The sequence below is a fragment of the Papio anubis genome, chromosome 20 (genome assembly GCF_008728515.1).
Source record: "Papio anubis isolate 15944 chromosome 20, Panubis1.0, whole genome shotgun sequence".
Taxonomy (NCBI): Eukaryota; Metazoa; Chordata; class Mammalia; order Primates; family Cercopithecidae; genus Papio; species Papio anubis.
The window spans coordinates 17628822-17755155 of record NC_044995.1 but is presented as its reverse complement, the minus strand read 5'-3'; the positions used below and the strand labels follow the sequence as shown (position 1 = coordinate 17755155).

General features: G+C 52.1%; 7 protein-coding genes and 1 pseudogene across 25 annotated transcripts in view; 1 reads left to right on the top strand and 7 right to left on the bottom strand.

Annotated features, from left to right (window-relative positions):
• Nucleotides 1-8635, bottom strand: part of LGALS4 (galectin 4) — a 13544-nt gene extending 4909 nt beyond the window's left edge. The window contains 6 exon segments of the mRNA XM_031659492.1: nucleotides 43-85; nucleotides 173-207; nucleotides 2586-2706; nucleotides 4223-4427; nucleotides 7450-7538; nucleotides 7861-8635. Coding sequence (XP_031515352.1) covers nucleotides 43-85; nucleotides 173-207; nucleotides 2586-2706; nucleotides 4223-4427; nucleotides 7450-7538; nucleotides 7861-7905 — 538 coding nt within the window. The 5' untranslated portion in view covers nucleotides 7906-8635.
• A 2765-nt stretch (nucleotides 8636-11400) lies between these two features.
• On the bottom strand, nucleotides 11401-20899 carry LOC116271605 (annotated as a pseudogene). The gene is made up of 6 exons (XR_004180212.1): nucleotides 20744-20899; nucleotides 20356-20539; nucleotides 20124-20212; nucleotides 12393-12506; nucleotides 12022-12078; nucleotides 11401-11508 (listed from the first exon to the last, which is right to left on the bottom strand). The product of XR_004180212.1 is annotated as a delta(3,5)-Delta(2,4)-dienoyl-CoA isomerase, mitochondrial-like (transcript).
• A 5078-nt stretch (nucleotides 20900-25977) lies between these two features.
• On the bottom strand, nucleotides 25978-35950 carry ECH1 (enoyl-CoA hydratase 1). Of its 2 annotated transcripts, none has more exons than XM_003915484.3 (10): nucleotides 35667-35950; nucleotides 35279-35462; nucleotides 35047-35135; nucleotides 27986-28110; nucleotides 27851-27899; nucleotides 27600-27664; nucleotides 26986-27056; nucleotides 26817-26888; nucleotides 26408-26558; nucleotides 25978-26274 (listed from the first exon to the last, which is right to left on the bottom strand). In XM_003915484.3, exons 1-10 carry the CDS (start codon nucleotides 35716-35718, stop codon nucleotides 26170-26172), a joined length of 963 nt encoding a protein of 320 aa, XP_003915533.2. In that variant the 5' UTR covers nucleotides 35719-35950; the 3' UTR covers nucleotides 25978-26169. The 2 variants fall into 2 exon arrangements, with proteins under 2 accessions (XP_003915533.2, XP_009192662.2); XM_009194398.3 differs by having other exon boundaries at nucleotides 35553-35799.
• A 3859-nt stretch (nucleotides 35951-39809) lies between these two features.
• Nucleotides 39810-55779, bottom strand: HNRNPL (heterogeneous nuclear ribonucleoprotein L). Of its 4 annotated transcripts, none has more exons than XM_009194399.4 (13): nucleotides 55688-55779; nucleotides 50388-50506; nucleotides 49241-49478; nucleotides 49035-49120; nucleotides 47373-47469; nucleotides 47212-47284; nucleotides 43867-43938; nucleotides 43475-43755; nucleotides 42264-42385; nucleotides 41829-42030; nucleotides 41036-41093; nucleotides 40830-40925; nucleotides 39810-40225 (listed from the first exon to the last, which is right to left on the bottom strand). In XM_009194399.4, the coding sequence occupies exons 3-13, from the start codon at nucleotides 49463-49465 to the stop codon at nucleotides 40167-40169; spliced, it is 1371 nt and encodes a 456-aa protein (XP_009192663.1). In that variant the 5' UTR covers nucleotides 49466-49478; nucleotides 50388-50506; nucleotides 55688-55779; the 3' UTR covers nucleotides 39810-40166. The 4 variants fall into 4 exon arrangements, with proteins under 4 accessions (XP_009192663.1, XP_003915534.1, XP_009192664.1 ...); XM_003915485.5 differs by lacking the exon at nucleotides 55688-55779 and adding an exon at nucleotides 53087-53358; XM_009194400.3 differs by lacking the exon at nucleotides 55688-55779 and adding an exon at nucleotides 53087-53714 and having other exon boundaries at nucleotides 43475-43938.
• Nucleotides 55780-65268: 9489 nt separating this feature from the next.
• Nucleotides 65269-80841, bottom strand: RINL (Ras and Rab interactor like). 6 transcript variants are annotated; one of them, XR_004180288.1, is made up of 13 exons: nucleotides 80521-80841; nucleotides 78985-79073; nucleotides 78622-78781; nucleotides 75905-76007; nucleotides 73539-73611; nucleotides 73388-73452; nucleotides 72819-72968; nucleotides 72311-72733; nucleotides 71688-72005; nucleotides 71295-71426; nucleotides 70969-71132; nucleotides 70760-70888; nucleotides 65388-65483 (listed from the first exon to the last, which is right to left on the bottom strand). XR_004180288.1 is itself a non-coding variant. In XM_031659489.1 (12 exons), exons 1-12 carry the CDS (start codon nucleotides 80602-80604, stop codon nucleotides 65370-65372), a joined length of 1875 nt encoding a protein of 624 aa, XP_031515349.1. In that variant the 5' UTR covers nucleotides 80605-80841; the 3' UTR covers nucleotides 65269-65369. The 6 variants fall into 6 exon arrangements, 3 of the variants coding, with proteins under 3 accessions (XP_031515349.1, XP_017807909.2, XP_031515350.1); XR_004180287.1 differs by lacking the exon at nucleotides 65388-65483 and adding an exon at nucleotides 65558-65663; XR_004180286.1 differs by lacking the exon at nucleotides 65388-65483 and adding an exon at nucleotides 69950-69999.
• A 4-nt stretch (nucleotides 80842-80845) lies between these two features.
• SIRT2 (sirtuin 2) lies at nucleotides 80846-107875 on the bottom strand. Of its 4 annotated transcripts, none has more exons than XM_003915487.4 (16): nucleotides 107563-107778; nucleotides 106433-106479; nucleotides 101540-101588; nucleotides 101134-101247; nucleotides 97836-97877; nucleotides 97589-97695; nucleotides 97423-97479; nucleotides 96834-96902; nucleotides 85900-86029; nucleotides 83683-83742; nucleotides 83352-83407; nucleotides 83079-83155; nucleotides 82944-82995; nucleotides 81904-81974; nucleotides 81722-81788; nucleotides 80846-81599 (listed from the first exon to the last, which is right to left on the bottom strand). In XM_003915487.4, the coding sequence occupies exons 1-16, from the start codon at nucleotides 107576-107578 to the stop codon at nucleotides 81444-81446; spliced, it is 1170 nt and encodes a 389-aa protein (XP_003915536.1). In that variant the 5' UTR covers nucleotides 107579-107778; the 3' UTR covers nucleotides 80846-81443. The 4 variants fall into 4 exon arrangements, with proteins under 4 accessions (XP_003915536.1, XP_009192668.1, XP_009192667.1 ...); XM_009194403.3 differs by having other exon boundaries at nucleotides 80857-81599; nucleotides 83079-83107; nucleotides 107563-107875; XM_009194404.4 differs by lacking the exon at nucleotides 106433-106479 and having other exon boundaries at nucleotides 107563-107823.
• NFKBIB (NFKB inhibitor beta) lies at nucleotides 107697-120102 on the top strand. Of its 5 annotated transcripts, none has more exons than XM_009194401.3 (6): nucleotides 107697-107796; nucleotides 115137-115242; nucleotides 115325-115658; nucleotides 118440-118528; nucleotides 118618-118878; nucleotides 119941-120102. In XM_009194401.3, the coding sequence occupies exons 2-6, from the start codon at nucleotides 115216-115218 to the stop codon at nucleotides 120040-120042; spliced, it is 813 nt and encodes a 270-aa protein (XP_009192665.1). In that variant the 5' UTR covers nucleotides 107697-107796; nucleotides 115137-115215; the 3' UTR covers nucleotides 120043-120102. The 5 variants fall into 5 exon arrangements, with proteins under 5 accessions (XP_009192665.1, XP_009192666.1, XP_003915538.1 ...); XM_009194402.2 differs by lacking the exon at nucleotides 107697-107796 and adding an exon at nucleotides 107869-107948 and having other exon boundaries at nucleotides 115193-115242; XM_003915489.4 differs by lacking the exon at nucleotides 107697-107796 and adding an exon at nucleotides 107970-108268.
• Nucleotides 119726-123955, bottom strand: CCER2 (coiled-coil glutamate rich protein 2). Of its 2 annotated transcripts, XM_021931077.2 has the most exons (5): nucleotides 123574-123952; nucleotides 123305-123345; nucleotides 123060-123147; nucleotides 122067-122578; nucleotides 119726-120533 (listed from the first exon to the last, which is right to left on the bottom strand). In XM_021931077.2, the coding sequence occupies exons 1-5, from the start codon at nucleotides 123626-123628 to the stop codon at nucleotides 120444-120446; spliced, it is 786 nt and encodes a 261-aa protein (XP_021786769.2). In that variant the 5' UTR covers nucleotides 123629-123952; the 3' UTR covers nucleotides 119726-120443. The 2 variants fall into 2 exon arrangements, with proteins under 2 accessions (XP_021786769.2, XP_021786768.2); XM_021931076.2 differs by lacking the exon at nucleotides 119726-120533 and having other exon boundaries at nucleotides 121787-122578; nucleotides 123574-123955.
• Between the last annotated feature and the right edge of the window lie 2379 nt (nucleotides 123956-126334).

The following is a 126334-nucleotide window of genomic DNA, read 5'->3' as shown; positions in this document are numbered from 1 at the left end:
TGAAGTTACGTATTGCTGGGGCATCTCTGTGCCCTCCTGCACTCACGGGCAGGCTGTTCAGCTGTTGATGGCAATGTCCGGGACCCTGAACGATGGACAGAAGGCGGGAAGGGTGAGAGGGGCTGAGGGAACCCCACTAAGGGAGAAGACCCTCACCACAAAGGCACTTGGCAGGTGGCATCATTGGGGGTCCCTGTGGGCACAGAAAGAGAAAGCGGTTATGAGAGGGTCCCCACATTTGGGACTGAAAGATGTCGAGGGTGCCTGCCCTGAGGTGGCCCACCACCACCACCACTGTGCCAGGGAACTCTGGCATCAAAGGGTGGCACCCCAATCACAGATTCATGGAGAGGGGCACCCCATGTTGAGGGATTGCTGATGCCCAGTGAGTCACCCCAAAGTTGTAGGGCAATGCCTGGTCCATTCCGTGTTCTCTGTACCCTTCCCCATGCTGTTCTCCTGCCGTCCCGGGGCCCTCACTCGCTCACCTTCATCTCAGTTTCCGCCTCTGTCTCTGTGTTTCTGTCTCTCTCTCTGTCTTGGCCACACCTCAGCGCAGGGGCTTCCTTCTGCCTAACACCTTTATTTATTTTATTTTATTTATTTATTTATTTGAGATGAATTTGTTGTTGTTCAGGCTGCAGTGCAGTGGCACAACTGCCTCACTCAACCTCAGCCTTCCTGTCTGCTGCATTCTCCTTCCTAGCTCCCGCGCTGATTACAAGCATGCTCTCCATGCTGGGTCAGGCTGGTTCAAACTCCTCGGACCTCAGGTGGATCCGGCCAGCCAGCCTCCCAAGTCTAACACCTTTAACTTTTACTCTCTGTCTCTCCCTTTCTCTCTGTTTCCTCGTCTTTTCTCCTCCTTGTAATCAACTCCTTTCTGTCTTGACTTCTATTCTCAGCTGTTATCCTAAAACCTTAAAGAATGAATGGAATAGGGAATCTGAAGCCACTGCACCAACCTGGGCCAGAGCACCCATCCTAGCTTTATATGCCAGGCACTGTGTCTCACGCCTGCAATCACAGGACTTTGGGAGGCTAAGGTGGTGGATCACCTGAGGCCAGGAGTTGGAGACCAACCTGACAACACATTGGGAGATTCCTCCCTCTGTCTTTACAAAAAATTTAAAGATTAGCTGGGATACGGGCGTGGTGCCTGTAGTCCTAGCTACCAGGAGGCTGAGGTGGGAGGATCCCCTTGAACCCAGGGAGTCAAGAATGCAGTGAGCGATGCACCACCACACACTCAAAGCCTGGGGTGACAGGGCCAGACCCTGCCTCTCACACACACAATTAAATAAAATTGAGAAACTCCACTTTTATTGCTTGTTATTTATTTTTAATGATGGTGTTAAGCAACCTCTAAATTCATTCACTATCGTGGTGCTCTTTTCCCCTTCTGTCCTCACTCTCCTGACTCACCTTACACACTTCCCTCCTACACCCAGGGAAGCTCCCCACCTGGACCCCATATTAGTCAAGCCCTTCCTTCAGGCTCCCAAACCTCCTGCACCCATTGATCCCGCCCCCACCCTCTGCCTGTGTTCTCCCTACCACAGCTCCTGACCATTTCTGGATGCCATGTTCAGAGTCTGTGTGAGGTCAGGGGCTGAGAGATTCCAGCTCACCTCCTGCTTCATTCTGCTTCCAGCCTTACAGGGCCTGACCTCTGCCTGCCCCCACCCACCCCCCAGAGCCCTGGTCCTTGATCCCCTGGCCTGACCCAACCCACCAACCCTTTCAGCTCATGGCCTCCTCTTCCTGGGTTCCCATCCCTCGCAGTGTGATGGGTCTGTCTTCCCAGTGGGCTCCCTCGATCATCACTGGGGCTCCTTGGCACTCACTCAGCAGAGGGAGATGCTTGGAAATAAATGAATGGAACCCGGCTGGGCACCACGCTCACACTCTGGGAGTAATCCCAGCACTCTGGGAGACTGTAGCCAGTGGATCACTTGAGGCCAGGAGTTCAAGACCACGCCTGGCTGAACACATGGTGAAACCCCATCTCTACCAAAAATACAAAAATGAAGGGATGTGATGGTGGTGCCCTCATAATCCCAGTTACTTGGGAGGCTGAGAGGAGAATTGCTTAAACCTGGGAGGCGGAGAGTGCAGTGAGCCAGAATCACGCCACTGTACTCCAGCCTGGGCGACAGAGCAAGACTTCATCTCAAAAAGAAAAAATAGGCCAGGCCCGGTGGCTCACTGTAATCCCAGCACTTTGGGAAGCCTGAGAGGCTGCAGATCACAAGGTCAGAGAGACTCCAGACCATCCTGGCTAACATGGTGAAACCCCCCGCCTCTACCAAAATATAAAAAAAATTAGCCGGGTGTGGTGGAAGTGGCACCTGTAGTCCCAGCTACCCGGGAGGCTGGGAGGCAGGAGAATGGCGGAACTGGGAGGTGGAGCTTGCAGTGAGCCAAGACAGCACCGCTGCACTCCAGCTCATGGCTGCCAGAGGAGACTCAGTCTCAAAAAAAAAAAAAAAAAAAAAGAAAGAAAGAAAGAAAAATGAATGTGGAACTGAATTTAGAAAGGAAGCTAATAATAAGAAGGGATGGGACCCCCACCAAAGCGGGGAGCTGGCCTCCAATGAAGTTGATTGATTGAAGTTGCAGATCCCCATCCACTTGCAGGTGGGTGACCATCTGCAGGGGAAGCCGGTGCCCATACTCATAGAAGGAATTTCCATTTACCACCACCTGGAGGGCAGAGATGGGAGGTCAGGAGTCAGCACCCATGATCCTGGGAAGGTAGAAACAGGAAGCAGGGGCATGGTGCCATGGCTCATACCTCTAATCCCAGCACTTTGGGAGGCTGAGGTGGGCGGATCATTTGAGATTAGGAGTTCGAGACTAGCTTGGCCAACATAGTGAAACCCCGCCTCTACTAAAAATACAAAAATTAGCCAGGCGTGGTGGCATGCGCCTGCAATCCCAGCTACTCGGGAGGCTGAGGCAGGAGAATCGCCTGAACCCGGGAGGTGGAGGTTGCAGTGAGCCAAGATCACGCTGCTGTACTCCAGCCTGGGCGACAGAGCAAGACTGTGTCTAAAAAAAAAAAAAAAAAAAAAAAACCAGGGAACAGGGATCTTTTTCATTGGGAGTCGAAAGTCTTGGGGATGAGCTGGGACAGCCTCAGCATCAGGAACCTTGGAGTCCACAGCTCAGAGGCCAAGCTAGGGTCAAAAGTCAGCTCACTGGCCAGGCGCGGAGGCTCATGCCTGTAATCCCAGCACTTTAGGAGGCCAAGGTGGGGGGATCATTTGAGATCAAGAGTTTGAGACCAGCTTGAGCAACATAGCAAGATCCTGTCTTTACAACATAGCAAGACCCTGTCTTTATAAAAACATACAAAAATTAGCCAGGCGTGGTGGTGTGCACCTGGAGTCCCAGCTACTCCGAGGCTGATGCGAGAGAGTCACCAGAGCCTGGGGAGGTTGAGGGTATAGTGAGCTGTTTGCATCACTGCACTCCAGCCTGGGCAACAGAGTGAGACCCAGTTTCAAGAGAAAAAAAAAAGTACATGGTTTGCAAAAAACACAAACTGGTAGGAGGAAATACACATGAAATGTATTACAAGGCTCTCAGCAGTAGGGTAAAGGGACTAAGGGAAAGAGCTAAAAGAGGATTTTTAAAAATAGGCAGGAAAGAAGGAAAAGAAAGAAGTTGACATAAAAAGTGGGGATGGAACAAGGAAAGAAGGGAAGGAGGGAGAGAGAAGGAAGAAGAGAGGAGGGAAGGGGGGAAGGAAGGAGGGAAGGAAAGAGGAGAGAACGGAGAAACAGGAAGGAAAAAGAGGAAAAAGAAGGAAGAGGCTGGGCATGGTAGCTCATGCCTGTAATTCCAGCACTTTGGGAGGCCAAGGCGGGCAGACCACCTGAGGTCAGGAGTTCGAGGCCAGCCTGGGCAACATGATGAAACCCTGTCTCTACTAAAAATACAAAAATTAGTTGAGCGTGGTGGCACGTGCCTGTAGTCCCAGCTACTCGGGAGGCTGAGGCAGGAGAATCTCTTGAACCCAGGAGGTGGAGGTTGCAGTAAGCTGAGATCGTGCCACTGCATTCCAGCCTGGGCAACAGGGTGAGACTCTATCTCAAAAGAAAAAAAAAAAAAAAAAAGAGAGAGAAAGAAAACGAAGGAAGGAGGGAAGGAAGGAAGGAGCCAAGATGGCGCCACTGCACTCCAGCTCAGGAAACAAGAGAGAAAGCACGCAAACCTTGTAGTGCTCAGCCAGTACTAGGAAGACCAGCTCGAAGGCGGCGCCCTTTTTGAAGGGCATGCTTCTCTTCCTCTCTTCGCTGCCCCACTTCCCGCCCTGCAGGGTGTTGAAGACCACCTTGTCCCAGCCGTCAAACCGCGGATTGAAGTGGAAGGCGATGTCTGCGCCCGGGTCCTGTCCCACCGCGAAGTTCACGAAGAATCTGGCGGGACATGAAGGGCTCGTTCCCCTGGTGCCACCTCCCTGTGCCTGGGGGCCCCCTCTAGGAAGCCCTCTTCCCGCCGCCCTGTCCCAGGGCTCCCTGGTCCGGACCTCAGCACCTGCTCTGAGGGGCGACCTTGGCACTGTGGGCCATGGTGTGGAGGGGGCGTGAATTCTGAGGGGGGCAGATTCCCACCACCACCACACCTTCGCTCACAGCCTTTCCTTCTTTTTTTTTTTTTTTTTTTGAGATGGAGTCTTGCTCTGTTGCCCAGGCCGGAGTTGGAGTGTCACAATCTCAGCTCACTGCAACCTCCACCTCCTGGATTCCAGTGATTCTCCTGCCTCAGCCTCCCAAGTAGCTGGGATTACAGGCGTGCACCACCACATCCAGCTAATTTTTGTATTTTTAGTAGAGATGGGGTTTCACCATGTTGGCCAGGCAGGTCTTGAACTCCTGACCTCAGGTGATCCACCTGCCTCGGCTTCCCAAAGTGCCGGGATTACAGGTGTGAGCCACCGTGCCTGACCTTTGTTTTCTTTTTTTGAGACAGGGTCTCATGATCTTGCCCTGTCCTCCAGGCTGGAGTGCAGTGGCCACGATGGCAGCTCACTGCAGCCTCAACCTCCTGGGTCAACTGATTTTCCTGCATCAACCTCCCTAGTAACTGGGACTACAGGCTCATGCCACTATGCCTGGCTTTTTTTTTTTTTTTGTAGAGACGGGGTCTCACTATGTTGCCCAGGCTGGTCTCAAACTCCTGGGCTCAAGCAATCCTACCACCTCGGCCTCCCAAAGTGCTGGGATTACAGGTGTGAGTTGCTGTACCCAGCCCACCTTGCCTTCTTAGACCACCTCCTCCAGCCTCTTTCCAACTTCCAGTTATGACTGCTACGAGTCTGCCACGGGCCAGGCTCTGTCCTATGCATTTTGGGTCTCCCTGCTCCGCTCCTGGCCCTGAAGATCATTTCTCTGATGCAGCCAGAGGGCCCCTGTGAACACCCATGCCGCATCACATTCTGCACCCCTGGGCACACCAGCATCCTTGAAATTGCTCTCCAGGGCAGGCACACACCTGTCTCAGGGCCTTTGCACTGGCTCTTCCCTCTGCCTGGACGGCCCTTCCCTCAGCTGTCCCCGGGGATCCCTCTCTCCTTCTGTTCTTTGCTGAAATGTTTCCTTCCCAGGCAGACCTTCTCTGGCCGCCTTTTTAGTTTTTTTGAGACAGTCTATCTTTGTCACCCAGGCTGGAGTGCAGTGAAGTGATCTCAGCTCACTGCAACCTCTGCCTTCAGGGCTCAAGTGATTCTCCCACATCAGGCTCCCAAGTAGCTGGGATTATAGGCACCTGTTACCAGGCCTGGCTAATTTTGTATTTTTAGTAGAGATGAGATCTTGCCGTTTTGGCCAGGCTGGTATCCAACTCCTGACGTCAGGTGATCAGCCTGGCTTAGCCACTCAAAGTGCTGGGATTACAGGCGTGAGCCACAGCGCCTGGCCTGGACTTTATTTTTTTGTTTTCCCTACTAGGATGTCAGCTCCACGAGGGCAGGGGTCTCTGTCCTGTTCACTCCTCCATCCCTAGTGTCAGGACACAGAGTGGGCACTCACTGAAGAAGTAAACAATAAATAAATAAACAACAGGCTGGGTAGAGTGGCTCACACCAGTGCCTGATCCTCCCAGCACTTTAGGAGGCCGAGGCTAGAGGGTCGCTTGAGCCCAGGAGTTCAAGACCAGCCTGGGCAACATAACAAGACTTTGTCTCTACAAAACAAATAATAATAATAAATAAAAATTAAAGCCGGGCGCAGTGGCTCACGCCTATAATCCCAGCACTGGGAGGCCGAGGCAGGCGAATCACCTGAGGTCAGGAGTTCGTGACCAGCCTGACCAATATGGAGAAGCCCCATCTCTACTGAAAAATACAAAATTAGCTGGGCGTGGTGGCGCATGCCTGTAATCCCAGCTACCGGGGAGGCTGAGGCAGGAGAATCACTTGAAACTGGCAGGTGGAGGTTGCATTGAGCAGAGATCGCGCCATTGCACTCCAGCCTGGGCAACAAGAACGAAACTCCGTCTCAAAAACAAAAAAGTTAAATATTAAATTAGCTGGGCGTGGTGACGCATGTCTGTAGTCCCATCTGCTTGGGAAGATGAGGTGGGAGGATCCCTTGAGCCCAGGAGTTGGAGGCTGAAGTGAGCTATATTGTGCTACTGCACTGCAGCCTGGGCAACACAGCAAGACCCTATCTCTAAGAGAAAAAAAAAGTCATATGAGGCCAATTATTGCCACCGTGTTAAGGCCCTTTATAAAAAGCTAAGACTGGGCCAGGCACAGTGGCTCACGCCTGTAATCCCAGCACTTTGAGAGGCTGAGATGGGCGGATCACTTGAAGTCAGGAGTTTGAGAGTAGCCTGGCCAACATGGTGAAACCCCGTCTCTACTAAAAATACAAACATTAGCCGGTATGCTGGCACGGGCCTGTAGTCCCAGCTACTCGAGAGGCTGAGGCAGGAGAATCGCTTGAACCTGGGAGACAGAGGTTGTAGTGAGCCGAGATCATGCCATTGCACTCCAGCCTGGGCGACAAGAGCAAAACTCCATCTCAAAAAAAAAAAAGAAGAAGAAGAAAAGAAAAAAAAGAAAAGAAAGTGAAGTACAGAGAGTTATAGTCACTTTCACCCTTTCACCAACATAGAGCTGGGGAGTGGCAGAGCTGGGATTTTAACTTGGGGACCCAGCCCTGAGCCTGTGATCTCAAGTCCTGCCATCACACCCATCAGCTTCAGTCTAATGTCCAACTCAGGGGCTGCCTCTCAAGGTGAGCCCTCCCTGAACCTTCTGGCCCCCACATACCCACTCCTGATCTGCCCCAGGCTCGTCTCTGGCTATTGGGTGGGGCAGCAAAAGAGTCCCCTCCTCACCAGGGTGGGGTAAGGCAGAAAGCCCCCAACAGCCAGGCCCAGAGCACTCTGTGGGAAGTCCCCTGCCAGCCCGGCCTGGCTTGGGGAGGGTCTTACCTCCTCATGTGCTCGTTGGCTACTCCTTGGATGTAAACAGACATTCCCACGCTGAGCCCGCCCGGGATGGGCTTGTAGTAAGGCAGTGTCTGGAGAAGAGGCCTGGTGAGGGGACTCACAAGCCATCTGCCTGTTGCAGACTTTACCCCTCCCGGAAAAGCCCCCCAGTCCCTTAAGCAGGGGAGAGGAAACCACGGGTGAGGACCAGGTTGAAGATGACGAGGGCCGACAGTTAGACGTGGACACAGACAGCCTGAGGTCAGGGTGGGAGTAAATTGAGGGTCTGGGTCGGCTTTGGGTAAATCAAACCACAGAGTTAGATGGGGCCCCCCAGGATCAGGGGAGGGAAAATTGGTGTGAGGGCTTATGGACGGAGCTGCGAGCAGGGTGGGGCCTGAGTCGGCGTCTCACCGGGTTGTAGGTGGGCTGGTAGCCCGGTGCAGGGACATAGGCCATCGCTCGAGGTTGCGCTAGTGGCTGGTCCTGTGAGAAGAGCTGCAGAAGTGGGAGATGGTGGCGGATGGCAGGCGGTAGTGGCTCTTATACCCAGGGTAAGGGCGTGGCTGGCAGGGGAGGATCCACAGGGCTCGTCTTCTGGGACTGTCAGGCTGTCGGCTTCTCCTAGAGCGCACCCCAGTCTCCCTTCCCTTGCCAGCTTCCCTGGTGACCAGCCAGGACCCAAATCACCTGGGTCCCCTCCCCTAGGCCCTCCTGCAAAGAGGAAGTGCTGATGAACTTCGGCCCTGCCAGGGCCTTATCAGAGTCCATAAAACCCTGCCCAGAATTCTGTTGGCAGAGGGAGGGTAAGAACAGGCAGGGCAGGGCAGGGCTGCAGGAGTGACCCAGGACAGGTGGGCAGCGGAGGAGGAGAACTCAGAGGAACTGCAAATTCCTGCCTCTCCCAGCAACTGTGAAGGGACCTACATTGATTACGTGCCCACCACACGGCTTTACCATGTATGTTGTAGTGTAGTGAGAGTGGTTTAGATTACTAGTGTGTGGAGCTAGAGGTTCTGGGTTCAAATCCTGCCTTTGCCACTTCTCAGCTGTCTGATCCTGGGTCAGTGCCTTACCCTCAATTTGCCCATATGCTTATCTGTAAAATGGGGATAGTAGTAGTATCAGCTGGGTGCAGTGGCTCATGCCTGTAATCCCAGCACTTTGGTTGGCTGAGGTGGGTGGATCATCTGATGTCAGGAGACCAGCCTGGTGAAATTCCAGTCTCTACTAAAAATACAAAAATTAGCCAGGCATGGTGGCGGGCGCCTATGATCCCAGCTATTTGGAGGCTGAGGCAGGAGAATCGCTTGAACCTGATGGTGGAGATTGCAGTGAGCCGAGATCATGCCACTGCACTCCAGCCTAGGTGACAGAGGGACACTGTATCGAAAAAAAAAAAAATTATAACAGAGGAAACAAGCATTGAATAGCTATCAAAATACTTTAAACATGAATTTGTGATCCAGTAATGCCTGTATGTCATTAATCTACCAAATAAGAAGATCTAGCAGTGGGTCCAACAGTTACTCAAAAAAAAAAAAAAAAAAAAGAGTAGTATCAACATTGGGCTGGGTGTGGTGGCTCGTGCCTACAATTCCAGCACTTTGGGAAGTTGAAGCAGGACTGCTTGAGCCCAGGAGTTCAAGACCAGTCTGGGAAATATAGCGAGACCCCATGTCTAAAAAATAAAAATAAAAATTAGCTGGACACGGTAGCACACAGCTGTATGCCTAGCTACTCAGGAGGCTGAGGCAGGAGGATCGCTTGAACCCAGGAGTTCAAGGTTACAGCGAGCTATGATCATGCCACTGCACTCGAGCCTGGGTGATGGACTAAGACTCTGTCTCTAAAACTAACAACAATAATAGTCATATTAATAATCATAATAGTATCAACTTCATAGAGTCCTTGATCATTAAGATAATAAATGCTCAGACCAGGACTTGCCATATAGAAGTCATTACATTAATGCTTGGTCTCTTGCAGTCATTCCAAATGTAAATCCAGAAGATTGGGAAGATATACGGATAAAAAGCCCTGAAGTTTTTGTTTGTTTGTTTTGTTTGTTCATTTTTGAGACAGAGTCTTGCTCTATCACCCAGGCTGCTGCGCCGTGGCACCATCCCGGTTCACTGCAACCTCTGCCTTCCGGGTTCAAGCGAGTCTCCTGCCTCAGCCTCCTGAAGAGTTGCTGCTGGAGATTACAGGCATGCCCTCATCCGGCCACTTGTATTTTTAGTAGAGACCAGGTTTTCCCATGTTGGCCAGGCTGGTCTCAAACTGCTGACTACAAGTGATCAGCCTGCCTCAGCCTCCCAAAGGGCTGGAATTACAGGCATGAGCCACTGCACCCGCCAGAAACCCCAAAGTTGTTTGTCGCTTTTTTGTTTTTTGAGACATGGCTTGTCGCCTAGGCTGGGCGTGCAGCATCATGCTGATCTCGCTCGCTGTAACTTACCTCCTGTACTCTCCCTGCCTGGCTCTCCCCAGTAGCTGGGACCTCACAGGCACCTGCCACCACCACACCCAGCTAATTTCTGTATTTTAGTAGAGATCGGCCACCATGTTGCCAGGTTGCCTAACTCCTGAACTCAGGTGATCCACCTGCCTCAGCCTCCCAAACTGCTGAGATTACAGGAGTCACCGCCCAGCACTCCAAAGTTTTAAAGAAATGAGGCTCAAGATTTGGTAACAAGGGAATCCTAGCCAGATGCCAGCACCAGGATCCCATGTGCTGTGCAGTAGAGGTGCCAGGCAGGGCTAACGCCACCCTCAACCCCAGGGCAGGCAGGGAGACCCCGGGAAGCCTTGCAACCCAGGGGAGCCCAGCATTTTGCTTCACTCCTCCTTCCCTGCCTTGTGCCCCTCACTTCGCCCGCTGCCTGTCTGAATGGCCATCACCTCCATGCCACCCATTCCCATGCATTCAACCTCTAGCCCCAGCCTCTCAGGATCATGTGTCTCTGAGCCCCCCACGGGCATCTCAGCCCTCCCACCTCTCTTCCTAGTATTCACTGGGTTTCTTTTTTACTTTCGGTTTTATTGTTCGTGGGTGAAGATAAGGCCTTGGGCTTGAGGGCAGTCATTGTCATAGTTATAAACTGGGAGACTGGGTGAGAAGGTATAGGCACGCTTCATCCTCCCTTCTTCATGGATGAGGTGGGATAAGGCCACCCCCTGGCTGGGGAACGGGATGGTGAGCCTCAGAGCTGGGAGAAGGTGATCGTTTTCAGTTCCTGTTCTCGTCACGCTTGGACCGCACACTTGGCTATGTCCTGGCCCAGTATGCTCATGTTCCGCAGACTTGGTACGGAGGGTGTCGGGAAAGAGAAGACAGATTAGCAGGCCAATCAATGATGAAGCACGCGCACCCTGAGCCTTGGTTGGTCCTGGGGTTAGAGGAGGGCTGTGACTGGTTGAAGCAAGCGCCTACCACACAGTTGGGAGGCCTCCCCCGCCACCTAATGGTCAGCGAGTAGAGCAGGTTGACCTGGTGCTTTGCGCAATCAGCCATCGGGCCTTTGCTGGAATCTCACGCCAGCCAAGGCAGATCCAGCATGACCTGTCTGGGAACACCCGCCGCAGCCAAAGAGATCAGGGACTCAGGCTGGTATGCCTTCTCCCCAGCCTCGCAGATGAAGAAGCGGCCACTCACAGAGTGGAAGGCCCAAGACCCAGGAGAAACAGCCCAAGGGGAGCAGGGATCAACCCCACACCAGCAGCGGACCCCACGAAAGGAGGCCACTGGAATTCTCGAAGCAGGAGGCCTCCGCCCCCAGGTCTGGCTGCCTCTGGCACGAGCCACAGCCATGGCCCATTTCCTGACCAGGCTTCCAAGAGCTTCCAGCCTCCCACGTCATCATCTTGGTGGGAGGTGAAGGCCAGCTCGCTGACCAGGCTGCAAGTGGGGAGTGTGCATCAGGCTGTCACCCTGCGAGGCTCGGGGTGCCCTCACGCCTCCACACCCTCCACACCCCTGCACTCCACCTCTGGTTCCCCGATGACCTTGGGCAGGCGCTGCAGTGCAGCGGCATCGGCAGCCAAACCCACGCCCACCTCCTGGGGAGGAACCGTCAGTGTTTGGTTTCTGCCTAATACTGTGCCCCTCGTAGAATGGCAACATCCAAACTTTCATGTTTACTGAGCTGCCCCACCTTCACCCCAGGACTTCTCCAAAGTCCCATTCCATTGCCCAGGCATTTGGTCTCAGGCAAGTTCCTTCAACCTAGAATAGAGCCCGGCCTCCCACTCACGCCTCCCATCCCTCTAGGCACCATCTATCATGAGAAGCCTTCACCACCCACCCTGAGACCTTGACTGTTCCTGCTCCATCCTGCCCCACCTTCATCCAGATGGCCCCAGGGAGCAATCCCCTGGCACCCCACAGCCTCAACCCCACCCCTATTCCTATCATCCATTCACAATCTCACCTCTTTGACTTCACGACAAAGTCTTACTTGTCAGGTCTAACTCCCACTCTTCCATAGAAGCTCCTCGGGCTCACTCCAGGCTCCCCCAACCCCACCCCACTGCCCAGTTTAAGCAGGAGCTCAGGAGGATGGCTCACCTCACCTGGAAGAAAGCGCCCTGGGCACAGTACCGGATGTCACAGTATGCATGAGTCCACACCTAGGAGGTAGAGGCCAGGACGAATGACCACCAGAACCAACCCCACTTCCCCAGGGGACATGTGGCTGCCTCTTGGGACAGAGTCTGGCCCATGACAGAGCTGAGGCTGGAGGCCAGTGGCCGGCGACAGGGCAAAGCAGCCCGGGAGCACTCCGAGCAGGAGGACAGCCACAGACTCATCTCCCCAATGCAGCCCCCGGGATCTACAGCAACAAGGCTTAGGTACTCCGGAGAGGGAACAGGAAGTGAGGGGGTCAGGCTGGGCCTAGGAGGCGGGTATGGAGGGGGATGCCCTCCAGCCCCTAGAGCGCCACCTCGATGACGCTGAAGGTCTCTGATATCGAAAGTGATGATGTCACGGAGGTACCAGCTGATCCGGCCACACGCCCCTTTGGGCTGCAGGACTGCCAGGTCCACCAGGTCAATACCTGGTGCAGCGAGCTCACCCAGGGCCCCGTGCCACACCCATAGCTCAACCAGGGGTCAGGAAACCCAGGCGAGCAGGTTCGAACTCCTAAACCACCTAAGGCGGGAAAAACAACTCGCCACAGGACTTGGGTGAGGGATTGCATGGAGGGAAGGAAATAAAAGGCAGCACGTGGAGTCATTACTTCATTGAATCTCAGCAACAACCTCACCAGGGTCCTATTACTATTTGTGTTACTGGATGGGTAAACTAAGGCATTGCAGAGAGGTTAAAATTTCAAGGGTCACGCTTGGCTGGTGAGCAGTGAGTGTGGAATTTCTTTTTTTTTTTTTTTTTTTTTTTTTTGAGACGGAGTCTCGCTTGTCACCAGGCTGGAGTGCAGTGGCGCCATCTCGCTCACTGCAAGCTCCACCTCCCGGTTCACCATTCTCCCTCAGGCTCGGTAGCTGGGACTACCGCCACCACGCCCGCTAGCTTTTGTATTTTGTGAGACGGGGTTTCACCATGTTAGCCAGGATGGTCTCATCTCCTAACCTCGCGTGATCCACCACGCTGCCTCCCAAAGTGCTGGGATTACAGGCTTGAGCCACCGCCAGCCACAAGTGTGAATTACATTTTAAAGTAGCTCATTAATGTTTTTAGAGAGACAGTCTCTACCTCTGTTACACCAGCTAGGAGTGCAGGCTCACCATGGTCATCTGCAGCCTCCCAACTCCCAGGTTCAAGCAATCCTCCCACCTCAGCCTCCTGAGTGGTTGGGACTGTGCCCAGGCTGGTCTTGAACTCCCGGGCTCAAGTGATCCTCCTGCCTTGGCCTCCCAAAGCGCTGGGATTACAGGCGTGAGCCACCATGCCGTGCCAGAGTGGGATTTTTAAATCTGGAACCATGCAGCTGGCTCCAGAGGCCATGCTCTTCCCCAAGATACCAGACAACCCGGGACTCAGGGTCTGCAGCATGAGCAATGCAGTAAATGGTGCTGGTTTCCTGAGATGAGAGACATCTCAGGATGCAGCAATTTCTGCAGCTCCAACTTCAAGATGATCCCGAATCTGACCTTTCCTCCATCAGTTGTTCTCCATGTGTCCCCAGTCTGTCCCCGACACGCAGCCAGGGGGAGCCAGTGGACACCTGCTTGGATCAGACGCTCTTTTTTTTGAGACAGTCTTGCTCTTGTCGCCCAGGCTGGAGTGCAGTGGCATGATCTTGGCTCACTGCAACCTCCACCTCCCGGTTCAAACGATTCTCCTGCCTCAGCCTCCCAAGTAGCTGGGATTACAGGCGCCCACCATCATGCCCAGCTAATTTTTGTATTTTTAGTAGAGATGGGGTTTTGCATCCCAGCTACTCGGGAGGCTGAGGCAGGAGAATGGCGTAACCCGGGAGGCAGAGCTTTCAGTGAGCTGAGATCCGGCCACTGCACTCCAGCCTGGGCGACAGAGCGAGACTCCGTCTCAAAAAAAAAAAAAAAAAGAGATGGGGTTTTCCCATGTTGGCCAGGCTAGTCTCGAACTCCTGACCCTGTGATCCACCCGCCTCAGCCTCCCAAAGTGCTGGGATTACAGGCGTGAGCCACCGTGCCTGGCCCAGACCTTCTTTTTCCCTCCTGTTGCTATTAGAACAAAATGGAATGTCCTTGTTATGACTACCTTGCGTGAACACCATTCACAACCTATTACTTTGGGCACACTGGCCTCCAACTGTGTGTGTGTGAGTGTTTGCACATGCACGTGTGGACAGGGCTGCTGCAGTGGTACAGGACCTTCTCAGTGAGAAGGTGACCTGGAATAAAGACCCGGAGGAGGAGAGGGAGGGAGCCAAGGACCTTTGGGCTGACAACTATCCCTCCCTCTTCAACAGCCACACACCAACTCCTTCACTTCCTTCAGCTACAGCTCAAAGGTCACCTCCTCAGAGAGGCCCTCCCTGGCCAACCTGGCTGAACAATGGCCACATCCCCTGCATCCTGACCCCGCCCTACCTCTGGGCTGCCTGGCTCCCTATCTTATCGCTATGTCCTTATCTGCTTGAGGGCCTGACTCCCTTTCTAGAATGTGAGCTCTGAGAATAACAGGAGTTCTTGTCTTTCTGTCCACTGCTGGATCCCCTGTGCCTAAAACAGGGCATGGCACACATAAGCTGCTCAATAGGTGACCAATATAGACAACAGTCCCCGTCCTCGTGGGGAGGCAAATAAATGAATAAACAAATATATTTTGGGGCCTCCCAGCACTTTGGAAGGCAGAGGCAGGAGGATCGCTTGAGGCTAGGGTTTTGAGAACAGCCTGGGGCAACATTGCAAGACCTCTTCTCTATAAGAAATGAAAAAATTGGCCAGGCGTGGTGGCTCAAGCCTGTAATCCCAGCACTTTGGGAGGCCGAGACGGGCGGATCACGAGGTCAGGAGATCGAGACCAGTCTGGCTAACACGGTGAAACCCAGTCTCTACCAAAAAAAAATACAAAAAACTAGCCGGGTGCAGTGGCGGGCACCTGTAGTCCCAGCTACTCGGGAGGCTGAGGCAGGAGAATGGCGTAGACCCAGAAGGCGGAGCTTGCAGTGAGCTGAGATCTGGCCACTGCACTCCAGCCTGGGCAACAGAGCGAGACTCCGTCTCAAAAAAAAAAAAAAAAAGAAATGAGAAAATTAGCTGCACATGAGGCTGGGCGTGGTCGCCTGTACTCCCAGCACTTTTGGAGGCTGAGGTGGGCGGATCGCTTGAGCCCAGGAATTGGAGGCTAAGATGCATGAGCTATGATCGCGTCACTGCACTCCAGCCGGGGCGACAGAGCGAGACCCTGGCTCCAAAATAAAAAGTAAAAAGAAAAGAAAATGGCAGGACAGAGAGGTGAAAAGATAAGCAGAGATAGGAGCCCCAGAGTTCCAAAATCCCAGCTCTGCCACTTACAAGCTGTGAGAATTGGGTAAGATTTTTGCTCTCTCTGGATCTGTTTCACCTTTAAATGGGGCTTATAGCGGAACCTGTCTTGTGAACTCTGATTGGAATTAATTGATACGTTTAAAGTGCTTAGAAAGGGGCGTGACACACCGTGAGTGCTGCATAATTGTGGCCAACTTTTTCTTTCTCTATTTAGTAGTTCTACTCTGTCACTGGGTCACGGCATGACCCGCTGTTTCTTCTTTCTGGCCTTCGGAGTCTTGCTGCTAAAAAAAAAAAAGATGAGACGGCCGCATTCAGCTGGGAGCTGAAAGATGGAGAACCTGGGCCCGGCACAGCCAGAAAAGAGCCTCATCTTTCTGTTCTCAGACATGACCTCTATGAGAGCAAGGGGTCAGGAATGGGGGCTGCCTCCCGATTCCACATCTCCAGCACCCAGGAGGGGGCTCTGGCCCTGGACTGTGTCACTGAATGTTTGTCAAATGAATGAACAAATAAACAAAAGGAGGAACAGAGCAAGATGCAGAAAGAAAGGAGGAGGCTGGGCGCGGTGGCTCATGCCGTGATCCCAGCACTTTGGGAGGCAGAGGCGGGAGGATCACTTGAGCTCAGGGGTTTGAGACCAGCCTGGGCAACATAGCAAGCCCCCCCTCTACAGAAAATGAAAAAACTAGCTGTGCATGGTGGTGCACACCTGTGGTCCCAGCTACTTGAGGGGCTGAGGTGGGAGGATAGCTTGAGCCCAGGAGGCTACAGCTGCAGTGAGCTGAGATTGCTCCGGGTGACAGAGGGAGACCCTGTGTCAAAAAAGAAAGAAAGGGAGGGAGGAAGGGAGGGAAAAAGAAGGAAAGAAGGAAGGAAGGAAGGAAGGAAGGGAGGAAGGAAAGAAGGAAGGAAGGAAGGAAGGAAGGGAGGAACGAAAGAAGGAAGGAAGGAAGGAAGGAAGGGAGGGAGGGAGGGAGGGAGAGGAGAGGGAGGAGAGGAAGGAGAGGGAGGGGAAGAAGGGGAGGGAGGGGAGAGAGGAACGGGAGGGAAAGAAAGAAAGGGACCTGGGAAGATGTTAATGGACAAAACAGAAAGAAAGAGTTGACTGTCTGTCTTCCCCACTGAGTTGGGAACGCCATGACCACAGGGCTTGGGACTGTCTCAGTCACCACTGGGTTCCCAGCACTGGGCTCTGGGCCCTGTGCAGAAATCAGTGTAGGAAATATTTTGCTTCTGGTTTACTCCTAAAGGGCCAACCCTCCCACGGACAACTACATACTCTGGCTGGACAAGACACAAACAATTATCTGAAGGCACGGGGCAGATTCTGGAGGGAGTGACACTTGGGAGAGCGGCAGAACACTCCCTCAGTGTTTTTGAAAACGGTTTTGAAAGCTTTCAGCCTGAGGCCAGACTGAAGTGGGGCTTGAAGAGCCACAGGATAGAGTCCGAGGGGACCACAGCTGCCGGGAAGTGAGGGGGGATATTCCAAAAAGGGCAGAGCCAGAGCGAGGAGTCCCGAATTCTGTGTATCACCTCTGTCCTAATCTCTTGCTGGGAGATTTATGTTTTTGTTGTTATTGTTTTGAGATGGGCTCTTGCTCTGTCACCCAGGCTAGAGTGCAGTGGCAGGATCACAGGTCACTGCAGTTTTGACCTCCCTGGCTCAAGCCATCCTCCCACCTCAGCCTCCAGAGTAGCTGGGAGTGTGGTCATGCAGCACACCCAGCTAATTTTTGTTAGAGACGAGGTCTCAGTTTGTTGCCCAGGATGAAGAATTATTTTTTAAATCTTTTGCTGGGGGTGCACGTATGGTTTGTAAATCAGCAAGAGGCCAGGCACAGTGGCTCACGTTTACAGTCCCAGCACATTGGGAGGCTGAGGCAGGAGGATCGCTTGAGTTCAAGAGTTCAAGACCAGACGGGGTGACACAGCAAGTCCTCACCTCTACAAAACAATAAAAATAAAAACAGAAAAACCAAAAAAACTCATTCCAACTAAGCTACCAAAATAGGAAACTCAACACTCTTTGGACTTATTATGATAGAATCCAGAATATCCACATCTTATTCTTATATCCCAACATCCAGGAAACAATCCAAACTAACTCAAAATAAAAAGAAACAGGGAAGTGAAGCCATTTTCTTTTTTTTTTTTTTTGAGACAGAGTCTTGCTCTTGTCAGCCAGGCTGGAGTGCAATGGCGCGATCTCAGCTCACTGCAACTTCTGCCTCCTGGGTTCAAGCCATTCTCCTGCCTCAGCCTCTCCAGTAACTGGGATTACAGGCGCGCACCACCATATCTGGATAATTTTTGTATTTTTTAGCACAGACAGGGTTTCACCATGTTGGCCAGGCTAGTCTTGAACTCCTCCTGACCTCAAGTGATCCACCTGCCTCAGCCTCCCAAAGTGCTGGGATTACAAGTGTGAGCCACTGAGCCCGGCCTGCCATTTTCAAGAAAAAAGATAATAAGGAGACTGACCCCAAGATGACCCAGATGTTGAGATTAGAAGACAAGGATTTTTTTTTTTTTTTTTTTTTTTGAGACTGAGTCCTGCTGTGTCGCCCAGGCTGGAGTGCAGTGGCGCCATCTCGGCTCACTGCAACCTCCGCCTCCTAGGTTCACGCCATTCTCCTGCCTCAGCCTCCTGAGTAGCTGGACTACAGGCACTCGCCAACACGCCCAGCTAATTTTTTTGTATTTTTAGTAGAGACGGGGTTTCACCGTGTTAGCCAGGATGGTCTCAATCTCCTGACCTCGTGATCCACCTGCCTTGGCCTCCCAAAGTGCTGGGATTACAGGCGTGAGCCACGGCGCCCAGATTTTTTTTTTTTTTTTTAAGTAGAGATGGCGTTTCACTGTGTTAGCCACCGCGCCCGGCCAGAAGACAAGGATTTTAAATCAGTCATTATAACTATGCTCAATGGCAGGAAGAAAAACATGCATGACAAAAAATAAATAAATGACCAGGCACAATGGATCACTCCTGTAATCCCAGCACTTTGGGAGGCTGAAGTGGGCAGATCACTGAAGGCCAGGAGTTCAAGACCAGCCTGGCGAAAATAGTGAGAACCTGTCTCTACCACAAATATAAAAATTAGCCAGGCATGGTGCCGGTTGCCTGTAATCCCAGCTACTCGGGAGGCTGAGGCAAGAGAATGGCTTGAACCTGGGAGGTGGAGGTTGCAGTGAGCCGAGATTGTGCCACTGCACTCCAGGCTAGTCAACAGAGTGAGAGTCCTTCTACAAAAAAGAAAAAAAAAAATTAGCCAGGCCTGGTGACAGGCACCTGTAATCCCAGCTACGCAGGAGGATGAGGCAGGAGAATTGCTTGAACCCAGGAGGCAGATGTTGCAATGAGTGGAATTGTGTCACTGCACTCCAGCCTGGGTGACAAAGCGAGATTCTGTCTCAAAATAAATAAATAAATAATGAACCAAATGGGAATTGGAGAATTGAAAACTACAAAATCTGAAATTTAAAATCAGTGGGTGGTACCTGGGCACAGTGGCTCACACCTGTCATCCTAGCACTTTGGGAGGCCTAGGCGGATGGATGGCCTGAAGTCAGGAGTTTTAGACCAGCTTGGCCAACATGGTAAAACCCCATCTCTACTAGAAACACAAAAAATTAGCTGGGCATGGTGGCAGACGCCCGTAATCCCAGCTACTCAAGTGGCTGAGGCAGGAGAATCACTTGAACCCAGGAAGCAGAGGTTGCAGTGAGCTGAGATTGTGCCATTGCAACAAAAGCGAAACTCTGTCTCAAACAAAACAAAACAAAACAAAAAAATCTGGGTGGGCTTTACAGGAGGACAGAGATGAGGAAAGAGTCAGTAACTGTGATCAGTGGAAATTCTCCCATCTGAAGAACAGGTCAGTGGGTCAATCCAAAGATCCAACTGACCTGTAACTGGAAATCAATGAGGTAGTTGCAGAGTTGCATGAAAGCATGTTATTATATTATATGCTGACACAGCTATAGACTGAGAGGTTAAGCATGTTCTTCATGGCCATAGATCCAGGATGGAAACCCAGACTTCAGAGCCTATGATCCCGTCATGTTCTGTTGGACTAATTTTCATATTTGAATGTTTTAAATTAGGCCTTAAAAAAAAAATGATAGGTCTGGCCATGGTGGCACCTGCCTGTAAACCTGGCACTTTGGGAGGCCGAGGTGGGAGGATGGCTTGAGCTCAAGTATTTGAGGTTACAGTGATTTATGATTAGGCCACTGCACTCCAACCTGGGTGACAGAGCAAGATCCTGTCTCCCCCAAAAAAAACCACATACACACAAAAAACAGATAAAACTGTAAGTTAGGGGTCGGAGTGGTGGCTCACGTCTATAATCCCAGCACTTTGGGAGGCTGAGGCAGGCAGATTATGAGGTCAGGAGAGCGAGACCATCCTGGCCAACATGGTGTAACCCTGTCTCTACTAAAAATACAAAGATTAGCTGGGCGTGGTGGCCTGCACCTGTAGTCCCAGGCAGGAGAATTGCTTGAACTCAGGAGGCAGAGGTTGCAGTGACTTGAGATTGCGCCACTGCACTGCAGATTGACAACAGAGCAAGACCCTGCCTCAAAACAAACAAACAAACAAACACAACAAAACGAACAGCAAAAAAAGTGTAAGTTAGAAGCTGCTTAAAATCCTAATGAAGAAGCACTGCTCCACTGTCTATTGCCAGGAGCTGGGAAGGCTGGTAGGGTGTGTGAAGAGCGTCTGGTACCTGCAGTGAACATTTTTCCTGCACCAGAGATCACCACCGCCCGACAGTCAGCGTCTCTCGAAATCTTGTTGAAGCACTCTACCATCTCTCTGTGAAGCAACGAGTGAAGGGCTACAAATGGGGTGGGAATACCCTGCCCTCATGTCCATCTCCCCACAAGGTTCCACTCTGGCTCAGTCCCGCAGCCCCCGCCTCCCCCGGCAGGCAGGCCTCCAGGATCTGCAGGTCACACCTCCAGAAGGCCTTGTTCATGGCATTCCTCTTGTTGGGCCGGTTGAGCTGGACATGCAGAACGTGTTTCTGCGCAGATGTCACAAGAAGGGACTCATAGCTGTGGTCTGGGGTTTCCTCTTGTGCAGAGGAGCCAGTGAGGCGAAGGCTAATACCGAGGCCCGAGTAGTTGGAGGCTGTCAATCCTGCGGAGAAAGAAAGAGCCTTTGATGACCCCAGACTCCAAGACACAGGCCTATAGAATTAGGGAGCCCTTCAAAAGGGAGCACACGCACCCCTGAATTTAGGGGACTCGGGCCCTTCGTGACCCCGGATGGGCCTCCCCGTCCTACAGCTGCTATAACAGCACGACAGCGCGATACACCAGCATAAGTCAAGAGGTGACTCACGCCGGCTCAGTAGGTCGCGGAGTCTGCGAGAAGCCACTATCGCCGCCGCCATCGCCGCCGCCTTCGTCCACTGCGTTGGCAACGAGTAACCCAGCAGTTAGCGGAGGGGGCGGGCACAAACGGCCGCCATGTTGAGCGAGGGCACCGATGCCGCAGCCTGACAGGCAAGGACGCCGTTCTCCCCGCCATCTTTACTAAGGGCAGCCGAGTTCCGGTTGCCTTACACAGAGCCAGGCTCAGAAAAGGACCCTTTGCCCCAGTGGGAACCTGGCCTGAGAAAATAGCTCCTGCAATAGCGTGAACCCGGGAGGCGGAGCTTGCAGTGAGCCGAGATAGAGCCATGGCTCGCCAGCTTGGGCGACGGAGGGAGATTCAGTCCAAAAAAAAAAAAAAAAAAAGGAAAATAAAATAGCTCTCGCTAAAGTTCAAAGTTCATCACACCGCTGTTTCATAATGGTGGAATAATTGGCGACAGCTGAAACGTCCAAGGACATAATGGCAGCAGAGCTTGTCATCATGCGTGTATATATCATGTTAACTAAAAATAAAAGAAAACTTGCATTACTGTGAGTTTACCACGTAAAGGAATGAGTACAGACGGACCAACATTAAGCGCTGACTGTATAATATGAACTCCCGCCAGGAGGTCGTACTATTACCCACTATATGCAGAGGAAAACTGACTCAGGCACGGAAAGACACGAGGTTCAAGGTTGCTGGGCTTCAGAAGGGCTAAAGTAGGATTACATGGTTCCAGAGTTCATGTTCTTACGCCGGCTCGTGGCTCACGCCTGTAATACAAACACTTTGGGAGGCCGCGGCAGGCAGATCACCTGAGGTCAGGAGTTCAAGACCAGCCTGGTCAACATGGCGAAACCCTGTCTCTAGTAGAAATTAGCTGGGTGCGGTGTCTGGCACCTGTAATCCCAGCGGGAGACTGAGGCAGGAGAATGGCATGAGCCCGGGAGGCGGAAGTTGCAATGAGCAGCGATTGCGCCACTACACTCCAGCCTGGGCGACACAGCAAGACTCCATCTCAAAAAAAAAAAAAGAAAAGAAAAGAAAAGAAAAAATGTTTGTATTCTTAAAAAAAAGAAAAGAAAGAAAGAAAGAAAGAAACTCCCTTGGTAAAAGTCAGCTAACCAAAGGCATAAAAGTACTGTAAAACTGCTGGCCGGGCGGGATGGCTCACTGTAATCCCAGCACTTTGGGAGGCCGAGGCGATGGATCACCAGGTCAGAGATCGAGGACCATCCTGGGTAACACGGTGAAACCCCATCTCTACTAAAAATACAAAAATTACAAGCGTGTTGGTTGGCTCTGTAGTCCCAGCTACACGGGAGGCTGAGGCTGGAGAATGGTGTACATCCGGGAGGCGGAGCTTGCAATGAGCCCAGATCCCGCCGCTGCACTCCAGCCTGGGCGACAGAGCGAGACCCCGTCTCAAAAAAAAAAAAAACAAAAACGTAAAACTGCTTCAGTATGCTCTTTGGGGAGACATTGAGCAAGGCGGTGAACAGATGTCTCTGGGTCAGTGGGATTGAAGGAATTATCTTTCCTTCTTAATGAACCTGTCTCCTGTCTGGTTTCACAGACAGGAAAAGCAGGCTCTTTTGGACGACAGAACCATTAACTACCCATCAACAGTAAACCGTTTATACCATGGAAAACTCTGAAACCAGTAGACTGTTTATACCATGGAAAACTCTGAAACCGCTATGCAAAGATTAAAAATTGTGAGAAAAAATGTGAAGATGTAATAGAACATTTAGCTTTATCCTTTGTTCCTTTGGTGTAAAAAAGTATAGCTGGTAGCCGGGCGAGGTGGCGGGCGCCTGTAGTCCCAGCTACTCGGGAGGCTGAGGCAGGAGAATGGCTTAAACCAGGGAGGGGAAGCTTGCAGTGAGCTGAGATCTGGCCACTGCACTCCAGCCTGGGCGACAGAGTGAGACTCCGTCTCAAAAAAAAAAAAAAAAAAGTATAGCTGGGCTGGGTGCGGTGGCTCACGTCTGTAATCCCAATACTTTGGGAGGCCAAGGCGGATCACGAGGTTAGGAGATCGAGACCATCCTGGCTAACACGGTGAAACCCCGTCTCTACCAAAAATACAAAAAATTAGCCAGGCGTGGCGGCGGGCACCTGTAGTCCCAGCTACTCGGGAGGCTGAGGCTGAAGAATGGCGTGAACCCAGGAGGCTGAGCTTGCAGTGAGCCGAGATGGTGCCACTGCACTCCAGCCTGGGCCAGAGCGAGACTCCGTCTCAAAAAAAAAAAAAAAAAAAATTAGCGGGGCGTGGTGGTAGGTGCCTATAATCCCAGCTACTTGGGAGGCTGAGGCAGGAGAATTGCTTCAAGCCAGGAGGCAAAGGTTGCAGTGAACCGACATCATGCCACTGCGCTCCAGCACTTCAGCCTGGGTGAGAGAATGACTCTGTCTCCAAAAAAAAAAAAAAAAAAAAAATTATAGCTGGACATGCACAGAATATGACATATGTATATAGTATCTGTGGAAGAAGACTCAAACTGCTAACAGGAAGTGAAATTGGATGCCAGGAGAGAAACTGGTAAAAATTCACTTTTTATCACCTTGACTGGTTTAAAAACAATAAACCCTACTTGATTTTATTTATGGCTGCAAGATGACTGTAGTTTTTCCTTGTCTAGAGATTGTTTGAAACTTCCCATAGTGAAGCAAAACTTGTTCATCTGCTAAGTGACACTTTTGTGACGTCATTAAATGTTAACAATGTAAGGCCGGGCCCAGGGGCGTATCCTAGCCCTTTGGGAGGCTGCGGCCAGTGGATCTCAGGAGTTCAAAACCGGCCTAGCCAATATGGTGAAATCCCATCCCTATTGAAAATACAAAAATCAGCCAGGCATGGTGGCACGCACCTGTAATCCCAGCTACTTGGGAGACTGAGGCAGGAGAATTGCTTGAAGTGGGAGGCAGAGGTTGCAGTGAGCCAAGATCGCGCCACTGCACTCCAGCCTAGATGACAGAGCAAGACTCCTTCTGGGAAAAAAAAAAAAAAAAAAAAAAATCCCAGTTACTTGGGAGGCTGAGACAGGAGAATGGCTTGAGCCTGGGAAGCGGAGGTTGCAGTGAGCCGAGATTGCACCATTGCACTCCAGCCTGGATGACAGAGGGAGACTCTGTTTCAAAAAAAAAAAAGAGGCCGGGCGCGGTGGCTCACGCCTGTAATCCCAGCACTTTGGGAGGCCGAGGCGGGCGGATCACGAGGTCGGGAGATCGAGACCATCCTGCCTAACACGGTGAAACCCCGTCTCTACTAAAAATACAAAAAATTAGCCGGGCGAGGTGGCGGCGCCTGTAGTCCCAGCTACTCGGAGGCTGAGGCAGGAGAATGGCGTGAACCCGGGAGGCGGAGCTTGCAGTGAGCCAGACTCCGTTTCAAAAAAAAAAAAAAGAATTCATAACAGAGGAAACAAGCATTGAATAGCTATCAAAATATTTTAAAAATGAATTTGTGATCCAGTAATGCCTGTATGTTATTAATCTACCAAATAAGAAGATCTATCAGAGGGTCCAACAGTTACTCAAAAAAAAAAAAAGTAGTATCAACGTTGGGCTGGGTGTGGTGGCTCGTGCCTACAATCCCAGCACTTTGGGATGCTGAAGCAGGAGGACTCCTTGAGCCCAGGAGTTCAAGACCAGCCTGGGTAACATAGCAAGACCCCATATCTTTTTTTTTTTTTTTTTTTTTTTTAGTAAAGACAGGGTTTCACCGTGTTAGCCAGGATGGTCTCGACTCTTGACCTCGTGATCCGCCCGTCTCGGCCTCCCAAAGTGCTGGGATTACAGGCTTGAGCCACTGCGCCCGGCCACGAGACCCCATATCTAAAAAATAAAAATAAAAATTAACTGGACACGGTAGCACACATCTCTATGCCTAGCTACTCGGGAGGCTGAGGCAGGAGGATCGCTTGAACCCAGGAGTTCAAGGTTACAGTGAGCTATGATCATGCCACTGCACTCGAGCCTGGGTGACAGACTAACACCCTGTCTCTAAAATTAACAACAATAATAGTCATAACAATAATCATAATAGTATCAACTTCATAGAGTCCTTGATCATTAAGATAATAAATGCTCAGAACAGGACTTGCCATATAGAAGTCATTACATTAATGCTTGGTCTCTTGCAGTCATTCCAAACATAAATCCAGAAGATTGAGAAGATATACAGATAAAAAAACAAAACAAAAACCGAAGTTCTTGTTTGTTTGTTTTGTTTGTTCATTTTTGAGACAGAGTCTTGCTCTATCACCTAGGCTGCAATGCAGCCGCACCATCTCGGCTGACTGCAACCTCCACCTCCCAGGTTCAAGCGAGTCTCCTGCCTCAGCCTCCTGAAGAGCTGGGATTACAGGCATGCCCCACACCCGGCTAATTTTTGTATTTTTAGTAGAGACCAGGTTTTCCCATGTTGGCCAGGCTGGTCTCAAACTCCTGACCTCAAGTGATCAGCCTGCCTCAGCCTCCCAACGTGCTGGAATTACAGGCATGAGCCACTGCACCCGGCCAGAAACCCCAAAGTTGTTTGTCGTTTTTTGTTTTTTTGAGACAGTCTCGCTCTGTCGCCCAGGCTGGAGTGCAGCAGCATGATCTCGGCTCGCTGTAACCTCACCTCCCAGGTTCAAGGATTCTCCTGCCTAAGCCTCCCCAGCAGTTGGGACTACAGGCACCTGCCACCACACCCAGCTAATTTCTGTATTTTTAGTAGAGACGGGGTTTCACCATGTTGGCCAGGCTGGTCGCGAACTCCTGAACTCAGGTGATCCACCTGCCTCAGCCTCCCAAACTGCTGAGATTACAGGTGTGAGTCACCGTGCCCAGCACTCCAAAGTTTTAAAGAAATGAGGCTCAAGATTTGGTAACAAGGGAATCCCAGCCAGATGCCAGCACCAGATCCCATGTGCTGTGCAGTGAGAGGTGCCAGGCAGGGCGCGAACGCCACCCTCAACCCCAGGGCAGGCAGGGAGACCGGGAAGCCTTGCAACCCAGGGGGAGCCCAGCGACTTTTGCTCACTCCCTCCTTCCCTGGCTCCCTTGTGCCCCTCGCCTGCCCACTGCCTGTCTGAATGGCCATCACCTCCATGCCACCCATTCCCATGCATCCAACCTCTAGCCCCAGCCTTCAGGACTGCGGTCTCTGGACCCCCCAGGGGCATCCCAGCCCCTCCCACCTCTCCTCTTTCCAAGAAGATCACCGGTTTCTTTACTTTGCTTTATTGTTCGTGGGGTGAAGATAAGGCCTTGGGCTTGAGGAAGTCATTGTCATATAGTTATAAACTGGGAGACTGGGTGAGAAGGCATAGAGACAACGGTCATCGCCCATCCTCCCTTTCTGCGGATGAGGTGGGACAAGGTCAGCCCCCTGGCTGGGGAACGGGATGCAAGGGCTCTCAGAGCTTGGAGAAGGTGACGCTTTTCAGTTCCTTGTTCTCAGTCACGGCTTGAACCGACTTGGCGATGTCCTGGGTCTGCAGCATGCTCATGTTCCAGGACGCCTGGTACGGAGGGTGTCGGGAAAGAGGAGACAGATTAGCAGGGGCCAATCACGATGAAGCATGCGGCACCCTGAGCCTTGGTTGGTCCCTGGGGTTAGAGGAGGGCTGTGACTGGTTGGAGCAAGCGCCTTACCACGTAGTTGAGGCTCTCGGCCACCGAATGGTCGCGGGAGTAGAGCAGGTTGACCTTGGTGCTCTGCACCGCCACGGGGCTCTTGCTGGAAATCTCGGCCGCCAGCGCTAAGGCAGCATCCAGCATGACCTCCTTGTCTGGGAACACCCGGCTGCAGCCAAAGAGATCAGGGACCGGGTGGGCTGGGAAGGGCTCTCTCCCCCAGCCTCCCGCAGATGAAGAAGTGGCCACTCACAGAGGAAGGCCCAAGACCCCAGAGAAACAGCCCAAGGGGAGCAGGGGACTGACCCCACACTAAAGAAGTGACCTCGCCAAGAAAGGAGGCCACTTGGAATTCTCGAGCGAGGAGGCCTCCACCCCTCCAGGCCTGGCTGCCCCCAGCACTGAGCCACCAGGGCCATGGCCCTACCTGACCAGGCCGCAGCCCAGGGCCTCATCAGCCATCATCTTGCGGGCGGTGAAGGCCAGCTCGTTGACCAGGCTGCAAAGGGGAGCGTGCATCAGGAGGTGGCTGTCACCCCGGGGCTGTGAGATGCTCTGGGGTGCCCCGCCCACACAACCACACCCACTGCACCCACCTCTGGTTCCCGATGACCTTGGGCAGGCGCTGCAGTGTTCCTACATCGGCAGCCAAACCCACGTCCACCTCCTGGGGGAGGAACCGGGTCAGTGTTTGGTTTCTGCCCAATACTGTGCCCCTTGCAACGGCAACGTCCATGAAATTTCATGTTTACTGGAGAGTCCCGCCCCACCTTCACCCCAGGGACTTCCTCCAAAGTCCCACTCCATTGCCCAGGCAGCTTCTTGTCTCAGGCAAGTTCCTTCAACCTAGAATAGAGCCCGCCTTCCCACTCACGCGCCCTCCCATCCCTTCAGGGCATATCCATCTATCATGAGAGAGGCGCCCTTTTCACCCTACCTGAGACCCCTTTACTGTGTCCCCAGCTCCATCCTGCCTCCCACCTTCATCCGTATGGCCCCAGGAGCAATCCCTGCCTCTGGCACCTGCCAGCCTCAACCCCACCCCATACCTTATCCATTCACAACTTCACCTCTTGACTTCCTCTACGGACAAGTCTTACTTTGTCAGGTTCAACTCCGACTCTTCCATGAAGCCCTCGGGGCTCACTCCAGGCCCCCCAACCCCACCCCACTGCCCAGCTCTAAGCAGGAGCTCAGGAGGATGGCTCACCTTCACCTGGAAGAAAGCGTCCTGGGCACAGTACCGGATGTCACAGGCGGTGATGAGGTCCACACCTAGGAGGTAGAGGCCAGGGACGCTGAATGACCACCAGAACCAACCCCGCCCCCCAGGACATGTGGCTGCCTCTTGGGACAGAGTCTGGCCCATGACAGAGCTGAGGCTGGAGGCCAGTGGCCGAAGCATTGGGGCAGCAGCCCGACCCGGGGAGCACCCGAGCAGGAGGACAGCCACAGACTCACCTCCGCCAATGCAGCCCCCGTGGACGGCAGCAATCACAGGCTTGGGGCACTGAGAGGAAACAGGAAGAATGGGGTCAGGGCTGGCCCAGGGGAGGCGGGCATGGAGGGGGATGCCCTCCAGCCCCCTAGAGTCACCTTCTCGATGACGCTGAAGGTCTCCTGATATCGAGTGATGATGTCACGGAGGTACCAGCTGATCCGGGCCACATCATCTCCTTTGGGCTGCAGGATGTCCGAAGCCAGGTCCATCAGGTCAATACCTGGTGAGAAGGCATGGAGAGCTCACCCAGGCCCCCAGGCCCCACACACTGCCCCAACCAGGGGTCAGAACCCAGGCGCAGCAGGTTCGAACCCCCAAACCACCAAGGCGGAAAAAACAACTCACACAGGACTTGGTGAGGGATTGCATGTGGAGTGGGAAGGAAATAAAAGGCAGCATTTGTGGAGTCATTACTCACTGAATCCTCACAACAACCCTACCAGCTAGGTCCTGTTACTATTTGTGTTACCGATGGGTAAACTAAGGCACAGAGAGGTTAAACACTTGCCCAAGGGGTCACACTGGCTGGTGAGTAGTGTGAATTATTTAAATTAACTCATTAATGTTTTTGGAGACAGGGTCTCACTCTGTTACATCAGCTAGAGTGCAGTAGCACGATCATGGCTCACTGCAGCCTCCAACTCCCAGGTTCAAGCAATCCTCCCACCTCAGCCTCCTGAGTGGTTGGGACTGTGCCCAGGCTGGTCTTGAACTCCCGGGCTCAAGTGATCCTCCTGCCTCGGCCTCCCAAAGCGCTGGGATTACAGGCGTGAGCCACCATGCCGTGCCAGAGTGGGCTTTTAAAATCTGGACCATGCAGCTGGCTCCAGAGACCATGCTCGTCCCCAAGATGCCAGACAACCCGGGACTCAGGGTCTGCGGCGTGAGCGATGGAGTCAGTGGTGCTGCTGTTTCCTGAGATGAGAGACATCTCAGGATGCAGCAATTTCTGCAGCTCCAACTTCAAGATGATCCCGAATCTGACCTTTCCTCCATCAGTTGTTCTCCATGAGCCCGCCCTGCTCTCCGTTTCCACCTCTGTCCCCAGTCTGTCCCCACACGCAGCCAGGGGGAGCCAGGGGACACCTTCTTGGGTCAGATGCTCTTGTTTTTGAGACAGAGTCTTGCTCTTGTCGCCCAGGCTGGAGTGCAGTGGCATGATCTTGGCTCACTGCAAGCCTCCACCTCCCGGTTCAAACGATTCTCCTGCCTCAGCCTCCCGAGTAGCTGGGATTACAGGCGCCCACCATCACGCCCAGCTAATTTTTGTATTTTTAGTAGAGATGGGGTTTTGCCATGTTGGCCAGGCTAGTCTCGAACTCCTGACCTTGTGATCCACCCGCCTGAGCCTCCTAAAGTGCTGGGATTACAGGCCTGAGCCACCGTGCCTGGCCCAGACCCTCTTTTTCCCTCCTGTCACTATTAGAACAAAATGGAACATCCTTGTTATGACTACCCTGCGTGAACACCGTTCACAACCTAGTACTTTGGGCACACTGGCCTCCAACTGTGTGTGTGTGTGTGTGTGTTTGCACATGCATACGTGGACAGGGCTGCTGCAGTGTCACAGGATCTTCTCGGTGAGTAGGTGACCTGGAGTAATAGGAGGTGACCTGGAGTAAATATCCAGAGGAGGAGAGGGAGGGAGCCAAGGACCTTTGGGCTGACAACTATCCCTCCCTCTTCAACAGCCACACACCGACTCCTTCACTTCCTTCAGCCACAGCTCAAAGGTCACCTCCTCAGAGAGGCCCTCCCTGGCCAACCTGGCTAAAGAGTGGCAGCATCCCCGGCATCCTGACCCCGCCTTACCTCTGGGCTGCATGGCTCCCTGTCCTATCGCTATGTCCTTATCTGCTTGAGGGCCTGACTCCCTTTCTAGAATGTGAGCTCTGAGAACACAGGAGTTTTTGTCTTTCTGTCCACTGCTGGATCCCCTGTGCCTAGAACAGGGCATGGCACACATGAGCTGCTCAATAGGTGACCAATATAGACCACAGTCCCCATTCTCATGGGGAGGCAAAGGAATAAACAAATATTTTGGGGCTGGGCTTAGTGGCTCACGCCTGTAATCCCAGCACTTTGGAAGGCAGAGGCAGGAGGATCGCTTGAGGCTAGGATTTTGAGAACAGCCTGGGTCAACATTGCAAGACCTCTTCTCTACAAGAAATGAAAAAATTAGCTGCACATGAGGCTGGGCGTGGTCGCCTATACTCCCAGCACTTTCGGAGGCTGAGGTGGGCGGATCGCTTGAGCCCAGGAATTGGAGGCTAAGATGCATGAGCTATGATCGCGTCACTGCACTCCAGCCGGGGCGACAGAGCGAGACCCTGGCTCCAAAATAAAAAGTAAAAAGAAAAGAATATGGCAGGACAGAGAGGTGAAAAGATAAGCAGAGATAGGAGCCCCAGAGTTCCAAAATCCCAGCTCTGCCACTTACAAGCTGTGAGAATTGGGTAAGATTTTTGCTCTCTCTGGATCTGTTTCACCTTTAAACGGGGCTTATAGCGGAACCTGCCTTGTGGACTCTGATTGGAATTAATTGATACGTTTAAAGTGCTTAGAAAGGGGCGTGACACACCGTGAGTGCTGCATAATTGTGGCCAACTTTTTCTTTCTCTATTTAGTAGTTCTACTCTGTCACTGGGTCACGGCATGACCCGCTGTTTCTTCTTTCTGGCCTTCGGAGTCTTGCTGCTAAAAAAAAAAAAGATGAGACGGCCGCATTCAGCTGGGAGCTGAAAGATGGAGAACCTGGGCCCGGCACAGCCAGAAAAGAGCCTCATCTTTCTGTTCTCAGACATGACCTCTATGAGAGCAAGGGGTCAGGAATGGGGGCTGCCTCCCGATTCCACATCTCCAGCACCCAGGAGGGGGCTCTGGCCCTGGACTGTGTCACTGAATGTTTGTCAAATGAATGAACAAATAAACAAAAGGAGGAACAGAGCAAGATGCAGAAAGAAAGGAGGAGGCTGGGCGCGGTGGCTCATGCCGTGATCCCAGCACTTTGGGAGGCAGAGGCGGGAGGATCACTTGAGCTCAGGGGTTTGAGACCAGCCTGGGCAACATAGCAAGCCCCCCCTCTACAGAAAATGAAAAAACTAGCTGTGCATGGTGGTGCACACCTGTGGTCCCAGCTACTTGAGGGGCTGAGGTGGGAGGATGGCTTGAGCCCAGGAGGCTACAGCTGCAGTGAGCTGAGATTGCTCCGGGTGACAGAGGGAGACCCTGTGTCAAAAAAGAAAGAAAGGGAGGGAGGAAGGGAGGGAAAAAGAAGGAAAGAAGGAAGGAAGGAAGGAAGGAAGGGAGGAAGGAAAGAAGGAAGGAAGGAAGGAAGGAAGGGAGGAACGAAAGAAGGAAGGAAGGAAGGAAGGAAGGGAGGGAGGGAGGGAGGGAGAGGAGAGGGAGGAGAGGAAGGAGAGGGAGGGGAAGAAGGGGAGGGAGGGGAGAGAGGAACGGGAGGGAAAGAAAGAAAGGGACCTGGGAAGATGTTAATGGACAAAACAGAAAGAAAGAGTTGACTGTCTGTCTTCCCCACTGAGTTGGGAACGCCATGACCACAGGGCTTGGGACTGTCTCAGTCACCACTGGGTTCCCAGCACTGGGCTCTGGGCCCTGTGCAGAAATCAGTGTAGGAAATATTTTGCTTCTGGTTTACTCCTAAAGGGCCAACCCTCCCACGGACAACTACATACTCTGGCTGGACAAGACACAAACAATTATCTGAAGGCACGGGGCAGATTCTGGAGGGAGTGACACTTGGGAGAGCGGCAGAACACTCCCTCAGTGTTTTTGAAAACGGTTTTGAAAGCTTTCAGCCTGAGGCCAGACTGAAGTGGGGCTTGAAGAGCCACAGGATAGAGTCCGAGGGGACCACAGCTGCCGGGAAGTGAGGGGGGATATTCCAAAAAGGGCAGAGCCAGAGCGAGGAGTCCCGAATTCTGTGTATCACCTCTGTCCTAATCTCTTGCTGGGAGATTTATGTTTTTGTTGTTATTGTTTTGAGATGGGCTCTTGCTCTGTCACCCAGGCTAGAGTGCAGTGGCAGGATCACAGGTCACTGCAGTTTTGACCTCCCTGGCTCAAGCCATCCTCCCACCTCAGCCTCCAGAGTAGCTGGGAGTGTGGTCATGCAGCACACCCAGCTAATTTTTGTTAGAGACGAGGTCTCAGTTTGTTGCCCAGGATGAAGAATTATTTTTTAAATCTTTTGCTGGGGGTGCACGTATGGTTTGTAAATCAGCAAGAGGCCAGGCACAGTGGCTCACGTTTACAGTCCCAGCACATTGGGAGGCTGAGGCAGGAGGATCGCTTGAGTTCAAGAGTTCAAGACCAGACGGGGTGACACAGCAAGTCCTCACCTCTACAAAACAATAAAAATAAAAACAGAAAAACCAAAAAAACTCATTCCAACTAAGCTACCAAAATAGGAAACTCAACACTCTTTGGACTTATTATGATAGAATCCAGAATATCCACATCTTATTCTTATATCCCAACATCCAGGAAACAATCCAAACTAACTCAAAATAAAAAGAAACAGGGAAGTGAAGCCATTTTCTTTTTTTTTTTTTTTGAGACAGAGTCTTGCTCTTGTCAGCCAGGCTGGAGTGCAATGGCGCGATCTCAGCTCACTGCAACTTCTGCCTCCTGGGTTCAAGCCATTCTCCTGCCTCAGCCTCTCCAGTAACTGGGATTACAGGCGCGCACCACCATATCTGGATAATTTTTGTATTTTTTAGCACAGACAGGGTTTCACCATGTTGGCCAGGCTAGTCTTGAACTCCTGACCTCAAGTGATCCACCTGCCTCAGCCTCCCAAAGTGCTGGGATTACAAGTGTGAGCCACTGAGCCCGGCCTGCCATTTTCAAGAAAAAAGATAATAAGGAGACTGACCCCAAGATGACCCAGATGTTGAGATTAGAAGACAAGGATTTTTTTTTTTTTTTTTTTTTTTGAGACTGAGTCCTGCTGTGTCGCCCAGGCTGGAGTGCAGTGGCGCCATCTCGGCTCACTGCAACCTCCGCCTCCTAGGTTCACGCCATTCTCCTGCCTCAGCCTCCTGAGTAGCTGGACTACAGGCACTCGCCAACACGCCCAGCTAATTTTTTTGTATTTTTAGTAGAGACGGGGTTTCACCGTGTTAGCCAGGATGGTCTCAATCTCCTGACCTCGTGATCCACCTGCCTTGGCCTCCCAAAGTGCTGGGATTACAGGCGTGAGCCACGGCGCCCAGAATTTTTTTTTTTTTTTTTTTTTTTAAGTAGAGATGGCGTTTCACTGTGTTAGCCACCGCGCCCGGCCAGAAGACAAGGATTTTAAATCAGTCATTATAACTATGCTCAATGGCAGGAAGAAAAACATGCATGACAAAAAATAAATAAATGACCAGGCACAATGGATCACTCCTGTAATCCCAGCACTTTGGGAGGCTGAAGTGGGCAGATCACTGAAGGCCAGGAGTTCAAGACCAGCCTGGCGAAAATAGTGAGAACCTGTCTCTACCACAAATATAAAAATTAGCCAGGCATGGTGCCGGTTGCCTGTAATCCCAGCTACTCGGGAGGCTGAGGCAAGAGAATGGCTTGAACCTGGGAGGTGGAGGTTGCAGTGAGCCGAGATTGTGCCACTGCACTCCAGGCTAGTCAACAGAGTGAGAGTCCTTCTACAAAAAAGAAAAAAAAAAATTAGCCAGGCCTGGTGACAGGCACCTGTAATCCCAGCTACGCAGGAGGATGAGGCAGGAGAATTGCTTGAACCCAGGAGGCAGATGTTGCAATGAGTGGAATTGTGTCACTGCACTCCAGCCTGGGTGACAAAGCGAGATTCTGTCTCAAAATAAATAAATAAATAATGAACCAAATGAGAATTGGAGAATTGAAAACTACAAAATCTGAAATTTAAAATCAGTGGGTGGTACCTGGGCACAGTGGCTCACACCTGTCATCCTAGCACTTTGGGAGGCCTAGGCGGATGGATGGCCTGAAGTCAGGAGTTTTAGACCAGCTTGGCCAACATGGTAAAACCCCATCTCTACTAGAAACACAAAAAATTAGCTGGGCATGGTGGCAGACGCCCGTAATCCCAGCTACTCAAGTGGCTGAGGCAGGAGAATCACTTGAACCCAGGAAGCAGAGGTTGCAGTGAGCTGAGATTGTGCCATTGCAACAAAAGCGAAACTCTGTCTCAAACAAAACAAAACAAAACAAAAAAATCTGGGTGGGCTTTACAGGAGGACAGAGATGAGGAAAGAGTCAGTAACTGTGATCAGTGGAAATTCTCCCATCTGAAGAACAGGTCAGTGGGTCAATCCAAAGATCCAACTGACCTGTAACTGGAAATCAATGAGGTAGTTGCAGAGTTGCATGAAAGCATGTTATTATATTATATGCTGACACAGCTATAGACTGAGAGGTTAAGCATGTTCTTCATGGCCATAGATCCAGGATGGAAACCCAGACTTCAGAGCCTATGATCCCGTCATGTTCTGTTGGACTAATTTTCATATTTGAATGTTTTAAATTAGGCCTTAAAAAAAAAATGATAGGTCTGGCCATGGTGGCACCTGCCTGTAAACCTGGCACTTTGGGAGGCCGAGGTGGGAGGATGGCTTGAGCTCAAGTATTTGAGGTTACAGTGATTTATGATTAGGCCACTGCACTCCAACCTGGGTGACAGAGCAAGATCCTGTCTCCCCCAAAAAAAACCACATACACACAAAAAACAGATAAAACTGTAAGTTAGGGGTCGGAGTGGTGGCTCACGTCTATAATCCCAGCACTTTGGGAGGCTGAGGCAGGCAGATTATGAGGTCAGGAGAGCGAGACCATCCTGGCCAACATGGCGAAACCTCGTCTCTACTAAAAATACAAAGATTAACTGGGCGTGGTGGCCCGCGCCTGTAGTCCCAGGCAGGAGAATTGCTTGAACTCAGGAGGCAGAGGTTGCAGTGACCTGAGTTTGCGCCACTGCACTCCAGACTGACAACAGAGCAAGACTCTGCCTCAAAACAAACAAACAAACAAACACAACAAAACGAACAGCAAAAAAAGTGTAAGTTAGAAGCTGCTTAAAACCCTAATGAAGAAGCACTGCTCCACTGTCTATTGCCAGGAGCTGGGAAGGCTGGTAGGGTGTGTGAAGAGCGTCTGGTACCTGCAGTGAACATTTTTCCTGCACCAGAGATCACCACCGCCCGACAGTCAGCGTCTCTCGAAATCTTGTTGAAGCACTCTACCATCTCTCTGTGAAGCAACGAGTGAAGGGCTACAAATGGGGTGGGAATACCCTGCCCTCATGTCCATCTCCCCACAAGGTTCCACTCTGGCTCAGTCCCGCAGCCCCCGCCTCCCCCGGCAGGCAGGCCTCCAGGATCTGCAGGTCACACCTCCAGAAGGCCTTGTTCATGGCATTCCTCTTGTTGGGCCGGTTGAGCTGGACATGCAGAACGTGTTTCTGCGCAGATGTCACACGAAGGGACTCATAGCTGTGGTCTGGGGCTTCCTCTTGTGCAGAGGAGCCAGTGAGGCGAAGGCTAATACCGAGGCCCGAGTAGTTGGAGGCTGTCAATCCTGCGGAGAAAGGAAGAGCCTTTGATGACCCCAGACTCCAAGACACAGGCCTATAGAATTAGGGAGCCCTTCAAAAGGGAGCACACGCACCCCTGAATTTAGGGGACTCGGGCCCTTCGTGACCCCGGATGGGCCTCCCCGTCCTACAGCTGCTATAACAGCACGACAGCGCGATACACCAGCATAAGTCAAGAGGTGACTCACGCCGGCTCAGTAGGTCGCGGAGTCTGCGAGAAGCCACTATCGCCGCCGCCATCTCCGCCGCCTTCGTCTACAGCGTTGGGACCGAGTAACCCAGCAGTTAGCGGAGGGGGCGGGCACAAACGGCCGCCATGTTGAGCGAGGGCACCGATGCCGCAGCCTGACAGGCAAAGACGCCGTTCTCCCCGCCATCTTTACTAAGGGCAGCCGAGTTCCGGTTGCCTGACATAGTTAGAGCCAAGCTCAGAAAAGGACCCTTTGCCCGAGTGGGAACCTGGCCTGAGAAAATAGCTCCTGCAACGGTTTGAACCCGGGAGGTGGAGCTTGCAGTGAGCCGAGATAGAGCCATTGCTCTCCAGCTCTCCAGCTTGGGAGACTCAGTCCAAAAAGGAAAAGAAAATAGCTCCTGCTAAAGTTCATCACACCGCTGTTTCATAATGGTGGAATAATTGGCGACAGCTGAAACGTCCAAGGACATAATGGCAGCAGAGCTTGTCATCATGCATGTGTATATATCATGTTAACTAAAAATAAAACTTGCATTGCAGCAGAGTTTACCGTAAAGGAATGATAGTACAGGCAGACCCTATTTTCATGCTTCATCATTAAAATATAATTCTATAACCTTGGGCCGGCAAGTGGCTCATGCCTGTAATATACAAGAAGAAGCACTTTGGGGAGGCAGCGGCAGGCGGATCACCTGAGGTCAGAGTTCCATGCAGCCCTGGTCAGCATGGCGAAATCCGTCTCTGGTAAAATACAAAATTAGCTGGGTCGCGATTGTCCGACACCTGTAATCTAGCCGGGAGGCTGAGGCAGGAGAATGGCTTGAGCCCAGGAGGCGGAGATTGCAATGAGCAGAGATTGGGCCACTGCACTCAAGCCTGGGTGACAGAGCAAGACTCTGTCTCAAAAAAAAAAAAAAAAAAAAGTTCATGTTCTTAAAAAAAAAAAGCGAAACTCCCTTGGTAAAGCCAGCTATCCGAAGGCATGAAAAGTACTTTAAAACTGCTGGCCGGGAGCGGTGGCTCATGCCTGTAATCCCAGCATTTTGGGAGGCCGAGGCGGGTGCATCACAACGTCAGCAGATTGAGACCATCCTGGCTAACACAGTGAAACCCCATCTCCACTAAAATACAAAATAGCTACTTGGCGTGTTGGCTGAGGCATCCCGTGGTCCCAGCTACTTAGGAGGCTGAGGCTGGAGATGGTGTGTGAGATCTGGGGAGGCAGTCCAGCCTGGAGACAGAGGGAGACTTGGTCTCAAAGAAAAAAAAAAATTAGCGCGGCGTGGTGTTAGGTGCCTGTAATCCCAGCTACTTGGGAGGTTGAGGCAGAAGAATTGCTTCAACTCAGGAGGCAGAGGTTGCAGTGAGCCAACATCATGCCACTGGGCTCCAGCACTTCATGCTGGAGTGAGAGAGTGAAGCTCTATGTAAAAAAAAAAGTATAGCTGGACATGCACAGAATGCAGCATATATATAATATCTCTGGAAGAAGACTCAAACTGTTAACAGGAAATGAAATTGGATGCTAGGAGAGAAACTGGTAAAATTCACTTTTTTTTTTTTTTTTTTTTGAGACAGAGTCTCCCTCTGTCGCCCAGGCTGGAGTCACAGTGGCCAGATCTCAGCTCACTGCAAGCTCCGCCTCCGGGTTTCACAGCCATTCTCCTGCCTCAGCCTCAGTAGCTGGGACTACAGAAGCCCGCCTCGCCCGGCTAGTTTTTGTATGTTTTAGTAGAATGAGGGTTTCATTAGTTAGCCAGGATGGTCTCAATCTCCTGACCTCGTGATCCACCCGTCTCGGTCTCCCAAAGTGCAGGGATTACAGGCTTGAGCCACCACACCCGGCCTAAAATTCACTTATCACCTTGACTGGCTTAAAAACAATAAACCCTACTTGATTTTATTTATGGCTGCAAGATGAGTGTAGTTTTTCCTTGTCTAGAGATTGTTTGAAAGTTCCATAGTGAAGCAAAAGTTGTTTATCTGCTAAATGACGCTTTTGTGACGTCATTAAATGTTAACAATGTAAGGCTGGCCGCAGTGGCTGACGCCTGTATCCTAGCACTTTGGGAGGCCGAGGCCGGTGGATCTCAGGAGTTCGAGACCAGTCTGGCCAATATAGTGAAACCCACTCTACTAAAAATACAAAAGTTAGCCAGGCATGGTGGCACGTGCCTGTAATCCCAGCTACTTGGGAGGCTGAGGCAGGAGAATTGCTTGAACCGGGAGGCAGAGTTTGCAGTGAGCTAAGAGCGTGCCAGTGCACTCCAGCCTGGACAACACAGCAAGACTTTCTGGGGGAAAAAAAAAATTCCCAACTACTTGGGAGGCTGAGACAGGAGAACCACTTGAGCCTGGGAGGCGGAGGTTGCAGTGAGCCGAGATTGTGCCATTGCACTCCAGCCTGGGTGACAGAGCAAGATTCCATCTCAAAAAAGAAAATTTTATTCACAGTAAATTCCCAATGGGGGTTATTCTGAAGCACACATGCATAAACTTCAAGGTTTGTGAACTGCTCCTCTGCAAGTCACCTGTTCCCTCCAGTAGCAGTCAAAATCCTTCAACCAGGATCCTTCCAGGTGGTACCCCCCATTGCAAGGCATCTTCACAGGTTTGCATCTATACAAGTGGGAAGTTATCTATCATATGTTGCAATTATATAGATCCTTTATGTCTTGAGACATGGTCTGGCCCTTTCGCCCAGGATGGAGTGTAGTTGTGCCATCACAGCTCAAGCGATCCTCCTGCCTCAGCCCCTATGAGTAGCTTGGACTATAGGCACAGTGCATGCCACCATGCCCACATTTTTTTTTTCTTTTTTTGAGATGGAGTTTCACTTTCATTGCCCAGGCTGGAGTACAATGGCACAATCTCGGCTCACTGCAACCTCTGCCTCCCAGGTTTGAGCGATTCTCCTGCCTCAGCCTCTTGAGTAGCTGGGACTACAGGAACGTGCCACCATGCCCAGCTGATTTTTATTCTTTTAGCAGAGACAGGGTTTCACCATGTTGGTCAGGCTGGTCTTGAACTCTTGACCTTAGGTGATCCGCCCACCTCAGCCTCCTAAAGTGCTGGGATTACAGGCGCTTGCGCCACCGCGCCCAGCACACTTTTGTATTTTTTGTAGACAGGGTTTTGCCATGTTGCCCAGGCTGGTCTCAAACTCCTGGCCTTAAGTGGTCTGCACCTTGGCTTCCCGAAGTGCTGGGATTACAAGCATGGGCCACTCAGCAATTCCACTGGCACGAATTTACCTCCTGATCAGTATCAGTGAAGTTGACCAAGATATTTGTGTAAAGATATGTGTTACAGAGCTGTTTACAATAGCAAAAATAGACCTGGAAATTACCCTTTGGGACCAGGTTGAGTAAATCATGACACACCCACACAATGACACTGTAAGGGCAAAGACAAATCACTCTGAAATGATACAGAACACCAAGGTTTTGGGTTTTTTTTTTGACACCCCGTTGCCCAGGCTGGGGTGCAGTGACACCGTCACAGCTCACTGCAGCCTTACCCTCTCGTTGGGTTGGGGTGCTCCACCTCAGCCTGCCAGGTAGCTAGGACTACAGGCACGCGCCACCGTGCCCAGCTAATTTTTGTGTTTTTAGTAGAGATGGGGTTTCACCATGACGGCAAGGCTGGAAACTTTTATTTTTGAGATAGCATCTTGCTCTGTCACCCAGGTTGGAGTGCAGTGGTGTTATCACTGCAGTGTTAACCTCCCAGGCTCAACTGACCCACCTGCCTCAGCCTCCTGAGTAGCTGGGACTACAGGTGTTCTGCAAAACCCACCTCAACTTTTTTTTGTAGTGACAAGGTTTCACCATGCTGCCCTGACTGGTCTTCACCTCCTGAGCTCAAATTATCTGCCCCGCCTTGGCCTCCCCAAAGTGCTGTGATTATAGGTGTGATGACCCACTGCACCCGACAGAGCTTGCCTGGGCAGGGCCCACTAAGAATGCCACTAAGCCTGCTGGATTTTCCTCAAAGACTCAATTGCTAGCACCATTCTCAGTCTGCAGCCCACCCTACTCCTCTCAGGTCTCTGTATGCCTCCAGAGGGCCTGCGACTGTGCCCAGGCCTGCTCGTGTCTCTTCAGGATAGACAGGGAGGAAAGCAGACATCCTGGAATGCCAGCAAGTGCTGTGTTTATTTTCCAAACAATTTTATTGAAATGTGTGTGCCAAGAGTACATGGGCAGCACAAATGAATGAACAGGAAAAAGAAAAAAAAAAAAAATCACATGTACAGTAATTTTTTAAAAGTGAAGGTTAATCTTGGGAGATATCAGTTCCCCCTCCCTCCCCCTGCAGACTTTCAGCGTTTCAATTAAGGTTAAGCCTCTAAGAACCTAGCATTAAAAAAACAAAACAAAACCAAAAAAGGAATACAAGATCTTTTGCAAATAACAAAAACAAAAAACAAAAAATGGCATAAAGGAAAGAGAAATGCCTTCCTGCTCAGATGGGACTCTTCCTAGGCACCTAATTAAGAGGCGTGCTGAGCGGTGGAGAAACACAACTTCAGAGTGTAAGGGTATGGACCATCTGAAAAGGAGAGAGAAGTTTGGTTGGGTCCCGTCTTTGGAGGCTCCCCAAACCCAGGTCCCCTCAATTTTGCACCCATCTCCCGTTTTCTGCAGGTCAACTGCAGGGGTCTAGGAAGTGACTGCCCAACGTAAGGCTTCAAGATGAGCCAATTATTATCAATTATGCACGGCATTTCTCCTTCTCTTCCCTCATTCCCATAGAGAATTCCATTCCTATCTCCTTTGCCAGCCCAAGGCAGTGGGCCTCTCCCAGCAAGTGGGTGGGCAAGTTTTACCTGCTGGATAGTGTTGCCTCTTTCCTAGGTAACAGAGTGGCTTTCCTACCTAAGCCAGTCTCTGATGCAAAGAGAGAATGCCACCTCCCTGGAGGACAAGCCTGAGCAACTCCCAAGCTGGCAGAGTGGCAGCAGGTAGTCAGGCTGGCTCTCTCCCATGAGGAGCACAGGCTGCTCTCCAGGTGAGCAGGTCCCACCTGCCCATGTCACCAGCAGTGAGAAGATCCCCAGGGTCCTATCTTAAGGGCAGGAAAGACATCCCTGGCCTGCAGCCAGCCAACCCATTAGGTCACCAGGTTGATGCCTGCAGGACTCACAGATACTCACTTGGGTTTTTCATCTGGTAATGGTTCAGGAAGCCCAGCGTCTCCAGGGCATCGCTCTTAGATTCCCACTCCAGCAGTCCAGAGGAGCTGCGCTCACCTGATTGCAAAGGGGAAAAGCAATGGTTTTAGACTGACCCAATGGGAACTAGGCAGCTGCCCACCAACCACCAAGTAACTAGGGGAAGGATATGGGCGCACTCGACTCACTTTTGCCTGAGAATACTTTCACAGAAGATGGCCGCTTCACTCCCAGCTCATCGCAGATCTGCAAAAGAAATAGGTAGTAAATGAACTCTGGAACAAAAGGGCCGTCACACAGGATTCCAGCAGACCAGGCCCTGCATGACTCAGTATTTGAAATTTTCAGGAGAAAAGGCTTATAGATTTTATCACACCCCCTAAAGGCATCCCAGCAACAATGCTCTTTAATTATTAAATTGCCTGAGACTGCAAGGCTGCTTTTTCTTCTTTTCATCTCCCATTCTCAACAGCTATCTGGTCATCCGCACTGGGCTATATGCTGAACGCAAGGCCAACGTTTCACACCACAGCCAGATCCACTTGAGTTCCTCCTCCCTTCCTGCTGCCTCAGTTGCCTGACTGAGCTTTACAGGGCCCCACCTTCTGATGGTATCAGGGTGATGGCACCCCAAGGCTCTGCCAATGCGGTTCTTGTGAAACTGGGCCCTCATCACTGGGCCTAGGAAGCAGCTTTCCCAGCAAATGAGGAGTTGCTCTGCTTGCCAAAAATGCAAAGAAGGAACGCGGCAAACGGTATTGCTAGGAACTTGGTGCCATTCTCACCCTTTCCAGTTTCAGAGCAGGGATCTGTATCTGTCCTGGCCTCTGCTGTGTCCCTAGCACTCAACCCAGGGCCAGGCAGCACAGGAGTTAAACAACTCTGCAAATAGGAGCCAGTTGCAGAAAAAACTGAAATGAATGGCCTACTCAGGCGGCCGTGGTGAGGACCTGACTGCCTGCGTAGTTCCACAGCACAAACCTCAAAGAAGTTCTCCTCGGTCACCTCCAGCGGGGCGTTGAAGAAGTGCAGCACATTGCTAGGGTGCTGGATGCGGTTCTTGGCTGCCTGCTCTGGGGTGGAGAACCGATTGTTCCGGGACTCACTGAAGTCTTTGTAACTGCAAGACCCGTCTTCCAACCCGTATGACTGACCGGGCATGATGGCTGGCTGCTTGGAGACACTGCAAGAGGGAAGAAAGGGGAGCCTTTGTCATACCCAAAGTTGTCCCCCAAATTTGCTGAGGCAAGGCTGACCCACTTTCTCCTGTGGTGTCAGAGAAACATCTGGGAACACACCTGCCACACCCCATTTCTGTGTGAGTAAACACCTTGGCCTCACCGTGCTCCTCTGCTGGGCCCCGTTCCCCTCCTTTTCCCCTGTACCTCTGCCACCCTCCCTAGCCTGAGCACCTACCAGACATTCAGCTTCTGCCCAAACATAAAGTTGTTGTTGAGGTGGGTAATGGCCCGGTCCACAGCGTAGCCATCAGCCATCTCCACCATGGCGGCCCCTGGCTTGCTTTTCATGAATTTCACCTTGGGGAGAGTAGCTGCCGTCAGCACCTCCGTCCAGCTGCCAGGATCCCCTCTCCTGCCCCTCCCAAGTTAGTAATAATAACCCTGCTCTAGCTCTGGGCTCCCATGTCCTCACAGTGAATCGGGACCACTAGAAAAATGTGCCTGGCCCATACCAAGTACCCAGCTCAAGGTGAGTAGCAGAGCCTGGGTCATGTTTTTAACTGTGGGACATAACCCAACACTAAGTCATTTAGTGTTGGAGCACGACAGAAAACTGTGCAGGAATGAGAAATCACATCAGCCATTTTCACCATTCTGCCTGTTACACACACGTTGTGATCTATGGATGGCTGTGTCTACGGTCACAAGGTCAAATACTCCTTCAGCTAGGTTACAATGGAGCAGCGCCGGCTCTGGAGCCAGGCGGTCTGACTCTGAATCCCACTTCACTTAAAGGCTATGTGAACCCGGGTGGGTTATTTGAGGCCCCCGTCCTCCACTTCCCGCGTCCACCTCATTAAGGACTAATGTGAGAAATTACACAGGTCACTACATGTAAAGCACCTTTAACAGTACCTGGTAACTAACAACACTTCACCTGTGTTATGAACTACTCTAAGTAACGGGCCAAGTCAGGAGCTACACAAAGGCTCCCAAGACCCAGATGGGTTTAATATAAGGAAAACGTCACATGGTTCCAGGTAGACACTTAGCCACCACTAGCCGCAGTCAACTATCCCATGGGAAGGCAGAAGGCCTAGTGTTGCCAGGTCTTCAAGTTTTCAGGAGGAAATCCTTAAACGATAAGTGTTTCACTATGATGGGTTCATTTTTATGTTTTATAAATCTATACTGATGTACTAGTATTAGTACTTTTATGTGATAAAGACTTTTTTTTAAAACATTCGTAATTCAAAAACAAAACACCCACATGCAGTGAGGACCAAACAAAGCCCATCTGCAAGCAGGCTGCCTGGGCTCACTAAGTCACTCACTCCGGGCCTGCCCGCCCGGCGCCACGCCAGGCTCCCCCTGGTTCTTCCCCCTGTGCTGACTGGCAAGATACAAGGCTCAGTGAGGAACCCAGCGGGCCTGGCAGCAGCTCACCTTCTCCACATTGCCATACAAGCAGAAGACATTGAAGACTCGATCACAGTTCATCTTAGATTGATCCAAGCCATAGACCATGAGCACAGGGCTGTCGGCGTGAGGGCCATACTCGGGTGGTGGGGGAGGGGGTGGGGGGTGCCCATACTGGGGGCCGTAGCGACTTGGGCCCCGACGGTGACCCCCCACTGGTGGACCCATCCTTCTCCCTTCGTAGTGAGGTGGGGGGGGCCCGTAGCCCTCATCATGGTAATGGCTGTGGTACCCACCGTGGGGCCCTCCTGGGGGGTGGGAAGGAAAGAGAGGGAGGACGGGTGAGAATTTGCACGGCGGGCGGCGGGCAGGGGCACATGAGCCACGGGAGTCCACGGAGGGGAACCCCCTGCCCTCACCATATTCTGCGGGGTGATCTCCCAGGAGAGGGGGCTGCCTCTGGCGTTTGTTGGGGTTGCTGCCAGGGTCACCTGTGGACAGAGAAAACAGTTAGGAGTCTCACTCAGAAATTGGCCTCTCTCCCTCCCTCCTGACTGCACAGGCTGATGAGAGTCCCCCAGCTCCTGCAAACTGCAAGCCCCCCCTTCCTCAAGGGCTGCGGGGCCTCCTTTTGTGATCTGACCTATGGCGGGCATGAAGCCCAAGCCTCAAAGCTGGTGCCCACTCCTTCCCCCGCTCACACCAAAGGGTTGGTCTTGTTCTGTGAAGGACAAGGCCAGGTTCTGTGCTCTCACCTGCCCTGACCCTGGGAGAAAGCCTAGCTCCCAGGCCCTCTGGGGAACCTGCAGCTGCTACAGAAGGTGATATATTATGGAGAACCAAAAGCAGCTTTCTAAACTGACTCCCAATAAAGGGAGAGTAGATTAAAAACAGGAAAATAACCCAGGAGGGAAGCAAGCAAGCTTGCCCCCCAAAGCCCCCAAGGTTTTAGGAGCTCCAGACTGTCTCTGTAGATCCCTTCTTTCTTAATCCCAGTCCCCCCTCCCTTCCAGTCCCGCCAGCCCAAGAGGGACTGACTGTAGGAGCTGACAAGCAGGGCAATGGCAAAATCAGTTCAAAGAAGCAATCATGTACAAGGTATCGACATTCCCACACCCAACAATGGCGCAGATCCACCCGACCCCAGCAGTTTGTAATCACTGCCGTTAACTTAGCGCTTAAGTGGCAGGCACTGGGCTAAGCGCTTTACAGACATCACAGCTTCTCAAATTCCTCACAACAACCCTATGAGGTAGGTTCTGATATTTCAGCCCCATTTTACAGATAAGAAGACTGAGTCATTAACTTTTAACTGAGCAGTTAAAAGACGCTTGGCCCAAAGTCACAAAGCAAGTCAGTGACTGAACCAGATTTCAACCCAGGTCTGGCTGACTCCAAAACCCAGGGCTCGAAACCACTGCCCTTTCCTGCCACCCAGCCTGGGTTTTGTTACCAGTCATTACAAAGATGGAAAAGGACTACTTACAGCAGAAGTACAGAGTACAATGTCCATTTGTCACAAAAAACAAATCTGTATTTTCTCTTACCATTGGACGCTTCAACAGTGAGTTAGCACAGTTCTGAAAGATGGCGTCCCATCAAACATACACTGCGACCCTGCATCACATGGTTTTACAGTCATAAATACAAGTCACGGTACACATCCGCTACAATTTTTTTAAAGAATTGTTTTAAAAGTCAGTATTTTGATTAAATCAAAAATGGCTCACAGATGTTCTGTCCTCAGAAGATATCAGAAAAGTGGAAATAAAGGTGTATGAAGTGGGTAGTGTCCCTCCGTGTTGTCACCTCCTCACATATGTGCTGCAGTGCGGTGGTGCGGTGCTTCTGGCTGTGTAGCGCTCCGTGTGCGTGTCTCCTGGTATGAGGTGTGCCAGTGGCCCCACTACGCTCGCGCTTTTGGCCTTGGGAGCGCACCTGGTTACCCGGCAGCAGGTAACTGTGTGCCTCTGAGCTGTTTGGCTGTCTGGTTTTAGGTCTGTTTTGTTTTTTTTTTTTTTTGATTTTTTTTGTTGTGGTTAAATTTTTTTGTTTCTGATCTCCAGTTGGTGCAGATTATGTTGGCAGCCGGTGACTGCAGAAAAAATAAAAATATCAAAACAGAAAAAAAAGAAGGCCCTCCCCAAACCAAAGGACTTAAAAAACAAAACCCATATGGCGAGGAATGGAGAGAGGATCCTATTGTCTTGGAGGCCCATGGAATCTACTTCCGTCTATGAAACGTTCTCCGAAAAGAGCACCGCTCGCTGGCTGGCTGGGACAGCTCTGTTCTCTGTGTTTCCTACTTCTGTGTACATTCTCGGGTTCAAGTTTGCTTGGATTTTGACTTTTTTAATGTTTAATAAAAAAAGCAGTGTCTGCTGCCATGTTGCGTCTCTTTCTCTCTTTGTCTCTGTATGCCTCTGTCTCTGTGCTTGTAGCTGTTCCTTGGAGCGCGGTGTGGTGTTCTTGATGTAGTGAGCTCAAGTCTGCAGCTGTTTCTGGGGACGTGGTGGAGGCTGCATGTTCTGTTCTCTCCAGGAAGAGCTAGTGGTTTTCTACCCTGTGTGTTGGTGAGCAATGTGCAGAGGCAGAGCCGCTGAAGTATGGTTCCTGAGGGGTGGCGAAGCACCGCCCTCACTCCAGGTCACCTCATCAGCCCTCGTTTTTTTTTGGGCCCCAGCCTTGGGGCTGCCAAAGCTGAGAGGCATCAAAACCAATGCACAGCCAGCCCCCTGCCACTAGCCCCTGCCGGTCTGCACATCTTCTATTTATGTTCCTTGGAGAAGAAATGGTTGTTGCCATGTTTCTGTTAGCAGTCATGTAATGCCATTGCCCGCTCTGGTACATTCACTTGGTCACCAATTTGCCTCTGACCTTTGGAGGGAGCAGCCAGGCCCACAGGGCCCACTGTGAGGATCCTGGGGAGAGTCTAGCCCACCCTGCCCACTGCTTCCCAGATGCAAGGGCGAGCAAGACAGGCCTGCCTATGAATGGGGGGCTTTGGCCTCTCAGGGCCTGTGCGATGTCAGCATCGAGCCTCCTCCCTCAGCCCATGGCCTGGTCCGACGTATCAGACCAAGACAGACACAGAGATGGATGGTCTTGTTGGGGGGCTGCCGCTGTTTCTCACAGGCAATCCTCCACCTCTCCCTGCTACCAAAGGCAAACCATTCTTGACAGACACTAGGAAGGGGGTTGTCCATTTGGGCCACCTGCAGAGATGTTGCGTCCCCTCTACAAATGATGTGAGGCATGTCCGCCCTGGTCCAATCCAGAGTGTCTCACCTCCACAGGGTCAGCTTGCTCAAAGGCTCGCTGCAAGAGCCCGGGAGATCTCATTGCCCCCCACACTGCCACTCCCCCAAATCAGACCCTCTCAACAACGCAGAACAAGAGGACAATTCCTGGCCCAGCAAGAATGGAGTCAGTGACCCTAACCAGACTCTCAAAGGAGCCATTGCTGATTTCTAAGGCCACCCCCATGCCTCATCCTCAGTGAGGCCCTGCTCCCCACCCGTCCAGGCTTCTGCCTTGCCTCTGTATCCTGGGCAGCACCGGAAGGCCCCAAGCAGCAGTGAAGACCCAAGGAGGCCTCTCACGCCCCCTATCCCACTAGGATGTCCAAGAGCTGACCCCAAGGCCCTCCCATGTCCATGGGGAGCCCAATGGCATTACATAACCCTGAGCCCAGGCCTATGAAGTGCACTAGTCGAGTGAAGGCAAGGCAGGTATGTTTAGAACAAAGTGGCCATCAAGATTACCTTGTCCACTGAGATTGGGGTTTGTGTAGTCCCAAGTATCCTGATCATTCTTGAACACATTCAAGCGTGTAGGCTGCAAGGACAAGACAAGGCTTGAGGTCAGCCATGCCCCAGCTCACCTGGAAGCTGACGAGGGGCAGTCAGTCACCTCCCAGACGTACCTTTGCATATTCGATCTTCAGAGTGCAACAGCCAGAATAGATATCAGCCCCATTGAGAGAGGCTTTGGCCCGCTGGGCACTTTGAACAGAGTCAAATGTGAGTCAAGTTAAGGAAAGTCGCATCACAGGAGATCTTGGAGAAGGACTTCAACTTACCCCAGAGAGGGATAAGGACAAGGTGGTATCCTAAGACTGTGGTACAGGTGGAGGCTTTGGGATTAGCTCACTGCCCAGTCACTAGCCTCAGGTTGAGAGACCAAAATGGTGTTGATGGACTCAATGCTGCCCTGGGTGAGCAGTTACTGGCCAGAGTTCTCTCATAATCTGCACCCCCACCCATGGCTACTAGCAACCTCTTCTGCCACACCACCTTCTCCATCTCAGCCCTCTGGCCCTTCGACTAAATCTGAAACAACCACCCAACTAGAGCTCTGCCCTGAAAGTCCAGCAGTGGCTTTTTCCTGCCTCTGCCCCAAGCATCATATCGCTGTCCAGGATGCCCTAAAAACTTCTTCCAAACCCGTCTGCTTGCCAGCTACTCTGCGATCCTCAGATCTTTCAGTTTCTCCCCATCCAACACAAGCTCCTTCTGACTTTACAACCTTTGCAGAGGCTGTTTCCTTCACCTTGAATATCAGCTCCTATTTGCTCATAGAAATAGGACATCACCTCCTCAGAAACCTTCACACATGCTGCGCCTTTTTTTTTTTTTTGGATATGGAGTCTCGCTGTGCTGCCCAGGATGGAGTGCAGTGGCACACTCTTGGCTCACTGCAATCTCCGCCTTCCAGGCCCAAGCGATTATCTTGCCTTGGCCTCCAGAGTAGCTGGGATTACATACATTCACCACCATGCCTGATTAATTTTTGTATCATTAAAGACAGGGTTTCACCATGTTGGCCAGGCTGGTCTCAAACTCCTGACCTCAGGTGATCCGCCTGCCTCAGCTTCTGAAAGTGCTGGGATTGCAAGTATGAGCCACTACACCCGGCCCCACATCCCCTTTTAAATAAATTCCTTTTCCCAAGGGTACATTTTCTCACGACCTCTTGAGACTATGTTCCCCAGATCTTGGTCACTCGTATTTGGCTTAGAATAAACATCTTTAAAAATAAATTCCTAGCCTGGCGCGGTGGCTCACGCCTGTAATCCCACCACTTTAGGAGGATGAGGTGGGTGGATTGCCTGAGGTCAGTTCGAAACCAGCCTGGCCAACGTGAAACCACACCTCTACTAAAAATACAAAAAACTAGCTGGGCATGGTGGTGGGGGCCTATAATCCTACTAGGGAGGCTGAGGCAGGAGAATTGCTTGAACCTAGGAGGCAGAGGTTGCAGTGAGCCAGTATCGCGCCACTGCACTCCAGCCCAGGCAACAAGGGCTAAACTCCATCTCAAAATATAAATAAAAAATAAAAAGGAAACAAAAATAAATTCCTTTGTATCTCCTAATACATGCTCTCTCCCCTAAGATCTGCACATCCACACAATATGCCTCATTCTTTAACAGCCTCCCCACTCAGTCACTGGGCTCTGTGAAGGCATCTGGTACATGGCAGCCACTCCCATGGTCAGTAGACACGTGCTGGCTCAAAGAATGACCACTGTCAAGCCCTGCAAGAGTCCCTACCCTAAGGAACATCTATTTTCCAGCAAAGGATATTCCACCATCGCCTGAACTCCATTCTTCCTGAAAATGACAATTCTCTGGACAGGGCCACAAGGATTACAGATAGTGTAAAGAACATCCTGCAAAAGTAAACACAGGCAAGATGAAGAGGCACTGCCAGGTCAGTCTGGCTTAGGGGAGGGAATGAGGGGAGAAAAGGAAGAAGGGAGACCTCACAAGAAATGCCTGCTGGCACGCACCGTGGTGATCGAATAAATGGGGTTCAGGATGGTAAAGAGAAGCACACTGTTCACGCTCCGGGAGTCATCCGAGTCCCCGGGGCGGGAGATCTTCTGGCTGGTAGAGTAGTTGACAAAAGCTGGGTGACCGGCAATGTATATTTGGTTGTCGGCTGCGTAGTTCACTGCGTTGCAAGCCCCCAACACATCTTCAAACTCCACCAGTGCTTGTCTCTTTTTAGGCATTACCACCACATAGCTGGCAAAGAGAACACAGGTTTCAATCCTCTCAGGAAAATGGAGACAGGAGGAGGGTATCATTTGATTTTTTGAGAACTGACTCCTCCACAGCCTCTGGACTCCTCTGTGGCCCTATCATGGTTATGGTTCCCCAACCTGAACACCCCATGACACAAGTAGTACCAAAGGCCAAAGAGGTCTAGCTGAGCTAGACCTCCTCTGGGAAGCCTTCCTGACCTCTCCTCACCACACTAACAGATGCCGCCCATAGAATGGCTTCTTGAGCTTACGCTCTCACAGTGTAAATCACTCTAGGAGAGCAACTTTCTAAGAGAAGGAATCCAGATACAGCCCACTACTGTATCTGCAGTATATAGCATGCACCAAATATTCAGTAACTACTTGCTGAATGAAAGAACACTGGCCAGGAGCAGTGGCTCACGCCACTAACCTTAAAACTTGGGATGGCTAGGTGGGCAGATTGCTTGGGCCCAGGAGTTTGAGACCAGCCTGGCCAACATGGCAAAGCCTTGCCTCTACAAAAAAATATAAAAATTAGCCAGGCATGGTGGTGCATGCCTGTAGTCCCAGCTACTCAGAAGGCTGAGGCAAAAGGATTGCCTGAACCTGGGTAAGACTGCGCCACTACACTCCAGCCTGGGCCATAGAGCGAGACCTTACTCTGTCTTAAAAAAAGAGAACACTGACGAGAAACTACAAGGCAAAGGAAAAAGGAAGGAAGGAAAAAGGATCATGGAACTTGCTGTAATCTGACAAAAAGTACAATGGCCAACCCAAAAGCAGAGGGGCCACAGAACCTAGACCAGTATGGCAACGAAATCACTACTTCCAACCAGAAATCGTGGACACACAAGGGCACCAAGAAGTCAACTCTGGAAGCCCAACTCCTGGCCTCCAAGCCCAGTACCTGATGGGTCCAAACTCCTGCAAGGCCTCCACAAGGTCAGCTTCCACCACACCGTCAATCAGGCCCCTGATGTGGACAACTGGGGAGGCAGGGGTTTTGTGCGGGTCATCGTAGTTCTCCTGAGAAAGGAAGCAAAAACAAGAATTCTTTTCTTGCTGTACAAGATGACGGCCCACTGGCCTTTGTGCTGTTGAAGACCCAGTCAGATAAGACAGTTGGATGTCATCCAGGAAGGATGCACAGAACAGACGAAGGGCAGCATTGAAGTCAATCAGCCCAAAAGGATTCTGGGTCAGCAGAACAGTGGTCCTGAGTGGGTGGTCACTTGCCCTCTGGCTCTTGCTGTAGCTTCTGAGGAAGACAGATGGAGAGAGGACCACACAAGTTCCAAATATTACGTTCTTCCAGGGACCCCCCTCTCTTCCCACTGGTCCACTTGACCAAGGAAACATGGGAAAAGAGTAGCTGGAGAAGGAGACACACTGGGAGGAAGGGCTCTAACGGCTATCTGCTACAGTTTGAATGAGGACATCCCCTTTGCATGTGCCTCAAATTCCTTGCCCTTTCACTGGCTCAGCCACCATCACCTAGCTAAGTACACCTGTTCGCCACCACTCACACCTAGGTTCAGTCAGAGCAAAAAACAACAAGTGCCCCAGAAACTGGGGCAGCCAGGCCAGTCTTGACCCCTTCTAGTCTTGAATCACCCTCCCACCAAAATCTGCTTTGGAAATTACTGCCTAGGTCAGACCAAGGAAAAATAGAACAAGAAAGGTCTCTTATTTATTTATTTATTTATTTATTTTTTTGAGACGGAGTCTCGCTGTGCTCCCAGGCTGGAGTGCAGTGGCATGATCTCGGCTCACTGCAAGCTCCGCCTCCTGGGTTCACGCCATTCTCCCGCCTCAGCCTCCCAAGTAGCTGAGACTACAGGAGCCCACCACCACGCCCGGCTAGTTTTTTGTATTTTTAGTAGAGACGGGGTTTCACCATGTTAGCCAGGATAGTCTCGATCTCCTGACCTCGTGATCCACCCGCCTCGGCCTCCCAAAGTGCTGGGATTACAGGCTTGAGCCACCGCGCCCGGCCACTTATTTATTTTTTGAGATGGAGTCTCACTCTGTCACCCAGGATGGAGTGCTATGGCGTGATCTTGGTCTACTGCAACCTCCACCTCCCAGGTTCAAGCGATTCTCCTGCCTCAGCCTCCCAAGTAGCTGGAATTACAGGCCCCCGCCACCACACTCGGCTAATTTTTTTGAATTTTTAGTAGAGATGGTGTTTTGCCATGTTGGCCAGGCTGTTCTTGAATTCCTGACCTCAGGTCATCTGCCTGCCTCAGCCTCCCAAGTGATGGGATTACAGGCATGAGCCCCCACACCCAGACGGAAGGTCTTTTAGAAAGACCAGAAACTCCAATCCATACCATTAAGAACCAAGACTGCTCCTTCCTAGAAGTATCTTACACCCCTCCACAGACAAAAGCCTCTGGTCATCAGGAGGAAAAATTAACTCTCTTTCACCTCTCCTGGGCTCTGGGACCAGCCCCCTGTCTGAGAATCACTGGGCAGAAGAGCGTGGAATGGAGGTAGAATTGGATTCTATTTCAGGAATGAACCACCCGAACCACAGGGGGAGGCACTCCCGCCAGGTTAGCAGCTCCCACAAATGGGAGTTCTAACTCCAGCCCTCCCCCTCACTAGCTGTGCCACCTACAGTAATTCACCTCATCTCTCTCTTGGCCAATTTCCTCCTCTGTAAATCGGGAATCCCAGTATCTCTCCCAACCTCACGGAGGAGCGTTAAGGACTTTCAATTAAGATGTCTTTAAAACGTGTGGGACAAGGCCTGACGAAGATGAAAACGCTAGCAACTCATAACCCCTAAATCCCAGAAAACCCTGCAAATGGGCTGCACTGGAAGACTTCAAGATCTTGGAAGGAGTGGGGACTGGGCCCCACTCCAAAAGCAACGACTAGTGTTTTCGGAGGGAGTGATTACAAGGGATCGAAATTCCAGCACGGCCAGGGAAGAGTTTCGTTTATCAAATCCTCGGTACCCAATGAATCCCCGGAACTTGTGATAGTTTCAAAGCTTCGCTCAACTCCTAAAAGGCTGAAAGTGCATTTAACAAATCCTCTTCCCATTTTCAATGTCTACAAAAATAACGGAGATACTCTGTTCTAATATTTAAACTAAACACATCCATTGCTGTATAGAAACAAGGCTGGGCCTCAGAGATTACGCTGCCATCGGACGTAATTCCCCACTCCAGAGGACAAGGCCGCCGCCCACCCGTTCCCGCTCACGAGGCGCTCCCCCAACCGCCCACGAGGCCGGGCGGGAGAACTGCGCCTGCGCATGGGGCCAGCGAAGAAAATGATAAAGGGGAAAAAAACCGGCCGGGCCTCGTGCCCGGCCCCCACACGCCAGCCCGCGGCGCCTGCGCCCTGGGCCGCTCGCCTCACGAGCTACTTCCTCCGCGCCCCCCCTACCCAGCTACGGACCGCGCGCACGCGCAGGCGCCTGTCCTCGCGCAAACCCCGCCGTTTGCCCAACGGCCGCCCCTCCCCCACACCGTCAACGGCGCGATGGCCTGAGCGCGTGCGCAGAAGCCCCCTCAAAAAATAAAATGCCCTCAAGGTGGGAAATTGTCCCGCACTTTCCGGCCTTCCCGGCTCCTAGGGCCCTGGCCTCACCCCGCCGCCGCCGCCGCCCGCCGCCCCGGCTCCTCCACCGCCACCGCCGCCGCCTCCGTGCTGGTCGCCGGCGTTGTCAGTCTTGAGCCGCTTAGGGGCCCGGCCGCCCTCACTGCCGCCGCCGTAGTAGCGGCCACCGCCGCCTCCGCCGCCCGCCGCCGCCATCTTCACCATCGCTCCCGACCGCCTCCGCTGCTCGTCCGGCTGCTGCCTCTGCTCCAGCCGCCGACGCCGCTTCTCCGCCCGGGGCAGCAGCCTCCGCGACATGGCGGCGCAGAACCCGCCTCCCCCCGCCTCTCATTGGGGGAGGGACACGCCCGTCACCCGCCGCCCCCACCCGATAGGGGGAGCCACTGGTCCCGCCGCGGGGGGAGGGTAGGCCTCCACACGCCTTGCGCACTTATTGGACATTGCCCACGCCGTTCTGCAGGAGGGCCCGCCCTTGTTTGTCTGAGACACTCTTTATAGGTGATCGCTTTCTGCCAGTCATTCCGTCGACCCCGCCGCCTTAAAATAAAATCCAATTTCATAGGTCGGATTTCTGGCGCCGCTGGCCTCCCTAAAAGCACCTGATAGGAGCGGCGCTCTAAACCTCCCAAGAATCCCCGCCTCCCTCCCACTTTCATTGGTCTCTTCGCTAATCCGTCAGTACCCAGTCACAAAGACTACCTTCCCGCGCCACCTCGCAAGGAGACAAGAAAGCCCCGCCCTTTTTTGGTCTCTCTCCAGTGGTTACTACAGATGCCCATTCTTCTGCGTCTCCATTGATTGGTCAATGGAGAGTGGAGCGCACCCTCTCACCAGATGGTAGGACTACTGATACGCTCTGATTGGATAAAATGGGGAGCCCCACCCCAGGGTAGGCGCTCTTTGGTGCGGTCTACGAAACCAGCGAAGGCGAGAAGGCATGCGCAAATATGCTTTCAGGCACCGCCCAGAGGCGGGGCCACCCCGCTAGAGAGTGACGGCCTGGAATACTCGGAGTATTTACGGAGCGGCCGCTGTGTGTGCGCCGGAAGGCTAGACCAAGATTGACAGGAACTCCCAGGGTATCTCTGTCGCCATCACTATACCCTGTTCCTCTCTACCTCTAGGAAGAATTCTTAAAATCCCAAATCTGAGCCTTTTCCTCAGTATAAAACCACTGGCTGCTGCCGACTGTCTTCGGACCCTATCCAGTTCTAAATTCAGCCGCAACGCCTTTCGGTTTCCCTTGGGAGAAGGCTCTTCCGAGCACTCTCGATCTGTGCCCGTGCAGTCCCTTCCACCTGGGATAGTCCCTCCACTACCCCTCCTGCAGGAGCTAAGGGCCAAGTCATCTAGTCTGTGCGATCTAAATTCACAGGCCCCTGCCATCCCAGACCCCCAGCCGTAACTCGGGCCAGTGATTTTTACCTGACAGCTCGACCCCTCTGAGCACCACAGGAGGCCCTGGCCCCGACCTTGGAGAGGGTGGCCACCTACCAAGCGCCCAGTGCAAGCCCCCTGCACAGGGGAGGCGTTCTTGTGATCTGTGCTTGCGTCAGACCTTTCTTCAAGGGCGGGGTAAGACCACCCGCACTGCCCCGAGAGAATGTCGGAGGGTATCTCGACTCCAACTAAACCAAACTGGCGAAGCCTGGGGGTGGGGGAGACAAGCGCCCCAGTTATCACGCGCAAGCAGAGGGGTCAAACGGGGATTAACCCGGGATCCTGTCCTACGGAACATAACATTATGGGGCTGCCCGCGCCGGGTTGGCGGGGGGAACACCTTATCGAAGCTATAGGCAAGTGACGATGTCGCCAAAGGGGGAAAAAAATAGCGAAGCTCCGCGTCGTGAGAAATGCGGGGGGCGCCTCAAAAGTGCTCCAGGACCTTTCCGCCTGGCTGATGGGGGCTTTCGAGTTGAGGTCCGGGTGGAAACTAAGTTTGAAATGGAGGCCGTGTGTGGTGGCTCACACCTGTAATCCCAGCACTTGGGGAGGCCGAGGCGGGAGGCTCGCTTGAGCCCCGGGGTTCGAGGTTGCAGTGAGCCGTGATCGCGCTCCTGCACTCCAGCCTGGGCGACGGAGCGAGACCCAATCTCAGAAAAAATGGGGTCTATGGCAATACAAGAGGGGGACAGGCGTGGTGGCTCTGCCGGTGAGGGAAAATAAAGTTGGGGGAGGGGCCCCTTCTGGGGACCTCGGTCAGCTATCCCGGACGCCGGGAAGATCCGAACACGCTGACTGAACAGAGACGGAGGCGGGGCAGCGTCTGAAGCACGTGACCCGCGTGACGGGAGGAGGCGGGGCCGGTCGCGACGAAGGGCGGGGTCGCTCGGTCCCAACGTCAGAGGAATGCGGTGGGGGGAGGGGGAGAGAGGGGGCCCCTCCCCTCCCCGCCCCCGCGCCCGGCCCGGACGCCCCTCGCGCCGGCGCGCACGGCCGGAGCGCGGCGGTACGGTGTCCCCTGCGCCGCACGTTCCAGGCCGCCCGGCCGGCCTGGTGACCCGCACCCCCAGCGCTCCCGGCCGCCGCCCCGCCCCCACCCCGCTGCTCGGACCCCGGCCCCTGGTCGCGCGCGGCGCCGCCCGCCAGTGCCCCGGTCACCCTCCCGCACCCCTCGCCCCCAGCCCCTACCAGCTCGGCGGCGAGCCTGACCGGCCGTCCCGGATCGAAAAGAGCAGACACTGGGAAGTTTTGGGAGAGGGAGGGGCGGGCCTTAAAGGGACCACGACCTTTTTTCAGCCCCGTGGGAGGAAGAAAAATTGGGGGCAGGGGGCGCGGGAGCGGGGACACGGTAGGAGACCGAGGGTCGCCCCGCGGGGGAATGGAGGAAATCAGGCAAGAAAGGAGCGGGAAGACCTTGGAGCCGCGGTGTTCGGGCTCCGTGTCCCTTTTCCCCAAAAATCCACCCCCGCCCCTCGCAGACGGAAAGTCACGCAGTTGTTTGAGACTCGCGCATCTTTCCTCCTGGTCAGGCAAGTGTTGTTTTGGCTGAGGCAAGTGTTTGGGGTGTACATTGCTCACATAAGGAAATGGGCTGATGGGACGCAAGTGACTAACCCAGGATGCCACAGCTTGCAAGTGGCATGGCGGGGCTGGTCTGACGCCGGAGCAGACGCATCACCACTGCACTGCAGGGCCTATTAGGGTGATGGGGTAGGCTGTAGAGTTGGGGGGTTCAGAGCAGGGGACTGGAGCCACCCTACCGGGGTTCCAACGTGGAAGCTGCATTTACTGTCTGTGGCCTTAGGAAAGTAACTTAGCCTTCCTCATCCGTTGGGATGGCGGTAGCAGCTTTGTCTGGATGGTCATGAGGAATGCAGAGAATGGAAACGGGACCTTAGAGGCCTACCCGCATTTCATAGTTGAAGTAAAAATGACCCAGAGGGTGGAAGAACCACGGAAAATTACCACAGCTGGGCAGCCTCTGAAAGAGCAAGTCGCTCCCGTTCTTAATCCACACAAAGCTTAATCTGACCCTTGCAGATCCTTGTAAACCCATGCCAGCCGGGCACGGTGGCTTCCCCTGTAATCCCAGCACGTGGGAGGCCGAGGTGGGCAGATGGCTTGAGGCCAGGAGCTTGTGACCAGCTTGGGCAACATGGTGAAACCTTCTCGCTACATAAAATACAAAAAATTAGCTGGGTATGGTGGCGTGCAACTGTATTCCCAGCTACTGAGGAGGCTGAGGCGGAAGGATCACTTGAGCCTAAGAGGTGGAGGCTGACAAAGCAAGACCCTGTCTCAGAAACAAACAAACGACACCAAAAAAAAAAAAAAAAAAAAATGACTGGGCACCGTGGCTCACGCCTGTAATCGTAGCACTTTGGGAGGCCGAGGCAGGAGAATCACTTGAGGTCAGGGGTTTGAGACCAGCCTGGCCAACATGGCGAAACCCGGTCTCTACTTAAAATACAAAAATGAGGCTGGTGTGGTGGCAGCCGCCTGTAATCCCAGCTACTCAGAATGCCGAGGCAGGAGAATTGCTTGAACCCCTGAGGTGGAGGTTGCAGTGAGCCGAGATTGTGTGTGCCACTGCACTCCAGCCTGGGCAACAAAGTGAGACTCTGTCTCAAAAAAAGCCGGGTGCGGTGGCTCACGCCTGTAATCCCAACACTTTGGGAGGCCGAGATGAGCCGATCACGAGGTCAGGAGATCGAGACCATCCTGGATAAAACAGTGAAACCCTCTCTCTACTAAAAAAAAATACATAAAATTAGCCGGGCGTGTGGCGGGTGCCTGTAGTCCCAGCTACTTGGGAGGCTGAGGCAGGAGAATAGCGTGAACCCGGGAGGCGGAGTTGGCAGTGAACCGAGATCATGCCACTGCACTCCAGCCTGGGCGACCGAGCCTGGGCGACGGAGCAAGATTCCGCCTTAAATAAATAAATAAATAAATAAATAAAATGCTGCTGTGAACATTCCTAGTGATATCTTCTTGTGTCCATGTGTGAGAGTTCTCAGGGCATGTAGGTAGGAGTGGGATTGCTGGGTCACCTAACATATTTTAACATTATTGGGTAGTAACAAATTGTTTTCCGATGTATCTATACCATATATTCCCACCAGCAGTACATGAGAAGGTCTCGTTCTTCTTTTTTTTTTTTTTCTTTTGAGACAAGAGTCTCAGTTTGTCCCCCAAGCTAGAGTGCAGTGATGCATACACAGCTCACTGCAGCCTCGACCTCCTGGGCTCAAGTGATCCTACCACTTCAGCCTGGTGAGTAGCTGAGACCACAAGCACATGCCATCAGCCCTAATTTATTTTTTTATTTTTTTATTTTTTTTTGAGATGGAGTCTCACTCTGTTGCCCAGGCTGGAGTGCAGGAGCGTGATCTCCACTCACTGCAACCTCTGCCTCCCAGGTTCAAGCGATTATCCTACCTCAACCTCCTGAGTAGCTGGAATTACAGGTACACGCCACCACACCAGGCTAATTTTTGTATTTTTAGTAGAGATGGGGTGTCACCATTTTGTCCAAGCTGGTCTCAACTGCTGGCCTCAAGTGATCTGCCCACCTTGGCCTCCTAAAGTGCTGGGATTACAGGCGTGAGCCACAGTGCCCAGCCACCCTAATTTTTTTTTCTTTTTTCTTTTTTTTTTTTGGTAGAGGCCGGAGTCTCACTATGTTGCCCAGGGTAATCTTGAACTCCTGGGCTCAAGCAATCCTCCCACCTCAACCTCCCACAGTGTTAGGATTATAGATGTGAGCCATGGCACCAAGCCTAGGTTTCTCCTGCTGTTCTTTTCCAAAACTTCTTAAATTTTGATAGGTCTTTCTCCTTTTCCAATATAAGCACTGAGGCTCTCGATTTCCCTCTCCATTTTAATTTGGCTGCATTTTACAGAAAGGTGTTTTGGAACTTCCATTCTAATTTCTCTCAAACAGATGGCATTTTTAACTTATCTTGTTTGGATTGCTAAAATACTTTCAAGTTGGTACATTTTGCATTTTGAAAGATTTCGCCAAATTACCCTCCATTAGCACTGTAACAATTTGAGTTCTTCTCAGCATTTCTATATAAAAAAGGAATTTTCCCCACTATCTCAAAATACTGCACTTTTTTTTTTTTACATTTGTCAATCTGAGGTAAAAACTGGTTTTAATTTTCATTTACTTTATATTTACCTTATTGAATGACTCGTGTGTGTGTGTATGTGAATGCATACCATATGTGTTCACATGGGAATGGGAACAGCTAGAGAAAAAACATCCCAAGGAGAAGAAACAGCAAATGCAAAACCTCTGAAGTCAGCTGGGCGCGGTTACTCACGCCTGTAATCCCAGCACTTTGGGAGGCCGAGGCGGGCAGATCACGAGGTCGGGAGTTCAACATGGTGAAACCCCGTTTCTACTAGAAATACAAAAATTAGCTGGGCGTCGTGGTGGTTGCCTGTAATCCCAGCTACTTGGGAGGCTGAGGCAGGAAAATCACTTGAAACCAGAAGGCTGAGGTTGTAGTGAGCCGAGATCCCACACCACTGCACTCTAGCCTGGGCAACAAGAGTGAAACTCCGTCACAAAAAAAAAAAAAAAGCCCTGAAGTGAGAACTGAAGACCTTTGTGGGTGGGCAGAGAGAGTTACAGGGTGAGTCTGAGGGGACAAGGTCAGAGACGTGATGGGGGTACGTAATGTGGGGCCTGCTGGGACAGGCTGAGGATGAGGACTTTGGTCTTACTACCGAGAAAAGAACCATGAGAGAGTTAAAAACCAGAATGACAGGCTAAGCATGGTGACTCAAGCCTGTAATCCCAGCACTCTGGGAACGTTAAGGCAGGAGGATCCCTTGAGGCCAGGAGTTTTAGATCAGCCTGGCTAACATAGTGAGACACCGTCTCTACAAAAAAAGTAAAAGGCCGGGTGCAGTGGCTCATGCCTGTAATCCCAGCGCTTTGAGAGGCCAAGGCTAGTGGATCGCCTGAGGTCAGGAGTTCGAGACCATCCTGGCCAACATGGCGAAACCCCATCTCTACTAAAAATACAAAATTATCTGGGCATGGTGGTGGGTGCCTGTAATCCCAGCTAGTTGGGAGGCTGAGGCAGGAGAATCGCTTGAACCTAGGAGGCAGAGGTTGCAGTGAGCCAAGACTGTGCCATTGCACTCCAACGTGGGCAACAAGAGCAAAACTCCGTCTCAAACAAACAAAAAAAAAAGTAAAAATATTAGTTGGGCATGGTGTAATGCCCCTAGTCCCAGGTCCTCAGGAGACTCAGGCAGGAGAATCACTTGAACCCAGGAGTTTGAGGCTGCAGTGAGCGATGATTACACCACTGCACTTTAGCCTGGGCAACAGAGTGAGAACTTCTTTCCAAAAAACTTCACAAAAAACAAAGGAGTGATAAGATCAGATTTTTTTTGGATTAAAAAATATAACATCTGGCCAGGCGCAGTGGCTCACGCTTGTAATCCCAGCACTTTGGGAGGCCAAGGCAGGCGGATCACGAGGTCAGGAGATCAAGACCATCCTGGGTAACACGGTGAAACCCCATCTCTGCTAAAAATACAAAAAATTAGCCGGGCATGGTGGCGGGTGCCTGTAGTCCCAGCTACTCAGGAGGCTGAGGCAGGAGAATGGTGTGAACCTGGGAGGCAGAGTTTGCAGTGAACCAAGATCGAGCCACTGCACTCCAGCCTGGGTAATAGAGCGAGACTCCGTCTCAAAACAAAAAAGAAAAAAAAAAAAAAAAAATATATATATATATATATATATATATATATATATCATCTTGACCGGGCGCGGTGGCTCACGCCTATAATCTCAGCACTTTGGGAGGCTGAGGTGGGGGGATCACGGTGTCAGGAGATGGAGACCATCCTGGCTAACACAGTGAAACCCCGTCTGTACTAAAAATACAAAAAAGCAGCGGGCATGGTGGCAGGCGCCTGTAGTCCCAGCTACTTGGGAGGCTGAGGCAGGAGAATGGCGTGAACCTGTGAGGCGGAACTTGTAGTGAGCCGAGATTGCGCCACTGCACTCCAGCCTGGGCGACAGAGCGAGACTCCGTCTGGAAAAAAAAAAAAAAAAAAAAAAAAAAAAAAAACTTTATTAAGCTAAATTTCATTTACCATAATATTAAGTATTTATTTATTTATTTATTATTTTTTTGAGATGCATCCTCATTCTGTCGCCCAAGCTGGAGTGCAGTGATGCAATCTCAGCTCACTGCAACCTCCGCCTCCCAGGTTCAAACAATTCTCCTGCCTCAGCCTCCGGAGTAGCTGGGATTACTGGCACCCACCACAATGCCCGGCTAATTTTTGTATTTTTAGTAGAGATTGGGTTTCTCCATGTTGGCCAGGCTGGCCTCGAACTCCTGACCTCAGGTGATCTGCCCACCTCAGCCTCCCAAAGTGCTGGGATTACAAGCGTGAGCCATCATGCCCAGTCAAATGTTAACTCTTTTAAAGTGTATGATTGGCTGGGCTGGTGGCTCACACCTGTAATCCCAGCTATGTGGGAGGCCGAGGTGGGCAAATCATTTGAGGTCAGGAGTTTGAGATAAGCCTGGTCAACATGGCAAAACCACATCTCTACTAAAAAAATTAGCCAGGCGTGGTGACGCATGCCTGTAGTCCCAGCCACTCTGGAGGCTGAGGCACCAGAGTCACTTGAATCTGGGAGGGGTTTTGTTTGTTTGTTTGTTTGTGGGTGTGTGTGTATGATTGAGTGTTGAGTGGTTTTTAGTATGCTCACATAGTCATACAACCATCATCACTGTCTAATTCTGGAGTATTACCCTCAAAAGGAACTCCATACCCTTTTTTTGTTTGTTTTTCGAGACAGAGTCTTGCTCTGTCGTCCAGGCTGGAGTGTAATGGCATGATCTCGCCTCACTGCAACCTCCGCCTCCTGGTTCAAGTCATTCTCCTGCCTCAGCCTCTGTAGTATCTGGGATTACAGGCGCCCGCCACCACACCCAGCTAATGTTTTGAATTTTCAGTAGAGACGGGGTTTTCCCGTGTTGCCCAGGCTGGTCTCAAATTCCCGAGCTAAGGCAATCTGCCCACCTCAGCCTCCCAAAGTGCTAGGATTACAGGTGTGAGCCACCACACCCAGCCTCCATACCCTTTAGCTGTCACTCCCCTCAGCCCCTGGCAGCCACCAATTTACTTTCTGTCTCTATAGATTTCTCTATTCTGGACATTTCATATTATAGGGTCCAGTCCTACGGGACTTAGCGGGTGTTCTCCTCATGTGCGGAGGTGAGGGATTGTAATAAATAAAGACACAAGACAAAGAGATAAAGAGAAAACAGCTGGACCCGGGGAACCACTACCATCAAGACGTGGAGACTGGTAGTGGCCCCGAACGGCTGGGCGCACTGTTATTTATTGCATACAAGACAAGGGGCAGGGTAAGGAGGGTGAATCTTCTTTTTTTTTTTTTTTTTTTTTGAGGCGGAGTCTTCACTCTGTCGCCCAGGCTGGGAGTGCAGGGAAAAGGGACCTCGCTCACTGCAAGCTCCACTCCGGGTCCGGGCTTACTCCTGCCTCAGCCTCCCAAGTAGCTGGGACTACAGGCGCCTCAGCCACCTCTCGGGCTAATTTTTTTTTTGTGTTTTAGTAGAGACGGGGTTTCACCGTGTTAGCCAGGATGGTCTCGATCTCCTGACCTCGTGATCCGCCCGCCTCGGCCTCCCAAAGTGCAGGGATTACAGGCGTGAGCCACCGCGCCCGGCCAGGAGGGTGAATCTTCTAAGTGATTGACAAGGTGAAGCAACTCACGTGATCATAGGACAGGGGGCCCTTCCCTTTTAGGCAGCCGAAGCAGAGAGAGAAGGCAGTGCATGCCAGCGTTTTCTTCTATGCACTTACAAGGAAGATCAAAGACTTTAAGACTTACTATTTCTTCTACCGCTGTCTACTACAAACGTCAGGGGAACCAGGAGCATGGGAGGAACATGAAAGCGGACAAGGAGCGTGACCATTGAAGCACAGCACCACAGGGAGGGGTTTAGGCCTCCAGATGACTGCGGGCAGGCCTGGATAATATCCAGCCTTCCACAGGAAGCTGGTGGAGCAGAGTGTTCGCTGATTCCTGCAAGGAGAGGAGACTCCCTTTTGCGGTCTGCTAAGTAATGGGTGCCTTCCAGACACCGGCATTACCGCTTGACCAAGGAGCCCTCAAGCAGCCCTTATGCGGGCATGACGGAAGGCTCACCTCTTGCCTTCTAGCTCACTTCTCACAATGTCCCTTCAGCACCTGACCCTATACCTGCCGGTTAATCATAGGTTATATTAGTAATTCAACAACGAGTAATATTAAAAGCTAATGATTAATGTTTATAATAATGACTGATAATTGTCCATGATCATCTCTATATCTAATTTGTGTTATGACTATTCTTATTTTAACTATATTCTTTATTATACTGAAACAGTTTGTGCCTTCAGTCTCTTGCCTCGGCACCTAGGTAATCTTTCGCCCACATTATATAAATGGAAAAATCTAGTATGTGGCTTTTTCTGTCTGATTCTCTTAGCATGTTTTCAAGGTTCACTCATGTTTTTTAAATTAAATTAATATTTTAAATTTATTTATTTATTTATTTTTTTGAGGCGGAGCCTCGCTCTGTCGCCCAGGCTGGAGTGCAGTGGCCAGATCTCAGCTCACTGCAAGCTCCGCCTCCCGGGTTTACGCCATTCTCCTGCCTCAGCCTCCTGAGTAGCTGGGACTACAGGCGCCCGCCACCTCGCCCAGCTAGTTTTTTGTATTTTTTAGTAGAGACGGGGTTTCACCATGTTACCCAGGATGGTCTCGATCTCCTGACCTCGTGATCTGCCCGCCTCGGCCTCCCAAAGTGCTGGGATTACAGGCATGAGACACCGTGCCCGGCCTGCTTTCTTCTTTTTTGCTGTTAAGCCTCCTCCCGCTCCAAGCAGAAAAAGCTTCATGGTCTACTGCGCTTCAGATTGAAAACTTAGACACCCTCAGGGACCAGTGGGGAAAGCCACCCATTAGAGGAAAGTTTCTCATTTGCATTACACAGTTCTGATCCTTTCCCTACCTTTCCCCACCCCCAGCTTAAATCAGGTCTAACTCATACACAAGAAACCAGACCTTCAAAGTGTGCAATTGATGAGTTTTAACTTATATATACACCTGGGAAACCATCACCACCAATAAAGAGAGTGACCACAAGGTAAAAACAGTATTCGTCATCCCCAGGAAGTTTTGTTTGGAGATAGTCTTGCTCTGCTATCCAGGCTGGAGTCCAGTGGTGTGATTATAGCTGGGACTACAGGTTCCAAGTAGCTGGGACTACAGGTTCCTGCCACCCCACGGCCATTATATATATATATAGAGAGAGAAAGAGAGTTGTTTTTTTTGTTTTATTTTGGTAGAGACGGGGGTCTTGCTATGTTGCCTAGGCTGATCTCAAACTTCGGGCCTCAGGCAATCCTCCTGCCTCAGCCTCCTAAAGTGCTGGGATTATACAAGTGAGCTACCACATCCACAGAAGTTTTCTTTTCGTTTTTGAGATGGAATTTTGCTCTGTCGCCCAGGTTGAAGTGCAGTGGCATGATCTCGGTTCACTGCAGCCTCCACCTCCTGAGTTCAAGGGATTCTCCTGCCTCGGCCTCCCTAGTAGCTGGGATTACAGACATACACCGCCATGCCCAGCTATTTTTGTTTGTTTGTTTGTTTTTTGAGACGGAGTTTCGCTCTTGTTGCCCAGGCTGGAGGGCAGTGGTGCGATCTCGGCTCACCACAAACTCCATCTCCCAGGTTCAAGCGATTCTCCTGTCTCAGCCTCCTGAGTAGCTGGGATTACAGGCATGTGCCACCATGCTTGGCTAATTTTTTTGTACTTTTAGTAGAGACGGGGTTTCTCCATGTTAATTAGGCTGGTCTTGAACTCCCGACCTCAGGTGATCCGCCCGCCTCAGCCTCCCAAAGTGCTGGGATTACAGGTATGAGCCACCACACCCAGCCACTAATTTTTATATTTTTAGTAGAGACAGGGTTTCAACATGTTGCCCAGACTGGTCTTGAATTCCTGACCTCAAGTGATTCACCTGCCTCGGCCTCCCAAAATGCTGGGATGGGTGCGAACCACCACGCCTGCAGAAGCTTTCTTAAGCCTCCTTGTAAACCCTCTATTTTTCACTGTTCCCCACACAGTGTTACAGACCACAAGTTCTTGGGACCCAAATGCAACTGAAATTGACTTGAGGCCAAAAGAGTTTTCCCAGACAAGACCTCATTGGAGTTTATGCCTGGGTATTGAGGGAGACAGCACAAGAGAAAGGGAGCGAATTCGCTGGCTGATTCTTGGAAATGAGCCAGTAGGACTTTTTTTATTAGGCAAAGCTCTGGAATTGACATTAGCGGGAGGATATACAGGCTGGGCTGGGCAAAATATGTGAGGAGCAGGGCACTCAGGTGGAAACTTGTCTGGCTGCGATGGTTATCTTGAGTAATGGGCCACATGGTGTTCTGGCCGGTGCAACAAGGCTGTAAATCAATCGTTCAGCTTTCCTCCCGGAGTTGGGACACTCACACCCTTGGTTACTTCCTAAGGCCAGTTCCTGAAATTCTTTTCTTTTTCTTTTGTTTGTGACAGAGTCTTGCGCTGTTGTGCCCAGGGTGGAGTGCAGTGGTGCGATCTCGGCTCACTGCAACCTCCTTCTCCCAGGTTCAAGCGATCCTCTTGCTTCAACCTCCCGAGTAGCTGGGATTATTTTTAGTAGAAATGGGGTTTCACCATGTTGGCCACGCTGGTCTCAAACTCCTGACCTCAAGTGAGCCATCCGCCCAGGCCTCCCTAAGTGCTGGGATTACAGGTGTGAGCCACCGCGCCCGGTCTCGTTATTGACTCTTTTTGCTTCCGCGGACAACTTTTGATTTGCTATCTTCCATCTGAGGGTATTCAGGGCTTTTGGGCCTTTGTGTGTAGACAGTCAACTCTGTGGAGCTGAGATCCTGGAGAATATGGCCAGAGAGAAATATGAACTGTACTCCATTTGTAGCCAGCAAAACTTTCCTTTCTTTGAGCTGTCTTTGGAGCGGTTCTAGATTTTGGGAGGACGGCTGTAGATCCCCTGCATCCTTGGTTAAGTCATAACCTTGGTTAAGGCTTATAGATTTCACTTGAGAGAGTACCTGTGGTAAAGAAGTTCAAAAGCCAGGAATACCAGCTGTTTGTCTCAGCTAAAAACTGGTAATATGGCTGGGCACTGTGGCTCATGCCTGTAATCCCAGCACTTTGAGAAGCCGAGGCGGATGGATCACCTGAGGTCTGGAGTTCAAGACCAGCCTAACTAACCAATATGGTGAAACCCCGTCTCTACTAAAAATACAAAAATTAGCCGGGCATGCTGGTGTCTGCCTGTGGTCCCAGCTACTTGGGAGGCTGAGACAAAAGAATTGTTTGAACCTAGGAGGCAGAGGTTGCAGTGAGCTGAGATTGCACCACTGCACTCCAGCCTGGGCAACAGACTGAGACTCCATCTCAAAAATAAAACAAATAAATAAAATCTGGTAATAATAAGTTTAAGAGTATTTATTTTAAAGAGCTCTATAGTTAGAAGTCAGCTTAATCAAAAGCTGATATCTAAGTTATATATATATTTAAAAGGCCTTTCTGACTTTTCTCTTTGAATCTTTTTTCATGGACTAGAACTTTTTTTTTTTTTCCGAAAATAAAAATCCCCATGTGCTTGGTATGACAACTTCCTTTGTTCACTTCCTCTCTTTTTCTTTTTTTCTTCTTTCCTGAGATGGGGTCTTGCTCTGTAGCCCAGGCTGGAGTGCAGTGGCGTGATCACAGCTCTGCACCTTTGACCTCCTGGGCTCAAGCAATCATTCCACCTTGACCTCCCAAAGTGCTGGGATTACAGACATAAGCTTCTATGCCCAGCCCACTTCCTTTATTAAAAATTAGTTTTCCATGATGGGAGTGAGAGCCCAAGGGGAGCCCTCTAGCATGAAGCCCAGAGTGCCACAGCAAACAGGAGCTTGAGTTTGACCCTAAGCCCTCAACCAGCAATAACCCAAACAGCTGACATTTGAGTTTCACTTCCCATTGTTTTTTTTTTTGCTGCACATTCATGCATCACCTGTCCACTTCGCTGCTTAATAATTTTCTTTAAATCAACCCATTCTTTTGTTTTTAATTCAACACATTTATTTAAACAGGAAATGTCATTTTACTCCAGGAAGTGGAAAATCAGTATCGATTGGCACACACAGACTCTAATAGTACAAATAAATCCAAAGATTCAGCAACAACAGAGAAGTGCTAAAAGCACTGGGTGAAAGGTGTTGGGGAATGGGTTGGTCACCAGGTCTCAAGGTGACACCCACAGATGATGCAAGAATTCAAAGGCTCACGCCTGTACTCTCAGCACTTTGGCAGGCCGAGGCGGGTGGATCACTTGAGGTCAGGGGTTCAAAACAAACCTGGGCAACATGAGGAAACCCCGTTTCTACAAAACATACAAAAAATTAGCTGGGCATGGTGGTGGTGTGCACCTGTATTCCCAGTACTACTAAGCCGAGGTGGGAGGATCACTTGAGCCGGGGAGGTGCAGTGAGCCTAGATCACGCCACTGCACTCCAACCTGGGTGACAGAGTGAGACCCTGTCTCAAAAACAACCCAACAAACGACAACAAAAAATAAAACAAAAAACAAGGGGAGAACATGGCCACCTGCAAGCCAAGGAAAGAGGCCTCAGAAGGAAGTCTACTGTGCTGACACCTCGAACTTGAACTTCTGGCCTCTGGAACTATTGTAACCATCCAAGGGGTTCACCTTTCCTGCTACCTAGACAGAGCCCATACATCAAAACAGGGGAATTGCAATAGAGAAAGAGTAATTCGCCAGGTGCGGTGGCTGACACCTGTAATCCCAGCACTTTGGGAGGCCGCGGCGGGCAGATCACGAGGTCAGGAGATCCAGACCATCTGGCTAACACGGTGAAACCCTGTCTCTACTAAAAATACAAAAAATTGGCCGGGCGCGGTGGCTCAAGCCTGTAATCCCAGCACTTTGGGAGGCCAAGGCGGGTGGATCACGAGGTCAGGAGATTGACACCATCCTGGCTAACATGGTGAAACCCCGTCTCTACTAAAAACATAAAATTAGCTGGCGCGGTGGCGGGCGCCTGCAGTTCCAGCTACTATGGAGGCTGAGGCAAGAGAATGGCGTGAACCTGGGAGGCGGAGGTTGCAGTGAGCCGAAATCCGGCCACTGCACTGCAGCCTGGCAACAGAGTCAGATCTGTCTCTCACACACACACACAAAAGCGGGAGGTCTGCTTTGGGAGAGGGCTGTTATCATCTTTGTTTAAACTATAAACTAGGTTTCTCTCAAAGTTACTTCAGCCTGCATCTAGGAATGAACAAGGACAGCTTGGAGATTAGAAGCAAGATGGAGTCAACTATGTTAGATCTCTTTCACTGTCTCAGCCATAATTTTGTAAATGTAGTTTCACTGTGAGGAAATAAATTTCTGTTGTTTAAGCTGCGCAGTCTGTGATCTTTTTTTTTTTTTTTAAGACGTAGTCTCGCTCTGTCACAATTCTCCTGCCCCAGCCTCCTGAGTAGGTGGGTTGCTGGGATTATGGGCACACATCACCATGCCCGACTAATTTTTTTTTTTTTTTTTTTGTATTTTTAGTAGAGACAGGGTTTCATCATGTTGGCCAGGCTGGTCTCAAACTCCTGACCTCGTGATCCACCCGCCTCGGCCTCCCAAAGTGTTGGGGTTACAAGCGTGAGCCACCGTGACTGGCCATCTGTGGTCTTTTTGATGGCAGCCCTAGCCGACTAGCCTATCTCCTTAGCTCAATGGTCAAAGTTAGCATTACCAATCTCGGCCCCTGATGGGATTCAGGTACCAAGAAGGACACAGCGTCCCTGCGGAGTATTCTTCCCCACAGCTGCAAGACCAGATTTTAATCATGAGGAAGCAGCAGACAAGGCCAGAAACTGGAACTGTCCACAGGACAACTGGCCAGGGCTCTTCAAACAGACAGGGCCAACATCAGGAGCCTCTCTGAACCTATTGTGGTTTGGAGGCTGTCCAATTTATTTACAAATCAAAAAAGTTATATATAAAATTATTATACTATATTATCATTTTATATTTATATTATTTTATAAATTAATATAATTATTATATAATTATAAATTAATAAATATTTTAATATATATACATTATTATTGTTGTACATTATCTATCTATATATATAGATATAGCTATCTCAAATGTCAGGTCAGGCATATGCCACTGTGCTCAACTTGAATTTTATATCATTTTATTGTATTTTATTCTATTTTTTGGAAACAGGGTCTTGCTCTGTCACCCAGGCTAGAGCGCAGTGGCATGAACACAGCTCATTGCAGCCTCAACTTCGACCTCTTAGGCTCAAGTGATCCTTCTGTCTCCACCTCTTGAGTAGTTGGGACCACAGGTGCTCACCACCATGCCTGGCCAATTTGACAGAGTGACGGAGTCTCACTCTGTCGCCCAGGCTGGAGTGCAGTGGCACTATCTCGGCTCACTGCAAGCTCCGCCTCCCAGGTTCACGCCATTCTCCTGCCTCAGCCTCATGAATAGCTGGAACTATAGGTGCCCACCACCGTACCCTGCTAATTTCTGTATTTTTAGTAAAGACGGGGTTTTACCGTGTTAGCCAGGATGGTCTTGATCTCCTGGCCTTCTGATCCGCCTGCCTCGGCCTCCCAAAGTGCTGGGATTATAGGCGTGAGCCACCACCCCTGGCCCATCCAGCAAGTATTTATTGAACTGTGTACCAGGCACTGGTCTAGGCACTCAGGAAGATGCAGCTGTAAACAAAACAGAGATCCCCAACCTCCTGGAGCTGACATTCTAAGGCTGTGCCGTCCAAAATGGTAGCTAGAAACCTCATGTAGCTAGTGCGCACTTGAAATGTGACTAGTCCACACTGTCATGTGATTAAGTGCAAAATGCACAGTAAATTTCAAAGCTTTAGCACGCACACATACAAACATACAAAGGTTTAAATATCTCAGTAACTTTTTAATATGGATACATGTTGAAGTGATAATATTTGGGATACACTGTGTTAAATCAAATATATTATTATTAATGTTAACTTCATTTGTTTTTTTTTTGTTTTTTGTTTTTTTTTTTAAGATGGAGTTTCACTCTTGTTGCCCAGGCTGGAGTGCAATGGCGGGATCCCGGCTCACCACAACCTCCGCCCCCCGGGTTCAAACGATTCTCCTGCCTTAGCCTCCCAAGTAGCTGGGATTACAGGTGTGAGCCACCACGCCCGGCTAAGTTTGTATTTTTAGTAGAGACGGGGTTTTCCTGTGTTTGTCAGGCTGGTCTCGAACTCCCGACCTCAGGTGATCTGCCGCCTCGGCCTCCCAAAGTGCTGGGTTTATAGGCGTGAGCCACCATGCCCGGCCTCACTTGTTTGTTTTTACTTTTTAAAATTGTAGTTACTATGAACAATGAAATAAATAAATATATGGTATGTTAGCGAGTGATACATTCTTTGGGAAAAACAATCAGGACTGGGCATGGTGGCTCGCACCAATAATCTCAGCACTTTGGGAGGCCGAGATGGGAGGATTGCTTGAGATTAGGAGTTTGAGACCAGCCTGGCAACAAAGAGAGACCCCATCTTTATAAAAAATTTTAAAACTTAGACAGGTATGGTGGTAGGTGCCTGTAGTCTCAGCTACTTGGTAGGCACAGGCAGGCGGATTGCTGGAGCCAGGAGGTTAAGGCTGCAGTGAGCAGAGATCATGCCACTGCACTCCAGCCTGGGTGACAGAGAGAGACCTTCTTTCAAAACAAAACAAAACCCCTATTCCTCAAGCAAGATGCCAGATGTACCTGGGTCAGTCCAGACTCCTGACCCATGTGGTTTAGGAGCAGCAAGGAGGAGGGAGGGGTCCCAGGAAAAGGGAACAGCCTTCCTCTGGGCCTTTGCACTGGCTCATCCTGCTTCCAGAATGCTCTTCCTAATATCCATTCTGCTCCTCCCCTCCCCTCCTTCAGGTCTTTCTGCAGATGTCACCTCAGTGAGGCTTTCTCTGATACCCCTGTCTAAAACTGCAAAGCCTCCTGAGTAGCTGGTACCACAGGAGTACACCACCACGCCCTGCTAATTTTTGTTTATTCTTTTGGTAGAGTTGGGGGGTCCCACTATTTTGCCCAGGCTGGTCTCAAACTCCTGGGCTCAAGCGATCCTCCCACCTTGGCCTCCCAAAATGTTGGGATTACAGGCATGAACGGAGGGATGTGCGGAGCGGTGTGAAACCCCTAATCGTCATTGGTCCCTGGCACAGTCTCTTCTGCCCATGGCTCCTTAAAGGGCAGGCTGGCCTGTGGGGAGAGGCGGGAGCTGGGTCAGAAAGGCGTCAGGTCTCACCCTCCCTTCTACTTGCAGCCAGATGGGCAGTCACCTGGGCTCTGGGATGATCCTTTCTGTGCAGAGTCCGCCTGCGGTGCCACTGGTGCAGGGAGGCGCGGGCCTCGGAGCTGAGCCCCCGGGGAGCACGGTCTGTTTCGGGCTGGTAGTGGGCAATGTGGTGCAGCGCCCCAAACCACGTGGTCAGGTAGTACCCAGCTGGGGACAGAAAGGGAGGTCAGCTCGGCCCTCTAGGCTTCCCTAGTCGCCCCAAATACCCCTGCAGTTTGCCTGCCGTTCCTCCTGCTGCGGGGGGAGGCTGTTTGGGATCCCGGAGGTACTGGATCGTTGGGTTCCAGCATTCTGGAGTTAAGGGCTCACCCTCTCCCCGCAGCTCGTCTGGATCTAAGAGCTCCATAAGAAACTCCACATCCAGCTGTGTCTCCCCAATATCCGGGCTCCAGATGAGTTCCTCAGTCAGCGCCGGCAGGAAGGCGTCGGCCCCCAAGGGATCTGGGAAAGCCCGAGGAAAGGTCCTGAGATGGATGGGGGTGCGCAGACACCTTCCATCTGATCCCCAGGACCGTCAGGGCTGGCTGCTCCTCCACCTTGTCGGGCATGACAACGCCTCCTACCAGAATCCCCAGGACCGCGTAGACGACTCCCACCAGTGCTGCCCCCTCCCTCGAAGTGCGCCTGCATACTCGCTTGCTGTCTGGTTCCCCCAACCCTCAAGGTGCTCCCCACCACGCTAGATGTTGACCCCTCCCTTACCTTGGTTCTCGCCCCGAGCCAGGCCCGTGTAGACATCTCTGCACACCTCCAACAGAAGCGCCACCTTGCGGCGCGGGGCGCAGGCAGCGTGCAGATGTGCAAGGCGCTCGTGGATGCGACTCCGCAAGGCGGGGGCGGGGCTCTGCCCCTCCGGCCCCGCCCCCTGTGCTCCCAGAGGCCCCGCCCCCGCCCGCAGGGCTGTTTGTCGCCGCCTCAGCAGTCGCAGCTCTGGTGCTCGGAGTGTGCGGAGTCGCGTCCACAGGGCCGGCTTCAGGGGCGCCAACACCGCTTGGCACACGGCCATCTCCAGCGCGGGGCCTGCGGGGGGTGGGGGACGGGTGAGCACAGGGCTGCCAAGTTGCCCCACGCCCACCTATGGAATCCACTCACCCTGGCACACCGCCACCCCTGCCTAGCTATGATCCCCCGTGAGTGCAGACATGAGTGTGAACACATGTGGAAGAGTGAGCCTGGGTGTGAACTTGCGCGCACATGTGGGCGATAGAAGGCGTGGGATTTGTAGGAAGGGCGTGTGGGTGCAGAAGGAAACGTCTGTGCGCCGATGGAAGGGACGAAGTTGCGCACTAGAACCCGTGGGGGCTCCCTTCCCGTCCTCCCATTACCTGGATCCTCGTCCTTCTTGGGGACCCCAGGACCCCTGCTCCCAAAGACAGCCCTGATGTAGGAGTCCTTTGCCAGGTGATCCTGGAGGTCAGTAAGGAGGTGCCGCACATCCTGAAGCAGCTCCGTGGCCGGGTCCCCAGACCCGTGGGGACCCCCAGAATCTGAGGCGATGCGCACCCGAAGGCTTCGGTACTGCCTGGCCACGTAGCTGCTCCGGGCCCTGACCAGAGACTGGATGTGAATGGTGAGCACTTCCTCGGGGCTTTCCTCTTCAGGGTCGTCCTCCCTTCCTTCCTCCCTTCCTTCAGGGTCTTCTTCCTCCTCCTCCAGGAGGCTGGCGAGAGCCGGCCCAGGATGGTCCACTTCCGGGCTGAGCGGGCCTTTTACCCAGGAGACCCCGTGAGGTGCAGGGTTCCTGGGGGCTGGAAGTGAGGAGGGGGTTCGGTCCCCTAGAACAGGGCAGCAGCTCCCTCCTCCCTCAGAGGTCCAGGGCCCTGCCCAGCTAACCTGGATCATGTCTCTGCGCAGCCTCTGACTCTGTTTCTTGAGGGGTCTGCTCCCTCCCCCAGCCTCTGTGGGTCTCCAGGTAGAGCTGGTTCACAATGCAAAGCACCTTCCCTGGGGTGTCCTGTTGGACCCTGCCAATCTGCAGAGGATCTGAGGCCAGCAGAAGTGAGAAGGTGTCCTAGGTATTCAAGGGACCAACTCTGGTCCCTTCAAGGCACCAGGAGACTTACTTCCCAGCTTCACTGCTGGAGGTGCTGAGGCTTAGCTCATGGCCCCTCCTCAGTCACACCCAGGAGTCCAGGTCCCCAGTCGCCTTCTCACTTAGACCCAGGAATCCGGTCCCCCCAGTTCCTTCCACCTCCAATCCTCTCCTCTGTTAGGACCTAGGAATACAGGCCCCCATCCCCTCTTCCCTCTGGGACTACAAAGTCCAGACCCCGAGCTCTCTCTAGCCCCCAGTTCTATATTCCCCTCCAACCCAGTAGTCTGGGCCCCAAAGCCCCATTCATTCCCTTGGAGCAAGGAAATTGGCAGGTTGGCTGTGCCCTCTTTAGAGAACCATGCCTCACCTGTGTGTTCATCTCTGGGCCCTAGAGTGGGAGGGGGCAAGAGCAGGGTTCTGGGCAGAATGTCCCTGAGAATAGAGAGGTGGGAGCCCCAGTGTCAGTGGGGTGTCTTAGGGAAGGGTCCCCCTTAGTGCTTCAGATGGGTGACCTGTACCTGCTAGCTGATAGAAAGGCCAGGAGATGGGGTAGGTCTGGCATGCAGAGGTTGGAGGATTCCAGGGACACACCTGGGGTGGGGGAGGAAGAAGAAGAAAGTAAACTTGAGTGGTGGCAGTCTTCTGTCCCCTGGGACGCTCTTGCTCCCCCATTCCTTCAGAATCCCCCCAGGGACCTTCAGAACAGGGAAGCTCCCACTCCTTGGAGTCCCCATCTTTACTCTTGCATACCACTTATGCCACCAACAAGGATTCATTCATTAGACAAACACTGAGCCCTTAGTCATTTCCAGGCACTGGAGATACAGTTATCAAAAGACAGACAAGTTCACTGCCTTCCTGTAGCTTACCTTCTAGTGAGGGGCGGAGAGGGAAAAGGCAGAATATAAATGAGTAAACAGTCGGGGCACGGTGGCTCACGCCTGTAATTCCAACACTTGGGGAAGCCGAGGTGGGCGGATCACCTGAGGTCAGGAGTTTGAGACCAGCCTGGCCAACATGGCGAAACCCTGTCTCTACTAAAAATACAAAAATTAGCCAGGCATGGTGGTGGGCGCCTGTAATCCCAGATACTTGGGAGCCTGAGGCAGGAGAATTGCTTGAACCCGGGAAGTGGAGGTTGAAGTGAGCTGAGATTGAGCCATTACACTCCAGTCTGGGCAACAAAAGTGAGACTCTATCTCAATAAATAAATAAATAAACAAAATGTTAAAAAATGAGTAAACAAAGTGGATATTGTATTGAGTGCTATGAAGGAAATGGAGTGATTAAAAGTGACCAGGAGGCCAGGTGTGGTGACTCATGCCTGTAATCCCATCACTTTGGGAGGCTGAGGTGGGTGGATCACTTGAGGTCCACAGTTCAAGACCAGCCTGGCCAACATGGCAAAACCCATCTCTATTAAAAATACAAAAAATCAGGGGGTGGCGGCCTAGGGGAGGGATAGCATTAGGAGAAATGCCTAATGTAGATGACGGGTTGATGGGTGCAGCAAACCACCATGGCACCTGCATACCTATGTAACAAACCTGCACGTTCTGCACATGTATCCCAGAACTTACAGTATGATAAAAAATGAATAAATAAAAATAAAAATAAACAAAAAAATTAGTCGTATGTGGTGGTGTGCACCTGTAATCCCAGCTACTTGGGAGGCTGAGGCATGAGAATTGCTTGAACCTGGGAGGTAGAGGTGGCAATGAGTGGAGATTGGGCCACTGCACTCCAGCCTGAGCGACAGAGTCAGACTCTGTCTAGAAAAAGAAAAAGAAAAAGAAAAAGAAAAAGTGACCAAGGGACCATCTGTTAATTATGATGGTCAAGAAAGGTTACATTTCTGCAGAGGCCTGGAGGATGGAGACTAAACCAGCCCCTTCAGGGAAAGCATTCATACAAGAAGAACCCAAGCAGAGGTCCTGAAGCTGGAACACACTTAGCATGCTAAAGACACACAGAGGGCCGGGCGCAGTGGCTCACGCCTGTAATTTCAGCACTTTGGGAGGCTGAGGTGGGCGGATCACAAGGTCAGGAGATTGAGACCACGGTGAAACCATGTCTCTACTAAAAATACAGAAAAAAAAAAAAAAAAAAAAAATTAGCCAGGTGTGGTGGCGGGCGCCTGTAGTACAAGCTACTCAGGAGGCTGAGGCAGGAGAATAGCCGAGATCGCGCCACTGCACTCCAGCCTGGGGGACAGAGCAAGACTCCATCTCAAAAAAGAAAAAGACACACAGAGGGGAACAGTGTGCCTCAGGTAGAGTGAATAAGGGGTAATAGATGGAGAGACAGGCAGGAACTATATCACACAGCACCTTATAGATCATGACAAGGAGTTTGCATTTGTATCTAAGGGTGTTGCATGTTCTTTGCAGGATTTGGGGCGGGGTGTATAACATCTAATTAATATTGAAAAATACCTTGGGCTCAGAATGGATTGCAGGAAGGAAAGGGAGATAGGATTAGAAATATTCATCAGATATTTTGGAAGCAAAGCTGACAGGTGTTTTTGTTTTGTTTTGTGTTTTGGCAGGGTTTCCCTCTGTTGCCAAGGCTGGAGGGCAGTGGTGTGATCTTGGCTCGCAGCAACCTCCTCCTCCTGGGTTCAAGCTATTCTCGTGCCTCAGCCTCCCAAGTAGCTGGGATTACAGTCGCACGTCGCCAAGCCTGGCTAATTTTTGTATTTTTTGTAGAGATGGGGGTTTTGCTGTGTTGGCCAGGCTGGTCTCAAAATCCTGGCCTCAGGCGATCCACCCGCTTTGACCTCCCAAAGTGTTGGGATTACAAGCGTGAGCCACCGCCCCGATCCAGCTGACAGTTCTTAGTGATCAATTGACTGTGGGCTGGAGACTCAGGGGAGGTGCCTTACCTCTGGCAATCTTCTGGATCTGGTAGCTGTTGACTTCTCCTGGTAATAGTCCTGTCCTCAACACCAGGACCTGGCTGGGGTCACGTCCTATGACCAAGAAACTCTGGGAATAGAGATAAAGGCTGGCGTGACAAAGGTGTGCACAGATATCTGTTACTTTTGCCTGACTAGCATCCATTTCCCTTATTTTGGGTTCCACACCCCAAATTTCCTTTAGGGGAACACTTTCCCTACTGTCAGTCCATGTGGATGGGGCTGACTTCCCCCAAGCCCCAAGGGTGGGCCCATGACCTGATCTAGCCAATAGGAGGACGGTGCTCTCGGCCCACTGTTTGGTTCAGGGACGGTCATGTGACTCAAGCTCAGCCAGTGGACATCTTCCACAGGATTTTCTTTTTCTTTTTTCTTTCTGTTTTTGAGATGGAGTCTTGCTCTGTTGCCCAGGCTGGAGTGCAGTGGCACAGTCTCTGCCCACTGCAAACTCCCGCCTCCTGGGTTCAAGCGATTCTTCTGCCTCAGCCTCCCAACTAGCCGGGATTACAGCACCTGCCACCATGCCCGGCTAATTTTTGTATTTTTAGCAGAGACAGGGTTTCACCACGTTGGCCAGGCTAGTCTTGAACTCCTGACCTGAAGTGATCCGCCCTCCTCGGCCTCTTATAGTGCTGGGATAATAGGCGTGAGCCACTGCATGCTGGAGCTCTTTTGGAAAGAGTTCATCTGTCACACTGGTGTTGCTAAACTGGTGGGAGACAGCTCTGAGCTGGGAAGGACAATACCCTCCTGGGGAGGAAGTTGTGGTAGCCCCTGTTTGCTGTCCCCTCAAATCTATTCCACATTCGCTGCAGAATTCCTTGTTCATGGCATTAATATACCCAGCCATGAGTATGACTGATATATGGATTATGATTGCTATAGGTGGTGGTTCTTAGCTCTGGCTGTGTACGTCCCAAGAGAGCTGTTAAAAAATATTGCTACAGCCAGGCACGGTGGCTCATGCCTGTAATCCCAGCACTTTGGGAGGCCGAGGTGGGTGGATCATCTGAGGTCGGGAGTTGGAGACCACCCTGGCCAACGTGGTGAATCCGGTCTCTACTAAAAATACAAAAATTAGCCGGTGTTAATGGCGGGCGCCTGTAATCCCAGCTACTCGGGAGGCTGAGGCAGGAGAATCGCTTGAACCCAGGAGGCAGAGGTTGCAGTGAGCCAATATCGTGCTGCTGCACTCCAGCCTGGGTGACAGAGGGAGACTCCATCTCAAAAAATAAATTAATAAATAAAACATAAATAAAAATTTAAAAAAATATTGCTACCTGGGCCCCATCGAGACAGGGCCTTGCTGTGTTGCCCAGGCTGGTCTTGAACTCCTAGGCTTAAGCGATCCTCCCACCTCAGCCTCCCAAAGTGATGGGATTACAGGCATGAGTCACCACACCCGGCCAGCCATCTATATTTTCTGAATCAGTTGTGAAAACCTTTATTTTGGCCGGGTGCGGTGGCTCACACCTGTAATCCCCGCACTTTGGGAGGCCGAGGTGGGTAGATCACCTGACATCAGGAGTTCAAGACCAGCCTGGCCAATATGGTGAAAACCCATCTCTACTAAAAATACAAAAAATTAGCCGGGCGTTGTGGCAGGTGCCTGTAATCCCAGCTACTCAGGAGGCTAAGGCAGGAGAATCGCTTGAACCCTGGAAGCGGAGGTTACAGTGAGCCGAGATCATGCCATTGCACTCCGGCCTGGGCAACGAGAGTAAAACTCTCAAAATTAAAAAAAAAAAAAGAAAAAAAGAAAACCTTTATTTTTCCTGTAAAATAAACAGATGCAAGTGGTGCCTCCGTGCTTCCGGCCTGGAATGCACACAGGTGCTTGGGCCTGGGGCAGCCCCGGGGCAGCTGTGAGGGAAGTCCAAGAGAATTATAGCTATGCTGGCCTTGATGTCACTGAGCTGCTGATCCTAAGAAAGAAGCCAGCAGCCGCCGTTTTGGTTATGTTAGGAAGATAAATGCCTATTTGTTTAAGCCACTGTAGGATAGGTGTTTGTTATTTTCTGTCCCAAATACCCAGGCCCACAGTTAACAAAGCCAAGAAATGGGATGAAGAGAAATTTCTAAGTGTTCTGAAGTTCAGCATCCAGACCTTCTTGAAACTACATTTTTTTTTTTTTTTTTTTGGGGAATCTCGGCGTAATCACCAGGCACAAAAGGTGCAGTGGCGTCTCGGCTCACTGCAAGCTCAGCCTCCCCAGGTTCACGCCATTCTCCTGCCTCAGCCCTCCCGGTAGCCGAGACCCTGGCGCCCTACCGCCGACACTAGTTGCTGTTACAAGCGGATTTCACCATGTTCTCAGGATGGTCTCGTCTCTCCTGACCTGCGTGATCACCGCCTGGCCTCCCAAAGTGCTGGGATTACAGGCTTGAGCCACCAGCCGGCCTACATTTTTTTTTTTTTTTTTAAACAGGGTCTTGCTCCATCACCCAGGCTGGAGTGCAGTGGCGTGATCTCAGCTCACTGCAGCCTTGACCTCCTGAGCTCAAATGATCCTCCCACCTCAGCCTCCTGAGTAGCTAGGACTGCAGGCATGAGCCATTACACCCGGCAATGAATAGCCTTTTTGGTTTGCCCAATTTGTGTCATGTTTGTTGCTAGTAACCAGCAGAGTCCTAATCTAGGGTGTCATGGGGGTCAGGACGGGCCCCTAGCTGTGAGTACTCACCCCCATTGGCCACAGCCCCACGAGGGCCTCCGCATCCTGGATATCCAGCTCTGGCACATGCCATACCCCCGATGTTCTCTGCAGGCGAAGAAGTGGCTCTAGGGTGCTGAGGACCCCTAGAGGGGTCCTGTCTGCTTTTTTCACCTGTGGTGGGACCAGCCTGGGATGGACAGTGTCCAGGGGGTCAGGGGTCAGAGGTGGGCAGTGGGACATTGAGGTGAGGTCAAAGGTACAGGAAGGGGCAGGCCCAGGGTATAGGCTCAGAGATGCGATTCAGGGTTCTGTAGTGAGGGAGGTGTTGGATGGAAAGGGTTTCTAGATGTAGCAGAAGGAGGGCATAGCCTCAGCCCCAGTAGCCCTCACCTCTCCCCCTCTGTGGGGACTTCAGGTGCCTTGTCCTCTGGCTGGGCCATCCTCAGGATGCAGGAAACCAGTGAGTCATGACCTGGCCTCTAGCAGGGAGAAAGGTAAGACTCAAGGCTGCTCCAGCCCCTGGGTCATGTTCAAGGTATTTACAATCAATATGGCAGAGACCCTGACCAGTCAGAATGGACCCCAGAGGCCGCTTGCTGTGGCAGGGGTTAATTCTTTATTTTTGAGACGGAGTCTCACTGTATTGCTCAGGCTGGAGTGCAGTGGCACAATCTCAGCTCACTGTAACCTCTGCCTCCTCAGTTCAAGCGATTCTCGTGCCTCAGCCTCCCGAGTAGTTGGGAATACAGGCGCGCACCACCACGCCTGGGTAATTTTTGTATTTTTTAGTAGAGACAAGGTTTCGCCATGTTACCCAAGCTGGTCTCAAACTCCTGACTTCAAATGATTGCCTCACCTCAGCCACCCAAAGTGCTGAGATTACAGGTGTGAGCCACCACGCCTGGCTGGCAGGGGTTAATTCTTTAGTACCGGATGGTGGGGAATCTGGGGGTCCCAGGAGAGAGACCAGCGTGTCTTGTGGTGCGGGGAGACGACTCAAAACAATAGCTCTTTACTAGGTGGTAGGAAATATTTTTAAGATTTTAACAGCCATGGCAGCTGTGTGAATGTGGACCAGCCCTTGGCAAAACCCAGTCAGTGCCTGGAAAAGTTATTGGCCCACAGTAGGCAGTCCATATACCCAGAAAGGTAGTAACATCCCCTCTTCCTCCCTTCCCACACCATGGAGGGGCCACTGAATCTCTTCCCCAGTGTTTTATTATGAAAAATTTCAGACATAGAGAAAAGCTGAAAGAAGCATACGGGAAACATCCATATGTCCACTCCTGAGATTCTACCATAAATATTTTACTCATCTTGCTTTATCACACGTCTGTTTCTCTATCTCTCCATCCACCCATCAGGCCCCAGCTCCTAACCAGGTACAGAGTCCTATGTAGGTTATCATTTGGGGTGGCACTTGTCCCTGCAGCAGTCCCAGGAGCAGGAGGCCTGGGTCTGGGGAGGACCCTTCCTTCCTTCCTTCCTTCCTTCCTTCCTTCCTTCCTTCCTTCCTTCCTTCCATCCAATATTTATTGAATACAGGCTGGAATTAGGTGCCTGTGCCCTAGAGAGAGGGCGATGAACAGGACAGGCTCCTCCCCTCAGGGCCTGCCATTCTTGTTTGGGACAGGTATAGCATATGAATAATAAGCAGCTAAACAAATACATTAGCCCATTGACCAGAAGCCCAGGGTGCTATTAGGAGGGAGGGAGGTGGGGGAGGGAGGTGCAGGTGCCCTGCCCAGGCAAGAGCAGGAAGGAGGGGAGGGGAGGGGAGAGGGAGGCAGATGCCTGCTTGGGTACCGTGGCAGGGGAGGAGGCTGTGGGCAGTGCATGGCAGGGGTGGGTCAGGGCAGCTGCCTCATACCAAAGGAAGGCAGCAGGGGCTGAAGATGCCAGATGCTCGGTCCCCGGGGGCCCTACCTGTTCTCGGAGGAGAGGCCTGCAGTAGCAGGAAGTGGAGAGAGGAAGCTGAGCAGGCAGGGGGAAGAGGCGGGGCTGGGGCATCTGAAGTCAACTTTCCTCCCTCTTTCTGGGGCCTCAGGCCTTCCTAGGGCTTAGAGGAAGGGACACTGGCAGGCTGGAAGTCCAGGGCTCAGAGCCATGAGGGGCCCCTCTGAGGACCCTCCTGTCACCCCTCACTCTGGATCCTGGAGACTTTCTGGTTCCTTAGTGGCCCAAGATCTAACCCCCTCCCTTTAGAGATTTCCCTGGGTGCCCACAGAAAGAAACAGGAGGCCAGACCGGATTGTTAGTTGTTTTTGTTTTTAATTTGTCTCCAATAAGCAATGTCTTCTGCTCAGTATGGGAGGTGGGTCCTATGTGAAGGGGGCCCCCCAGCCACTTTGGGAGCTGAAGGCAGAGCCTCGGGAGCCCTTCCGGCTCAGACTCCCCCTATGCTGGGTGTGGGTTATATTCAGAGGCCCACACCCACACGGGGGTAGGTTAGGTTTGGTTTACTTAGCCACAGGCCCCTGGGGGTGGGAGACAGAGTGGGGGCCTGAAGCTCCCTGTCCTGGAAGAGTTAGAAGTTCTGGGGTAGCCCTGGCCCCGGGGCTGGGGGGGAAGTTAGAGATGAGGGAGGTTACTCCTTAGCCCTGGTGCGGTTAGAGATAGTGGGGCTGGTAGAGATGCCTGTTCAAGCCTTGGTCTCTAGGAGGTGTTAGAGATTTGCTGGGGTTGGGGGGGGCAGGGTTGCTGGAACCCCAGTTTTGGGGAGGGAGTGGTAAGATATTGGGGATGTTCTAAGCTCCCCAGATAAGAACTGCCAGTTAAGAGGGGGCCAGGCCTGGTTGGGGCTCAGCTGTCCCTGAGGAGCTTGGCGTCCTGTCTGGGAGATGCAGCTGTCACTGTGGTTTCTCCCTCTCTGTTGTCCTGGCCTCGTCCTTGGCAGGTGGCGGGGACTTCCTGGGGGAAGCTGAAGTGCTGGGGTTAGGGGCCTCCACCCCCGACTGGGCATCTATGCTGGCGTGCTCCCTCCGGACAAGGTCCTCCAGCTCCTTCTGCAGGAGAAAGGTCACAGAAGTCAAAAGTCATTGTGCATCATGGGGTCAGAGGACCCACGGGGTGGGGAGAGGGTCCAGGGACGGGGCTCAGGACAGGCTGGGGTCACCCGGCTCCTTACCTTCCATCCGAGGAGCTCAGCAAGGGCCAGGCAGCCCTGGTCGCAGTCACCCAGCCAGGCCACGTCCCTGCGGTGCGGCAGGAGATCAGAGTTCCCAGGCGGGCTCGCCCCTGCCTTCGTGCCCTCCCTGCCACCTCACCCTGTCCCTTCCAGGCTGCCCCCAGCCCCAGGTGGAGCCTCACCTGTAGGCCTTCTTGGAGTCAAAGTCCATGCCTCCTCCCAGGCCCAGGATCATCCCCAGGAAAGGATCCGACTGCCAGGAAGGGGGTGGGGCAGGGAAGGGAGAGCTAGGAGCACAGACCCTGGAGCCAGGTGGCCTGGGTTTGTATCCTAGCGCTGTGACTCTGGGATTTTTTTTGTTTATTTTTTTTTTGAGGTGAAGTTTCACTCTTGTTGCCCGGGCTGGAGTGCAATGATGCGATCTCGGCTCACTGCAATCTCCAACTCCTGGGTTCAAGTGATTCTCCTGCCTCAGCCTCCTGAGTAGCTTGGATTACAGGTGCCAGCCACCATGCCTGGCTAATTTTTGTATTATTAGTAGAGACGGGGTTTCACCATGTTGGCCAGGCTGGTCTCAAACTCCTGACCTCAGGTGATCCACCCTCCTTGGCCTCCCAAAGTGCTGGGATTACAGGCGTGAGCGATCGCGCCCGGCCAGCTCTGTGACTTTGGTCAAGTGACTTGTCCTCTCTGTGTCTTAGTTTCCTTATCTGTAGAATAGGGTGATCACGAAACCGCGACAGGGTTGTGGCATCAGTGGGTTCACGCAGGCTAAGGCTTGGGACAGTGTCTGCCTACAGTGTGCGCTGCTTGCCTGGTGACCCTGCCTACTTCCCCTGAGGGGAACACCCAGGAGGGAGCACCTGCCCTAGAGTGAGGCTGCCTGGGAAAAAGAGATCGGAGAGACCCGGAGTGTGGACCCACCCACCACCCCCTGCACTGCCTCCCCCGACCCCCCGCACCTCCTCCCACCTCCTCAGTCCCTGGAAGCCTGGCCTTCCTATCTGGCTTCAGCTGGTTTGAGTTGGAATTCTATCACTTGCTCAAAAGGGCGGTGAATGTCTCAGAGGCCTGGAACCCCACCCCTCTGGATTCCAGAGCTCCAGGGTCTGAGCTGAGGAATCCAAAGTGCTGGGGTTCCACAGTGGGGGTTCCCTCTGAGGAAGCTGGTGGGAGGGAAGGGGGAGCCTGAGAGGAGGGGGGCGTGAGGAAGGGCTCTTACCTGGCCAGCTTTCTCCTTGTTGATGAGCAGACGAGGGGTGGAGAGGGGTGCCCTGAGGGAGGGGGAGCTGAGGGGTCAGGGTCTGTTCTGGCCCTGGGTGCCCAGCCGCCCTCCCAGCCACAGCCCCCAACCTACTTGCTGATAAGGGAGGCAAAGGGCTGCACCTGTAAGGAGGTGCCCATGATGAGGAGGAGGTCCACCTTCAGGAAGTCCTGTGGGGAGGGGCGTGAGCTTGGGAGCCTCTGCCCAGGCTGCGCCACCGCTCCCTCCCCCGCCCCCCAGCAGCAAATCTCCCTTCCGCCCCACACAGCTGGGGAGGTTTCCTAAGGCAGGCCCCAGGCTGCCCCATGGGGCCCAGCACAGTGGAGGCGGTGGTTGGGGATGCGGGGAGGGCAGGGGGCCACTTACTGACTGCATACAGGAGAAGAAACGCGCTGGGAGGCTCTCACCAAAAAAGACGATATCTGAGGCGGAGACAGATGGACGGACAGAGACAGTGACATGGGGAGGCAGAGAGGACAGGTGGGAGCAAGGGCAGACCTGGAGGCTGCGGTGGGAGTTGGGAGCAGTGGGGACCGGCCAAGGGCACAAACCCAATTCTCCCCAGGATGGATCTGGGGCACTGTTCAGAGAGACAGAGGTGGCCAGATGTGTGGGGGTGTGGCCTTTGGGAAGGGGCTGGGGGAGGAGGGGACCCCCACCCAAATCCACCCGGGCAGGTCCCTGGCCCGAGGCTCACCAGGCTTCACCAGGCTCTGACAGTCCTCACACTTGGGCGTCACCTCAGAGAAGATCTTCTCTGGGTGTGGGGAAGGGGAAGAGAGAGAAGGTGGTAAGAGGATCTGGGCTGGAGTCTGGAGGTGCAGCACCCCCATCCCTCTTCCACTGTTAACATGAACACATCTCTGTCACTGTCACTCGGAGTGTGACGGGTGTCTCCTGGGGTGTCCACTCTGCTCAGAAAAGACCTCTCTTTTTTTGTTTTGTTTTTTTTTTTTTGAGACAAGGTCTCACTCTGTTGCCCAGGCTGGAGTGCAGTGGCACGATCATGGCTTACTGTAGACTCGACCTCCCAGCTTCAAGTGAGCCTCCTGCCTCAGCCTCCTGAGTAGCTGGGATTACAGTTGCGTGCCAGCACGCACAGCTAAATTTTGTAGTTTTTGTCGAGACAGTGTTTCACCGTGTTGCCCAGGCTGGTCTCAAACTCCTGGGCTCAAGCAAATCTGCCCACCTTGGCCTCTCAAAGTGCTGCAATTACAGGTGTGAGCCACTGCACCCGGCCTTATTGGTTTGTTTGTTTTTTGAGACAGGGTCTCGTTCTGTTGCCCAGGCTGGAGTGTGGTGCTGCAATCATGGCTGAGTGCAGTGGTGTGATCATGGCTTACTGCACCACCCACCTCCCAGGCCACGTGATCCTTCTGCCTTAGCCTCCCGAGTAGCTGGGCTCACAGGCATGCACCATCACACCTGGCTACATTCTATTTTTTGTAGAGATGGGATCTCCCTATGTTGCCCAGGCTGTTCTCAAACTCCTGAGCTCAAGTGATCCACCCACCTCGACCTCCCAAAGTGCTGGGATTACAGGCATGAGCCACTGTGCCTGGCCTTATTGCTTATTGATTTAGGAAGCTTGAAAGCATTTCTGGCTGGGCGCGGTGGTTCACACCTGTAATCCCAGCACTTTGGGAGGCTGAGGCAGGTGGATCATCTGAGGTCAGTAATTTGAGACCAGCCTGGTCAACGTGGGGAAACCCTGTCTCTACTAAAAATACAAAAATTATGCAGGGGTTGTGGCACGTGCCTGTAATCCCAGCTATTCGGGAGGCTGAGGCAAGGAGAATTGCTTGAACCCGGGAGGCGGAGATTGCAGTGAGCCGAGGTTGCGCCCCTGCACTCCAGCCTGGGCGACAGAGCAAGACTCCGTCTCAAAAAACAAAACAAAACAAAAAAACAAAACAAAACAAAAAAGAAAGCATTGCTGTCACTTGCAACCCACTGAATTCTAAGTCATTTGTTCAACTGTCCATTCATTCATTCAGCACACATTTATAGAGCATTGTTTCAATGTCAGTAGTTGGTAATTTTTTAAAAAATATTTCTGCATGGACAGCATGATACCGTGGGTGCTGTCTGTGACGCTGCTGTCAATGACACATAATGGGGGTAATGTGAATTGTACACTGCCCCCAGCTGCTTGCAGTTGGGCTATTCAGGAATCCTCAGCCTAGGGGCGTTCAGCTGGCATTGTATCAGAACAGCCACACTCCAGAGGCCCTTCTGCAAATGCTGCAGCTGTCCTTATCTCACAGGGACACCAGAGGCTTTGTTAAATCAGCATAAAGAATGTCAGAAATGGCTTCCATGAGTGGAATAAGTGACTTCTTGTTTTTTTCTTTTGTTTGTTTGTTTGTTTGAGACAGAGTTTTGCTCTTGTTACCCAAGCTGGAGTGCAATGGTGCAATCTCAGCTCACTGCAACCTCCGCCTCCCAGGTTCAAGGGATTCTCCTGCCTCAGCCTCCTGAGTAGCTGGGATTACAGGTGCACACCACCATGCCCGGCTAATTTTTTTCTTTGTTTTTATTTTGTATTTTTAGTAGAAACAGGGTTTTACCATGTTAGCCAGGCTGGTCTTGAACTCCTGACCTCAGGTGATCCGCCCGCCTTGGCCTCCCAAAGTGCTGGGATTACAGGCGTGAGCCACTGCTCCTGGCCTACTATCCTCTATTAAAAACAGCCAAAGACAGGAGATCAGTCAGGCAATTGGGGCTGCAGTGAGCCATGATCACCCCACTGAACTCCCTGCGTGGGCGACAGAGTAAGACTCTGTCTCAAAAACAAACAAACAAACAAACAAAAAACAAAGACTTGAGCGGGACAGAATGGGTGCCCACTGCATGGAGACACTGCTCCTGGTGCTGAGGGGAGGCCTGCCCTTGGGATGGCCTCCAGCCTCACCTTTCATCCAGCTTAGCGGGTATTCGTGCCGGCAGCTGGCACTGACGCAGTGCGATGTGTAGAAGGTGCCGTGGGCCTCCACCAAGTCCTCTTGTTCCAGCCCAGCTATTCGCTCCAGGGTATCTATGTTCTAGAGGGAGAGATGAAGGGAAGAGGGGTGAGGAGTGAGCCACCCCTTGTAGGCCAGAAGGCACAGTAGGGAGTTGAGGCCATGAGAAGCAGTGAGGTGGTGGGGACAGGTGGAGAAGGGAGGGAGGAGAATCACGTGGCAGGGTGTATCTGAAGACATCTGTTCATCCCAATGGTGCCACTCAAAGGGTGACAGTCAAGGCTGCTTAAAGGCAGGGGCCAGGCTGGGCGTGGCGGCTCACGGCTGTAATCCCAGCACTTTGGGAGGCTGAGGTGGGAGGATTACTTGAGGCCAGGAGTTCAAGACCTGCCTGAGCAACATAGCAAGACCCCGTCTCTACACACACACACACACACACCCACACACCCACACACAAAAGCAAAAAAAAGCCAGATGCTTTATTGCCATCTGTCATTAATTATTGAAATTAACATAAATTTACAATGTCTGTGTTGTAAATGGAGCCCCCCCCTCAGATGTGGCATCCTTGTGCAGTGCGCACCCTGCACAGCTGCATGTGGCAGCTACGGGCAAGCATTAACATAAATGAATCAGGAGGGCTCACTTTTTTTTTTTTGGAGATGGAGTCTCGTTCTGTCACCCAGGCTGGAGTACAGTGGCACAATCTCGGGTCACTGCAACCTCCGACTCCCAAGTTCAAGAGATTTTCCTGTCTCAGCCTGCCAAGTAGCTGGGATTACAGGCATGTGCCAACATGATCGGCTAATTTTTGTTTTAGTAGAGATGGGGGGTTTCACTATGTTGGCTAGGCTGGTCTCGAACTCCTGACCTTGTGATCTGCCTGCCTCGGCCTCCCAAAGTGCTGGGATTATAGGCATTAGCTACCGCGCTGGCCATGTTTTTATAAAAAACATTATTTGAGACAAGGTCTCACTGTGTTGCCCAGGCTGTAGTGCAGTGATTCAATCATAGCTCCCTGTAGCCTCCAACTCCTGGGCTCAAGCGATCCTCCCGCCGCAGCCTCCACATCTGGCTGATTTTTAAAATTTTCTGTAGAGATGGGGTCTCACTATGTTGCCCAGCCTGGTCTAGGGCTCCTGGGCTCAAGCGAGCCTCCTGCCTCAGCTTCCTAAAGTGCTGGGATTACAGTGTGAGTCACCATGCCTGGCCCTTCCTTGACTTTAATCACTGTCTTCCCCTTTAGTAGCCAGGGTCCTTTCTTACTATGGCCTGTTTCATAGATGGCATATTCACCTGTATTTTTTTCTTTTTTTGGAGGCAGGGTCTTGCTCTGTCACTCAGGCTGGAGTGTAGTGGTCTGATCATGGCTCACTGTAGCCTTCTGTAACCTCCTGGGCTCAAGCCATCCTCCCACCTCAGCCCACTGAGTAGTTGGGACTACAGGCAAATGCCACCATGCCCGGCTAATTTTTTATCTTTTAAATTTTTTTTGTAGAGATCGGGGGTGGGGTGGTCTATGCTGCCTGGGCTGGTCTTGAACTGCTGGGCTCAAGTGATCCTCCCACCTCAGCCTCCCAAGCGTCGGGATTATAGGCGCGAGACACTGTGCCCAGCCACCGTTTTCTTTTCTTTTCTTTTCTTTTTCTTTTTTCCTTTTTCGGATGGAGTTTCACTATTGTTGCCCAGGTTGGAGTACAATGGCGCGATCTCAGCTCACTGCAACCTCTGCCTCCTGGGTTCAAGCAATTCTCCCTGTCTCGGCCTCTCAAGTAGCTGAGATTACGGGCACCCGACACTATGCCTGGCTAATTTTTTTTTTTTTTTTTTTTTTTTTTTGAGACAGAGTCTTGCTCTGTTGCCCAGGCTGCAGTGCAGTGGTGTGATCTCGGCTCACTGCAACCTCCGCCTCCCGGGTTCAAGTGATTCTCCTGCCTCAGCCTCCTGAGTAGCTGAGACTGGCCCACGTGCCACCAGCGTGAGCAGCATGCGGCCACTGTTTTCTTTTAAGACAGTGATACTTTCCATATTAAACAGGTGGGAATGTTCTTTTCTGCACAGACATTTGTGCGCCCTCATTTTTCTTAAAACACCCAGTCCCTTTGGAGCAGCTTTTGTTTGCCTGCGAGGAAAGCTGCTAAAGCTGGTGCTGACAGAGGACACCGGCGGCGGTTACGCAGAGATGGCTCAAACTGACGGCGTTTCCCAGAGACTCCAGGAAGAACAATGGGAACGGTTTGTTTCCCTTCAAGGGCAGAATGAATGCTCTGCCTTCTGGGCTGCCTACCAACAACCATCTTATCTCCAAAGCCTACAGACAAGAGTCTTTGTCACTGTTCCTACACGCCCTGTAACTTTCCTCCCTTGCCCTCTATTCTTTTCTTTTTTTTTCTGAGGCCGGTCTCGCTCTATCCCGGGCTGCAGGTGCAGTGGCGGATCTCAGCTCAAGCTCCGCCTCGGGTTTCTGCATGCATTCTCCTGCCTCAGTCTCCCAGTAGCTGGGACTACAGGCGCCCGCCACCTCGCCCAGCTAGTTTTTTGTATCTTTTTTTTTTTTTTTTTTTTTTTTAGTAGAGACGGGGTTTCACCATGTTAGCCAAGATGGTCTCGATCTCCTGACCTCGCGATCTGCCCGTCTCGGCCTCCCAAAGTGCTGGGATTATAGTCTTGAGCCACTGCGCCCAGCCCCTTGCCTTCTATTCTAAATCTTGGTTTTGCCTTTGGTACTTGATTCAGTCTACCCACTGACTCCCTCACATGTGAGTAAGGAATTTGCAAATAGCTGAACAGGAAGTAAATAGCAGCATGGAAAAGAACCACCGAAGTACCTCTGCGTTCTGTGTTATTCTTTGACAACCCAGTTTTTTTTTTTTTCCTTTTGACAGGATCTTGCTCTACTGTCCAGGCTGGAGTGCAGTAGCTTGATCATAGCTCACTGTAGCCTCGAAATCCTGGGCTCAAGCAATCCTCCCTCAGGCTCCCAAGTAGCTGGGACTACAGGTGTGCACCACCATGCCTGCCTATTTATTTATTTATTTATTTTTTGAGATGGAGTCTCACTCTGTTGCCCAGGCTGGAGTGCAGTGGCAAAATCTTGGCTCACTGCAACCTCTGCCTCCCAGGGGGTTGATTCTTCAAGTCATTCTCTGCCTCAGCCTCCCGAGTAGCTGGGATTACAGGTGTCCACCACCATGCCTGGCTAATTTTTGTATTTTAGTGGGGTTTTACCATGTTGGCCAGGTTGGTTTCGAACTCCTGACCTCAGGTGATCGACCTGCCTCAGCCTCCCACAGTGCTGGGATTACAGGTGTGAGCAACCATGCCTGGCCCATGCCTGGCTAATTTTTAAATATTTTTTGTAGAGATGGGATCTCGCTGTGTTGCCCAGGCTTGATTTTTATTTATTTTTATTTTTAATCATTATTATTATTTTTTGAGACAGGGTCTCCTTCTGTCACCTAGGCTGGCATGCAGTGGTGTGATCTTGGCTTACTGCAACCTCCACCTAACAGGCTCAAGTGATTCTCCTGCCTTAGCCTCCCAAGTAGCTGAGATTATAGGCGCCCGCCACCATGCCCAGCTATTTTTGTATTTTTCGTAGAGATGGGGTTTCACCATGCTGGCCAGGCTGGTCTTGAACTCCTGACCTCAGGTGATCTGCCCGCCTTGGCCTCCCAAAGTGCTGGGATTACAGGCGTGAGCCACTGCACTTGAGATCGAGCTTGATTTTTTTTTTTTTTTTTTTGAGGCCGGGTCGCTCTATCACACCAGGCTGGAGTACAGTGGCGGATCTCAGCTCACCCAGCTCTGTCTCCCAGGTTTATGCCATTCTCCTGCCTCAGCCTCCCGAGTAGCTGGGACTGGCGCCCGCCACCTCACCCGGCTAGTTTTTGTATTTTAGTAGAGCGGGTTTCACCGTGTTAGCCAGGATGGTCTCGATCTCCTGACCTCGTGATCCGCCCGTCTCGGCCTCCCAAAGTGCTGGGATTACAGGCTTGAGCCACCGCGCCCGGCCCAGGCTTGATTTTTAAACCTTAGCTTATTTTTTGTCTTGAAGCATTGTGCCGCCAACAGAAAAACCATCACTGGCAGGGTGGCCCCAGGCCTAATGGTGCATGGGTGCAGATGGAAGATGGCACTTCCTCTGGGTGAATGTGGCCGCCCCATATCAAGGCACACAGCTCGGCTCATGGCCCTGGGCTGGCTGATGCCCTGGTGGGTCCAGCCTTCTACAGGACACCCAACCCACGAGCTGCCATTCACAACTTCCTGAGTACATTCTCTGTATAGTTATAAAAATAAGTATGTTCCTCTCAAACAATGCTTTCTTTTCTCTTTTTTTTTTTTTTTTCTAACTGAAATTTTCTTTTTTTTTTTTTTTTTTTTTTGAGACGGAGTCTCGGTCTGACACCCAGGCTGGAGTGCAGTGGTGCCATCTCGGCTCACTGCAACCTCCGCCTCCCCGATTCCAGTGATTCTCCTGCCTCAGCCTCCTCAGTAGCTGGGATTACAGGCATGCACCACCACACCCGACTAATTTTTGTATTTTTAGTAGAGACAGGGTTTCACCATGTTGGTCAGGCTGGTCTTGAACTCCTGACTTTGTGATTCGCCCACCTCAGCCTTCCAGAGTGCTGGGATTATAGGCGTGAGCCACTGCACCCAGCCTCACTGAACTATCTTTAAGCTGAGAAGAGTAAAGTGGTGGTGAGGTGGGCTGGGGTACCCTATCCAGCTGTGACATTTATATTTAAACCTGAAAACGAAAGTGAAGTCCCTACAATAGAATCAGACTAAGCTTTTAAAAAGTATGAAGAGGGCCAGGAGCAGTGGCTTACGCCTGTAATCCCAGTACTTTAGGAGGCTGAGGTGCATGGATCACCTGAGGTCAGGAGTTCGAGACCAGCCTGGCCAACATGGTGAAACCCTGTACTAAAATTAGCCAGGTGTGGTGGTGGGCACCTGTAACTACTTGAGAGGCTGAGGCAGCAGAATCGCCTGAATCTAGGAGGCAGAGGTTGCAGTGAGCGGAGATTGCACCATTGCGAGGCTCTATCTCAAAAAAAAAAACCCAAAAACAAACAAAAAAAAAGCATGAAGCTGCGATATGGATGTGGAGATGGAACGGTCTTCCAGATAAGGTTAAGTTTAAAAAGAAAAAAAAAAAGCCAAATACAGAACCTCTTGTATAGTATAAATATCATGAATATAATTATTTATTTATTTATTTATTTTTTGAGACAGGGTCTCACTCTGTCACCCAGGCTGGAGTGCAATGGCACAAACTCGGTTCACAGCAACCTCTGCATCCTGGGTTCAAGCGATTCTCATGTCTCAGCCTCCCATGTAGCTGGGACCACAGGTGTGCACCACCATGCCCAGCTAATATTTGTATTTTCTTGTAGAGACGGGGTTTCACCATGTTGGCCAGGTAGGTCTCGAATTCCTGACCTCAAGTGATCCGCCCACCTTGGCCTCCCAAAGTGCTGGGACCACAGGCGTGAGCCACTGCGCCTGGCCTAAATATCATGTATATAATTTAAAAGAACTATAAGCCTTTTTGCTGTGGACACTACAGCAACTTGAGTGACAAGACAACTATCCAAATGTTTGAATGGAGACTTGTATCTTGTTTTTTTTTTTTTTTTTTTTTTTTTTGAGGCGGAGTCTCGCGCTGTCGCCCAGGCTGGAGTGCAGTGGCGCGATCTCGGCTCACTGCAAGCTCCGCCTCCCGGGTTTACGCCATTCTCCTGCCTCAGCCTCCCGAGTAGTTGGGACTACAGGCGCCGCCACCACGCCCGGCTAATTTTTTGTATTTTTAGTAGAGACGGGGTTTCACTGTGTTAGCCAGGATGGTCTCGATCTCCTGACCTCGTGATCCGCCCGTCTCGGCCTCCCAAAGTGCTGGGATTACAGGCTTGAGCCACCGCGCCCGGCCGAGACTTGTATCTTAAGAGAAAATAGCATCATACATAGCTTCAAAAGTGCTGCATCCTCACAATTCAAAAAGGAGCAAAGATAGTGTGTTCCCCAAAACTGGGTCAGTAACAAAAAGTGGCTAAGGTTGAAGAACAGGGTGACAAGTTTGAATAAAGTGCTTTCATGAGACATGAGAGTGCAACATTTTTTTCCACCTTTATATTGCATACAATATTCCTTTTTTTTTCTTTTGAGACAGGGTCTCACTCTGTTGCCCAGGCTAGAGGGCAGTGGTGTGATCTCGGCTCACTGCAACCTCCGCCTCCCGGGTTCAAGCGATTCTCCTGCCTCAGCCTCCTGAGTAGCTAGGATTGCAGGCACGTGCCACCACGCCCAGCTAGTTTTTGTATTTTTAGTAGAGATGGGGTTTTGCCATGTTGGGCAAGTTGGTCTCGAACTCCTGACCTCAAGTGATCCACCTGCCTTGGCCTCCCAAAGTGCTGGGATTACACATGTGTGCCATCACACCCGGCCCATTTTTTTTTTTTTTTAAACAGGATCACTCTGTGTCACACAGGCTGAAATGCAGTGGTGTGATCACAGTTCACTGCAGCCTCGAACTCCCAGACTTCAGCAATCATCCTACCTCAGCCTCCCAAGTAGCTGGAACTACAGGCATTTTTCACCATGTCCAACTAACTTATATTTTTGGTAGAGACAGGATATCACCATGTTGCCCAGGATGGTCTCAAACTCTTGAGCTCAAAAGATCTGTGTGCCTTGGCTTCCCAAAGTGCTGGGATTACAGACATGAGCCACCTTGTCCAGCCAGCAATATGCCATTTTCAATATGTATGTATAGTTAAATCCATACATTAACTATCACAAGTAGCGGAGAGATGCCTGGATGCTTCACGTTGACCCCTGAACATAGCTATGTTGGTTCTGGTGTGACAATGGCTCACTGCTGAAGCACCATCACGGTTAAGGGCATGGGTTTTTCTTCTGACAGACTTGGACAGTGACCACGGTGAGCATCCTGACAGAGTACTTCATCCCAGGCCTAAGTTTCTCATCCTGTCTGGTGAGTTTAATCATCATCTCACAAATTAGCAACAAACTCACACAGGAATAGAGCTGGGATCTTTCTGCTCACCAAGCGGATGGTGACCCTGCATGAACGCACAACCTTTTTGTGCCCCAGTTTCATCCTCTGTCCAGACTCCTGAGTCCAGCTCTCTCCTTGGTCAACCAGGCCTCTCAGCCTCCACAGGACAATTCCTCATGCACCCCCAGCACCATTCCCTGCCCCATTCCCCCCATCTCAGAACAAAGCAGCCGGCACCAGGCTGCGAGCTCTCAGGTGGTCCTGGGCTCTTTCTCTCACGGCCACGGCCCCTCTATCCGGAAGTCCTATTGCTCCATCTTCAAAACAGATTCATAACCTGACCACTTCTCCCCACGGTGATGACCCCTGCCCTGGTCCAGCCTCCACCCTCTCCTGCTTGGACCGTCGCGGCTGCCTCCTGTCTGGTCTCTGTAGCTCCCTCCTCACTGCCCCCATAGTCTGTCCCCAACACGGCCAGAGGAGCCTGGGAATGCCTGAGTCAGGTCACATCCCTCCCGTGCTCAGAACCCACCCGTGGCCCCATCTCACTCAGCGTAAAGGCCAAGTCCCTCCCTGCGGCCTGCAAGGCCCTGTAGGATCCATCTTTGTCACCTCCCTGACCTTGGCTCCTCCACTCTCTCCTGCAATCTCCTCATCGTTCACTCACATCCTGCTTCTTGGGATTCTCTGAACTAGCCAAATACAGGCTCAAAACTAGTGGAAAACAAGCTCGTAACTAGCGGAATACAGGCTCGCCTCAGCACCTGTGCACTGACCATCCCTTTCCCGGAACACACTCTTCCCCCAGATAACCCCGAGGTGCTCTCCCTCTCTTCCTACAGGTCTTTGCTTAAATGTCACCTTCTCAGAAAGGCCTCCCCTGACCAAGACACCTGTTTAAATGTTTGAATGGATACTTGTGTCTTGAGAGAAAAATAGCATCATACATAGCTTCAAAAGTGCTGCATTCTCACAATTCAAAAAGGAGCAAACATATTGTGTCCCTGAAAACTGGATCAGTGACAAAAGTGGCTGAGGTTGAAGAACGGTGTGACATGTTTGAATAAAATGGTTTCATGAGGCCGGGCGTGGTGGCTCATGCCTGTAACCCCAGCACTTTGGGAGGCCAAAGTGGGCGGATCACGAGGTCAAGAGATCGAGACCATCCTGGCCAACATGGTGAAAGTCCGTCTCTACTAAAAATATAAAAAATTAGCCGGGCATGGTGGCAGGCGCCTGTAATCCCAGCTACTTGGGAGGCTGAGGCAGGAGAATTGCTTGAACCCAGGAGGCAGAGGTTGCAGTGAGCCAAGATCGCGCCATTGCACTCCAGCCTGGTCAACAAGAGCGAAACTCTGTCTCAAAAAAAAAAAAAAAAGGTTTCATGAAATATGAGAGTGGAACATTTTTTTCCACCTTTATATAATATATTGGTTTTTGTTTTGTTTTATTTTGTTTTGTTTGAGATGGAGCCTTGCTCTGCCACCCCAGATGGAGTACTGGAGTGCAGTGGTGCGACCTCGGCTCACTGCAGCCTCAGCCTCCCAGGTTCAAGTGAACGTTGTGCCTCAGCCTCCCGAGTAGCTGTGATTACAGGCGCGCCACCACACCCAGCTAATTTTTGTATTTTTAGTAGAGACGGGTTTCGTCATGTTGTCCAGGCTGATCTTGAACTCCTGACGTTGACTTCGACCTCCCAAAGTGCTGGGATTACAGACGTGAGCCACCGTGCCTGGCCTTTATATAATAGTTTGTATGCAATATGTCATTTGTGTTTCTTTTTTTGAGACGGAGCCTCTCTGTCACCCAGGCTGGAGTGCAGTGGTGCAATCTTGGCTCACTGCAACCTCCACCTCCCAGGTTCAAGCAGCTCTCATGCCTCAGCCTCCCGAGTAACTAGGAGTACAGGCACATGCCACCCGCCTGGCTAATTTTTGTATTTTTAGTAAAGATGGGGTTTACATCGGCACCCCCTTTCCCAAACACATACACTGTTTCTGACTCCCCTTCCAGCCTAACTGTGTTCCAGGGTCCCACGACCATCTTATATACTCAGTATGTGGCGTCTCCATCTCGTCCATCATCTCCCTCCCTGCAACAGGGAATCAACTCAGTGAACATTTACTTTGACACAAGCTGACAAACAAGGGCCAGCAGGGTCTTGGGGTGGGTGTCATGACATCAACCACAGAAAGCACTTGGCTTCAAGTGAGCTGTTATCATATCTGAGCCATATCCTGGAATAATGGTGACTCTCTGGGAAGAAGGTTTATTCTGAGCCCAGAGTCTCCCTATGTTGCCCAGGCTGGTCTTGAACTCATGGGCTCAAGCGATCTCCCACCTTGGCCTCCCCGAGTGCTGGGATCACAGGACTCCTCCTCTTGGAAGAAGGAGGCCTCCCTGCCCTCTGCCTCCCAGCAGCCCCAGGCGGGAACACCTGGCCCACCTGAGAACTCTGAATCTAAAGCGAGTTGTTCCTCCCTCTGGTGGTAGCTTTTGGGGCTGCAGGTGCCGAACTGCCAGGTGCAGGGAGAAACACCAGAACACTTATTTATGTTCAATGTTACCCCTCTGGTTTTTTTTTGAGATGGAGTCTGGCTCTGTCACCCAGGCTGGAGTGCAATGGCATGATCTCGGCTCACTACAACCTCCGCCTCCCGGGTTCAAGCGATTCTCCTGCTTCAGCCTCCCGAGTAGCTGGGGTTACAGGCGTCACCACTCCCGGCTAATTTTTGTATTTTTAATAGAGACGAGACTTCATGATGTTGGACAGGCTGGTCTTGAACTCCTGACCTCGTGATCTGCCCACCTCAGCGTCCCAAAGTGCTGGGATTACAGGTGTGAGCCACTGTGTCCAGCCACCTGTTTTGTAATTCGGGGTTCTGAGGTGTGATCTAGAGCTTGAGTGAATACTGTTGTAGTGCATCATGAAATTTCTATACATATTCATAAAACAGGTAGAGGCAGCAACATTTTGTTGTTGTTTTGATTTGTTTTTTGTTTCTTTCAAACCAGGTCTCCCAGGCTACAGTACAGTGGCACCATCACGGCTCACTGTAGTCTTGACTTCCTGAACTCAAGCAGTCCCTCCACCTCAGCCTCCTGAGTAGATGGCACTACAGACACACACTACCCTGCCCAGTTAATTTTGGTATTTCTTGTAGAGACAGGGTCTCCCTATGTTGCCCAGGCTGGTCCCGAACTCCTGGGCTCAAGTGAGCTCTCGCTTTGGCCTCCCAAAGTGCTGGGATTACAGGTGTGAGCTACTGTGCCTAGCCCATCAAGATTTTTTTGCTGTTAGGGTTTGTGAGACTCTCCAACAATGTGAGCCATCCTTGCTTGAATGCCCCAGGGAGAGGCCCTCGGCTAAGCACCTGACATGTCCGAGCCATGTTTATAATTGGGCAAAGCACAAAAAAAGTATAAAAAGGTGCCCCTTCCTTAAGGCAGAACATCTACTTGTTGGACGCCTGTCATAGTGTATGGATTTTCTTAGATGAAGTCACTTTGGAAACGCCCTCATAACCAGTGTGAAATCTGGGGTGCCTATAGTGCACACAGAGTCCCTTCAGCCATGGGCTCCTTTCACATCACACATGGGATGGCCCTGAGAGGAGGTCACTGCCACCGCACTGCAGACCTGAGAGGGCAAACCCTGTTTGACAGGAGGGGAAACTGAGGCAGAGAAGACATGACTCACTGCAGGTCATGCAGTAAGGAGGCAGTAGGCCAAGCCCTGGCCCTGCATTGCTGGAGTCCCTGCCTGAGCTCTTGGGCACGCAGCTCTGCTCCTCTGCTGAGGACACCATGCCCGTTCCACCCACCCACCCTCTTCCCAGGATGCTCGCATCCGCCTACCTGCGTGTAGCAGCGCAGGAGTAGCCCCTTGTCCTTCAGCAGGCGCATGAAGTAGTGACAGATGGTCGGCTGCAGGGAAGAACGACGGCACTGCTGATCATTGCAGGGAACAGCCACAGGCCACTACCATGTGCCAGGAACTGTTCTAGGCACTGCGACTGTCTTACCCCCAGGGAATAAGCAAAGCAGCCGTGTTGGGGAGAGACCACCACTATCCCCAGATCACAGATGAGGAAATTGAAGGACAGGGAAGGGGACTGTGTCGCCAAAGTCACATGGTGGGTAAGCTGCAAAGCTGCGATTTGCACCCAGGCAGCCTGGCTGCAGGGTCCCATCATGGGTGCAGCTAAGCCTCGCAGCAGCCCTCTTCAGACAGTACCATCAGCTTCACTTCACAGGAGGCAAATCGGAGGCTCAAGGTCGTAAGATGAAGACATGAGGAACCAGGACACGAATGCAGGCAGTCTGGGCCCAGCACCCATGTACTTAATGGCTACATAATATTTGTCTGCAGGGCCCTGGGGGCGCTTCCCATGCGTGCCCTCCCCCAACCTTTCCTGTTTTGCCCCCTGCAAAAAAAAGATCTCACCTTGAACTGCCCAGGATAGAGCTCCTTGGCGAGGGCGAAGAAGGGTTCCGGATGTTTCTGTAGGAGAGACAGCCAGAGGGCCAGATGCCCCAGGTAGGACGAGGGTTGGAGCCAGGTGACCCCCATCCCACCCCTCACAGACGCCCCTTCCTGGGGGAACACAAACCTTGAAATAGCTGATCTCGAAGATGGCCTCTGGGTAGGGAAGATGGTACTTCTCTAGGTTGTCATAGAGGCCAGTGGATGGAGAGCGAAAGTCGGGAATGCCCGCGGCTGGGAGAGGGGGGTCAGGGAGCAGTTGGTCTATACCCTACTAACTCTCCCAGACAGGGCTCAGACAGGGCTCCTCCCCAGCCCTTGGGAGGGATTCCCCAATTCCTGGGGGTGGCTGCTGGGGGAGTAAGGTTACTTACATGTGGAGATTCCAGCACCCACCAAACAGATGACTCTGCGACCTGGAGGAGAGGAACTTATGCACCATATGCCACTGTTTGCTCAGTCCCTATAATAGCACCACCCATCACGGCCCCTGACACCGTTTACTCCATGCCAGGCCCTGGGGCAAGCATCTCAGATGCATGATGGGCCTTCCAATCATCTAGAGAGGGATGGTGTTAACATGCCCATTTTATAAACGAGCAAACTGGGGCTCAGATAGGGGAAGAAGTCACATAATGGACTGCGGAAGAGCCAGCCAGAGGATAAAGAATCCAGTGTTGGGCTGGGTGCGGTGGCTCATGCCTGTAATCCCAGAACTTTGGGAGGCTGAGGTAGGCGGGTCACCTGAGGTCAGGAGTTTGAGACCAGCCTGGCCAACATGGCGAAAACCCATCTCTACTGAAAATACAAAATTAGCTGGGAGTGGTGACACGTGCCTGTAATCCCAGCTACTTGGGAGGCTGAGGCAGGAGAATCACTTGAACCCAGGAGGTGGAGGTTGCAGTGAGCCAAGATCATGCCATTGCACTCCAGCCTGGGTGACAGAGCAAGACTCCATCTCAAAAAAAGGGGGAAAAAAAAAGAATCCACTGCTGGAAATTATACCAACTTAGACTTGAGAAAAGGCCACTTGAGGATAAGAGCCCAGGGCTAAACAGAAATAGCTGGTGGCTGGTGATTAGCCACCAGGCCATAGTACTCTGGCATCTGCCCATCAGCTGATAGACAGGCACAAGTGTGACATGCTGTGGGTCAGATGCCTCTGGGATACCCTGTCCAAGGGAGGACAGCAAAGGTGAACAGAACACAAAGCCTGCCACAGCTTCAGCCCTGAGCTTTAACTCTGAGATGCCATCGGGCCAGGCCTGGTTGAATCCAGTGGTGGCTATATATGGTCTGGATTCAGGGGACCTGGGGTCAAATCCTGACTCTGCCACTTGGCAGCTGTTTGACCCTGCACTGAGTCACTACCTTTTTGTGCCTCCGTTTCCTCCTGTGTCCATAATGGTCTTACAGGTATAATGTGAAGATCAAATAATAGGACACTTGTAAAGTGCTGAGCCCAGTGCCTGGCAAATAGTGAAGGCTCAATTAAGTGGTTAAAAAGAAATTTTTAGGGCTGGGCCTGGTGGCTCACACCAGCACTTTGGGAGGCCGAAGGGGGTCAGATCACCTGAGGTCAGAAGTTCAAGACCAGCCTGGCCAATATGCTGAAACCCTGCCTCTACTAAAAGTACAAAAATTAGCCGGGCGTGGTGGCAGGCGCCTGTAGTCCCAGCTACTTGGGAGGCTAAGGCAGGAGAATTGCTTGAACCTGGGAGGCAAAAGTTGCAGTGGGTCAAGATAGCGTCACTGCATTCCAGCCTGGGCAACAGAGTGAGACTCCGTCTCAAAAAAATAAATACATAAATAAATAAAGCTTTAGAGCAGTTAGGTGAGGGTTGGAGCCTCACCTTTACATTTTTGCAGAGAAGGGGTCTTGCTTGTTGCCCCAGCTGGTCTTGACCTCCTGGCCTCAAGCGATCCTTCTGCTTTCGACCTCCCCAAATGCTGGGATTATAGGCCTGAACCACCATGCCCAGCCTCAATTAATTGTTATTGTTCATTACTATCTCCTCATGGGCACCCTCATGAGCCAATTACCCCAGAATCCAGGAGCAGGAGGACACAAGGAACAAATGCTTTGTAGCCACTGCCTGTGTTGTCTTTGGGGCCTGCCCATGCTAAAAGATGGCTGCAGACAGCTGCTTGCCTGCCGCAGGAGAGGGAGGCTCAGGGCAGCAGGCCTGGCTGCCCGAGGAGAGAGATGGTGGCAGCTGGAGGACAGGGACACTGGAGAAGACGTCCTCAACAAAAGGCTGCTCAGGAACCACAAAGGGTCGATTGTTCTAGTTGAGGACTGCTGAGGGCCTGGTTTCTCAGACTTCGGTGACCTCAACTCGTGGCAAGAAATATAAATTTCAGGCCAGGCGGGGTGGTTCACGCGTGTAATCCTAGCACTTTGGGAGGCTGAGGAGGGTGGATTGCCTGAGCTCAGGAGTTCGAGACCAGCCTGGGCAACATGGTGAAACCCCATCTCTACTGAAATAAAAAAATTAGCCAGGCGTGGTGGTGTGCTTCTGTAATCCCAGCTACTTGGGAGGCTGAGGCAGGAGAATTGCTGGAACCCGGGAGGCAGAGGTTGCAGTGAGCTGAGATTGTGCCACTCCACTGCACTCCATCCAGGCAAAAAAAAAAAAAAACAATCCAAAAAAAAAAAAAAAAAAAAAAAAGAAATATAAATTTCATGGTGACTCAGTAACTAGACACCTATCCACCATATCTGAAACAAGCCTCCTGTAGTAATAACCACGGCATATGCTGCCACAGCTCTTGCTATGTTCCAGACTCTGCTCTAAGCATTTGCATTTTTATTAATTTATTTTTAAAATTTTATTTATTTATTTATTTTTTAGAGTCAGGGTCTCACTGTGTTGCCCAGGCTGCAGTGCAGTGGTGCTATCATAGCTCACTGCAGCCTCCGACTCCTGGGCTCAAACAATTCTCCCTTCTCAGCCTCCTGAGTAGCTGAGACTACAGGCAACGCCCCCACATCTGGCTATTTTTTTTTTCTTGTAGAGATTGGGGGGTTCTCACTATGTTGCCCAAGCTGGTCTTGAATGCCTGGTGTTGAGTGATCCTCCCGCAATAGCCTCCCAAAGTGCTGAGATTACATACATGAGCCACTGCACCTGGTCCTATATTAATTTATTTGGTCCCCCAATAACCTTATGAGTTAGATACTATAATCATTATCCCCATTTTATGAAACAGGCCTGGTCAGTCAGCGTACAGTAATTCACTCAGCAATGGAGAAGCGACCCAGGTCTGGCCAATCGGAGACTTGGGGGCAGGCACGTGACTCAAGCTGGCTCAGTGGGAGCGAATCTCTGCTGTTTGGTTTGAACTACTGGGAAAAGGTGCTCTTTCGGTGGCAGCTCCTAGGTTGGTGGAACCTGCATTTGGAACTGCCAGGAGTTACCTTTACCCCGACACAAGAAAAGCAGCATCAGAGAGAGTTATGGTTTTTAACAAAGTGGAAGCACCTAGGCCCAGCCGTGCTTCAAGCTGGATTAGAGCCAACACACTCCTCTTTGGCTTAAGCCAGTTCCAGTTGTGTTTCTTGCTACTTGTAAAGAAAAGGTTTCAATACATGGTTCAAGTGGCTGGGGATGGGAGGTCACTTGGGGCCAGGAGCCGAGCACAGTGGCCCAATCCTGACAGGGGACTCACAGCGTTCGCTCTGCATGTACCGGGCCACCCCTTCCAAGGTCAGTTCGTCCAGCAGACGCTCCTTCTGGCTGCCCAGGCTGAGCGTCTGGGAGAATAAGTTCCGCAGGAAGTCCACTGGCCGGAGAGAAGAGAGACAGCGGCAGGACGGGCATTCAGCCAGGGGGCATGGATGTCTCCAGCACCCTGGCCCCAGCCCTGGGGTCCCCGGCCTCCCCACGTCTAAAGGCACGAGGCCTGGCCCAGCCAGGAGCCTCCAGGAGCCTGCTCTGGCACCGGTACCCGACCCACTGTTACATACTTTGAATGTCACACCTGATGGAGTTGAGGAGGTATCACCCACACCCCTGCCCTGAAATCCCCCCGCCCCCCAGAACCCTGCTCCCTGTCCTTCGAGGAAGATACTCACTGTCTGCTTCTCCACCAGCGGCTCCTCCCTCAGAGTCTGAATCTGAGTCCTGGAAGGGGTGGGGTGGGGTGGCCAGGCCCGAGAGGTGGGATTAGGGAGGGAGGGGAGGGGGTGATACCAGGTTTGGGGAAAAGGCTCTGGCAGGAAAGTGGCCTGAGGAAGTGTGGGGTGGTGGAGAGACTGCACTGGGGCTAGCTCGAGGGCTCTGGGACAGGCTGCCTGGGTTGGAGTCCTGGCCATGCCAGTCCCCAGGAGCACAACCTCATGGAAGTGGCTTCGCTTTTCTTTTCTTTCTTTCTTTCTTTTTTTTTTTGAGACAGTGTCTCACTCTGTCACCCAGCCTGGGGTGCACTGGCGCAGTCACAGCTCACTGCAGCCTCAACCTCCCAAGCTCAAGGGATCCTCCTACCTCAGCCTCCCAAGTAGCTGGGACCACAGGCACATGCACTACGCCAGGCTAATCTTGTTTTGTTTGTTTTTTTGTAGAGACGAGGTCTCCCTGTGTTGCCCAGGGTGGCCTTGAACTCCTGGCTCAAGCAAGTCTCCTGCCTCGGCCTCCCAAAGTGCTGGGATTACAGGCATGAGCCACTGTGCCTGGCTGTGACCCTGATTTTCTAAGTCTGGGTGTCTCTCACCTTGGAAAGGGAGCGTGGGTGCTGGGTGCGGCACCAGGGGCGGGGAAGGTGCTCGGTATGCGCTGGCTGTTGCTGTTAATATTATCACAGCCTGGGGTCTTCCCTTTGTCCCTGGGTCCCCTGGAGCATGGGCCTGCTGTCCCTTCCCAGCAGCTCTGGGGACCTCTGAATAATGTCCCAAGTCACTCTGGGAATGATTCCAATGCAAAGCCTCAGTGTTCACTGCAAGGACCTATGTGCCCCCTCCTGCTCGAGGCCCCAGACACTCTCTGCCAACCTCTCCAGCAACCTTTGAGTCCTTCCTCAAAGCCTCCCCTCAGCCCAGCTCTGGACTGGCAGGTCTCCGGGACTCTGTCCAGGGCCTCTCTGCTTTCTTTTTCCAGCTTCCTGGGGCTACCTGCCTCATCCATGCCAATGGCCTCTGCCTCGTCACTCATGACACCATCTCTCTGCCCCCAGATCTGGGGTTCCCTGGCTTCTTGGACACCTTGCCCTAGGTGCCCCCCAGCCTCTCACTCCTACCATGTCCCAAACGGACCCTGGCATCTCCCTCAAACCCATCTTCCTCCCAGGCCTCATCTCAACGCGATCGTCCTGTCCCCCAGTCAGCCAGATGTTTCCTGCCGCCGCCTCCCTCCTCACCCTCCGGCTGCAGCACTTCAGGTCCAGAGCATGTACGCTTAGTCTCCTAAGGGGCTGTCCGCCAACTCCTTTTCCCCCCCGGGGCTCCACCTGGTCCAGCCTGTCCTGTCCTCCGGGGGTCCTGCCCCAGCCTCCTCCCCCAGCCTCTCAGCCTCAATCTCCACCTCCCATCCACCCTGCTGCCCTGCATGTGAGGCTGTCTGGGTGAGCTCGCCCCGCTCCACTTGAAAGGCCCTTCTCTCTGGCTTCTCCAGTTTTCCCGGACATCTATGGAATTGCCAGGATGTCCACAAGGGCAGGGACTTTGCCTGGGTGCCCAGCAATGAGAACAGGGTCTGGCTCCTGGCAGGAGCTCCAGGAGCTCCTCCACCTCGGAATGAATGCCTGCTTCAGGCTGGACCACGGCTGGGCCCTGCAAGAGATTTCACCAAAATGCAGTTCCGACCAAGCCACCACCTCAGACAACCCCTTCCCCGGCCACTCACTGCTCTGCGTCCAAGCCTTTTTGAATAAGACCCTCCCTTCCAAACATATGACAATTTAAAAAATTGCTTTTTAAGACTGTGCAACTCCAGATGGGCGTGGTGGCTCATGCCTGTAATCCCAACACTTTGGGAGGCTGAGGCAGGAAGATTGCTTGAGGCCAGGAGTTCAAGACCAGCCTGGGCAACACGGTGAGACTTTGTCTCTATCTAAAAAGAGAGAGAGAGGCCGAGCGTGGTGGCTCACGCCTGTAATCCTAGCACTTTGGGAGGCTGAGGCGGGTGGATCACGAGGTCAGGAGATCGAGACCATCCTGGCCAACATGGTGAAACCCCATCTCTACTAAAATACAAAAAATGAGCCAGGCTTGGTGGCAGGTGCCTGTAGTCCCAGTTACTCAGGAGGCTGAGGCAGGAGAATTGCTTGAACCTGGGAGGCGGAGGTTGAAGTGAGCCGAGATCGCGCCACTGCACTCCAGCCTGGGTGACAGAGTGAGACTCCGTCTCAAAAAAAGAGAGAGAGAGAGAAGAGAGAGTGAAAATGAGATAGAGAGAGAGAAAGAGAGATTGGACAACCTCTGCAAAAACCTTGACCACACTCGCGTGTACTTCAACAACATATGACTTGGGGCACATGCCTTGTAATTACCCAAGCCCACCCTTATAAAGATAACCACTGTTAGCTAAGCTTAATGGTAATTACTCCAGTTTCCTCTGCATAAAACTAATTATTTTTACAGAAATAGGTCATAGTACAACATCTTGAGTTTTCTGCAGAACGATATGCTACAGACCTACCTAATTTTATTTATTTATTTATTTATTTATTTATTTATTTATTTTTTGAGACGGAGTCTCGCTCTGCCGCCCAGGCTGGAGTGCAGTAGCCGGATCTCAGCTCACTGCAAGCTCCGCCTCCCGGGTTCACGCCATTCTCCTGCCTCAGCCTCCCGAGTAGCTGGGACTACAGGCGCCGCCACCTCGCCCGGCTAGTTTTTGTATTTTTAAAGTAGAGACGGGGTTTCACCATGTCAGCCAGGATGGTCTCGATCTCCTGACCTCGTGATCCTCCCGTCTCGGCCTCCCAAAGTGCTGGGATTACAGGCTTGAGCCACCGCGCCCGGCCAGACCTACCTAATTTTAAAGATAATTTTTAAAAAAGAGACGGCATTTTGCTATGTTGCCCAGGCTGGTCTCGAACTCCTGGGCTCAAGTGATTCTCCTGCCTCCCAAAGTGCTGGGATTACAGGTGTGAGCCTGTGCCCAGCCTCACCTCATTTTTCAGAGCAGCTACATAGTATTGGATTGTATGGATGAACCATAGTTCATTTAACCCATCCACTAACAGCCATTTGGACTGTCTCCAGTTTTGCCCTGTGACGGACAATGCTGCATTTTACATCCTCGCATCTCTCTCTTTGGGACTGAGGATCCTTTTTAACATTCAACCTTTTTATCTGACGTTGGTCGTGCCTTGGGGGCCAGGCGAGTGAGTTGCCACAGCCTAACAGGAGGCTCTTATATCCTCAGCAAGGCTCCACTGTGCATTTGTGAGGTATTCTGATGCCCGCTTCTGCACCACCCCACGTCTGAAAGGCAATCTTGGGGGTGTGGGTGGGCTGGCACTCTTGCAGGCTGTACACAGTGAGGCTGTGTGGAAGGCCTGTGCCCAGCATGTATCGGCAGCTTGGCCTAAGGGAGAGCTGGAGGTGCTGATGGGGGGCCTTCAAACTCCTGTGAGACTGCCTGTCCACCTCTCCTGGCAGCCTCTGGCAGGCGGTGTGCCCAGTGCTGGGGGACTCAAACCTTTCCCTGCTCCTCTAGCCGAGGGACAGGGGACAAGTGACTTAACACCTCTGCTTCAAATTCTGCCTCTGTAAAATGGCCATGATAGGCATTTCTCTTCACAGGGATGCCAGGAAGATGAAGTGAGATGAGGCAAGTTTGGCACTAAACAGTGTGCACAGCTGGAGTAAGCCATCAGTAAATGTTAGCCGTGACTATAATGAGCTGACCCCTACCAGCCACCCAGTTACGGAACACATCACACTCCTTCATGCCCCCAGGTCTTTGCACAAGCGATACGTGTCGTGTGGATCACCATTTCTCACCTTGTCTAAGAAAATTCTAAGTCACTCTTCACTTATACTGTGTCTGTATCTTGGTCTGACAGCTAGACCAGCCTGTGGATTCCTCCAGGGAATGGCCTGGCTGGAATCTTCTTTGACCCAGAAAGTTTTTCTCTGTGCTCCCACAGTGCCCTGAGTTTCTTTACTTTTCTTCCTTTTTTTTTTTTTTTTTTTTTTTTTTGAGACCGTGTCTTGCTCTGTCGCCCAGGCTGGAGAGCAGTGGCACAATCATGGCATGCTACGGCCTTAACCTCCTGGGCTTAAGCAATCCTTCCCCAACTCAGCCTCACGAGTAGCTGGCACTACAGGCATGTACCATTGCACATGGCTAATTTTTAGATTTTTTGGGGCCTCCCTACGTTGCCCAGACTGGTCTGGAACTCCTAGGCTCAAGCGATCCTCCTACCTCAGCCTCCCGAAGTACTGGTATTACAAGCATGAGCCACTGTGTCTGGCCTGAGTTACTTTCTTTCTTTTTTACTTTTTAGAGAAAGGGTCTTGCTGTTTTACCCTGGAGTGCAACGATGCAATCATAGCTCACTGCAGCCTCAAACCCCTGGGCTCAAGCGATCCTCACGCCTCAGCCTCCTGAGTTATTGGAATTACAGGCATAAGCCACTGCACCTGGCCCCCTGAGTTACTTTTACCATCACACTGTGAGATAATTTTTTCCCATCACTTGTCCACGAGATCTGTGCGTTCCAAGACCAAATGGGATACCTGTCTCTTCCAGGCCCAGGACAAATTTGGTTCAGAAGGGATGGCAGGCAGTGGCGAGGAAGAAGGAAAGTTTGGGAGGGCAGGCCTGGACATGAGGCTGGAAACGCTTCTCTGACAATCCCCAGAATCCGCCTTTCCCCAGAAAGCTGCACTGGGTGGTGTGAGGGATTGGGGCAATGAGCCGAGGGCTGTGGGGTGACTGTCTCCCCTTTGCCACCTCCCCCCCCTGCGGGATGTGGAACAAGTCCATCTCTCTCCTCCCCTCCACCCTTTCGCCCATCTCACCTGAGCCTCCTGCACCTTCCCTGCCTGGGTCTCCAGAGGGTGAGAGGCTGAGGGAGGGGAGCAGAGGTGGTTACAGTGGGGAGAATGATTAAGTGGGGAATAAAGGGATTCAAATGGTCAGTGAGGGGCCAGAACACCCACCAACCGAGTTACACTGGGATGGGATGGTGGTAAAAATGGAGCACAGGGAGGGAGGGGCCGGAGAAAAGATCTTATCGGCATGCAAAGTGATGCCAGGAGAGGTGATTAGTGAGGGGCAGAGAGGCTGGAGAGGAAGATTTAGAAGGAGAGGGAGAAAGTAGGGGCTTTTGCCCAGGCTGATCTTGAACTCCTGGGCTCAAGCGATCCAACCACCTTGGCCTCTCAAAGTACTGGGATTACAAGCATGAGCCATTGTGTCTGGCCCTGACTTACTTTCTTTCTTTTTTACTTTTTAGAGAAAGGGTCTCGCTCATGTCACCCAGGCTGGAGTGCAATGGTGCGATCATAGCTCACTGCAGCCTCAAACTCCTGGGCTCAAGCGATCCTCCTCCTCCTACCTAAGGGATTCAGGGCATGAAGGAACACTCAGGAGGAGGTAGGAAGGACACGACAGTGTGTCAGTGTGTGTGCGGGAAGGGTTAGATTTCCAAGGCAGAGGGAAGTTTAGAAAGGAAGAGAGAAGGGAAGGGACGCTTTGGCTGGGAGGCAGGTTTAGGAGGGAGGTGCAGTGCTGCAGTGGAGGTGGTAGGTTTAGGAGAGGCGCCGAACAAGGGGAAGCCATAGAAGGGGACAGCAGGGGTCCCTCAGCATCCTCTGGTTGCCTCTAACAATCAGGTACCCTTAGCAGCCGGGACCGGGGCAACTTATGTTCTTTGCAGCGAGGGTCCTTAGCAACCAAGGTGTGAGAAACACGCGATCATTGATTGGCAACTTGGCAAGTGGATGTGGTAAACGAACCCTGAACACCCTGCGACCCAGAAACCCACCAGCCTAGCGATATAGATCGCTTAGCAACAACCCTCAGAACCCCACTCCCCGAGGCGCTCCCTACTTCCCGCCCCACTGCGGCCGCCCTTGGGCCCCGGGGCCTGCAGCCTTCAATCAGGCCCCGGCGCGGCCCGACCCTCCCACCCGGATTCCCGACTCACGGTCCGGCTCTGCCATGGGCGCGGTGCTGAAGCCCTCGAGGCTGTCACCGACCGCTCTGTCCCGTCACCGACCACTGTGTCCCGTCACCGACGGCTCTGTCCTGTCACCGACTGCTCTGTCCCGTGACGGCACCAGAAATGGGAGTGGCCGGGATAGGGCACTGAACTACAACTCCCAGCAGACGTTGCGGCCGCAGACGCGCTTTCCTACGACACCCGGAGCGCCCCAGTTAGGTAAGAAAGCACGCGAGGACCGGACTACGAGTCCCAGAAGTCATGGCGTCAGCAGCCATGTTGGTAAAGGGCGCCCGGAAAATGTGGGAACGGCTAGAGAGTCGTAGTCCTCTCGAATACTCTGATTGGTCAGCATGCGGCACGGAGGCGGGGTGTGAGCGATTCAGCATGTTATCATTGGATGAATCAGGGGGCGTGGTGGGGAATTTCCCGCAGGGCGGAAGCGCCAGAACTCCCGGCAAAGCCCAGCTACAGGCGGGCCACTGCGAGGGGCCCCTGAGGTGGCGGGGGCTATGGCTGGGGTCGCGTGCTTGGGAAAAGCTGCCGACGCAGATGAATGGTGCGACAGCGGCCTCGGCTCCCTGGGTCCGGACGCAGCGGCCCCCGGAGGACCGGGATTGGGCGCGGAGCTGGGCCCGGGGCTGTCGTGGGCTCCCCTCGTCTTCGGCTACGTCACTGAGGATGGGGACACGTGAGTGAACTTTAGGCTGCCAAACGGAGCCTTAGGACACGGCATCTGATTCCCCATTAGTGTCTGATCCCTGAGGCTTCCTAACCTCACACTCCTAAATCTGACTTCCGATGCTGAACTTCCTGACCTCTAACCCCCGAGTCCTAACTTTTAACAAAACCAATCTTCTATCCAGCTATGATCCTCACCCAATCATTTCTGACCTTCTTTTCTTGAACTATGATTCTCAGCTCCTGGAATCCACGTTGTATCCACTGATACCCAAACCTGACTCCAGTCCTGAGACTTTTGTTAGAACTGTGGCTTCTCCTGACTTCTAACCTCCAAATATGATCTTTGATTCTTAGTTCCTGATTTGAGCCTTAGAGTTTGATTTCCAAAATTAATGCTTGGTCCCTGACTCTAAGATCCTGTCTTCTGAGCAGTGTTCTTCAAATCTTAAATTCAAAGAGAGAGAATGTAAGCTCTTCTATGTTGAATTCCTAATTAAAGTAAAAAAAAAAAAAAAAAAAGGAAAATAGAAAAAAAGAATGTAAGCTCTACGAGACCAAGGATTCATCTGTTAAACAAATATTCTTTAATATTCTTTACACAGTACAACATTCCAGGCTCCGTTTTAGGTGTTAGTGATAAAGGCAGTGGAGAAAACAGACAAAAACTTAAGCGCTTGCGGAGCATACATTTTAGTGGAGCTAAATAAACAGATAAGACCGCAAGGAAGGAAAGAAACAGAAAGACAGGAAGAAACAAAGAAAGACACGCAGAAAGAAAGAAACATAGAAAGTAAGAGAAGGAAATAAAGTCAGAGGTAGTAAGTACTTTGGAGAAAAATAAAGCAGGAAAATGAGGCAATAGATCAACAGGATAAGAGCATTTCAGGGAGAAGGAACTGCAGTTGCAAAGCCCAGATGAGGGACTGTACTGGGTTTTTTGTCTGTTGTGTTTTCTGCTGTATGCCCAGTGATGCAAGCAGTGCCTGACCCAGGAGGCACTGAAGAAATATTTATCTTTTCAAAGAACCAGCTTTATAGTCTTGTTAATTTTCATTACATTTCATTACTTAATTTTGGTTTCATTTTTTTTTTTTTTTTTTTTACTTTCTATTTAATTGGTCTGTGTCCTGGCTTTTTTTTTTTGAGATGGAGTCTCGCTCTGTCGCCCAGGCTGGAGTGCAGTGGCCGGATCTCAGCTCACTGCAAGCTCCGCCTGCCGGGTTTAAGCCATTCTCCTGCCTCAGCCTCCCGAGTAGCTGGGACTACAGGCGCCGCCACCTCACCCGGCTAGTTTTTTGTATTTTTTTAGTAGAGACGGGGTTTCACCGTGTTAGCCAGGATGGTTTCATCTCCTGACCTCGTGATCCGCCATCTCGGCCTCCCAAAGTGCTGGGATTACAGGCTTGAGCCACCGCGCCCGGCCGGTTTTTTTGTTTTTTTGTTTTTTTTTTTTTGAAATGGAGTTTCACTCTGTCGCCCAGGCTGGAGTGCAGTGGCACCATGTTGACTCACTGCAACCTCCATCTCCTGGGTTCAAGCAATTCTCCTGCCTCAACCTCCCCAGTAGCTGGGATTACAGGTGCCCACCACCATGCCTGGCTAATTTTTTAAATATGTATGTATGTATGTATTTATTTTTTGAGATGGAGTTTCGCTCTGTCACCCAGGCTGGAGTGCAATGGCGCGATCTTAGCTTACCACAACCTCCGCCTCCCAGGTTAAAGCGATTCTCCTGCCTTAGTCTCTTGAGTAGCTAGGATTACAGGTGCACACCACCATGCCTGGCTAATTTTTGTGTTTTTAGTAGAGATGGGGTTTCACCATGTTGGCCAGGCTGGTCTCAAACTCCTGACCCCGTGATCTGCCTGCCTCAGCCTCCCAAAGTGCTGGGATTGCAGGCATGAGCCACCATGCCAGGCTGTTCTAACTTTTATTATGTTCATTCTTCTGCTTACTTTGGCTTTAATTTGTTCTTCTTTTTGTAGTTTCTTTTTTTTTTTTTTGAGGCGGAGTCTCGCTCTGTCGCCCAGGCTGGAGTGCAGTGGCCGGATCTCGGCTCACTGCAAGCTCCGCCTCCCGGATTTACGCCATTCTCCTGCCTCAGCCTCCTGAGTAGCTGGGACTACAGGCGCCCGCCACCTCGCCCGGCTAGTTTTTTGTATTTTTTTTTTTTAGTAGAGACGGGGTTTCACTGTGTTAGCCAGGATGGTCTCGATCTCCTGACCTCGTGATCCGCCCGTCTCGGCCTCCCAAAGTGCTGGGATTACAGGCTTGAGCCACCGCGCCCGGCCTTTTTGTAGTTTCTTAAGGTGAAAGTTGAGATCATTGATTTGAGACCTTTCTTTTTTCCTCTTTTCCAGTATAGGTATTGAGTGCTATAAATTTGCTCCTGACTATTGTTTAGCAATATTATTTTAGCAATATCTCTCAAATTCTGGTATGTTGTGTTTTTATTTTCATTTAATTCAGTATGCTTTGTTATTTTTTTGAGTTGGAGTCTCACTCTGTCGCCCAGGCTGGAGTGCAGTGGCACAGTTTCCGCTCACTGCAACCTTGTCCTCCTGGGTTCAAGTGATTCTCTTGCCTCAGCCTCCCGAGTAGTTGGGATTACAGGGGGGTGCCACCACCCCCGGATAAGTTTTGTAATTTTTTGGTAGAGACAGGGTTTCACCATGTTGGCCAGGCTGGTCTCAAACTTCTTACCTCAAATGATCTGCCCACCTTGGCCTCCCAAAGTGCTGGGATTACAGGCATGAGCCATCACACCCGGCCTAATTCAGTATTTTTTTTCTTTTTCTTTTTTTTTTGAGACTGGAGTCTTGCTCTGTCACCAAAGCTGTAGTACAGTGGAATGATCTCAGCTTGCTGCAACCTCTGCCTCCCAGGTTCAAGCAATTCTCATGTTTCAGCCTTCCGCGTAGCAGGGATTACAGGCATGCACCACCACATCCGGCTAATTTTTGTGTTTTTAGCAGAGATGGGATTTCACCATGTTGGCCAGGCTGGTCTGGAACCCCTGACTTAAAGTGATCCACCCACCTCGGCCTCCCAACGTGCTGGGATTACAGGTGTGAGCCACCACACCCGGCCTAAAAATATTTGTATTTCTGTCTGTCTGTCTGTCTATCTATCTATCATCAGTATCTCTCTCTCTCTCTCTCTATCTATCTCTATCTATCTCTGTCTATATCTATCTATCTACCTACCTACCTGCCTGCCTGCCTGCCTGCCTATTGACAGGGTCTTACCTAGGCTGGATACAGTGTCTCAATCATGGCTTACTGCAGTCTTGAACTCCTACCAAGCCATCCCCCTACCCCAGCCTCCCAAGTAGCTAGGACTACAGGTTTGCTCCACCATGTCTGGGTAATTTATTTATATCTAAAGGGTGTTTCTTGTAGACCATGTATAATTGGGTTTTGCTTTCTTTTTAATAGAGAGAGGATTTTGCTATGTTGCCCAGGCTTATCTTGAATGCCTGGGCTCAAGCAATCCACCTGCCTCAGCCTCCTAAAGTGCTAGGATTATAGGCATGAGCCACCACCCCTGGCCTTTGCTTTTTTATTCAATCTAACAATCTCTACCCTTTTTTTTTTTTTGAGGCAAGGTCTTGCTCTGTCACCCAGGCTGGAGTGCAGTGGCATGATCATGGCTTACTGTAGCCACGACCTCCTGGCTCAAGTGATCCTTGCACCTCAGCCTCCTGAGTAGCTAGGACCACAGGCACATGCCACCATGCCTGGCAAACTTTTAAATTTTTTTGTAGAGACAGGGTCCCCCTGTGTTCTCAAACTCTTTTTTTTTTTTTTTTTTTGAGACACAGTCTCATTCTGTCACCCAGGCTAGAGTGTAGTGGCACTGTCTCTGTTCGCTGAAACCTCTGCCTCCGGGGTTCAAGCAGTTCTACTGCCTCAGCCTCCTAAATTTGGGATTACAGGCGTGTGCCACCACACCTGGCTAATTTTTGTATTTTTAGTAGCAACAGCAGTTTCACCATGTTGGCCAGGCTGGTCTCGAACTCCTGACCTCAGGTGATCCACCCGCTGTGGCCTCTCAGAGTGCTGGGATTACAGGTGTGAGCCGCTGTGTGCAGCCGTGGTCTTAAACTCTTGAGCTCAAGCAATCTTCCCACCTTGGTCTCCCAAAGTGCTGGATTACAAGGATGAACCACTGTGCCCAGCCAGTCTCTGCCTTTTAATTAATGTTTAGACCATTTACATTTAATTTGATATTGATATGATTGTGTAAATTTATCCTATTTCTATTATATATATTCTATTTATCTATGTTTTCTTTTTCCTCCTTTTTGCCTTTTATTGGGTATAGTTTTTGTTACTTTTTTTCAATCCTGCTCCTTCTGAATAGTGTTTTTCATTTTTTTTTGGTTTGCTTATTGGATATTCCTCTTTTTGTTATGTTAGTGGTTGCTTTAAGGTAGGGGTTGGCAAACTATGGCCTCCAGGCGAAATCTAGCCAGCCATCTGCTTTTGTATGGTTATGAGCTAAGAATGGTCTTTACATTTTTAAACAGTTTCTAAAAATCAAAAGAAGGATAATGTTATATGGCAAGTGAAAATATATAAAATTCATATTTCAAGCTCCATAAATAAAGTTCTTTTGGAATGCAAGCAAGCTCATTCATTCACATACTGACACAGCAGAGTCGAGTAGTCAAAATAAACCATATGACTGCTGGGCTCAGTGGCTGACGCCTGTAATCCCAGCACATTGGGAGGCCGAGGCGGGCAGATCACGAGGTCAGGAGATCGAGACCATCCTGGCTAACACGGTGAAACCCTGTCTCTACTAAAAATGCAAAAAATTAGCCGGGCATGGTGGCAGGCGCCTGTAGTCCCAGCTAATTGGGAAGCAGGAGAATCGCTTGAACCCAGGAGGCAGAGGTTACAGTGAGCCAAGATCACGCCACTGCACTTCAGCCTGGGCAGCAGAGTGAGACTCCATCTCAAAAAAACAAAACAAAAACAGAAACAAACAAACAAAAAAACAGAAAGAGAAACTATTGACCTATAAAGACTAAAATAGTTATCTGGCTCCTTACAGAAAAAATTTGCTGATTCCTGCTGTAGGGTTGATAGTTTACAACTTTAAGTTATCATGGGCTACCTTAAAGTGAAATTATGCCATTCCACATAGAGTAAAATAACTTTATTTTATTTTATTATTATTATTTGAGACGGAGTCTCACTCTGTCGCCCAGGCTGGAGTGCAGTAGCACGATCTCGGCTCACTGCAAGCTCCACCTCTCCGGTTCAAGTGATTGTCCTGCCTCGGCCTCCTGAGTAGCTGGGATTACAGGCACGTGCCACCATGCCTGGCTAATTTTTTTGTGTGTTTTTTGTAGAGACAGGGTCTCATCGTGTTGGCCAGGTTGGTCTCAAACTCCTGACCTCAAGTGATCCATCTGTCTCAGCCTCCCAAAGTGCTGGGATTACAGGTGTGAGCCACCGTGCCCAGCATAATGAACTGTTTTAATATTCTTGTTTGCAAATTCTAACATCTGTGTCATTTCTGGGTCAGTTTCAATTGATTGATGGTTCCTATTATGGATCATGTTTTCCTGCTTCTTTACATGCCTGATAATCTTTGGTTAGGTGCCAGACACGGTGAATTTTTTTTTTTTTTTTTTTTTTTTGAGACGGAGTCTCGCTCTGTTGCCCAGGCTGGAGTGCAGTGGTGCGATCTCTGCTCACTGCAAGCTCCGCCTCCTGGGTTCACACCATTCTCCTGCCTCAGCCTCCCGAGTAGCTGGGACTACAGGCGCCCGCCACCACACCCAGCTAATTTTTTGTATTTTTAGTAGAGACGGGGTTTCACCGCGGTAGCCAGGATGGTCTCGATCTCCTGACCTCACGATCCACCCACCTTGGCCTCCCAAAGTGCTGGGATTACAGGCGTGAGCCACCGCGCCCGGCCAACATTGTGAATTTTACCTTGTTAGTCTGGATAGTTCTGTATTCCTATAAATATTCTTGAATATTATTCTGGGGTGGAATTAAATTACTCAGAAGTAGTAGTTTGAGTCTTTCAAGTTATTGCTTTTATGGTTTGTTAGGTGGGTGTTGAGCAGTACCCCATCTACAGCTAATTAATTCCCCACTATTGAGGCAAGACGTTCCTGAGTATCCCACCCAATAGCCTGCGATTATGGTTTTCCATCCTGGCTGATGGGAACACTCACGATTCCTGGCCCCGTGTGAGTAACAAGCACTTTTCTGAAATCCTTTTGGATGGTTTTCCCATCCCCACAGACTCACGGGCATGGCTGGTCCGTATTCTCCCGAATACGCAAGAGAACCTCCCCCAGGAGTCTCTCCTTTGGCAACTGTCTTTGTTTTGTACCCTGTCCTGTGACTAGCCACCCTGGTCTCCACAGACTCTTCCTCCATGTCCATCTCCTGACCTCAGACAGCCTGATGGGCTCTGCTTGGATTCTCTGCACCATGGCTTTGACTCTCTCTCAAGACAATAAACTGTGGCAGTCAAGTGTGGGCCCCACCTCGTGTTTCCTGTCTTTCAGGGGTCACTGTGATTCACTGCACGATGTCCGGTGTCTTCAACACTGTTACTTCATATACTGTATTTCGTCTGATTCTTGTTTGCTTGTTTGTTTCACTTGGGAGGGGATTCTGGTCCATGTTACTTCATCTTGGGCAGAAGTGGAAATCCCACCGAATAAACATTGATTCCACGAATTTGCTGATGAAACTCTGACCTCTGACCTCCCAGCTAGCTGACAGGGGATTCTGGGAACTGTGGTCACAAGGCCTAGCATACAGGAGGCGCCCCATGTTTGTCGAATGAAGGAATGCAAGAGAACTTGAACTTTGCCCTCTGACCCCGGTCTTTGTCCCCAGGGCACTGCACTTGGCTGTGATTCATCAGCATGAACCCTTCCTGGATTTTCTTCTAGGCTTCTCAGCTGGTACTGAGTACATGGACCTGCAGAATGACCTAGGCCAGGTGAGCCACGAGGGGATGGTATAGGGCTTGGGGTCCAGGGTTCCCAGTGTGACTCCCTACCGCCTGTCCTCTGCTTCTGCAGACGGCCCTGCACCTGGCAGCCATCCTGGGGGAGGCATCCACGGTGGAGAAGCTGTATGCAGCAGGCGCCGGGCTGTGCGTGGCGGAGCGTAGGGGCCACACGGCGCTGCACCTGGCCTGCCGTGTGGGAGCACACGCCTGTGCCCGTGCCCTGCTTCAGCCCCGCCCCCGGCGCCCCAGGGAAGCCCCCGACACCTCCCTCGCTCAGGGCCCTGACCATACTCCCGACACCAACCACACCCCTGTCGCCTTGTACCCCGATTCCGACTTGGAGAAGGAAGAAGAGGAGAGTGAGGAGGACTGGAAGCTGCAGCTGGAGGCTGAAAACTACGAGGGTGAGGGTCGTGCATCATCAGGGAAGGACTCAGCTCCCGGGCTAGGCGAGAGCACCTGGCCCTGGGCTCAGCTTCCCTGATTCGAGACCGAGCTCCTTGGGAAATCATACCTAGGCTTCAGGAGCCCAGACATTGGGACCAGGGACCTCCACTCAGGGTCCAGATGATTGAGAATTGGATATGTAGGACCCAGGACCCCCACCTGGAGGCCCCAGGTCACTTGGGATGCAGACCTGTCACCCACAGACCCAGAGCTGCCAGGATTCAGTTGTTGGGCCCCCAGGCTCCCCACCTGCAGAATGCATTGCAGCTGGGATCCCTACCCGACCCAGGACCAGGGAATGCAGAGCTCAGGCCCTCTGTGAAACTCTGGCACCCCAGGTTCCCAGCGATGGGCAGCAGGGTTCAGAGACAGCCCTCCTCAGCCTCATGGGAAGAAGGGCTTATCTGCCCACAGCCCTAACATCCAAGTTTCTGTTCCCCTGCCTATAAGCCCAGCCACCTGAGACCAGACCCCTCCTCAGATGGACTGAGGTCATTCAGGACCCAGTGTTCAGGGCCTACCTCTCACCCCCAGGTCACAGGCTTTTCAGCTACTCGGTACCTTTTTTTTTTTTTTTTTTTTGAGATAGAGTCTCGCTCTGTTGCCCAGGTTGGAGTGCAGTGGCGCCATCTTGGCTCACTGCAACCTCCACCTCCCAGGTTCAGGTGATTCTCCTGCTTCAGCCTCCTGAGTTGCTGGGATTACAAGGATTACAGGCACATGCTACCATGCCCAGCTTATTTTTGTATTTTTAGTGGAGACGGGGTTTTACCATGTTGACCAGGCTGGTCTTCAACTCCTGGCCTCAGGTGATCTGCCCGCCACGGCCTCCCAAAGTGCTGGGATTATAAGTGTGAGCCACCGTGCCTGGGCAGCAACCTTAATTTAAGTTTGTTTTTTTGTTTTTTTTTTTTTTGACATGGAGTCTCGCTCTGTCGCCCAGGCTGGAGGGCAGTGGCGCTATCTCGGCTCACTGCAAGCTCCACCTCCCGGGTTCATGCCATTCTCCTGCCTCAGCCTCCCGAGTAGCTGGGACTACAGGTGCCCACTACCACACCCAGCTAATTTTTTGTATTTTTAGTAGAGACGGGGTTTCACCATGTTAGCCAGAATGGTCTGGATCTCCTCACCTCGTGATCTGCCCGCTTCAGCCTCCCAAAGTGCTGGGATTACAGGCGTGAGCCACTGTGCCCGGCCAATTTAAGTTTGTTTTAAAGATGATCTCACTGTCACCCAGGCTGGAGTGCAGTGACACCATCACAGTGTGCTGCACCCTTGATCTGCACTTAAATGATCCTCTGGTCTCAGACTTCCAAGTAGCTGGGACTACAGTTGTGCACCACCACACTTGGCTAATTTTTCATTTATTGTTTATTCTTTTTTTTGTTTGTTTTTTTGAGACGGAGTCTTGCTCTATTGCCCAGGCTGGAGTGCAGTGGTGTGATCTTAGCTCACTGCAACCTCTGCCTCCCGGTTTCAAGCGATTCTTTTGCCTCAGCCTCCTGAGTAGCTGGGGCTACAGGCATGTGCCACCATGCCTGGTGCCACCACGCCTGGCTATTTTTTTGTTTTTTTGTTTTTTTGTTTTTTTTGAGACAGAGTCTCGCTCTGTTGCCCAGGCTGGAGTGCAGTGGCTGGATCTCAGCTCACTGCAAGCTCCGCCTCCCGAGTTTACGCCATTCTCCTGCCTCAGCCTCCCGAGTAGCTGGGACTACAGGCGCCCGCCACCATGCCCAGCTAGTTTTTTGTATTTTTTTAGTAGAGATAGGGTTTCACCGTGTTAGCCAGGATGGTCTCGATCTCCTGACCTCGTGATCCGCCCGTCTCGGCCTCCCAAAGTGCTGGGATTACAGGCTTGAGCCACTGCGCCCGGCCTATTTTTTTGTATTTTTAGTAGAGACGGGGTTTCACCATGTTAGGATGGCCTCAGTCTCCTGACCTCGTGATCCTCCCGCCTCAGCTTCCCAAAGTGCTGGGATTATAAGTGTGAGCCACCATGCCCGGCCTATTCTTTTTTCTTTGAGATGGAGTTTTGCTCGTCACCAAGGCTGGAGTGCAGTGGTGCTATCTCGGCTCACTGCAAGCTCTGCCTCCCGGGTTCACACCATTCTCCTGCCTCAGCCTCCTGAGTAGCTGGGATTACAGGCATGTGCCACCAGGCCCAGCTAATTTTTGTATTTTTAGTGGAGACAGGGTTTCACCATGTTGGCCAGGCTGGTCTGGAACTCCTGACCTCAAATGATCTGCCTGCCTCGGCCTCCCACAGTGCTGGGATTACAGGTGTGAGCCACCGTGCCCAGCCTTTATTTTTTATTTTTAGTAGAGACGCCGTCTTGCCATGTTGCCCAGGCTGCTTCTTGAACTCCTGGGCTCAAGTGATCCTCTTGCTTTGGCCTCTCAAAGTGCTGGGATTACAGGTGTGAGCCAGCATGCCAGCTCAGGTCCTTTGTGAAGTAAGAGCAGAGACTTGGGTCTACACCTGGCCCCAAAATCCAGACCCCCTGTCCACAGAACCCAGGCTCTTTACCCATGGGCCCCAGGCTTCGAACAACCCAGGCCTAGCACTTGCCAGCAAGCTCAGGCCATCCGAGACAGGACCCAGGTACCTCTTTGCCATACCCACGAATTCAGGAACCAGCCCCCAAACCTGATCACCCTCAGGCCACGTGACCCTCCCTCAGGATCAAAGCACAGGGGGGACCCCTCACCTCATCTGACACCAGTCACTCTGTCCCCAGGCCACACCCCACTCCACGTGGCCGTTATACACAAAGATGTGGAGATGGTTCGGCTGCTCCGAGATGCTGGAGCTGACCTCGACAAACCGGTGAGCCCCAACCTGGGGGAAGGTGCCGTCAGCGGGAGGGGGCTTATCCCCTCTTCGGGCCCTCTGACCTTTCTGCTGCTCCCCCACAGGAGCCCACGTGCGGCCGGAGCCCTCTGCACTTGGCAGTGGAGGCCCAGGCGGCCGATGTGCTGGAGCTTCTCCTGAGGGCAGGCGCAAACCCTGTCGCCCGCATGTACGGTGGCCGCACCCCACTGGGCAGTGCCATGCTCCGGCCCAGCCCCATCCTCGCCCGCCTCCTCCGTGCACACGGAGCCCCTGAGCCTGAGGGCGAGGACGACAAACCTGGCCCCTGCAGCAGCAGTAGCGACAGCGACAGCGGAGACGAGGGCGTGAGTCAGGAGAGACAGGGCAGCCCAGCTGGGGGTTCAGGATAGACCGGCAGGCAAGAAGCCGGAGAAGATAATTAGGCACCGATCTTGGGCTGCTGTTAGATAACTCAGGCAGCAGCGGCCAGTGACACGGGGCACTAGTCAGGAGAGACCTGGACAGGGGTGGTGGGAAGAGCTTGGGCAGAAGTGACTGAAAAACTAAGACAGTGGCAAAGGTAGAACTCAGGCAGGGGTGAAGAAAAGACCTTGGTCGCAGTGATTGGTGAACACAGGCAGGGGTGGGTGGCAGCACCAGGGGTGATTTTAGGGAGCAGGAGTTGGAGATCTCAGGCCGTGAAAAGAACATTGGGTGGCAGTGATTTGAACACCAGCAGTGGTGGGGCAGGACCCACGCCAGCGGTGGGGAGAGAGATAGTCAGAGAACCCAGCTATAGGGATGCAACCTTGGCCAAGGCGCAGTGCTAAATGATGGGCATGGAGGAATTTGGGTAAAGGCAGAGAGAAGGGGTGGAGGAGGGCCACCTCAGTTGCCGAAACACTGGAGTGATGGCTGAGCTAGAAATTGGTCTGTAGAAGTGACCTTGAAAATGGAGTTCTGGCTGGGTGTGGTGGCTCACGCCTGTAATCCCAGCACTTTGGGAGGCCGAGGCGGGCGGATGACAAGGTCAGGAGTTCGAGACCAGCCTGGCCAACGTGGCAGGACCCCGTCTCTACTAAAAATACAAAAATTAGCTGGGCGTGGTGGCGCATGCCTGCAATCCCAGCTACTTGGGAGGCTGAGGTAGGAGAATCGCTTGAACCTGGGAGGCGGAGGTTGCAGTGAACCTAGATCGCACCATTGCACTCCAGCCTGGGCTACAGAGCGAGACTCCATTTCAAAAAAGAAAGAGAGAAGAAAAGAAAATGGAGTTCTGAGAGCTAGGAAACCGGGAGGTTTAGCCAGGAGCGGGGAAACTTGGGCTTTGAGGCAAGACCCAATTCTTAGGGTGCTCTATGAGGACATGGGTGGCAGGCAAAGTGACAGCCACCTGAGCCCCTCTGCCTGGTCCCCTTTGCCCCCAGGATGAATACGACGACATTGTGGTTCACAGCGGCCGCAGCCAGACCCGGCTGCCTCCCACCCCAGCCTCAAAACCTCTTCCTGACGACCCCGGCCCCGTCTGATTCATTTCATTGTTAATATAATTTTCAATTTAATAAATAAAACCCCCGTTCTGACAACCAGAGGCCAGACTGATCTCGTCTTCCCATCCTCTGGGTCCTTCTGGGGCCCGTCCCTGTCACATCAAGTGCTGTTCACGGAGGCAGGCTGCGTTTCTTTGTGCTTTATTCACTCAGAAGGGTTGGGGTGGGAGTGCGTAGGTGTGGGGGTGCTTCCTCAGTCGGGGCTGAGCCCAGCCCCTGCCCAGCTCAGACTCGCCTCCTTGGGTGTGTTTCCAAGGCACGCCCATCTCCTCCCCTGCTTGGGTAGGGGTGGCGTGAGGTGCCAGGTGAGGTGGAGGCTTTGGGGTCAACAGTCCTAAGCCACAGGGTGTGTCGGGAGGAAGGAGGGCCTGAGGCAGGGGTCAGCCCTCCCTCCTGAGCTGCTCCCCCAGCGTCTCTGTCACCTTCTTCAGTTCGTCTCTCAAGTGCTCCAGCCGCTCCACCTCCTGTTCCTGGTGGGGTCAGAAATGGGGTGGTCAGCACCCACCTTCAAAGGCAGGCCACTGTGATTGTGGGCCATGTGGGTTCTCATAGTGGCATCCAGCAGCAGTCGTTCTGATCGTCGTGGACTGTGATGGTGACCATCCTGACTGCCATAACCCCGGAAGAAGTGCTGGCTAATGTGACCACAGCCAACAGCAGTGGCTTGGGACTGGCAAAGGTGCCTGGGATGGGCACCTTGTGATGTGACGGCACTTTATTTATTTATTTATTTATTTTTTTGAGACGGAGTCTCGCTCTGTTGCCCAGGCTGGAGTGCAGTGGCCAGATCTCAGCTCACTGCAAGCTCCGCCTCCCGGGTTCACGCCATTCTCCTGCCTCAGCCTCCCGAGTAGCTGGGACTACAGGCGCCCGCCACCTCGCCCGGCTGAGTTTTTGTATTTTTTTTAGTAGAGACGGGGTTTCGCTGTGTTAGCCAGGATGGTCTCGATCTCCTGACCTCGTGATCCGCCCGTCTCGGCCTCCCAAAGTGCTGGGATTACAGGCTTGAGCCACCGCGCCCGGCCGACGGCACTTTATTTTTAAGACGGAGTCTCGCTCTGTCACCCAGGCTGGAGTGCAGTGGCACGATCTCGGCTCACTGTAACCTCCACCTCCCGGGTTCAAGCAATTCTCCTGCCTCAGCCTCCTGAGTACCTGGGATTACAGGTGCACACCACCAACGCCTGGCTGATTTTTTGTATTTTTAGTAGAGATGAGGTTTCACCATGTTGGCCAGGCTGGTCTCGAACTGCTGACCTTAGGTGATCCACCCGCCTCAGCCTCCCAAAGTGCTGGGATTGCAGGCGTGAGCCACTAGGCCCAGCCTTATTTATTTTTAAAGACAGTTTTGCTCTGTTGCCCAGGCGGGAGTGCTGTGGCACAATCATGGCTCAATGCAGCCTCAACCGCCTGGGTCCAAGCGATCGTACCACCTCAGCCTCCTGAGAGCTGGGACCAGGCGTGCGCCACCATGCCTGGCTAATTTCTTAAATTATTTGTAGAGTCAGGGTTTCACTATGTTGCCCAGGCTGGTCTCGAACTCCTGGCCTCAAGGGATTCTCCCACCTTGGCCTCTGAAAGGATTACCCCTCCCTAGGATTACAGGTGTGAGCCACCATGCCCAGCCTGTTATTGGTACCACCAATCATGGTGACACCTTGTTTACCATGACCCAGCAATGGTATCTATCTGTCACCTAGTGAAGCAGGCACAGCAGCCACTTTTCATGGTGGCCAACTTGCTAGTGACGGTGGCTTGCTTCTGTGCAATAATGGCACCATCTTGGTTGCTGTAGTCCATACGGTAGTATGGAAGTATGAGGCAGAGGCCTTGCACGGAAGTTGTTACCCAGTCCTGGTGTCGGTCTTGGCCACTGAGATCCACTAGCGATGGGTCTGGTGGTGCAGGGCCAGCACGAGTGGCTGCTGAGCTGTAACTCCACTGACCATTGTCAGCCCTGCCTCCACACTGTTTTGATGTTCCTCCTCCAGCCCCCTACTCACCTCTCTCTCCGAAGCCTCCTTCTCCTCCTGCCTGGGCTCAGCCCCTGGCTGGTGGTGGTGGTGGTGGTGGTGGGGTGAGTCCTCGTGCCTCTCTCCTCCGCCTCTCTCGGCCCCCTGCCACAGGCTGCGGTCCCCGCCCAGCACCCGCACCCCCTTCTCCTCTGCCTGGAACTGGGCCGTCTCTTCGTCGCTGGCCTTCTCTGCCACCCGCTTCTGGAGGTCCCCTCCATTCTCTAGATGCCGCTGCCACAGGTCCTCGAAGGTCTCCATGGGCCCCCTCTTCCTCTGCTCCTTCTCGTCCTCCTCCCGGTGGAGCTGGCGGAGCCCTTGCTCACGGATGGCTTGTTCCTGGACCTCGGACTTGTGGGTCCTCTCTGCCACCTCCTCCTTTTCCTCATCCCTCACCTCCTGGCTGGACCTCATCTTCCCAGCTTCCTGCTTCTTGAAATCCCCAAGCAGCAGGCCTTTCTCCTCGGTGGATGCACAGCCATGGGGCTCTGTGCCGCACATCTCTGGCAGAAAGGGAAAGGACACTCTCCAAGCATCCAGTTGGGAAACTGAGGCCGGGCATGGAGGCTCACGCCTGTCATCTCAGCACTTAGGGAGGCCGAGACGGCTGATCACCTCAGGTCAGGGGTTCGAATTGGGAAACTGAGGCCTTAAAGAGTTCTGGGGCCTGCCCGAAGTCTCACAGGGGCGCTGCCCAGACTGGAAGGGGAGGGTCCTATTTCATCCTACCTGGGAGGGGACGTTCCCTGCCCCGTCCGGTCCCTCTGCAGGGAGCCACAAGGGTGGAGCTGGTGGCCAGACTCTGTCAGGTGTGAATGCTGGGCAGTGCCCTGCTGGCCCAGGCAGCGGGCTCTGGGAATGAGGACCCCTTCCTCCAGGTAGCCCGGGCGGGAGAGCATGTGGGCACCTGGGCAGGACCCTGGGTGGGGTGAGGTCAGGTCCGATGGGGCTCCGGAGGGCAAGTGTGGCCCGGGTCCTCCTTACCCTTGTGGAGAAGAGCAGTGCAGGGTCCTCTCTGGACCTGGCCCACGGTCAGCACCTCTGTGACCACCTCTGCCAGACAGCGGGTCAGCTGGGGGGCAGGGGTGCCGGGTCAGAGGGGAAGTTGAGGGCAGGGAAGATGGGGAGGAGAGCGGCTGGTTTGAGGGCAATGGGGATCATGGGGCAGGCTGTGCAGGGAGGGCGGGGCCCCAGCTAGGTGAGGCAGGCAAGGGCTCCACACTCCTCACCTCCTCCTTGGAGGGTCTCAGTGCCAGGGGAGCAGCGGTGGCTGTGGAGAAAGGAGACTGGCACTGGGCTTGGCCACCCTGGCTGCTGTCCCCAGTACCGACCCCAGCTCCATGGGCGTGCCAGTCCCCACACATCCCCTCCTCATCCCATCTGGCAGGTGCAGCGTCCCCAGCTGGAGGCTCGGCCCCTGAAGCCTCTGCTGGCTGCACTGCCCACTCCCTCCCACCCAAGTCCCTGCTCCCCGGCCTCTGGCGGGTCCCACACTCACCTGCCCCCAGCAGCAGCAGCAGCAGCAGCGCAGAGGCTGGCCCTCGGGGCGGCATGGTGGGCGTCCCACGGGTCCAAGGCACTGTGCGGGCCAGGGTTGCAGTGCCTTATAACCCATGCGGGGACCCCGCAGGGGAGGAAGTGATGTCACTGCCGCCCCCTCCCCACCCGTGCTGGGGCGACATCTGCAGGGCGGCCGCCTGCCTGAGACCCTCAATTATTCATGAGGCCTCTGTCCTGCATGCACTCCCCTCGAGGCTTCTGGCCAGGAGCGCAGCACGGAGGGTGGGGGCCTCCCTTTTTTGTTTTTTTGAGACAAGGTCTGGCTCTGTCGCCCAGGCTGGAGGGCAGTGGCGCCATTACAGCTCACTGCAGGCTCCTGAACACAACTGATGCTCCCACCTCAGCCTCCTGAGTAGCTGGGACCACAGGCGTGCACACCGTATCTGGCTAATAATGTTTATTTTTTGTAGAGGCAGGGTTTCATTTTGTTGGCCAGGCTGGTCTCAGACTCCTGGGCTCAAGTGATCCTCTCGTCTGGGCCTCCCAAAGTGCTGGGATTACAGGCCTGAGTTGCCATACCTGGCCTGGGGGGTCTCTTCCCAGAGCAGCATGGTCTGGTACACTCGCCCTCCATGCTGGCAGGTGGACCTGGGTGGGGACCCAGAGGCAGCCACTCACAGACAGACCTCAGGCAACTCCTTCCCTTCCTGGGCCTGTTTTCTCATCCAGAGAGCAGGTCTTTTTCTTTAAGAGACAAGGTCTTGTTAGTTGCCCAGGCTGGAGTGCAGTGGCGCAATCAAAACTCACTGCAACCTCAAACTCTCAGACTCAAGGGGTCCTCCTGCCTCAGCCTCCAGAGCAGTTGGGACTGCAGGCTTGCACTATCAGGGCCAGGGTAATTTTTTTTCATTTTTTGTGGAGAGGGGTTCTTGCTATGTTGCCCAGGCTGGTCTCAAACTCCTGACCTCAAACGATCCCCACACCCGGGCCTCCGAAGTGCTGGGATTATAGGCGTGAGTGAGCCACTATGCTTGGCTGAGTGGGTCTCATAAACCTGCCTCCTCAGAGGTTGCAGTTGGCTTCTGGCCTAAGCCCCAGCTCCACCATGTGCCGGCCGTGCAGCCCAGGACATCCGCTTAACTTCTCTAAGACCTGTTTCCTCACTGTAAATAGGGTGGGTGACAACCTACTCCATGGGTGGACAGTGAGGATTAAATAGTTGTGTGTATGGTATTTAGGGAAGTGCCTGGTACTGGGAACTGCGCACATCCAAGCACCTTCAGTCCAGTCATTTTTATTGAGCCTCTACTACATGCCAGGTCCTGTTTTAGACCTGAGGCTACAGCAGTGAGCCAGTTGGTGGATACCCCTGCCCTCCTGGAGCTGGTATCTGACACACAATACATATTAAGGAAGGCAGAAATGCATAAAAAATACAGTATCTCAGGCCGGGCATGGTAGCTCATGCCTGTAATCCCAGCACTTTGGGAGGCCGAGGGCGGATTACCTGAGGTCAGGAGTTCAAGACCAGCCTGGCCAACATGGTGAAACTCTGTCTCTACTAAAAATACAAAAAATTAGCTGGACGTGGTGGCACTTGCCTGTAATCCCAGCCACACAGGAGGCTGAGGCACAAGAATCTCTCAGAGGTTGTAGTGAGCCGAGATCGCACCATTGCACTCCAGCCTGGGGCAGTGAGACTCCATCTCAAAAAAAAAAAGGTATCTCAGATGTAGATAGAGTGCTGCGGGGGTTTCATTGTGGTCATGGAAGACTTCTTGGAAGAGGTGACATTTGAGCTAAGGCTTGAGTGATAAGATGGAGGCCAGCACACACCATCTAGGGGAGACACAGCCAGGGAGGGAGACTCACCGATGCAAATGCAGGAAGGAGTCTGGAGAGTTTCAACAGCAAGGCGGGTCGGGTGGATCAAACAAGACAGAGAGATGGGCCAAAGAGAAAGGCGGAGTGGCTCAGGCGGGGTCTTAGAGGCCTTGATGACCACTTTACCCTGAAGCCACAGACCTCTGAGGAGGGGTGGGTCACCAAACTGAGGCGCTCACAGGTCCCTCTGGCTGTGTGGCGAGGATGGAGAGCAGGGAGCCAGTGAGGAGGTTTCCAGGGTTAACCAAAGGGGACGAATCGGGGAGCAGGGCCAAGGTGGGGTCAGGGAGGAGAGACCAGTGGGCAGAGTCTGGAAACCTTTTTTGAGACGGAGTGTCGCTATGTCGCCCAGGCTGGAGTGCAGTGGCATGATCTCCGCTCACCGCAACCTCTGCCTCCCAGGTTCAAGCGATTCTCCTGCCTCAGCCTCCCGAGTAGCTGGAATTACAGGCATGTGCCACCACGCCTGACTAATTTCTGTATTTTTAGTAGAGATGGGGTTTCACCATGTTGGCCAGGCTGGTCTTGAACTCCTGACCTCAGGTGATCCGCCTGCCTTGGCCTCCCAAAGTGCTGAGATTACAGGCATGAGCCACTGCACCTTGCCAGATTCTGGAAATATTCTGAAGGCGGTGTTGCCAGGGTTGCTAATGAAGTGGATATGGATGACAAAAAAGTCGAGGCTAACCTGAAGGGTTATGGCCTGGGCAGCCAGGAAAATGTCCTGGGATGGGCGTGCCTGAGGAGGAGCCGGTGCAGGCAAAGTGATCAGAGGACCAGGTGGCTTCCCTGAGTTTGCGATGCCCACTGGGCACCTACCTGGAGCTGCAGAAGGGACAGCTGTGTGGGGAGCCGGGGACTGAGGGGTGAGGCTG

Coding starts and splice junctions, on each gene's coding strand:
- ECH1 (XM_009194398.3), bottom strand. CDS start 35,718: ATGGCGGCGGCGATAGTGGCTTCTCGCAGACTCCGCGACCTACTGAGC. Junction 28,111..35,046: donor AGGAAAAATGTTCACTGCAG/GTACCAGACGCT, acceptor CCTTCTCACCAG/GTATTGACCTGATGGACCTG. Junction 26,559..26,816: donor CTGGGCTGCGGCCTGGTCAG/GTAGGGCCATGG, acceptor CTTTGGCTGCAG/CCGGGTGTTCCCAGACAAGG.
- HNRNPL (XM_009194400.3), bottom strand. CDS start 53,353: ATGTCGCGGAGGCTGCTGCCCCGGGCGGAGAAGCGGCGTCGGCGGCTG. Junction 42,386..43,474: donor TGTATGGCAATGTGGAGAAG/GTGAGCTGCTGC, acceptor ACTCTCCCCAAG/GTGAAATTCATGAAAAGCAA. Junction 40,226..40,829: donor TTACCAGATGAAAAACCCAA/GTGAGTATCTGT, acceptor TCTCCTTTTCAG/ATGGTCCATACCCTTACACT.
- RINL (XM_031659489.1), bottom strand. CDS start 80,604: ATGCCCCAGCCCCGCCTCTTCCCCCTGCCTGCTCAGCTTCCTCTCTCC. Junction 72,969..73,387: donor GCCCAGAGATGAACACACAG/GTGAGGCATGGT, acceptor TGCTGGCCTCAG/ATCCTCTGCAGATTGGCAGG. Junction 71,427..71,687: donor GGCTCGGGGCGAGAACCAAG/GTAAGGGAGGGG, acceptor GGGCTTTCCCAG/ATCCCTTGGGGGCCGACGCC.
- SIRT2 (XM_003915487.4), bottom strand. Junction 83,156..83,351: donor TCTTCTCCTGTATGCAGTCA/GTAAGTGGCCCC, acceptor CCCTCCCCACAG/GACTTCCTGAAGGTGGACCT. Junction 82,996..83,078: donor TTTGCCTCCCTTATCAGCAA/GTAGGTTGGGGG, acceptor CCCCTCCCTCAG/GGCACCCCTCTCCACCCCTC.
- NFKBIB (XM_003915489.4), top strand. CDS start 108,090: ATGGCTGGGGTCGCGTGCTTGGGAAAAGCTGCCGACGCAGATGAATGG. Junction 108,269..115,136: donor GTCACTGAGGATGGGGACAC/GTGAGTGAACTT, acceptor CTTTGTCCCCAG/GGCACTGCACTTGGCTGTGA. Junction 115,659..118,439: donor GGAGGCTGAAAACTACGAGG/GTGAGGGTCGTG, acceptor CTCTGTCCCCAG/GCCACACCCCACTCCACGTG.
- CCER2 (XM_021931076.2), bottom strand. CDS start 123,628: ATGCCGCCCCGAGGGCCAGCCTCTGCGCTGCTGCTGCTGCTGCTGCTG. Junction 123,148..123,304: donor TGAGACCCTCCAAGGAGGAG/GTGAGGAGTGTG, acceptor CCTGCCCCCCAG/CTGACCCGCTGTCTGGCAGA. Junction 122,579..123,059: donor CACTGCTCTTCTCCACAAGG/GTAAGGAGGACC, acceptor CCTTTCTGCCAG/AGATGTGCGGCACAGAGCCC.